This window comes from Ranitomeya imitator, chromosome 9, assembly GCF_032444005.1.
Source record: "Ranitomeya imitator isolate aRanImi1 chromosome 9, aRanImi1.pri, whole genome shotgun sequence".
Lineage (NCBI taxonomy): Eukaryota > Metazoa > Chordata > Amphibia > Anura > Dendrobatidae > Ranitomeya > Ranitomeya imitator.
This window is the reverse complement of record NC_091290.1, coordinates 153,445,760-153,589,938: the sequence shown is the minus strand read 5'-3', so window position 1 is coordinate 153,589,938 and position 144,179 is coordinate 153,445,760. Positions and strand designations below refer to the sequence as shown.

At 50.5% G+C, this 144,179-nt stretch overlaps 2 protein-coding genes across 7 annotated transcripts; one reads left to right on the top strand and one right to left on the bottom strand.

Annotated features, from left to right (window-relative positions):
* Positions 1–49,157: 49,157 nt before the first annotated feature.
* Positions 49,158–66,277, bottom strand: HSBP1 (heat shock factor binding protein 1). 2 transcript variants are annotated; one of them, XM_069739502.1, is made up of 4 exons: positions 66,126–66,277; positions 52,345–52,411; positions 49,513–49,607; positions 49,158–49,350 (listed from the first exon to the last, which is right to left on the bottom strand). In XM_069739502.1, the coding sequence occupies exons 1-4, from the start codon at positions 66,168–66,170 to the stop codon at positions 49,333–49,335; spliced, it is 225 nt and encodes a 74-aa protein (XP_069595603.1). In that variant the 5' UTR covers positions 66,171–66,277; the 3' UTR covers positions 49,158–49,332. The 2 variants fall into 2 exon arrangements, with proteins under 2 accessions (XP_069595603.1, XP_069595604.1); XM_069739503.1 differs by having other exon boundaries at positions 49,158–49,347.
* Positions 66,278–66,308: 31 nt separating this feature from the next.
* LOC138649263 (solute carrier family 66 member 2-like) lies at positions 66,309–130,597 on the top strand. 5 transcript variants are annotated; one of them, XM_069739498.1, is made up of 6 exons: positions 66,309–66,440; positions 88,016–88,162; positions 119,432–119,644; positions 120,766–120,899; positions 123,085–123,301; positions 127,767–130,597. In XM_069739498.1, exons 3-6 carry the CDS (start codon positions 119,451–119,453, stop codon positions 127,939–127,941), a joined length of 720 nt encoding a protein of 239 aa, XP_069595599.1. In that variant the 5' UTR covers positions 66,309–66,440; positions 88,016–88,162; positions 119,432–119,450; the 3' UTR covers positions 127,942–130,597. The 5 variants fall into 5 exon arrangements, with proteins under 5 accessions (XP_069595599.1, XP_069595600.1, XP_069595601.1 ...); XM_069739499.1 differs by having other exon boundaries at positions 66,310–66,433; XM_069739500.1 differs by lacking the exon at positions 66,309–66,440 and adding an exon at positions 66,459–66,576.
* The last annotated feature ends 13,582 nt before the right edge of the window (positions 130,598–144,179 follow it).

Here is a 144,179-nt window from a genome sequence, read left to right as displayed (position 1 = left end):
GTGATCCTACCCTGGCGTGTTAAGAAGCTCAGAGGTGAGATCGTTCCTGTTTTTATATCCTGTGTCTCTGAGAGAGCTGAGAAACAGGATTTACATTAATTGTGGTCTGCTAACAATTCATGTGTGCACCCCCCCTTTTGGGAGATTTTTCCTGCCTCATATATTGCACGTAGCTTACCACATATACATGTCATATACTCCTGTTTTGGAGATATTATCTCCCCTTTGGAGGTTGATACTGATAGGTTTATCTAGGTAACCTCGGGGGTTTTGACGAGTTCTAGATAGATTCCTTTCGAGGAGGAATCTTTTTCTGTGAGTCCTTTATGTTTTATGTTTTTTTGTCTTATGGTGAATTATACCAGTTTTTAATGCATATAGATTAAAGGTTATCTTAGAATGCCAAAGGTCTGCAATGCTGGAATTGCTGCAAAGGGAGCAAAGCCTGAAGGAGAAATGTTTTTTCAAATAAAAATCTTGTTTCGAACCTTGTCAATGTCTGGACTAGATTTTACATTCATTTGGCAACTCATTGGATTAATAAAAGTGAGTTATCATGGAAAACACAATTGTCTTGAGTGACCCTAAACTTTGGAACCGTAGTGTAATTGTATAGAGGAGATGTCCATATAGGTATATACAGGAGATATTCACCGCTCCTGTCCTGTATATACACTTCACAGTACCATTCCTCCTGTATATATACACACTGCACAGCACCGCTCCTCCTGTCCTGTATATATACACTGCACAGTACCACTCCTCCTGTCCTGTATATATACACTGCACAGCACCACTCCTCCTGTCCTGTATATATACACTGCACAGCACCACTCCTCCTGTATGTATACACTGCACAGTACAGCTCCTCCTGTCCTGTATATATACACTGCACAGCACCACTCCTCCTGTATATATACACTGCACAGTACCGCTCCTCCTGTCCTGTATATATACACTGCACAGCACCACTCCTCCTGTCCTGTATATATACACTGCACAGTACCGCTCCTCCTGTCCTGTATATATACACTGCACAGTACCACTCCTCCTGTCCTGTATATATACACTGCACAGCACCACTCCTCCTGTCCTGTATATATACACTGCACAGCACCACTCCTCCTGTATGTATACACTGCACAGCACCGCTCCTCCTGTCCTGTATATAAACACTGCACAGTACCACTCCTCCTGTCCTGTATATATACACTGCACAGTACCACTCCTCCTGTATATATACACTGCACAGTACCGCTCCTCCTGTCCTGTATATATACACTGCACAGCACCACTCCTCCTGTATATATACACTGCACAGTACCACTCCTGTATATATACACTGCACAGTACCACTCCTGTATATATACACTGCACAGTACCACTCCTGTATATATACACTGCACAGTACCACTCCTCCTGTCCTGTATATATACACTGCACAGCACCGCTCCTCCTGTCCTGTATATATACACTGCAAAGTACCACTCCTCCTGTCCTGTATATATACACTGCACAGTACCGCTCCTCCTGTCCTGTATATATACACTGCACAGTACCACTCCTCCAGTATGTATACACTGCCCAGTACCACTCCTCCTGTCCTGTATATATACACTGCACAGTACCACTCCTCCTGTATGTATACACTGCACAGCACCGCTCCTCCTGTCCTGTATATAAACACTGCACAGTACCACTCCTCCTGTCCTGTATATATACACTGCACAGTACCACTCCTCCTGCCCTGTATATACACACTGCACAGTACCACTCCTCCTGTCCTGTATATATACACTGCACAGTACCACTCCTCCTGTCCTGTATATATACACTGCACAGTACCGCTCCTCCTGTCCTGTATATATACACTGCACAGTACCACTCCTCCAGTATATATACACTGCCCAGTACCACTCCTGTCCTTTATATATACACTGCACAGTACCACTCCTCCTGTATATATACACTGCACAGTACCACTCCTTTCCTGTATATATATACTGTACAGTACCGCTCCTCCTGCCCTGTATATACACACTGCACAGTACCGCTCCTCCTGTCCTGTGTATATATACTGCACAGTACCACTCCTCCTGCCCTGTATATACACACTGCACAGTACCGCTCCTCCTGTCCTGTATATATACACTGCACAGTACCACTCCTCCTGCCCTGTATATATACACTGCACAGTACCACTCCTGTATATATATACACTGCACAGTACCGCTCCTACTGTATATATACACTGCACAGTACCACTCCTCCTGTCCTGTATATATACACTGCACAGTACCACTCCTGTATATATATACACTGCACAGTACCGCTCCTCCTGTCCTGTATATATACACTGCACAGTACCACTCCTCCTGTCCTGTATATACACTGCACAGTACCACTCCTCCTGTCCTGTATATATACACTGCACAGTACCGCTCCTCCTGTCCTGTATATATACACTGCACAGTACCACTCCTCCTGTCCTGTATATACACTGCACAGTACCACTCCTCCTGTCCTGTATATATACACTGCACAGTACCGCTCCCCCTGTCCTGTATATATACACTGCACAGTACCGCTCCTCCTGTCCTGTATATATACACTGCACAGTACCGCTCCTCCTGTCCTGTATATATACACTGCACAGTACCGCTCCTCCTGTCCTGTATATATACACTGCACAGTACCGCTCCCCCTGTCCTGTATATATACACTGCACAGTACCGCTCCCCCTGTCCTGTATATATACACTGCACAGTACCGCTCCTCCTGTCCTGTATATATACACTGCACAGTACCGCTCCTCCTGTCCTGTATATATATACTGCACAGTACCGCTCCTCCTGTCCTGTATATATACACTGCACAGTACCGCTCCTCCTGTATATATACACTGCACAGTACCGCTCCTCCTGTCCTGTATATATATACTGCACAGTACCGCTCCTCCTGTATATATACACTGCACAGTACCGCTCCTCCTGTCCTGTATATATACACTGCACAGTACCGCTCCTCCTGTATATATACACTGCACAGTGCCGCTCCTCCTGTCCTGTATATACACACTGCACAGTACCGCTCCTCCTGTCCTGTATATATACACTGCACAGCACCGCTCCTCCTGTCCTGTATATATATACTGCACAGTACCGCTCCTCCTGTCCTGTATATATACACTGCACAGTACCGCTCCTCCTGTCCTGTATATATACACACTGCACAGTACCACTCCTCCTGTATATATACACTGCACAGTACCGCTCCTCCTGTCCTGTATATATACACTGCACAGTACCGCTCCTCCTGTCCTGTATATATACACTGCACAGTACCGCTCCTCCTGTCCTGAATATATACACTGCACAGTACCGCTCCTCCTGTCCTGAATATATATACTGCACAGTACCGCTCCTCCTGTCCTGTATACATACACTGTACGAAAATGACTGTCCTTGGTTAGATGTGAGCCAATAACCCGAGCAATGGAAACACTATAAGCATCACAAAGCCACCACCATGCATCACTGTAGGAATCGATAAGCTCCCACTATGCTTCACTGTAGACATCCCCGAGCCCTCTGCCATGCTTCACTGTAGGCAGGGTGTTCCTTTCAGTGTATGCTTCGTTTTCCTTCCTCGAGCATTACATAATGACACTAACACTTTGGGTACAGGGTAATGACACTGATACCTTGAATAGGGAGTAATGATGCTGACAATTACGGAACAGAATAATTACACATTGATTCTTGGGATATATGATAATGACACTGAAGCTTGGGGTCCTCTTTCGGCTGGATGTTTATCTAGTTCTCATCATCCATTAGTGACAATAACCCTGAGTGAAGAATGAAGCTACATTGTATCTCGTGTTTGTACCTCCCCATACTGGTTTATGGTGAATCTTCTGATTTTTCTTCTCTGTAGTTTATGCTCCTCCTGGAGCCGGTCATGCAGATGATGTGATCTTCTCCTCTTTGCACAATGATAACAATTATCAACAATCTAAATGTAGACAAATTTTTTTGAGGTGTGATATTTATACGAGGTTGAGATTTATACTGTCCTGCAGTCCAGAAAATGATCTACTATAACAATATGTAATATATAACCGCAGCTCACATGCAAAACCTACACTGGAGAATAAAGATAAGGGTCCGGCCGGACACGGTGGTGAACCGTCCACTGACCCACTGCGAGGGTACGGCGGTGTCCCCATCCATTTTTGGATTTGTAACAGCTCTGGTTCCACTTTGATTAAACTGGAGCTTTTTTCCTTTCAGGACCAGCGGGGGTTAATGTCAGTTTCCTTGCTGGAACCCTGGTGCCATTGCAGAGTGGCTAGGTCAGCTGATGTGGGTGGTGACCACTCCCACCATCCTTTACATGATCACCTGATGCATCAGCTGACTGTCGGTGATAGAGCATTCTATATTGACCCAGCCTGGAAGAAGGCGCTCTCTGGGTGCAGTGGTGTGTCAGCTGGTTTTGTGGTCTGGGTGTCTTTCTTCTGCTGTGCAGTGCTTTGCAGCAGAGAAGGCTATTAAGCTAAGTTTGGTTTTTTGGCCTCGTCTGTCTCGTCTTTGTCACTGGCCCTGTGTCGTTCCAGCTGCAGTGATGAGGCTAGCGTCCTTACTGGCAAGGGCACTAGTCAGAGCAGTACTAGGTGACAGCGAGTGATGAGGTTCCTGACAGCTGTGGGGGGAAGGACCCACTTAGGGTGTTAGGGGAGTGCAGAGTCAGTCTCGGGTTTGAACAGCAGGTGTCCATCCTTCATTTCCCTATCAGTAGAACCTTCCTCTCCCTATTTCCATCCCGTTGTGTGTGTCGTGCCATCCACTGAGCTACCCTCTGTGGGGTCGCTACATATCATGACAGGCGCCCGCAGAGCACAGCGCTTTGTATGTCTACTTCATCTCCCTGGCTACTTCATTTCCTCTCCGCTGACATCCTCACTATCAACATCCCCATTGGCACTTCCCTCTCAGCTGCCACTAAGCTTCTATCTCTCACTTCCTCCTTCGGCCTCAATCAATGGTCTTCTACAGCCACCCACAAAGATGGACACACACTGGACCTCATCTTCACCTGCCTCTGCTCCCAATCTAACCTCTCTAACTTCCTCTTTCTGGCCACAACCTACTCACATTCTCTTCCCTCTCCAATCCCCAACCCACAAACTTGCACACCCTTGCAGAAATCTTAAACACCTCGATCTATAGTCACTCTCTGAATCCCTCCTCCCTCTTACAGAAATAAGTTCCCTACACAATGCGGATGACGCTACCGCTCTATATAACAGCACAATAGCTGCAGCTTTGGAATCTCTTGCCCCTGTCACACACACCAAAGCTCGCAAAATCAACAGACAGCCCTGGCACATCAGCCTGACCAAAGAACTGAGGCGAGCTTCCAGGGCTGCTGAGCGCAGATGGAAAAGATCCCACTCCAACGAGCACTTCATCGTTTTCAAACAGTCCCTCACTATTTTCAAGACCACACTCGCCACAGCTAAACAAACCTACTTCTCATCTCTCATATCCTCCCTGTCTCACAACCCTAAACAGTTATTCAACACCTTCAATTCTCTCCTCCGTCCCCCAGCACCTCCTCCCTCCCCACTCATCTTCGCTGAAGACTTTGCCTCTTTTTTTCAAGCAGAAGATTGATAACATCAGAGACAGTTTTGGTCAACAACCCCCAGAGCCCTTCCTCCCGACTTCCCAGCCATCCACCTCCAAAACCAACTTCTCCACCATTACAGAAGATCGACTCTCCACTCTACTCTCAAGATCGCATTTCACCACCTGTGCACTTAACCCGATCCCATCCCACTTCATCCCAAACCTCACCACAATCTTCATCCCAACCCTAACCCATCTCTTCAACCTATCACTAACAACTGGTGTTTTCCCCTCAAGCTTTAAACATGCCTCAATGACACCTATCCTCAAAAAGCCCTCTCTTGACCCATCCTCTGTATCTAGCTATCGCCCTATATCACTTCTCCCTTATGCCTCCAAGCTACTGGAACAACACATCTACCTTGAAGTGTCCTCCCATCTCTCTTCCTGCTCCCTCTTCGACCGCCTACAATCTGGCTTCCGGTCGCACCACTCCACTGAAACTGCCCTAACTACGGTCACCAATGACCTCTTAACCGCCAAGAGCAAGCGACACTACTCTGTCCTCCTCCTCCTCGACCTGTCGGCTGCCTTTGACACAGTGGACCATTCCCTATTATTACAGACCCTCTCATCCCTTGGCATCACAGACTTGGCCCTATCCTGGATCTCATCATACCTAACAGACTGGACATTTAGCGTCTCCCACTCACACACCACCTCCTCACCTCGCCCCCATCTGTCGGAGTCCCACAAGGTTCAGTCCTAGGGCCCCTGCTCTTCTCCATTTACACCTTTGGCCTGGGACAGCTCATAGAATATCACGGCTTTCAGTATTATCTCTATGCTGATGACACACAGATCTACATCTCTGGACCAGATATCACCTCCCTACTAACCAGAATCCCTCAATGTCTGTCCACTATTTCATCCTTCTTCTCCATTAAATTTCTGAAACTTAACATAGACAAAACAGAATTCATCATCTTTCCCCCATGTCACGTGACCCCCCCAATGAACCAATCCATTACAGTAAATGGCTGCCCACTCTCCTCAGTCCCACAAGCTGGCTGCCTCGGGGTAATCCTTGACGCTGATCTCTCCTTCAAACCACATATCCAAGCCCTTTCCACTTTCTGCTGCCTTCAACTCAAAAAGTTGATCCGTACATTCCTAAACCAAGAATCTGCAAAAATCTCTAGTCCATGCCCTCATCATCTCTCGCCTTCACTACTGTAACCTCCTGCTCTGTGGCCTCACCTCTAACACTCTCGCACCCCTCCAATCTATTCTAAACTCTACTGCCCGACTAATCCACCTGTCCCCCGCCATTCCCTGGCCTCTCCCCTCTGTCAATACCTTCACTGGCTCCCCATTGCCCAGAGACTCCAGTACAAAACCCTAACCATGACGTACAAAGCCATCCACAACCTGTCTCCTCCATACATCTGTGACCTCGTCTCCTGGTACTTACCTACACGCAACCTCTGATCCTCACAAGATCTCCTTCTCTACTCCCCTCTTATCTCCTCTTCACACAATCGTATACAAGATTTCTCTCGCGTATCACCCCTACTCTGGAACCCTCTACCACAACATATCAGACTCTCGCCTACCATCGAAACCTTCAAAAAGAACCTGAAGACCCACCTCTTCCGGCAAGCCTACAACCTGCAGTAACCACCGATCGACCAAACCGCTGCACGGCCAGCTCTACCCTCACCTACTGAATCCTCACCCATCCCTTGTAGATTGTGAGCCCTCGCGGGCAGGGTCCTCTCTCCTCCTGTATCCTCACCCATCCCTTGTAGATTGTGAGCCCTCGCGGGCAGGGTCCTCTCTCCTCCTGTATCCTCACCCACCCCTTGTAGATTGTGAGCCCTCGCGGGCAGGGTTCTCTCTCCTCCTGTATATTCACCCATCCCTTGTAGATTGTGAGCCCTCGCGGGCAGGGTCCTCTCTCCTCCTGTATCCTCACCCATCCCTTGTAGATTGTGAGCCCTCGCGGGCAGGGTCCTCTCTCCTCCTGTATCCTCACCCATCCCTTGTAGATTGTGAGCCCTCGTGGGCAGGGTCCTCTCTCCTCCTGTATCCTCACCCATCCCTTGTAGATTGTGAGCCCTCGCGGGCAGGGTCCTCTCTCCTCCTGTATCCTCACCCATCCCTTGTAGATTGTGAGCCCTCGCGGTCAGGGTCCTCTCTCCTCCTGTATCCTCACCCATCCCTTGTAGATTGTGAGCTCTCGCGGGCAGGGTCCTCTCTCCTCATGTGCCAGTTATGACTTGTATTGTTTAAGATTATTGTACTTGTTTTTATTATGTATACCCCTCCTCACATGTAAAGCGCCATGGAATAAATGGCGCTATAATAATAATAATATGGCATTATACATATGCATTTGCAAGACTAGATTGCTTGACATAAAAATGGTAAACTGGGAAGGAATTCCCATTTAGTCATGTAATTATTGTGATATCAAAAGTTGTGTAGCTTTCTTATATAATCTCTGCTTCAATCCTATCCATCCATAATGCTTCCATCACCCATCTATCATCCATCCATCTTACGGAGCACAGTGCAGCTGTAGAGGACCTGACTGTCGTCTCTCGGGGCCCGTTTCGTCCCTCTTTCTCCCATATACATTTATACCAGTTTCTCTTTGGTTCTCTTGGCACCGCTGGGTATGAACACGACTGATGGAGATGATCTTGGTGCAGCTGCTTCACACCTCTTTCCTATCCATCACATGCGCTGTGTTGTGCACACGCTGCAGCTGGCAATAAGAGATAGTCTGCAAGAGGGACATGCTGGAACTCTCATTAGCCAAGTGAGGAAATTGGCGATTGCTGCCAGAACCCCTAAAACTGATTCCATCTTGAAGAGACGAGCTGGAGAAGGGGCGATTGTGGATCAAGCCCCTCGGTGGGGCAGCACCTATTTAATGACTGAGCGACTGCTTGAGCTGAAACCCTTCCTTGTAGATACGGACAACCCTCAGGTAAGACTACATGAAGGTCAATGGACACAGGTGGCTGAATTGAAGGCATTGCTTCATCACCCATTTACAGTGACTAAAAAGTTACAAGTTGAGGATTGCCTCCTGACATTTTTATAAAGGAGTGGAAGAACTTGTTGTTTGGCCTGTGCCAAAGAGGTTTAATGGCAGATGGCATTGCTGCTTCAATGAAACGGAGACACTGCTATTAGAAAATAAAATTCTTCTGGCAGCTGTTTATGTGGACCCGAGTCATCGTATATTGCTGGGTGATCAACAGCTTACTAAAGGAAAAGAAGCTCTGACTGAGGTAACAGGATGAGTGGCTACAGGACGGCCAAGAGCAAGAGGACTCGGGTCCTGCCAGTGCTGCTGCTGCCGTTCCTTCATCCTCATCAGATGAGGAGTTTGATTTCGACAAGTATTTGGACGACATGGAGCAGGCAAAGCGTCACCGCAGGGAAAAGATTCCACTCCCATAGAAAACAGAGTGACCATATTTCAGCAACATTTCTCACTTGTTCTCAAAGTAGAAGAGTTCAATCAAAACTGACTGCGCACGAGGCAATTCCTTTACACCCTGAAATTGTTAGAGATGTCGCCCATGTGGTCACTGCTTTACCACCAACCCAAGATAGTGTAGAGAGGTTGTTCTCCGGCCTTAAAATAATTAGGTCAGATGTGAGGTCATCTATGGAGGAGGATCTGATGGAGGCGATACTATTTCTCAGAACAAATTCATAGACTGCACAAATGTTGTTCAGTACGTTTTTGTTAAAAACTATTTTTTTTTCCGAAACTGCAGAGTGTATAATAAATTGTAAGTATGCAACAAAAGTTATAAAGTTGTTTTCCAATTTATATATTTTATGTTCTCTCTAAATGGCTTGATTACTGTATCATAATGATGGTTAATAACCTGATGTTACCATTTTACTACAGTAAATTTATCACTTAAACGTAAACATGAGCCATGTATGAGGGAGTCGGGGAGTCAGAGAGTCATGGATATTGAGGAGTCGGAGGTTTGGCTTCCTGACTCCACAGCCCGGATTTTGTGGCTCTGGGTTTCCTCCCATGTTCTGAACACAAACCTGTAGATCTGACCCCTGATGGGTGCAGTGATGTCTGTAACGTGCTGTACAATCAATATGCTTATTTATTATGCTTCATAAGAAAGGTCTCACATTGCAGACATTATTGCCCCATCAGGACTCACATCCTATCAGTATGTCTTTGGAAGTGGAGCTGCTCGTACTCTGCTCCATTAATTGTTTATGGGACCGTCTGAGAACGCAGAGCTCCGTAATTTCCTAACAGTCCCGTAGACAATTAATGCAGTGGAGGATAAGCCCACTCACCTCTGCTCCATTCATTGTTTATGGGATGATCTGGGAAAGCAGAGGTCCATTATTTCCAGACAGTCCCATATACAATGAATGCATATATGTTCCCATCTCATAGATCGGTGCACAGCCTGCTGTTATGTTCCCATCTCGTAGATCGTGCACAGCCTGCTGTTATGTTCCCATCTCATAGATCGGGGCACAGCCTGCTGTTATGTTCCCATCTCATAGATCGGGGCACAGCCTGCTGTTATGTTCCCATCTCATAGATCGGGGCACAGCCTGCTGTTATGTTCCCATCTCATAGATCGGGGCACAGCCTGCTGTTATGTTCCCATCTCATAGATCGGTGCACAGCCTGCTGTTATGTTCCCATCTCATAGATCGGGGCACAGCCTGCTGTTATGTTCCCATCTCATAGATCGTGCACAGCCTGCTGTTATGTTCCCATCTCATAGATCGGGGCACAGCCTGCTGTTATGTTCCCATCTCATAGATCGGGGCACAGCCTGCTGTTATGTTCCCATCTCATAGATCGGGGCACAGCCTGCTGTTATGTTCCCATCTCATAGATCGTGCACAGCCTGCTGTTATGTTCCCATCTCATAGATCGGGGCACAGCCTGCTCTTATGTTCCCATCTCATAGATCGGGGCACAGCCTGCTGTTATGTTCCCATCTCATAGATCGGGGCACAGCCTGCTGTTATGTTCCCATCTCATAGATCGGGGCACAGCCTGCTGTTATGTTCCCATCTCATAGATCGGTGCACAGCCTGCTGTTATGTTCCCATCTCATAGATCGGGGCACAGCCTGCTGTTATGTTCCCATCTCAAAGATCGGGGCACAGCCTGCTGTTATGTTCCCATCTCATAGATCGTGCACAGCCTGCTGTTATGTTCCCATCTCATAGATCGGTGCACAGCCTGCTGTTATGTTCCCATCTCATAGATCGTGCACAGCCTGCTGTTATGTTCCCATCTCATAGATCGGTGCACAGCCTGCTGTTATGTTCCCATCTCATAGATCGGGGCACAGCCTGCTGTTATGTTCCCATCTCATAGATCGTGCACAGCCTGCTGTTATGTTCCCATCTCATAGATCGTGCACAGCCTGCTGTTATGTTCCCATCTCATAGATCGGTGCACAGCCTGCTGTTATGTTCCCATCTCATAGATCGTGCACAGCCTGCTGTTATGTTCCCATCTCATAGATCGTGCACAGCCTGCTGTTATGTTCCCATCTCATAGATCGTGCACAGCCTGCTGTTATGTTCCCATCTCATAGATCGGTGCACAGCCTGCTGTTATGTTCCCATCTCATAGATCGGGGCACAGCCTGCTGTTATGTTCCCATCTCATAGATCGGGGCACAGCCTGCTGTTATGTTCCCATCTCATAGATCGTGCACAGCCTGCTGTTATGTTCCCATCTCATAGATCGGGGCACAGCCTGCTGTTATGTTCCCATCTCATAGATCGTGCACAGCCTGCTGTTATGTTCCCATCTCATAGATCGTGCACAGCCTGCTGTTATGTTCCCATCTCATAGATCGGTGCACAGCCTGCTGTTATGTTCCCATCTCATAGATCGGTGCACAGCCTGCTGTTATGTTCCCATCTCATAGATCGGGGCACAGCCTGCTGTTATGTTCCCATCTCATAGATCGGTGCACAGCCTGCTGTTATGTTCCCATCTCATAGATCGGGGCACAGCCTGCTGTTATGTTCCCATCTCATAGATCGGGGCACAGCCTGCTGTTATGTTCCCATCTCATAGATCGTGCACAGCCTGCTGTTATGTTCCCATCTCATAGATCAGTGCACAGCCTGCTGTTATGTTCCCATCTCATAGATCGAGGCACAGCCTGCTGTTATGTTCCCATCTCATAGATCGGGGCACAGCCTGCTGTTATGTTCCCATCTCATAGATCGTGCACAGCCTGCTGTTATGTTCCCATCTCATAGATCGGTGCACAGCCTGCTGTTATGTTCCCATCTCATAGATCGTGCACAGCCTGCTGTTATGTTCCCATCTCATAGATCGGGGCACAGCCTGCTGTTATGTTCCCATCTCATAGATCGGGGCACAGCCTGCTGTTATGTTCCCATCTCATAGATCGGTGCACAGCCTGCTGTTATGTTCCCATCTCATAGATCGGGGCACAGCCTGCTGTTATGTTCCCATCTCATAGATCGTGCACAGCCTGCTGTTATGTTCCCATCTCATAGATCGTGCACAGCCTGCTGTTATGTTCCCATCTCATAGATCGGGGCACAGCCTGCTGTTATGTTCCCATCTCATAGATCAGTGCACAGCCTGCAGTTATGTTCCCATCTCATAGATCAGTGCACAGCCTGCTGTTATGTTCCCATCTCATAGATCGTGCACAGCCTGCTGTTATGTTCCCATCTCATAGATCGGTGCACAGCCTGCTGTTATGTTCCCATCTCATAGATCGGGGCACAGCCTGCTGTTATGTTCCCATCTCATAGATCGGTGCACAGCCTGCTGTTATGTTCCCACCTCATAGATCGGGGCACAGCCTGCTGTTATGTTCCCATCTCATAGATCGGGGCACAGCCTGCTGTTGCTGGTGGTTAAGCGCCCATGGGGCAGCATGGTAACACTGTTGCTTTCTTTTTCTTGTTGCCGTTTTCATTGGTTCAGATCTGACCAAGAACAATGAGATTCCTCCTCTCAGACACATCTCAGAAAATGATCAGTGACCACAAGGGAACCTGCTCCTCCTTTTCATGACCTGTCGGTGGTTACTGATAGACATATTGATGACCGAGCCATCAGGTAATTCTATGGTGGGTCAGTGGTTAGCTCCATTACCTTTCAATGCTGGGTCCTCAGTACAATTCTGAATGAGGTGGGAGTTATTCTAACCTCTCAGTTGTACCTTTAAAATTGCAAATGGGCCTGCTCTGTGTTTTCCTGACCTGTTGTGTGTCACAGATAGATATATTGATAACCTGGTCACGGTGGCTCAGTGGAACGTGCAGGTGTTTAGCAGCAAAGGAGTCCAGGGTTCAAGTCCCACCTTAGGAAATTGTAAATGGATCTGACTAGCTTTTCCTGATCTTCCCATGGGTGCTGGTAGTAAAATCCATGACGTTGCCATAGTTATGTTCAGTGTTGCACGGTGGCCCAGTGGAAAGCACTGGTGCTTTACAGCATGGGAGTCCAGGGTTCAAATCACACCATGGGAAATTTGCAGCGGATGTTTCTAGTTTTTCCTGATCTTCCCATAGGTGCTGGTAGTAATATCACTGACTTTGACAAAAGTTGTCTTCTGAGCAGCACGGTGGCCCAGTGGAAAGGACTGGTGCTCTGCAGCATGGGAGTCCAGGGTTCTAGTCCCACCATAGCAAATTGCAAATGTATTTTGCTTAGTCTTTTGTTATCTTCCTGGTGCTGGTAGTAATATCTATGACTTCGGAAAAGGTTACTTTGTGAGCAGCACGGTGGCCCAGTGGAAAGGACGGAGGCTCTGCAGCATGGGAGTCCAGGGTTCTAATCCCACCATGGGAAATACCAAATGGATCTGCTCTAGTTTTTCCTGATCTTCCTGGTGCTGGTAGTAATATCTATGACTTCCGAAAAGGTTATTTTCAGAGGAGCATGGTAGCCCAGTGGAAAGGACTGGTGCTTTGCAGCATGGGAGTCCAGGGTTCTAATCCCACCATGGATGACATCTGCAAGGAGTTTGTATGTTCTCCCTGTGCTCAGGTGGTGGACACCCATGATCTAAAGACATACAGTGATGAAAGTGTTGCTTGTGTCAAGTAAGTATACTGTGTTTCTGAAGACAGGAGGAAAATCAGGATTTAGAGAAATGAGAGGGAAGAAATGGTGAAAATTTTGGCTAAGTCCAAAAGGACTTTGTGCAGCTCAGCTAGGCTGAGCTGCATATATAACAGCTGATCAGGATACTTGCCCAAAGGGGGGACAGGCAAGCAGCCCTCCTGGATGCTGTTCAGGTGACACATCATTAGCCACAGCACTTGTCCACACCTGTATGTTTTTAGAGCCGCCCACCTGAGCACGGGGAGAACATACAAACTCCTTGCAGATGTCGTCCATGGTGGGATTAGAACCCTGGACTCCCATGCTGCAGAGCACCAGTTCTTTCCACTGGGCTACCGTGCTGCTCACAAAATAACCTTCTCCGAAGTCATAGATATTACTACCAGCACCAGGAAGATCAGGAAAAACTAGAGCAGGTCCATTTGTTACTTCCCATGGTGGGATTAGAACCCTGGACTCCCATGCTGCAGAGCACCAGTCCTTTCCGCTGGGCCACCGTGCTGCTCTGAAAATAACATTTGCCAAAGTCATTGATATTACTACCAGCAGCAGGAAGATCAATAAAAACTAAAGAAATTACATTTACAATTTCCCATGGTGGGATTAGAACCCTGGACTCTCACGCTGCAAAGCGCCAGTCCTTTCCACTGGGCCACCGTGCTGCTCAGAAAATAACCTTTGACGAATTCATTGATATTACTATCAGCACATATGGGAAGATCTGTAAACACTACATCAGGTCCATTTGGTATTTCCCATGCTGCAAAGCACCAGTCCTTTCTGCTAGGCTATCATGCAGCCCGAGAGATAACCTTTGGCGAAGTCATTGTTATTACTTCCAGCACCTATGGGAAGATCAGGAAAAACTAGAGAAGGTCCAATTGCAATTTCTAAAGTACAACTGAGAGGTAGAATTACTCAGATCTCATTCAGAATTGAACTAAGGACCCAGCGTTAAAAGGTAAGTGAGCTAACCACTGAGCCACCGTGCTACCTGAGGATCACCTGATGGCTAGGTCATCAATATGTCTATCAGTGCCCACCAACAGGTCATGAAAAGGAAGAGCAGGTTTTATTTGAGGTCTCTGAATGAGGCAATGGGATTCCTCCTCTCAGACACATCTTAGAAAATGAAATCAGAGACCTCAAATAAAACCTGCTCTTCCTTTTCATGACCTGTTGGTGGCCCAGTGGAAAGTACTGGTGCTTTGCAGCGTGGGAGTCCTGGGTTCTAATCCCACCATGGGAAATATGAAATTGACCTGCTCTAGTTTTTCCTGATCTTCCTGGTGCTGGTAGTAATATATATGACTTCGGAGAAGGTTACTTTGTGAGCAGCACGGTGGCCCAGTGGAAAGGACTGGTGCTCTGCAGCATGGAAGTCCGGAGTTCGAATCCCACCATGGGAAATTGCAAATGTACTTTCTCTAGTTTTTCCTGATCTTCCTGCTGCTTGTAGTAATATCAATGACTTTGGCAAATGTTATCTTCTCAGCAGCACTATAGCCCAGTGGAAAGGACTGGTGCTTTGCAGCATGGGAGTCCTGAGTTCTAATCCCACCATGGGAAATATGAAATGGACCTGCTCTAGTTTTTCCTGATCTTCCTGGTGCTGGTAGTTATATTAATGACTTCGGAGAAGGTTACTTTGTGAGCAGCACGGTAGCCCAGTGGAAAGGACTGGTGCTCTGCAGCATGGGAGTCCAGAGTTCTAATCCCACCATGGACAACATCTGCAAGGAGTTTGTATGTTCTCCCCGTGCTCAGGTGGGCGGCTCTAAAAACATACAGGTGTGGACAAGTGCTGTGGCTAATGATGTGTCACCTGAACAGCATCCAGGAGGGCTGCTTGCCCGTCCCCCCTTTGGGCAAGTATCCTGATCAGCTGTTATATATGCAGCTCAGCCTAGCTGAGCTGCACAAAGTCCTTTTGGACTTAGCCAAAATTTTCACCATTTCTTCCCTCTCATTTCTCTAAATCCTGATTATCCTCCTGTCTTCACAAACACAGGACAGTTACTTCACACAAGTAACACTTTCATCACTGTATGTTTTTAGATCATGGGTGGCCACCACCTGAGCACAGGTAGAACATACAAACTCCTTGCAGATGTCATCCATGGTGGGATTAGAACCCTGGACTCCCATGCTGCAGAGCACCAGTCCTTTCCACTGGGCTATCGTGCTGCTCTGAAAATAACCTTTTCGGAAGTCATAGATATTACTACCAGCACCAGGAAGATCAGGAAAAACTAGAGCAGATCCATTTGGTATTTCCCATGGGGGGATTTGAACCCTGGACTCGCATGCTACAGAGCACCAGTCCTTTCCACTGGGCCACCGTGCTGCTCAGAAAATAATCTTTGTCAAAGTCAGTGATATTACTACCAGCACCTATGGGAAGATTAGGAAAAAACTAGATCAGGTGCATTTGCAATTTCCCATGGTGGGATTAGAACCCTGGACTCCCATGTTGTAAAGCACCAGCCCTTTCCACTGGGCTACCATGCTGCTCACAAAGTAACATTTGCCTACGTCATTGATATTACTACCAACACCAGGAAGATCAGGAAAAACTAGAACAGGTCCATTTCATATTTCTCATGGTGGGATTAGAACCCTGGACTCACATATTGCAAAGCGCCAGTCCTTTCCACTGGGCCACCATGCTGCTTGGAAGATAACTTTTGGCAAAGACCACCCGAGCAACGAGTATACTCGCTCATCACTACAGCCTACAGCTTCATGGCCATCTCTTTGTCTAGTAAAGTGTTAATAATATAATAACAGTAAATTTTTATTTATATAGCGCCAACATATTCTGCAGCGCTGTACAATTATAGTGGGGATTTGTACAGACAATAGACATTACATCATAACAATAAACACAGATCAAAACCGATACAAAGAGGAATGAGGGCCCTGCTGCTCGCAAGCTACAAACTATGAGGAAAAGAGGAGACACAAGAGGTGGATGGTAGCAATTGCTTTCGTTATTTGGACCAGCCATAGTGTAAGGCTCAGGTGTTCATGTAAAGCTGCATGAACCAGTTATCTGCCTAAATATGTAACAGTATAGGCACAGGGGGCTACTAACTGCATAAAATGTATGAGATCATGATGTGAGGAACCTGATTACGGTTTAACTTATATGAATGGGCCACACAGGGATAGTTAGGTTAATGCGTTGAGGTGGTAGGCCAATCTGAACAAATGAGTTTTTAGGGCACGCTTAAAACTGTGGGGATTGTGAAGTCTTGGAGACGGGAGTGGGAGGTTCTGATTATTGAGAATGCTAACCTGAGGTCATTAGCGGGGTGGAGGGCACGGGTAGGGTGGTAGACTGAGACCAGGGAGGAGATGCAGGGTGGTGCTGAGCCATGGAGTGCTTTGTGGATGAGGGTAGTAGTTTTGTACTGGATTCTGGAGTGGATGGGTAACCAGTGTAATGACTGGCACAAGGTAGAGGCATCGGTGTAATGGTTGGTGAGGAATATGATCCTGGCTGCAGCATTCAGGACAGATTGGAGCGGGGAGAGTTTGGTAAGAGGGAGGCCAATTAGTAGAGAGTTACAATAGTCCAGACGAGAATGAATAAGTGAAAGAGTTTTTGCAGAGTCGAAAGTAAAAAAAGGGTGAATTCTAGAAATGTTTTTGAGGTGCAGATAACAAGAGCGAGACAGTGATCGGATGTGGGGGTGAATGAAAGCTCGGAATCAAGTATGATCCCAAGGCAGCGGGCATGTTGCTGGGGAGTAATGGTGGAACCGCACACGGAGATGGCAATGTCAGGCAAAGGTAAGTTAGTAGAGGGAGAGAACACGAGGAGGTCAGTTTTTGACAGGTTCAGTTTCAGATAAAGGGAGGACATGATGCAAGAGAAAGCGTTAAGACAAAGCGCTGTATTTTCTAAAAAGGCAGGCGTGATAACAGGAGAAGTGTATAATTGGGTGTCGTCAGCATAGAGATGGTACTGGAGCCCAAATCTACTGATTGTATACCGCCCCTATTGGACAACAAAGCGAAGAGGAGGGGGCCTAGGACGGATCCTTGAGGAACCCCAACAGTAAGGGGAAGATGAGAGGAGGAACCAGCAAAAGATACAGTGAAGGATCGGTCAGAGAGATAGGAGGAGAACCAAAAGAGAACGGTGTCCTTAAGGCCGATGGAGCAGAGCATAGTGAGGAGGAGCTGATGATCCACAGTGTTGAATGCTGTGGAGAGATCCAGGAGAATTAGCTTGGAGTAGTGACCATTAGATTTAGCTGTAATTAGATCATTAGAGACTTTAGTGAGGGCAGTTTCAGTAGAGTGTAAAGAGCGGAAACCAGATTGAAGAGGGTCTAGAAGAGAGTTATCTGAGAAATACAAGGTAAAACAGGAGTGGACCAAGCGTTCAAGGAGTTTAGAGATGAAGGGAAGATTAGAGACAGGTCTATAGTTAGCAGCACAGTTTTGGTCGAGGGATGGTTTTTTAGGTAATGGATGTATGATGACATGCTTAAATGAGGAGAGAAAGATACCGGAAGACAGAGAGAGGTTGAATATTTTTGTTAGGTGAGGGGTGTCAACCAGGGAAAGAGACTGGAGGAGATGTGATGGAATGGGGTCACTGGTGCAAGTGATCGGGCGAGAAGATGCAAGGAGCCTGATTATTTTTTCTTCTGTGTCTGGTTCAAAGTCAGAGAGTGAACTAGATGCAGTGGGGGAGGGAGGACAGTGCATGGTATGAGGGGATTGGGAGATGATTTCTTGTCAGATATGGACAATTTTTCTTTGAAGTAATTGGCCAGATCGTCAGCAGTATTCATTTATTTTAAGAGCAAATATAATGGCATCGATTAAGTGAGATAGGTAGAATCTTACATCTTTGGAATGTGCATCAGTGGAGCTACACACCAGTGCGTTTTCTAATTTCCCGTACCAACAGAATCTGAGAAATGGATTACTACTTAACCGAGTCATACAGATACTTCATGTTTGGGCTTAAATTAATACACAGATCATGCTCGGAAGAATGGTAGTTCCATCTTCGCTATACGAGGTTCAATCCCAGAGCTATGATGGCTATGAGTTTTCAGTAAGTTTTTGTCCCGCTTAGAAAAGAGGAGTGCATTTCATAACTCAGCCCACTCAGTGATGTCATGACCAGAGGGTATATCTTGAACCTGCTGAGTTATGAGTGAGTGTTTTGCCCAGTAACAGAAGCTCTGCAATTTGATCTGATGCATTGGGATGTATCGTCCGTGCCCCGCCACAGGGCCTGCCATTATCTGAGAAAACTGTAAGTGATTTTCCTCTTTAATTCCTTTTATTTTGTAATTGGTCTGTACATACTATAATTGTCTCATCTTGTAAAATCGCTTTTTTATACCTTTTGTAAATACTGCCTAATATTTTTTTGAGTAAAAGCTATAATATTTACTAGCTTCGTTTTCATTGCTCTAAAACATACCTCCAACGTCCTCTGAAGTAAATTACGCTACTGATTGGATTGTCTCCTGACCCACTACTAATCATAGGAATAGGAGCTGGTGGCAACAGAGCGTACTGAGCTTGTTGGGTATAGCTGGCAGCGACAGAAGGGGGTTTATAAGATTATTGCCCGGCTGCGGCAGGGAAAAGGTATATCACCCTCAATGCAGTGTGCCCGATAGCCAGTACACAAGCAGGCAGCCTTTCTGGTGACTAATTATCCTAGGTGCAGTTCCCTGACTGACCTGAGGGTAAGGGGGCACCAGAGAGCTGCAAGTTCCAAGCCGGAAGTGGGAGATTATATATATATATATCCATGAAGAAAGAACTGGGGCAACTAAACACCCCCGGTTCATGACATATTGGTGGCAGCGATGGAATAATCAAAAATATTCCCCCTGTGATTCATGACATATTGGTGGCAGAGCGGTGGGATAACAAAGCATTAGTGATCTGGTTTGAGCAATCATTCCTCTCACTAAAAACTTGCACAGTTCTTGCGAGGACTCTGCGCAAAAAGTTTTGGAGAACAAACTCAGTGTTTAATAGTCCTGAGACAATAGTGTGTATAAGCGGTTAGCTCCTCCCTTTCCCTTTGTTTTTCTATCTTATCTTTTCTTTGGCAATGATGACTACGCCTGGGGAAGGCTGGTATAAGCAGCATAACAAGGACACCCTTATTGCCCTCTGCGGGCAGGGATAGATTGATGCCACGGGCAAAAACAAAAGCCAACTGTTCGCGGCTCTGGTGCAACTGGAAATCGATCAGAGTCCAGCGGACGCAGAAGCCAGCCCAAGCGCAAATGGTGCTGCTGTACAGGTCCATCCGGGGCAAGCCAGCCCTACATACCACCAGGGCAGAGTGGACCCTCACCTGCCGATGGCATTGAAACAACTCCCCGCAGATGATTGTGAAGCACGTCTGAGGCTGATCCAACAATACCAAGAGAAAGCAGAGAAGCAGGAGGCGGAGAGAGCCCAGCGGGAGGCAGAGAGCCCAGAAGGCGGAGAGAGATGAATGGCAGGACCAAGCCGAGCGGGAGTACCAGCTGGAGTTAGCCCTGCTCCAGGGTCCAAGGTCGTCCCAGTCCATCGGCAAGCCCAACAGCGCTCAGATTCCTAAACCTCAGCCAGAGCACTTTCCTGTAAAGGAAAAGGACGGGGACTTGGACCCTTTTCTGCGGGCATTTGAGAAAGTCTGAAGACAGTACCAGCTACTTGGGACCGAATGGGCCCGATATCTAACCCCAGGCCTCAAAGGCAAAGATCTGGTGGCATTTTCTTCTCTCCTGTCAGGCCAAGATAGTGACTATGAGGCCATCGAGCAGGCCCTAATAAAGAAGTACCAGCTCACTCGTGAAGTTTACCGTAAAAAGTTCCGAAACCTCAACGTGGTCCACACGACAGTTATAGCGATGTGGTGCATGGACTCAGGACCCAATTTGACCAGTGGATCCAATGACTGTCAGTGACCACCTTTGAGCAGCTGCGGGACCTGATGATCAAGACCAATTCCTACATCTTTTCCCAGCTGAGGTGTGACAGTTTGTGATGGACCAAGAGCCAATAGACGTGGAGAAAGCAGCGCAGATTGCCGATGCCTATGAGGCCGGCCAACCGTAAATCGTAAGTGCGGAAGCCAGTCACCGCCAGCTGGAGGTAAGCCTGCAACCAACCCCAGTGCCCCTGCCAGCCAACTCACCGGACGCCCTGTCCCCTTTGCCAACACCAGGCCTACATCAGACCTTCGCAAGTGTTTTTGTCTGAAATAGGACTGGTCATATCAGCGTCACCTGTCCAGAAAAGCAGAAGAACCCCCAGTCAAGGCCTCAGGGCCTAATGCAGCAGTTCTTTTTGTGGGTGGGGTGGTTGGGAGGGTCTGTGACAATGTTGTGCAGCACGTCACTGTGGGGGGTCACGTCGCTAGAGGTCTCAAGGACACCAGGGCTGAACGAACCATCATCCGACCCGAACTGGCGGTCCCTAAAGAGATTATTCCGGGGAAAACCTTGACTGTCACCCAGATTGGGGGCATCTGCTGTCCCTTGCGGATAGCCCGGGTTTTTATAGATTGGGGTGCCAGGAGCGGGTTGAAGGAAGTGGGGTTGTCCGATAACTTGCTCACCGGTTTTCTTGGGGACTGATTTGGGGAGAATGCATATTACGTCCCTCATCCCCCTACCCAGTCTGGTACTAAGGGTGATGCTAATGCTGATGATTATGATGGGAAATTGCATGCGTTACCTGAGAGTGATTTATCTCATACTGATGATGATGGTAAAAATGTGCCTGTTTTACCTGCTGTCCATTTATCTTCTAATGATGATGTGTCTACAGGTGCAGGAGTGCTCAGCCACGTCACTCTGCTGGGTGAAATGGCTGAGGAACCCCTAACAGGAGCAAGCGATGGTGCTGAGGGAAATGGGGAGATGCGTGGGAACCGTGAGGAAGGTGATGCCGTACAACTGACCAGTGCCACAGAGGAAGGTAACTGCCCCATAAGCAGCACTGTTCCTGAGGTGATGGGGTTGGATGGGGAGGTAGAGTCCATAGCAGCACCGGCTGATGGATCTGTGGAAATCCTCGGGGAGACAGTCTACGTAGCTGCTGTCACCCGCAGTCAGAGTGCCCGGAACGCAGATAACGTTCTGCCTTCTGTATCCTCCTCAGTCAAAGGGGTGACTGGGACCTGCTCTGGGTCCATTTCTGGTTCAGAGGGGTCCCGTGGGGACCCTGATGTCCCTTTTAGCTGCCCCTAGCCAGAAGTTCCAGGCCGCTCTGCACTCAGATACCAGCCTGGAGAATTTGAGACACCTCGCCGAGACGCCCACCCCCGTGACTGATAAGGAGAGGGTGTTCTGGGAATGAGGGAGGTTGTACCGGGAGACAGTTACAGGTCAATCCCAAAAGGGCAGGTTGAAGGAAATACAGCTGGTCATCCCGCATCAATTCAGGAGCGGTTGCGGATTGCCCATGAGATCCCACTCGCTATACACTTAGTTTTGCTGATACCTAAGGCCCGGCTGTCTCAACACTTCTATTGGCCCAAGATGGGGACAGATGTGTCAAACTACTGCCGCTCCTGTATCACCTACCAAAGAGTGGGGAAGGCAGGGCCTGCTCTTAAGGCTCCCCTGGTCCCTTTGTCAGTGATAGAGGAGCCTTTCCAGAGGATCGCGGTGGACATTGTGGGCCCGCTGGCCGTCCCCAGCAGCTGTGGAAAGCAATACGTCCTCACTGTGTTTTCTGAAAAAAAAAATAAAACAAGGCCGTATAGCTCATTCATAGAAATGATAGTAGCAACCAAAATGCAAATATGGACTACAGAGCAGTAGATAAAGAGAATTTTATTGCCAATTATTAATAACATACATTAACCCCTTAGTGACAGAGCCAATTTGGTACTTAATGACCGGGCCAATTTTTGCAATTCTGACCACTGTCACTTTATGAGGTTATAACTCTGGAACGCTTCAACGGATCCCGCTGATTCTGAGACTGTTTTTTCGTGACATATTGTACTTCATGTTAGTGGTAACATTTCTTCGATATTACTTGCGATTATTTGTGAAAAAAAAACGGAAATATGGCAAAAAATTTTAAAATTTTGCAATTTTCAAACTTTGTATTTTTATGCCCTTAAATCATAGAGATATGTCACGAAAAATAGTTAATAACATATCCCACGTCTACTTTACATCAGCACAATTTTGGAAACAACATTTTTTTTTGTTAGGGAGTTATAAGGGTTAAAAGTTGACCAGCAATTTCTCATTTTTACAACACCTTTTTTTTTTTTTAGTGACCACATCACATTTGAAGTCATTTTGAGGGGTCTATATGATAGAAAATAATGAAGTGTGACACCATTCTAAAAACTGCACCCCTCAAGGTTCTCAAAACCACATTCAAGAAGTTTATTAACCCTTTACGTGCTTCACAGAAAAACAATGTGGAAGGAAAAAAATGAACATTTAACTTTTTTTTGCAAACATTTTAATTCAGAACAATTTTTTTTATTTTCACAAGTGTAAAAACAGAAATGTAACCATAAATTTTGTTATGCAATTTCTCCTGAATACGCTAATACCCCATATGTGGGGGTAAACCACTGTTTGGGCGCACCACAGAACTTAGAAGTGAAGGAGCGCCGTTTGACTTTTTCAATGTAGAATTGGCTGGAATTGAGATCGGACGCCATGTCACGTTTAGAGAGCCCCTGATGTGCCTAAACAGTGGAAACCCCCCACAAGTGACACCATTTTGGAAACTAGACCCCTTAAGGAACTTATCTAGATGTGTGGTGAGAACTTTGAACCCCCCAGTGCTTCACAGAAGTTTATAACGTAGAGCCGTGAAAATAAAAAAAATCGCATTTGTTTACACAAAAATGATCTTTTCGCCCACAAATTTTTATTTTCACAAGGGTAACAGGAGAAATTAGACCACAAAAGTTGTAGTGCAATTTCTCCTAAATACGTCGATACCCCATATGTTGGGGTAAACCCCTGTTTGGGCGCACCGCAGAGCTTGGAAGTGAAGGAGCGCCGTTTTACTTTTTCAATGTAGAATTGGCAGGAATTGAGATTGGACGCCATGTCGCTTTTGGAGAGCCCCTGATGTGCCTAAACAGTGGAAACCCCCCACAAGTGACACCATTTTGGAAACTAGACCCCTTAAGAAACTTATCTAGATGTGTGGTGAGCACTTTGAACCCCCATGTGCTTCACCAGAAGTTTATAACGTTGAGCCGTTGAAAAAAAAAAACAAAAAAACAAAAAAAACACATTTTTTCTACAAAAATTATCTTTTTGCCCCCAAATTTTTATTTTCACAAGGGTAAAAGGAGAAATTAGACCACAAAAGTTGTAGTGCAATTTCTCCTGAGTACGTCGATACCCAATATGTGGGGGTAAACCACTGTTTGGGCGCACCGCACAGCTTGGAAGAGAAGGAGCGCCGTTTTACTTTTTCAATGTAGAATTGTCTGGAATTGAGATCGGACGCCATGTCACGTTTAGAGAGCCCCTGATGTGCCTAAACAGTGGAAACCCCCCACAAGTGACCCCATTTTGGAAACTAGACCCCCCATGGAACTTATCTAGATGTGTGGTGAGAACTTTGAATGCCCAAGTGGTTCACAGAAGTTTAGAATGCAGTCGTGAAAATAAAAAAAAATTTCCACAAAAAAGATTTTTTAGCCCCCAAGTTTTTATTTTCACAAGGGTAACAGGAAAAATTGGACCCCAAAAGTTGTTGTCCAATTTATCCCGAGTACGCTGATGCCCCATATGTGGGGGTAACCCACTGTTTGGGCGCACAGCAGAGCTCAGAAGGGAGGGAGCACCATTTGACTTTTTGAGCGCAAAATTGGCTGTCGTGTTTGGAGACCCCCTGATGTACCTAAACAGTGGAAACCCCCCAATTCTAGCTCCAACCCCAACCCACCCCGAACCCTAATCCCAACCCGATCCATAATCCTAATCACTAACCCTAACGATAATCACAACCCTTACCCCAAAACAACCCTAATCTCAACCCGAACCTCAAACCGAACCCTAATCCCAATACACCCCTAAATCACAACCCTAACCTTAACCCTAATCCCAAACCTAACCCTAATCCCAAGCGTAACCCTAATGCCAACCCTAACACCAACCCTAATCCAAACCCTAACCCTAATCCCAACTCTAACCCTAACTTTAGCCCCAACCCTAGCCCTAACTTTAGCCCCAACCCTAAGGCTACTTTCACACTTGCGTCGTTTGGCATCCGTCGCAATCCGTCGTTTTGGACAAAAAACGGATGCTGCAAATGTGCCCGCAGGATGTGTTTTTTGCCCATAGACTTGTATTGCCGACGGATCGTGACGGATGGCCACACGTCGCGTCCGTCGTGCACTGGATCAGTTGTGTTTTGGCGGACCGTCGGCACAAAAAACATTCAATGTAACGTTTTTTTGTACGTCGCGTCCGCCATTTCTGACCGCGTATGCGTGGCCATAACTCCGCCCCCTCCTCCCCAGGACATAGATTGGGCAGCGGATGCATTGAAAAACTACATCCGCTGCCCACGTTGTGCACAATTTTCACAACGTGCGTCGGTATGTCGGGCCGACGCATTGCGACGGCCCCGTACCGACGTAAGTGTGAAAGAACCCCAACCCTAAGATTAGCCCCAACCCTAACCCTAAATTTAGCCCCAACCCTAACCCTAGCCCCAACTGCTCTTCTCCTGCCGGCCGGCAGATGGCGTCAGATGGCGGGCGCACTGCGCATGCGCTCGCCATTTTCTTTTGCCAAGAAGACCAGGAGGAGCAGCAGGAGGACCCAGGGACACCGGTAAGTATGATAGGGTCCCCGAATACTCCTATTTCTCTGTCCTCTGATGTGCGATCACATCAGAGGACAGAGAATTACACTTTGATTTTTTGATTTATTTTTGCGGTCGCCGGTAAACAGTTAATTACCGGCGATCGCAAAACAGGGGTCGGTAAAACCGACCCCGATCATGTTCTTTGGGGTCTCGGCTACCCCCGGCAGCCGAGACCCCAAAGATTCTCCCGGTGCCGGCCGGCGCACTGCGCCCGCCATTTTGAAGATGGCGGCGCCCATCGGGAGCCACGAGGAGCACCGGGGTAGACAGGTAAGTATTGGGGGGCTAGAAACACCAGAGAACATATGGAGTCTAAGTCCCATTTATCCAGAAATATAGGTACAAATCTTTATTAGTAAGACCATAAATTACAAAACAAGTACACATAATACATCATAAATTGTTACAGACATATAATACTCATAAAGGAACCAAAGGGCAGCACTGAAAAAAGTCACTGCAAGGCGGCAGCTCCTATGAATCCCTGCCAGTTATAAAATCTTAAACTGCCAGTAGTGCATCATGTAAGGGTGAAAGACACCAAATGAACCAGATGGCTAATTCTCTATCCGTTAACCTCCCATAGTGGGATACTACGTGCCAAGTGCGGCTACTACCCTGTTTCCCCGAAAGTAGGACCCCCCCGAAAGTAAGACAGGGTGGGGGTTTCGGGGGGGTCCTCCAATGTAAGGCCTCCCCCGAATGTAAGGCAGGGTTGGGGGGGCCGCTGTGAAATGTAAGGCCCTTACCTTTGGGCCGCCGCTGTGTCCTCAGGTGCAGCTGGGTGGGTCCAGCGCTCATGGGGTTAACTCGCCGTGTTAACCCCGCAATCCGCCCAGCTCAACAGCTCATTGGCCGCCCCTGCTCCCCACGTCACCGCCGGCCCCCGGCTCGAGCGCTGATTGGCCAATCAGCTCGAGTGCTGATTGGCCCAGCAGCTCGGGCTGTAATTGGCCGCCCCAGCCCCACGTCACCGCTGTTTCCCTGCTGATTGGCACAGCGTTCCCTGCAGCACAGGCCTTCCGCACCCACAGCCGCACCGCAGAGGAAAACGTCTAGCATTTAAAAACCAAGTATGGAAACATGTACTGTATAGGGTATGGGGCTGTGTGCAGTGGGATACGGCACTGTTATGGGGTATGGGGCTGTGTGCAGTGGGATACGGCACTGTTATGGGGTATGGGGCTGTGTGCAGTGGGATACGGCACTGTTATGGGGTATGGGGCTGTGTGCACTGGGATACGGCACTGTTATGGGGTATGGGGCTGTGTGCAGTGGGATACGGCACTGTTATGGGGTATGGGGCTGTGTGCAGTGGGATACGGCACTGTTATGGGGTATGGGGCTGTGTGCAGTGGGATACGGCACTGTTATGGGGTATGGGGCTGTGTGCAGTGGGATACGGCACTGTTATGGGGTATGGGGCTGTGTGCAGTGGGATACGGCACTGTTATGGGGTATGGGGCTGTGTGCAGTGGGATACGGCACTGTTATGGTATGCAGGCAGAGGGTATACGGCAATTACCGTACAGTACCGTACCGTAGTGTGTTACTGTTACCGTACTTTGATTTGTTGTCTGCTTTCCAGTTGAACGGTGTAACGTTAAGTACTGTACTGAATTTGAAAATTGTCATTTTTTTTTCCAGCTAATGTAAGACCTCCCCCGAAAGTAAGACAGGGTGGGACTTTTTGGGGTAAAATTAATGTAAGACAGGGTCTTACTTTCGGGGAAACACGGTACCATACTCAGTCAGGTTCAATGTCTCTTACCCATGGGACAGGGATACCAGGGTCACCGCCGCGGCCCCAACGCGCGTTTCGCGTCGGCTTCGTCAGGGGGCAGTGCAGTGCGTTGTTTGAGACTCACATATATAGTACCAGAAGTCCGGAAACAGGTGTCCCTAATAGCGGCGCATGTACCCCGTCGGTCTCGTCGGGAGCTGCATATATCTCTAAAGAAATGGGAGACGGAGTTGGTACAAAACAAAACCATGTGAGAAACAATGATTGGAAAAGTGGAAGATCTAACATGTATTATGTGTACTTGTTTTGTAATTTATGGTCTTACTAATAAAGATTTGTACCTATATTTCTGGATAAATGGGACTTAGACTCCGCATGTTCTCTGGTGTTTCTATATAATATTGGAGTGTCCTCTATTGAATGTTTATCTTGGTCTTGTCGCTTTAACAGTACTATTAGGATGTGTAAAAGACCAAGTACTTTGGTGTCCATTGTGGGATGGTTTTAAAGTATTGGGGGGCTACCTGGGACCCCATTTCTCTGTCCTCTGATGTGCGATCACATTGGAGGACAGAGAAATTAAAAAGAAATCGCGTTTTTTTTTTTGCGATCGCCGGTAAACGGTTAATTACCGGCGATCACAAATGCGGGGTCGGTAAAAACCCCCCCGAATCATGTTCTCTGGGGTCTCGGCTACCCCCGGCAGCCGAGACCCCGGAGAAAATCCGACTCTGGGGGGGCGCCATTTACTTTTTCCACAGCACCGTTAATTAACAGTGCTGTGGTTTAAGTACCCTTAGCGGCCGCCGTTAAAAAGCCTATCGGCGGTCGTTAAGGGGTTAAAAATATATATATTTTTTTAAGACAAACTTATGGACAAAAAGTAGATTAATGGGGTAGTGACACCTAAGTGCCACGTCCAAAGGTCGGTTGGTTAAATAAATCAGAGAGGCACATAAGAATATATACATGATGTTTCCATGATTAATTAGTTGATTAATAAAAAGCAGCACAATAGGTATTAGGAATAGCAGTAAAAGTGATAATTGTGAATATTCACAATGACTCCAATTCAAATATAAAGTGAGAAGTGCAGAACAAGGTTAGATAGAGACTATCTCATAGAAGCCCAAATATTATGCCATTCCAAGAAAGCTAAACAAGTCAAATCATGACTGCTGTAATGACAGATGGAAGACATACAGATATTGCTGATATAAGTGGTAAGATCAGAGCACCATTGGTAAACCAACCTCAAAGCAGGACGTGGAAGAGGAACCCCCAACGCGCGTTTCGCTGTAATGCTTCTTTGGGGGGCGTGGTGTCCAAATGTAAATTGCAGGTATTTATAGAAAATGATAACAAATGATCCAAATGAGCAGCATCATGTGGCGCTTCCGATGTCACAGCGCTGACCGGAAGCCAAGGCCCCGGCGTCCGACGTCATCAACTCACGCCCGCAAAGCGGGCAGAAAGCCAAAGACGTCACATGGACGCGTAACCACGGCAACAGACGAACGTAGGCCAGGGAAAGCGCACACCGCAGGGAAGCTCGGACATAGAAGAACGCTGGAGTAATTGTGGGCGGATAAAGTGGGATGCATCAAATAATACAGGACAAAAGACATAAAACAGCTAGTCAAGAGGACACATACCATGTCACTGGTCAGAGGGTAGCACCCATAATGTGAAAAGGAAAAAGGTGCAAAGTGAGAAAATAAGTGCTGGAAGAAAGAAAAAAAAAAGAAAATAATATGGGAATGTAAATGTGCAAACATTAGCATATTAATGTAATAAACATGGCTATTCTGCAAAGTGTTAAGAAGATTGTTCTAAAAGAATAAAAAATAATGATTATAAAAAAAAGTGAGCAATGCACATATAAAAGGCCGTGTGTGCAGTTACATAGGAAAAAAATCATAGAAAGTCTAAATAACTTGTGATGATAGAACTAACAAAATATCCTCAGACATATTATATTAGAAAATACAGAATGAATAAATAAAGATACCAAAAAGCCATGGATAAATAATAAAATGGACACACAGTCATAAGTGTATACACATGACGTGGATATGACAATAGGAGATGCTGTAATCCAATTTCTTCTCCCTCTCCTGGAAATATGGAATGGAGGAGGATACGCCACGCAAGGTCACCAACCCAAACAATTACACACAAAAAACCTGCAGCAAAGCAGGAAAAAGGTGAGAATTAAAATCAAATAAAGACAGACACAATACAGATATTACAAATATGGAGCAAAACTAAGGGTCTCATTGAGTTCTTTTGGACGAATGCAATCGATTTTGAAAATCCAGCGAGTTTCAAGTTGGGCCAAATTCTTCTTGCGATCACCACCACGTTTGCCAGGTAAAATGCAGTCAATGCCACGAATCCTTAAGCGTTTGCTGTTGCAGCCATGCATCAACATAAAATGTCTCGCTGTCGGTTTTAGTTGTTCATTTGTCTGGCTTTCAGCGGCATTCTGGATATTGCGAACATGTTCCCTCACCCTTACACGTAGCTGGCGAGAGGTGAGGCCAACAAGGGCAGGGAGCATAATAGATCACGTTCTCAGTAGAACAAGCAATATGATGTGTGATCTTACATTCTTTTGACCCATCACTAAAACTAAAAGAGAAAGAACGTTCCAGATTTTTAGATGCTGCAGTTTTGCAGGGAAAGTACCCCCATCTCCGATTTTTTGCACCGAAGATACCCTCCGGTAGATGGCCTTTATAGCTATGGCTAAGAAAGTTCTTTAAATTTTGATTTCTCTGATGTGTGATGGAAGGTGAAAAGGAGATATACTCAGCCAAAACTCGATCCTGTCTGATTAATGGACAATACTTTCCCAAAGCCGTTCTGACTGTTGATGAATTATTAGAAAAAGTGGAGATAAATCTCACCCGAGGACGGGAAAAAGGCTTCGTCTTGGTTTTTAAAAGATCTTCTCTCTTCACAACTGATGCCTTCTTCTTGCAATTTTGAATAATGCGTCTGGAATACCCACGTTCCTCAAAGCATTCATGCAAATCAGCAACTTGTTTTTGATATGTAGTCTCTTCTGAGCAGATTTGTATTGCAATAAAGGAATTGGCCGTATGGTATATTCTTCTTGAGATGTGCAGGATGGGTTGAGGAGGTATGCAGTATGCTGTTGACTGATGTTTTCTTCCGAAAAAGATCACTTTGTAAGAATCCATCCTTCCCTTCATAGATCCTCACTGTGGTAGACTATGCTACCCAGAGGCAGTGGCTCTGTCCTCAACTAGGATGGATAAGGTGGCGGATGCCCTGTTAGCTATCTTTTCACGGGTGAGATTTCCCAATTCATGTCTTGCCTAATGAAGGCTCTCTAAGAAAATGCAGGTGAAGCATCTGGTATCGAGCGCGCAACACCCCCAGACCAATGGTTTGTGTGAGCGCTTAAACGGTACCCTCAAACAGATACTAAGCATGCTGGTTGAGACCCAAGGACGCGACTGGGAGCGGTACCTCCCACACCTGCTGTTCGCTTACCGAGAGGTTCCGCAGTCCTCGACGGAATCCTCCCCCTTTGAGCTCTTGTACGGCAGGCGAGTCCGGGGACCCCTTGGGTTGGTAAGGGAATCCTGGGAAGAGCCGAAACCTTCAGAAGTGTCCATTGTGGAGTATGTCATGCGCTTCCGTGACAAAATGCAGACCTTGACGCAGTTGGTGCATGACAACATGGTACAGGCCCAGGCTGATCAGAAGCACTGGTACGACTAGGACGCCCAGGAGCAGCCCTACCAGGTGGGTCAGAAGGTGTGGGTGCTGGTTCCCGTACCGAAGGATAAGCTTCAGGCAGCCCGTACGTCATGCACCAACAGCTCAACCCAGTTACCTACGTGGTCATGCTTGACCACGCTCAGGTTAGGCGAAAGGCCTTACACGTCAATATGATGAAGGCTCATCACAAACGTGAAGACTGCCTCCTACCGGTCTGCAACCTGCCCGAAGATGGAGAGGAAGAACCACTCCTGGACATGCTGGCCCAAGCCAAGGCCGGTGGGTCCATCGAGGAGGTGGAGGTAAGAGCCTTGCTATCCGAACCCCAGCGGTCGCAGTTGCGGACCACACTGGAACCCTTCCGGGCTGTGTTCACCAACACACTTGGAAGGACTGAGTTAGCGATCCACTAGGTGGATACCCGAAATCATGCCCCACTACGGTGAACACTATTGGATCTCCGACGAGGTGCAGCAGGTTATGCGCCAGGAGATCAATGAGATGTTACAGCTGGGGGTGATTCAACAGTACAAAAGCACGTGGGCCTCACTTGTAGTCATCATGTCAAAGAAGGATCGGACCATCCGGTTCTGTGTGGACTACAGGGGGGATCAATGCCATCACAGCCTCGGACGTGTGCCCAATGCCGCGCATAGAGGAGCTGTTTAAGCACATAGCTGGCGCAAAATATTTGTCCATAATGGATTTGAGACTGGGATATTGGAAGATTCCCCTGAGCTCCGAGGCACAGAAGTCTGCCATTATCACCCCTTTCAGACTGTACAACTCCACGGTCATGCCATTCGGCATGAAGAATGCCACTGCCACTGGCGTACCTGGATTACATTGCAGTCTTCAGTCTCTCCTGGGAGGAACACCTGAAGGATCTCCAGGAGGTGCTCAGGCGAATTCAAGCAAGCTTGACCATCAAGCTGTGAAAAAGCCAGATCGGCATGAGAGAGGTCCACTACCTGGAACACAGGGTAGGCGGGGGTTCTATGAGGTCAGAGCCTGGGAAAGTGGACGCTATCGCGTCCCGGCCCACCCCCAGGACCAAGAAACAGGTGATGTCCTTCCTGGGCACTGCAGGGTACTATTGGCACTTCGTACAAAACTATAAAAGCCTTGCAAAACTCTTGACGGACCTCACCAAGAAGAAGCTACCCCAGTCGACTGGACAGACGGCTGTGAGGTAGCTTTCCGGGCATTGAAAACAGCCTTGAGCAGTTCTCCGGTGCTAAAAGTTGTCAACAGCAGTCGGCTGTTCCTGGTACAGACCGACGCCAGCGAGTTTGGCCTCGGTGCTGTGCTCAGCCAGATGGACTCAGGGAACAGAGAGCACCCCGTGGTGTACCTGAGCCGGAAGCTTCTGCCAAGGGAAGTGGCCTATCCCACCATCGAGGAGTGCCTTGCCATGGTTTGGGCCCTGCGACGTTTGCAGCCCTACCTGTACGGACGTGCCTTCACTGTGGTGACAGACCACAACCCCCTGGGTTGGCTGCACACCGTCTCCAGTACCAACGGAAGGTTGCGACGCTGGAGCCTTGCCCTCCAACAGTACAACTTTACCGTGAAACACAAAAAGGGCAGCAAGAATGGCAGATGCATTGTCCTGCAGGGGTGAACCTGCTGAGGTGCGCATGAGGGAGTACCGAGAGGTCCTGACTCCATAGCGCAGTCCAAAAGGGGGAGGTGTCAGGAAATAGGACATATTTGGGTCTATATTATCACGTACACTGAGCTCTGCTTCATTCATTAGGTCTGTGTAAGGTACACATGCTGCAGCTGTGGTCCCCCTCACAGACCCTCCTTCTCCCTGCACTAAATAGCTTTTCCCCCTAAGGCCGGCGTCACACTCGGCGTAAGACAATACGGTCCGTATATTACGGCCGTAATACGCTGAAAAGTCCCCAAAATAGTGGTCCGTAGCTCCTCCGTAGGCAGGGTGTGTCAGCGTATTTTGCGCATGGCATCCTCGTATGTAATCCGTATGGCATCCGTACTGCGTGTTTTTCTCACAGGCTTGCAAAACCGACATACGGCTGTACAAGAGATCCATGTGAAAAAAAACCCAAAAAACAAACATACTGTATATATATACATATATATCTATCTCTCTATATATATATATCTCTATCAGTAGACACATATGTATATATATTAATATTTCATACAGCGCAAGATAGCTGTAATTCAATTACCGGCTTTTGCCATCTCCTTCCTAAACCCGACATGATATGAGACATGGTTACATACAGTAAACCATCTCATATCCCCTTTTTTTTTGCATATTCCACACTACGGTTAGTAGTGTGTATATGCAAAATTTGGCCGTTCTAGCTATTAAAATAAAGGGTTAAATGGCGGAAAAAATTGGCGTGGGTTCCCGCACAATTTTCTCCGCCAGAGTAGTAAAGCCAGTGACTGAGGGCAGATATTAATAGTCTGGAGAGGGTCCATGGTTATTGGCCCCCCCTTGCTAAAAACATCTGCCCCCAGCCACCCCAGAAAAGGCACATCTGGAAGATGCGCCTATTCTGGCACTTGGCCACTCATTCCCGTGTAGCGGTGGGATATGGGGTAATGAAGGGTTAATGTCACCTTGCTATTGTAAGGTGACATTAAGCTAAAATTAATAATGGAGAGGCGTCAATTATGACACCTATCCATTATTAATCCAATACTAGTAAAGGGTTAAAAAAACCAAACACATTATTAAAAATTATTTTAATGAAATAAAAACAAAGGTTGTTGTAATAATTTATTCTACGCTCAATCCATCTGAAGACCCTCGCTCTGTAACAAAAAAATAAAAATAAACCAACAATATACATACCTTCGAAGATCTGTAAGGTCCCACGATGTAAATCCATCTGAAGGGGTTAAAATATTTTGCAGCCAGGAGCTCTGTTAATGCAGCGGTGCTCCTGGCTGCAAAACCCTGGGGAATGAAGGTAAAGTAGGTCAATGACCTATATTTACCTTCATTTGCGGTGAGGCGCCCTCTGCTGGTTGTTCCTCGAGCGTGAGAACTTTCCTAGAAAGCTCCCAGGCTTCAGTTCATATGAGGGCGCCCTCTGCTGGTTGTCCTCATATGAACTCGAGCCTGAGAGCTTTCTAGGAACGTTCCCACGCTCCAGGAACAGCCAGCAGAGGGCGCCTCACCGCAAATGAAGGTAAATATAGGTCATTGACCAACTTTACCTTCATTCCCCGGGGTTTTGCAGCCAGGTGCACCGCTGCATTAGCAGAGCTCCTGGCTGCAAAATATTTTAACCCCTTCAGATGGATTTACATTGTGGGACCTTACAGATCTTCGAAGGTATGTATATTGTTGGTTTATTATTTTTTCTTTGTTACAGAGCGAGGGTCTTCAGATGATTGAGCGTAGAATAAATTACTACAACCTTTGTTTTTATTTCATTAAAATAATTTTTAATAATGTGTGGTTTTTTTTAACCCTTTACTAGTATTGGATTAATAATGGATAGGTGTCATAATTGACACCTCTCCATTATTAATTTGGCTTAATGTCACCTTACAATAGCAAGGTGGCATTAACCCTTCATTACTCCATATCCCACCGCTACACGGGAATGGGAAGAGAGTGGCCAAGTTCCAGAATAGGCGCATCTTCCAGATGTGCCTTTTCTGGGGTGGCTGGGAGCAGGTGTTTTTAGCCGGGGGGGAAATCACCGTGGACCCTCTCCAGGCTATTAATATCTGCCCTCAGTCACTGGCTTTACTACTCTGGCGGAGAAAATTGTGCGGGAGCCCACGCCAATTTTTTCCGCCATTTAACCCTTTAATTTAAGAGCTAGAACGGCCAAATTTTGCATATACACACACTAATAAGATTACTAGTGTGGAATATGCAAAAAAAAATGGGGATATGAGATGGTTTACTGTATGTAAACCATGTCTCATATCATGTCGGGTTTAGGAAGGAGAAAGCAAAAGCCGGTAATTGAATTACCGGCTTTAAAGCTATCTAGCGCTGTATGAAGTAATAATATATATACATATAGGTGTCTCACTGACATATATATACCTATTCTATGTGTACACATTTATTCTACCTATTCTACTGTAAGCTGTCAGTGTGATTTTACTGTACACCGCACTGAATTACCGGCTTTTCTCTCTAACACCGCTGCGTATTTCTCGCAAGCCACACTGCTGGTCCGTGTGTAATCCGTATTTTTGGGGCTTCCATAGACTTTTATTGACGTTTTATTTGCGCAATACGGTGACAAACGCAGCATGCTGCGATTTTCTACGGTCGTAGAAAGCCGTATACTGATCAGTAAAATATGGCAGATAGGAGCAGGGGCATAGAGAATAATTGGGACGTTTGTTAGGCGTGTTTTACGGACGTATTTTATGTGCTCATACGTCCGTAAAACTCGCTAGTGTGACGCCGGCCTAACTCTGCCGGCTTGTGTAATCCTATACTCCTTCCCCCTCCCTCAGGAATGTGCAAGTGATCAGAAACCAATGTGCTAGCAGACTCTTTGGTTGTTTTTTTATGGCTTTGAACTGGTTGAAAGCAGCCTACAGCCTCATGTCCATCTCTTTGTCTAGTACAGTGTTCATTTTAAGACTAAATATAATGGCATTAAGTGAGATAGGCGGAAACTTACATTTTTGGAATGTGCATCAGTAGAGCTACACACCAGTGCGTTTTCTAATTTCCCGTACCAACAGAATCCGTAGGAATGCAGTGAGTAAAGGACCTTCGATGACATCGCGGTCACATGAGCGGTCACCTGACCACGACGTCATTGAAGGTCCTTCACTCACTGCATTCTAAGGAACAGAGGGAGACGCTTGCAGCGCTGTGATCCAGGGCCCGTCCGAGGGTGAGTATATCCATGTTTTTTATTTTTATTCTTTATTTTTTACATGAATATGGATCCCAGGGCCTGAAGGAGAGTCTCCTCTCCTCCAGACCCTGGGAACCACACGCCGAAATGCAGGATCGCTCCCTGCACACGCCGTATAAGACGACCCCCGACTTTTGGGACAATTTTTTGGGGTCAAAAAGTAGTCTTATACGCCGAGAAATACGGTATATCCCACTTCCCAGTTACGGTTTGTAACTTGCAGCTCTCTGGCGCCCCCCTTACCCTCAGGTCAGTCAGGGTACTGCACCTAGGATAATTAGTCACCAGAAAAGCTGCCTTACTATGTACTGGCTAATGGGCACACTGCAGCGAGGGCGATATAACTACTCCCACTCAGGCGGGAATAATCAACGCCGTCTGTCGCTGCCAGTTATCCCCAAAAGCGCAGGTCAATTTCCGCTGCCACCAGCTCCTATCTCTGAATTAAGGGGCTAGGAGCCAACCCAATGAGTAGCGTAATTTTACTTCAGAGGACATGACAGTACGTTATAGAGCAAGGAGGAACGAAGCTAGTAATTTTACATATTTTACTGCAAAAGTAGGCAGTGTTTTACAAAAGGATAAAAAGATATTATAAAATGAGACAAGTATACACGTACAGAACAATGACAAATAAAAAAAGGATTAAAGGAAGAAAATAGACTTACAGTTCTTTCATATCATGGCTGACCATGCGGCTGGAGCGGGAGGGGCGATACATGAAGATGCATTACAGATGTGACTGTCAGCTCGACCCTGGGCCCCTGGACAAAGACTGCATTAAAGGGAATCTGTCACCTCATATTTCGTATATAAACTGCGGACACCGCCATCAGGGCTTATCTACAGCATTCTGTAATGCTGTAGATAAGCCCACGATGTAACCTGAAAGATAAAAAAAACAAGCTAGATTATACTCACCCAGGGGTGGTCTGGGTTCGGTCCAGTCCGATGGGTGTCGCGGTCCGGCACCTCCCATCTTCATACAATACAAAGCTGCAATATTTACTAGCTTTGTTTTCCTTGCTCTAAAACGTACCTCCAACGTCCTCTGAAGTAATTTATACTACTGATTGGGTTGGCTCCTGACCTGCTATTAATCATAGGAATAGGAGCTGGTGGCAGCCGAGCGTACTGAGCTTGTTGGGTATAGCCGGCAGTGACAGAAAGGGGTTTATAAGAGTATTGCTCGGCTGTGGCAGGGAAGAGGTATATCTCCCTCACTGCAGCATGTCCAATAGCCAGAACCCGACCGGGCAGCCTACATACTGTACCATAGGTAACATTAAAAATGGTAAACAGAAGCGAAAAGCCATAAAAAATTACACGATTTTTATTGAAACAAATATTTAAAAATATTTTTATAAAATGTAGTTGTTGGTACAAAATGGAGATACGGATATGCAAGAAAAACCACCAAAGAGAAGGTAATCGATTGCCAATAGCTTGATAACAAGTAGAAAAGTTGTCTTCGAGTGTTATTATTAGCAAAAAGGAATAGAGGGCCCGTTATATAAAAGGTAAAGAGGAGCCAAAACCAAGGCCTCCCGATAGGCAAATTTTTTAGGTGCAAAAAAAGAGAGAAAAAAAATTATATATGCTTATGTGCCTCTAATATATGCCATAATTCAACAGGTTTGCTTAAAAGTGCATGTATATATCAGGGAGTACCACAGAATGTGGCAAAAATGTTCTCTCGGGCAAGTTCGTAAACTTTGCCTTTAAGAGAGTTGTTAATTCTGAAAGAATTCACATGAATAAGGCCTAGTGGACTGGCAACATATGGTAAATCAGGTGACGTATTACCCAGATCATTTAAATATGGATATCAAGCATTAAGGAAACATGTTAAAACATTATTTTTAAGAGGTGGCGGCACCCCGACGCGCGTTTTGCATGTAGCTTTGTTCAGGGAAAGTGCACAGAGGCTACCTCCATTGCCATCTGTCCAAAGACATACTGATAGGGAACCTAGATTGTGAGCCCCAATGGGGACAGCAATGATAATGTGTGCAACCTGTAAAGCGCTGCGGAATATGTTAGCGCTATATAAAAAAAAATAAAGATTATTATTATTATTATTATTATTAAATAGGAAGAATGTCTTGTTGTCCCAATCTCCCTCACTGCAACGTGCCCAATAGCCAGTACCCGACAGGGCAGCCTACCTGGCGACTAATTACCCTAGGTGCAGATCCCGACTGACCTGAGGGTAAGAGGGGCGCCAGAGAGCTGTTAGTTCCAAGCTGGAACTGGGATATAAATAAATTCCTGAAGAAACAGCTGGGGCAACCAAACACCCCTGGTTCATGACAGTCTGAGAGGAGAAATGTCATTGACCTCAGAGTTGAAATAAGGACCCAAGTGTACGATGGTGTCATGAACCACAGGAGGGATATTTTTATCATCACCACTGCTGACACCAATGTGTCATGAATCGGGGTTGTTTGGCTGCATCCAGTTCGCTACTGAAGGCGATTTATTTACATCTCACTTCCCAATTCCGGTTTGGAAATTGCAGCTCTCTGGCGCCCCCTTACCCGCAGGTCAGTAAGGGAACTGCAACTAGGATAATTAGTCGCCAGACAGGCTGCCTGCTGTGTACTGGCTGTGGGACACACACTGCATTGAGGGTGATATAACTACTCCCACTCAGACAGGAACAATAATTATCCGTCGCTACCAGTTTTCCCAACAGCTCAGGACACTTCCGCTGCCACCAGCTCCCATTCCTAAATTAATAATGGGTCAGGAGCCAATCCAATTAGTAGCGTAAATTACTTCAGAGGACGTGTAAGTATGTTATAGAGCATGGAGAAAGGAAGCTAGTCATTTTATATGTTTTACTCCAAAAGGTAGGCAGTGTTTATAAAAAGTATAAAAAAATATCATAAAAGGAGACAAGTATCATATGTACAATTACGAAAATAAAAGGGATTAAAGTTAAAAATAAACTTACATTTTATTCATATTATGGCTGACCATGCAGGGCGAGGGAGGGGCGATACATCAAAATGCTTTACAGAGCTTCTCTCAGCTAGCCTCCTGGACAAAAGCTACCACAAAATGAGGTCTCACTATCTTATACTTGTGCCCAAAACAAAGGCACTCCCCCTGTGGTGACCTCACTGGGAGGCTGAATACTCCCCTTCTTGAAGTTATGAAAAACCATCTCTACACATATCTCGGCATATGAACCTTGTAGAAGACAAAATTATCTTTATGCTCACTACGACATGGGGGTTCATTTAAGTAAAAACATGAAGTGGAGAGGTGACCCGCTTACGGAGAAATCCATTCCTTGCATTTCATTGGGTTTTGATCCTAGCGATTTCAGTGAGTTATAGATCTCTCGGTGGACATCCGGAATATGTAACATATCTCGCTATCCCTGATCGGTGCCATTATACGTAACTTTTCAAGAACAAAGAAGACCCATGCGGTTTGAAAGTTGCTGCACCAGTTAAAGATGGTATCAGGCGGAAGGGGGGGATGAGGGGTTTAGAATTACAGAGATGAAAAACAGAGTGAAGAGTGGGGTCAGAAAGCCCACAGTGTGTGTCTGCCATAGGGCTTTGCTTTTGTATCAGCAAATGCAGTGGAAAGTTCCGGAAGTGCAATTTGGACAAGACATTCATCCTATTTCCTGACAGATGGCAATGGAGGTAACCACTGAGCCACTGTGCTGCCTGAGAATTTATTACTAGCCAGACCATCAATAGGACTCTACATTTATGGGAAGGTGAGAAAAAACTAGAGCAGGTCCCATTACAATCACTGACTACAATTTCTAAAGTGAGGTGGAAAACAGGGCCGGACTGGCCATCTGACAGTTCTGGCAAATGACAGAAGGGCCTGTCTGGTCGTGGGCTGCATTGTCTGCTATGTCATTAACAGAATCGGTGTTCTCAAGATACCCATACTGTTAAGACTTGTATTGGTACACAAAGTTGCTGACTCCATCACTTACCCCAGCCACCACGGGTATCATTAGAAATATTGGTCTTGTAGTAAATCTTCCTTTCCTCCATCCAGGATACTAGTAATATATCCCATCTGGTTCATTGGGTCGGAGACAACATAGAGGTCATGAATCACAGGGGGGATATTTTTGATTATTCCACCGCTGCCACCAATATGTCATGAACCGGGGGTGTTTGGTTGCCCCAGTTCTTTCTTCAGAGATTTATTTCCCACTGCCGGATTGAAACTTGCAGCTCTCTGGCGCCCCCTTACCCTCAGGTCAGTCAAGGGAACTGAACCTAGGATGATTAGCCAGAAAGGCTGCCCCAGTCGTGCTATTGGGCAAGCTACCGTGAGGGTGATATACCTATTCCCCACCGCAGCCAGGCAATACACTTAGAAAACCCTTTCCGTAACGGCCAGCTATACGTAACAAGCTCAGTACGCTCTGCTGCCACCAACACCTATTCTTATGATTAATAGCGGGTCAGGAGCCAACCTAATCAGTAGCGTAATTTACTTCAGAGGACGTTGGAGGTACATTTTAGAGCAAGGAAAACAAAGCTAGTAAATATAACTTTTACTCCAAAATGAAATAGGCAGTGTTTACAAAAACGCTATTACAAGATGAGACAATTATTGTATGTACAGAACGATTACAAAATAAAAAAGGGATTAAAGTTGAAAGAAAAAAAAAACACTTACAGTTCTCTCATATCATGGCTCACCATGCGGCTGGAGGAAGGGCGACACATCCCAACAGATTGCAGAGTTTCTGATAGTTGAATTACTGGGCAAAGACTAAAGACTTCCCCTCGTCCCACTTCAGAGTTTCATACCTGGGCCCAAAACCAAGGCACTCCCACTGTGCTGACCTCACTGAGTGGTTGGGGAACTCTCCTTTCTGAACAATTAAGATATACTCTATTACCAATATCTCTTAGGGTGAACCTCGTAGAAGAACAACAAAATTATCATTATGCTCAGCATGACATGGGGGTTCATTTAAGTATAAACACGAAGTGGATACATGACCTGCTTATGGAGAAATCCATTCCTTGGATTTAGTTTGGTTTGGATCCTAGAGATATCACTGGGTTATAGATCTATCAGTGGACATTTGGAATATGGATCTTTTATATCTCTAAATTATTTGGGTCAAGTAATGCCCTACTAAGTGTTTAAATGAACAAAAGAGCAAGTTTCCAACTGCCTTCTTAGGCCAGCTTAGGGCCATAAACTACTCAGTGGGGGCTGCTGGCACACTAGTATCACGATGCATAGAGTGTAGTGAGAAGGAGGGTCAAAAAGCCCCCAGCGTGTGTCTATAAAGCCATGGAACCTTCTTTTAGCATACTCAGAATATGGCATATTTATATTATCGTGACAATGGGCCTGTGTGATTTCAAATGCCAGGACTGAATTTCTGCCACAGTCCGTACCTGCTGCACAGTACCACTCCTCCTGTCCTGTATATATACACACTGCCAGTTTAAGAGATCAAAAGGGAATGCCTCCCTCGCCATGCTTTTTGCACAAGGCTGAGTAGGCCTGCTCACAGCACAGTGGTTTCTGATCACTCACACATTCTTGAGGGAGGATTGAGTATAGGATTACACAAGCCAGCAGAGCGAGGGGGAAAGCTATTTAGTGCAGGGAGAAAGACGGGCTGTGAAAGGGACCACTGCTGCACCATGTGTACCTTACACAGACCTAATGGATGTAGCAGAGCTCAGTATGCGTGATAATATAGAATCAAATATGTCCTATTTCCTGACACCTCCCCCTTTTGGACTGCGCTGAGGCAGGACCTCTCAGTACTCCTCCATGCGCACCTTGGCAGGCTCGCCCCAGCGGGACAATCCATCTGCATTGCCATGTTCGCTGCCCTTTTTGTGTTTCATGGTAAAGTCGTACTATTGTAGGGCAAGGCTCCAGGGTAGCAACCTTCCATTGGTACCAGTGTGCAGCCGGCTCAGGGGGTTGTGGTTGGTCACCATGGTGAAGGATCCAAACCATGGCCAGGCACTCCTTCTCGATGGTGGAATAGGTCACTTCCCTTGGAAGAAGCTTACAGCTGAGATACAACACAGGGTGCTCTTGGTTCCGAGTTCACCTGGCTGAGCACAGCACCAATGCCAAACTCGCTGGCGTCGGTCTGTACCAGAAATGGACAACTGCTGTCGACGGCTTTTAGCGCCGGAGAACTTCTCAGGGCTGTTTTCAAAGCCCGGAAAGCCACCTCATAACCATCTGTCCAGTCAACTGTTTGGGGTAGCTTCCTCCTGGTGAGGTCCGTCAAGGGTTTTGCAAGGCTATTCCAGTTCTGTACAAAGCGCCTATAGTACCCTGCAGTGACCAGGAAGGACATCACCTGTTTCTTGGTCCTGGGGGTGGGCAAGGACACGACAGCGTCCACTTTGTCAGGCTCTGACCTCATGGAGCCCCTGCGTACCCAGTGCACCAGGTAGTGGACCTCGCTCATGCCCATCTGTCACTTTCCCGACTTGATGGTCAGACTGGCTTGGTGAATTTGCATGAGCACCTCCTGGAGATGCTGCAGGTGTTCCTCCCAGGAGAGACTGAAGACAGCAATGTCATCCAGGTATGCCACCGCGTACTTCTCCAGTCCCTGAAGCAGGTGGTTGACCATCCGCTGGAAAGTGGCAGGGGAAGTCTTCATACTGAATGGCATGACCGTGGACTCGTACAGTCCGAAGGGGGTGATAAAGGCAGACTTCTCCTGCGCCTCAGGGGAATCTGCCAATATCCCAGACTCAAATCCATTATGGACAAATATTTTGCGCCAGCTAACCGCTCAAACACCATATCGATGTGCGGCAAGTCAGAAAACATAGTACATAGCAAGTAATGGTAAACTGACTGAACAGAGACCTAGTTTGAACTGGTGCATAACCAAAAACAAGTTTCATAGCAAACATAAATGACTGCACTCAATAATACAACTGAATTTTGGTTATGCACCAGTTCAGACTAGCTCTGTTCAGTTTACCATTACTTGCTATGTACTATTTTTTCTGACTTTAAAACCCCGCCCTTCACCATGCTATGATTTTAATTACATCCAAACACATTTGGTTCCGACCTTCCTATATATACAAGCTTTATCATGACATTAGCCAGAGGTAAGTGTTCACACTAGGCATTCAGGTCAGGGACCCATCCAATTCATGAGATTACCTTGACGTTGGTGGATGGGCTCACATTTTGTGCTAAGCATCTCATGTGTTTTTTCATAGATTTCACAAGCCATTATGCTATTCACATTTCATGTATAGCACATTCATTTGCTTTAGTACAATTGAGTGCAGCCATTGATCTATTTGCTATGAAAGTTGTTTTTGGTTATGCAGCAGTTCAGACTAGTCTCTGTTCAGCCAGTTTACCATTACTTGCTATCTCAGGTTCAGTCACCCCTGTGATGGAGGAGGGTCCGGAAGGCAGACAGTTACCTGCGTTCCGGGCACTCTGACTGCGGGTGACAGCAGCTTCGTAGGCTGTCTCCCCGGGGATTTCTACAGACCCATTAGCCAGCGCGGCTATGGGCTCTACCTCCCCAACACTCCAGGGGCAGTGCTACTTATGGGCCAGTTACCTTCCTCGGTGGCACTGGTCAGTTGCACGGCATCACCTTCCTCACGGTTCCCATGCATCTCCTTATTTCCTGTAGCAACAACGCTTGCTCCTGTTAGAGGTTCCTCAGCCATTTCACCTCGCAGTGACGTGGCTGAGCACTCCTGCATCTGTAGACACATCATCCTTAGGAAATAAATGGTTAGCAGGTAAAACATGCACATCATCATCAGTATGAGATAACTCACTCTCAGGTAATGCATGCAATTTCCCCATCATCATCAGCATTAGCATCACCCTTAGCATCAGATTGGGTAGGGGGGGTCAGGGACGTAATATGCAACCATTCTCCCCAAATCAGTCCCCAATAAAACATCAGTGGGCAAGTTATCAGACAACCCCACTTTCTTCACCCCAATCTATAAACACCTGGGCCTTGGGCAAGTTACAGCGGATGCCCCCAATCCCGGTGACAGGGGCCGCCAGTTCAGGTCGGATGATGGTTCGCTCAGCCCCGGTGTCCTTAAGGCCTGTAGCGACACGGCCCCCCACGGTGACTTGCTGCACATTGTCATAGACCCTCCCAACCGCCCACCCACCAAAAGAACAGCTGCATTAGGCCCTGGCTGGGGGTTCTTCTGCTTCTCCGGATAGTTGGCGCCAATATGACCAGTCTTATTGCAAGTAAAACACTTGCAAAGGTTGATGGTAGGTCTGGTGTTAGCAACGAGGACAGGGCCTCTGGTGTGTTGTCTGGCAGGGGCACTGGGGTTGGTTGCAGGCTTACCCCCTCTCCAGCTGGCAGTGACTGGCTTCCGCACTTCCGATTTACGGTTGGCCTCATAGGCATCGGCAATCTGCGCTGCTTTCATCACGTCTTTGGGTTCTCTGTCCATCACGAACTGTCGCACCTCAGCTGGGCACAGGTGTAGAAATTGGTCTTTGATCATCAGGTCTCCCAGCTGCTCAAAGGTGGTCACTGACAGTCCTTGGATCCACTGGTCAAAGTGGGTCCTGAGTCCATGAGACCACAGCTATAACTGTCATGTGGGCCACGTTGGAGGTTCCGGAACTTTTTACGGTAAACCTCAGGGGTCAGTTGGTACTTCTTTATCAGGGCCTGCTTGATGGCCTCATAATCCCCATCTTGGTCCAAAGAGAAGCAAACACCTCCAGAACTTTTCCTTTGAGCCCTGGGGTTAGGAATTGGGCCCTGGCAGCCAGTACTGTTTGCAGGCTTTCTCAAAGGCCCTCAGAAAAGTGTCCAAGTCCCTGTCCTTTTCCATAACAGGAAAGTGCTCTGGCCGGGGTTTAGGGGACAGAGCGTTGCTGAACTCACTGTTCCGCGTGGTAGATGGTACTGCCCCGAGTTGGGCCATCTGCAGTTCACGGTCCCTCCGAACTTGGTCCTCGGCGGCTCAAGCCTTCCACGCCGCTGGGCCCTCTCTGCCTCCCGCTGCTCCGCCTTCTCTTGGTACTGCTGGATCAGCCTCAGACATCCATCACGGTCATCGGCGAGTTGTTCCAAGGCCATCTGCAGACGGGAGTCCAATCCACCCTGGTTGCAAGTAGGGCCAGCATTATGTGGTTGGACCTCTGCAGCAGCACCATTTGCATTTGGGCTGGCTTCTGCGTCTGACTCCGTCACTTACCCCAGCAGCCACGGGTATCACTAGAAATATTGGTTTTGTAGATAATCTTCCTTTCCTCCATCCAGGATATAAGTAATATATCCCATCTGTTCTTGGGGATAACATGGGTATCATGAATCACAGGGGGAGTTATTTTTTATTACCCCACCGCTGCCACCAATATGTAATGAACCGGGGGGGTTTGGTTGCCCCAGATCTTTCTTCAGGGATTTATTTATATCCCACTTCCCAGTTTGGAAATTGCAGCTCTGTGGTGCCCCCCTTTACTCTCAGGTCAGTCAGGGAATTGCACCTAGGGTAATTAGTTGCCAGATAGGCTGCCCAGTCGTGTACTGGCTATTGGGCACACTGCAGTCAGGGCGATATACCTATTTCCCGCCACAGCCGGGCAATACTCTGATAAACCCCCTTTCCGTCATTGCCTGCTATACCCAACAAGCTCAGTACGCTCTGCTGCCACCAGCTCCTATTCCTATGGTTAATAGCAGGTCAGGAGACAACCCAATCAGTAGCGTTATTTACTTCAGAGGATGTTGGGGGGTAAGTTTTAGAGCAAGGAAAATGGAGCTAGTAAATATTTTAAATGTTACAACAAAAAGATTAGGCAGGGTTTACAAAAGGTATAAAAACGATATTACAAGATGAGACAATTATAGCATGTACAGAATGATTACAAAATAAAAGGGATTAAAGATGAAAAAAGCACTTACGGTTCTCTCAGATAATTGCAGACCATGTGGTGGGGGAAGGGCGACACATCCCAATATATCAGAGCAGATTGCAGAGTTTCTGTTAGCAGACTTCCTGGGCAAAAGACTAAAGACCTCCCCTCTCGTCCTACCTCTGCGTTTTATACCTGGGCCCAAAACCAAGGCACTCCCCCCTGTGCTGACCTGAGTGGCTGAATACTCCGTTTTTTGAAACTTATGAAATCCAGCAAATAGCCATAACTCCGAGTGAGAAGCCCGTAGAAGGAAGACAAAATTATCATTTTTCACAGCATGACATGGACGTTCCTCTAAGTCTAAACATGACTTGGCTATGTGACTCGGTAAAGCAGTAATCCATTTCTTAGGTTCTGCTAGGCGCTGAGCTCCCAAAACCCAACAGTTGGGAGCCCTGTCTCTGCGGTTTCCAGAAATATGTGCCTCCTATTTCTGTGGATATTCTGCGTTAATATATTTGGTCTTAAAGGACCACTGTATCTAGACAAAGAGCTTGCAATGTGCGGCTACACTATACTTTCAGTTTCCCAGCTGCATGCAGGAGAAGGGGTGGAGGAATCATACACTGGAATTTCACCTTACAGCTGTATTGTCAGCAGGGAGAAGGACCTGGGGGAAAGGGGAGGATGGGGGTCAAATCTGCTGCGTGTGTCTGGGCTGGCATGTCACTTACAAAGACAGGAAGATGCAGGAGCCCTGAATGTGTGGGTGTGTGTGCAAGATATGGAAAATTCTAGAAGGGTACTTTTGAATATGAGCACATTCGTAATATTATTATAGCGCCATTTATTCCATAGCGCTTTACATGTGAGGAGGGGTATACATAATAAAATACAAGTACAATAATATCAATACAAGTCATGACTGGTACATAAGGAGAGGACCCTGCCCGCGAGGGCTCACACTCTACAAGAGATGGGTGAGGATACAATAGGCGAGGGTAATATCATTACAGTACTGCTCCTCCTGTCCTGTATATACACACTGCACAGTACCGTTCATCCTGTATATATACACACACTGCACAGTACCACTCCTCCTGTCCTGTATATATACACACTGCACAGTACCACTCCTCCTGTCCTGTATATATACACTGCACAGTACCACTCCTCCTGTATATATACACTGCACAGTACCACTCCTCCTGTCCTGTATATATACACTGCACAGTACCGCTCCTCCTGTCCTGTATATACACACTGCACAGTACCGCTCCTCCTGTCCTGTATATATACACTGCACAGTACCACTCATCCTGTCCTGTATATACACACTGCACAGTACAACTCCTTCTGTATATACACACACTGCACAGTACCACTCCTGTATATATACACACTGCACAGTACCACTCCTCCTGTATATACACACTGCACAGCACCGCTCCTCCTGTCCTGTATATATACACTGCACAGCACCACTCCTCCTGTCCTGTATATATACACTGCACAGCACCACTCCTCCTGTCCTGTATATATACACTGCACAGTACCGCTCCTCCTGTCCTGTATATATACACTGCACAGTACCACTCCTCCTGTCCTGTATATATACACTGCACAGTACCACTCCTCCTGTCCTGTATATATACACTGCACAGTACCGCTCCTCCTGTCCTGTATATATACACTGCACAGTACCACTCCTCCTGTCCTGTATATACACACTGCACAGTACAACTCCTTCTGTATATACACACTGCACAGTACCACTCCTCCTGTATATATACACACTGCACAGTACCACTCCTCCTGTCCTGTATATATACACTGCACAGTACCACTCCTCCTGTATATACACACTGCACAGTACCGCTCCTCCTGTCCTGTATATACACACTGCACAGTACCACTCCTCCTGTCCTGTATATATACACTGCACAGTACCACTCCTCCTGTATATATACACTGCACAGTACCACTCCTCCTGTATATATACACACTGCACAGTACCACTCCTCCTGTCCTGTATATATACACTGCACAGTACCACTCCTCCTGTCCTGTATATATACACTGCACAGTACCACTCCTCCTGTCCTGTATATATACACTGCACAGTACCACTCCTCCTGTCCTGTATATATACACTGCACAGCTCCTCCTGTCCTGTATATATACACTGCACAGCTCCTCATGTCCTGTATATATACACTGCACAGCTCCTCATGTCCTGTATATATACACTGCACAGCTCCTCATGTCCTGTATATATACACTGCACAGCTCCTCCTGTCCTGTATATATACACTGCACAGTACCACTCCTCCTGTCCTGTATATATACATACACTGCACAGTACCCCTCCTCCTGTCCTGTATATATACACTGCACAGCACCGCTCCTCCTGTCCTGTATATATACACTGCACAGCACCGCTCCTCCTGTCCTGTATATATACACTGCACAGCACCGCTCCTCCTGTCCTGTATATATACACTGCACAGCACCGCTCCTCCTGTCCTGTTTATATACACTGCACAGTACCACTCCTCCTGTCCTGTATACACACTGCACAGTACCACTCCTCCTGTCCTGTATATATACACTGCACAGTACCACTCCTCCTGTATATATACACTGCACAGCACCGCTCCTCCTGTCCTGTATATATACACTGCACAGTACCACTCCTCCTGTCCTGTATATACACACACAGAATGCACAGTACCACTCCTCCTGTATACTGGGTGTAATTCCTATGTGACACTATCGCCCTCTGGTGGCCGGACACATTATGTCCTGATCCGTCCACTGCACAGCATGGACAGGTCACATCATCGCTTGTCTGGGGGCTGCAGGACAGCACTAGGTGCAGTGGTCTCGGCCCCAGGTTACAAGGAGCAGTCCCTGTAATTTACAGATGCGTGGTCAGATTATAGATAGGTGTATATAAGATTCTGGTTTGCTGGTGGCCCTAGTGATGTAGACGCTGCACAGGTAATGTAACCACGGCCTCAAACATTATCTGTGGCCCCTCACTGCCGCAGCTTCTGGGCAGATCCGCACAAGAACTGCAGAAAGAGCAGTGCGAGTCCAGAGCAATCCACATACAGATGAAAGTCTGACATCAACCCGAGGACTCCAGCTACAAGGGGCGCAGACGGAGCAAGTACCAAGAGAACGCACCCTTGTACCCCCATCACACGCTGGACCTGAGGAGCCACCGCAGCACGCGAGGAAAGGAACAACACTGACCGTTTTCTCATTTATTTTTCTGACAATGTAAAACCAAAGTACGAGAAGTCACAAAAATGCTGAGATACAAAACACACCATCTAAATATACAACACGGCTAAGGGGGGCACAAAACACCGAGGACGAGGAGCCTCCACGCTGGGGACCGGGACAAAATCCGAGCCGCTCCGCTCAGTGTTTGGCAGCCTGCTAATAAAGGGCAAAGAGACATCAGTGACCGAACGTCGCGTGCAGCATTCATAGTGCAGCTGTCACTAACAGAACAGTGAGCGCAGCTCCGGAGCACATGATGCACAGAGGGGCTATTGCATCTTCCCACTGCATCCCATTCTGCCACAATGATGCACTCACCTTGTTGGCACAGTCCTCCTCCTCTACGCCTGCCTGCGTCATCAGATCTGCAATATTCTTCTCCAGGTCGTCGATACGAGTGCTCATGTCATCGAGTGATGGGCTCGGATAAGGAAAGCAAGTTCATCAGAGTAGGTAACAAGACCGGCGGCAGGGGCAGGGCCGGGGACTGGCGGCAGGGGCGGTCTGGCGGCAGGGGCGGTCTGGTGGCAAAGGCATCTCTAACAGGCCTGCAGAGGTTGCGCTTGCTCTGAGGTTGTCATGGTGACATGAACAGACTTCTGTACCTGGACTTTTTGTTATAAGACCGCCACAAGATGGAAACCCCGGTTGCTCATTAAAGGGCTCCCAGTGAGGGTACTGACCTAGTAGAGATGTGGCAGGAGTCGGAAGGGCGGCCTGCGGGTAATTGGTGCAATACAGGAGGTAACAGCAAGTCTCTTAAGTCCAGAAAAACGGCCACGGGATGTTTGCCTGCCATCAGGGAATTATATAAACCCCCGTCCGAGACACCTAGTCACTCCGCATAGGGAGCGTTATACGGTGACCAGAAAAGGCACAACAACAAAGATATAGAAAATGAATTATCTTTATAATGACATACAAAAAAATATATTAAAAAGATGCTTCAAATGCAAGGAACGCTTATAGCTAAGGACCCTGTTATACACCAATAACCAGGGCAATGATGATATAAAAAAAATTGCTGCACTTCATCCTTAGGTATATGGGATGCTCACATTCATAAAACACCAAATTATCAATTGTAAAGTGCATGTGCAAAAAGAAGGTATACTGACTGAATGTAGGCAAAACCACGGAAGAAGTGTGGACGAAACGCGCGCCGGGGTAGAGGGACGCAGCCCTGACCCTGCATCTCACCCTCTTAGGGCTTTCTGCCCATGATTATTTTGTTCCAACAGCCAGTGTTGATGATAATTGTTTCACTCCTGCCACTATCTTCATCTTATGCTATATTTAGGCGTAAGGCTTAATGTTCACATACCCTACATGCTAATTTAAGCTCTGGATTTTACATGGGGGATTGCGCACTGGCACAGCTTATTTTCTAGCAGTATTGTTTTTGCACATGCACTTTACAATTGATGATTTGGTGATTTATGTATGTGAGCATCCCATATACCTTAGGATGAACCGTAGCGATTGTTTTTACATCATCATTGCCCTGGCTGTTGATGTGTAACAGGGTCCCGCATTTGAGGAATCTTTTTAATTAAGATGTTTTGTATGCGATTATTATAATAAAGATTATTAAAGGGACACTGTCACCTGAATTTGGAGGGAACAATCTTCAGCCATGGAGGCGGGGTTTTGGGGTTTTTGATTCACCCTTTCCTTACCCGCTGGCTGCAATATTGGATTGAAGTTCATTCTCTGTCCTCCATAGTACACGGCTGCACAAGGGAAGATTGCTTTGCGCAGGCGTGTACTACAGAGGACATAGAATGAACTTCAATCCAATATTGCAGCCAGCGGGTAAGGAAAGGGTGAATAAAAAACCCCGCCTCCATGGCTGAAGGTTGTTCCCTCCAAATTCAGGTGACCGTGTCCCTTTAATTTTCTAGATTTTTGCTATTGTTGTGCTTTTTCTGGTCACCGTATATCACTCCCTATGCGGAGTGACTAGGCGTCTCGGACAGGTTTTTATGTATTGATAGCGCTATTTAATTTGCTTCACCCCCTATTGATTCTACGGCCATTAGGGAATGTAGCGAGCTGCTGAAAATCCATCCTGACCCTAGTAAACCCTCGGCAGCACTGGTCGTCTGACTCTCCATATGTACAATAACCTTCCTATAAGCAGAGATGTTAAATGGAACCAACCCTAAAGACATTTATGCGGCCATTCTGCCGAAAGAAAAAAAAAAAAAAAAAAAAAAAAAAAAAAAAAAAAAATGTCCACACAAAATGGTTTTCATTCATATGCAAAGAAGGCTTGTGTGCTCTGGGCGTGATGAAAGCACTTCCCAAGTCTGTGCCTCCCTTGCATCAGTTAAGGTGCAGTTGCATCTGTTTCAGAGCAGCACAGCCAAGGAACACGTCATTGGGAACGGAATGATTCGGACATTACTATTTAACCTCTTGCCATGGAATCTGGAGTGGGTGAATGGACCTGGCTCAGGAGATAAGCCTGTCCGGTTCAGCCAGACACATGGCCGAGCTCCACCCGCTACTAGTAACCTCCCAAATGCTGCCATCCATCTCTCACTGCAGCATTTCTAGCCACGGCAGAGGAGAGCACCCTCATTTGTGACACCATCATAGTGTGCCAATGGGTTCCCATGAGAACTGGGAGTCTGCTGAAGACCCCTGCACCCGCCGTGACACAAAGCCTATAAAGACCAAGAAAATTTTTTTTAGAGTTATAGGTCTTGTAGGAAGAGACGAAGAAAAAGAAAAGTCGCAAGCATGAAGAGTGTCAAGTCCTTAAAAGGTGAGAAAACCACAGGAAATGGAACACTTTGGGCCGACTTATCTAAGATGTTCCTACTAGTCTACAATCGTTGGCGCAATGCGAGACGTTTAGCATTTGTGACTTTGGGGTTCTCGTGTTTTGTTGGCCGAGCTCCGACAAAGCGGGCGCACATGGGGCGGACCGGAGGCGTAGGGCCACAATTCATGACGGGCAGCGGCGCCCTGCCTGGAGGAAGATCTGGGGTGAGAGGCATTTAGAAGCATCTGATGCCAGCTCCCCCTCCGTGACGCCACTGATCGTGATGAATCGGGGGAACGTCTATAGGACTTTTGGTTACACAGCTTCAGTGTGGGCCGATCCACCCCCTGATCCCCTCCGTCCACAGCGCAGGATATTCCTCCCGATGATCTGATCGGACATAGTCTGGAACTTGTCCTGCATTTGTTGCAGCAGATTCTGGACCTGGGGAGACAGAAGACGATAAATCAGACGCGTTTCAGTGCGTCGGAGCTGCAGGTTGGCGAGATGACGACGACATCGCTGTGAGGTCACCAAACCGGAGAGGTGGAAACGTCACCGAGATGAAGGAATCCAGCAAACTGGCCAGGAATGAGGTGAGGTGGCAGCGATGACGCCGGCCGTAACCGAAATCATACACACAGGGAATACCAAGGCGGGGACGTGGGACCAGAGAACAGCAGGGGAGGCACAGGGGCCCAGTGCTATAGAATAGATGGAGGCCCAAACTGAGGCCAGGACTGGAGGCACAGGGGCCCCAGTGCTATAGAATGGATGGAGGCCTAAACTGAGGCCAGGACTGGAGGCGCAGGGGTCCCAGTGCTATAGAATGGATGGAGGCCTAAACTGAGGCCAGTACAGGAGGCACAGGGGCCCCAGTGCTATAGAGTGGATGGAGGCCCAAACTGAGGCCAGGACTGGAGGCACAGGGGCCCCAGTGCTATAGAATGGATGGAGGCCTAAACTGAGGCCAGGACTGGAGGCACAGGGACCCCCAGTGCTATAGAATGGATGGAGGCCTAAACTGAGGCCAGTACAGGAGGCACAGGGGCCCAGTGCTATAGAATGGATGGGGGCCCAAACTGAGGCCAGGACTGGAGGCACAGGGGCCCCAGTGCTATAGAATGGATGGAGGCCTAAACTGAGGCCAGGACTGGAGGCACAGGGGCCCCAGTGCTATAGAATTGATGGGGGCCCAAACTGAGGCCAGGACTGGAGGCACAGGGGCCCCAGTGCTATAGAATGGATGGAGGCCCAAACTGAGGCCAGTACTGGAGGCGCAGGGACCCCAGTGCTATAGAATGGATGGAGGCCCAAACTGAGGCCAGGACTGGAGGCGCAGGGACCCCAGTGCTATAGAATGGATGGAGGCCTAAACTGAGGCCAGTACAGGAGGCACAGGGGCCCAGTGCTATAGAATGGATGGAGGCCTAAACTGAGGCCAGGACTGGAGGCACAGGGACCCCAGTGCTATAGAATGGATGGAGGCCTAAACTTAGGCCAGGACTGGAGGCGCAGGGACCCCAGTGCTATAGAATGGATGGAGGCCTAAACTGAGGCCAGTACAGGAGGCACAGGGACCCCAGTGCTATAGAATGGATGGAGGCCTAAACTGAGGCCAGGACTGGAGGCACAGGGGCCCCAGTGATATAGAATGGATGGAGGCCTAAACTGAGGCCAGGACTGGAGGCACAGGGGCCCAGTGCTATAGAATGGATGGGGGCCCAAACTGAGGCCAGGACTGGAGGCACAGGGGCCCCAGTGCTATAGAATGGATGGAGGCCCAAACTGAGGCCAGTACAGGAGGCACAGGGGCCCCAGTGCTATAGAATGGATGGAGGCCTAAACTGAGGCCAGGACTGGAGGCACAGGGACCCAGTGCTATAGAATGGATGGAGGCCTAAACTGAGGCCAGGACTGGAGGCACAGGGACCCCAGTGCTATAGAATGGATGGAGGCCTAAACTGAGGCCAGGACTGGAGGCACAGGGACCCCAGTGCTATAGAATGGATGGAGGCCTAAACTGAGGCCAGTACAGGAGGCGCAGGGACCCAGTGCTATAGAATGGATGGAGGCCTAAACTGAGGCCAGGACTGGAGGCACAGGGGCCCAGTGCTATAGAATGGATGGAGGCCCAAACTGAGGCCAGGACTGGAGGCGCAGGGACCCAGTGCTATAGAATGGATGGAGGCCCAAACTGAGGCCAGGACTGGAGGCGCAGGGGCCCAGTGCTATAGAATGGATGGAGGCCTAAACTGAGGCCAGGACTGGAGGCGCAGGGGCCCAGTGCTATAGAATGAATGGAGGCCTAAACTGAGGCCAGGACTGGAGGCACAGGGGCCCAGTGCTATAGAATGGATGGAGGCCCAAACTGAGGCCAGTACAGGAGGCGCAGGGGCCCAGTGCTATAGAATGGATGGAGGCCCAAACTGAGGCCAGTACTGGAGGCACAGGGGCCCAGTGCTATAGAATGGATGGAGGCCCAAACTGAGGCCAGGACTGGAGGCACAGGGGCCCAGTGCTATAGAATGGATGGAGGCCTAAACTGAGGCCAGGACTGGAGGCACAGGGACCCAGTGCTATAGAATGGATGGAGGCCTAAACTGAGGCCAGGACTGGAGGCACAGGGGCCCAGTGCTATAGAATGGATGGAGGCCTAAACTGAGGCCAGGACTGGAGGCGCAGGGGCCCAGTGCTATAGAATGGATGGAGGCCTAAACTGAGGCCAGGACTGGAGGCGCAGGGACCCAGTGCTATAGAATGGATGGAGCCTAAACTGAGGCCAGGACTGGAGGCGCAGGGGTCCAGTGCTATAGAATGGATGGAGGCCTAAACTGAGGCCAGGACTGGAGGCGCAGGGGCCCAGTGCTATAGAATGGATGGAGGCCTAAACTGAGGCCAGGACTGGAGGCACAGGGGCCCAGTGCTATAGAATGGATGGAGGCCTAAACTGAGGCCAGGACTGGAGGCGCAGGGGCCCAGTGCTATAGAATGGATGGAGGCCTAAACTGAGGCCAGGACTGGAGGCGCAGGGGCCCAGTGCTATAGAATGGATGGAGGCCTAAACTGAGGCCAGGACTGGAGGCGCAGGGCCCAGTGCTATAGAATGGATGGAGGCCTAAACTGAGGCCAGGACTGGAGGCACAGGGGCCCCAGTGCTATAGAATGGATGGAGGCCTAAACTGAGGCCAGTACAGGAGGCGCAGGGGCCCAGTGATATAGAATGGATGGAGGCCTAAACTGAGGCCAGGACTGGAGGCGCAGGGGCCCAGTGCTATAGAATGGATGGAGGCCTAAACTGAGGCCAGGACTGGAGGCACAGGGGCCCAGTGCTATAGAATGGATGGAGGCCTAAACTGAGGCCAGGACTGGAGGCACAGGGGCCCAGTGCTATAGAATGGATGGAGGCCTAAACTGAGGCCAGGACTGGAGGCACAGGGACCCAGTGCTATAGAATGGATGGAGACCTAAACTGAGGCCAGGACTGGAGGCACAGGGGTCCAGTGCTATAGAATGGATGGAGACCTAAACTGAGGCCAGGACTGGAGGCGCAGGGGCCCAGTGCTATAGAATGGATGGAGGCCTAAACTGAGGCCAGGACTGGAGGCACAGGGACCCAGTGCTATAGAATGGATGGAGGCCTAAACTGAGGCCAGGACTGGAGGCACAGGGACCCAGTGCTATAGAATGGATGGAGGCCTAAACTGAGGCCAGGACTGGAGGCACAGGGGCCCAGTGCTATAGAATGGATGGAGGCCTAAACTGAGGCCAGGACTGGAGGCACAGGGACCCAGTGCTATAGAATGGATGGAGGCCTAAACTGAGGCCAGGACTGGAGGCACAGGGGCCCAGTGCTATAGAATGGATGGAGGCCTAAACTGAGGCCAGGACTGGAGGCACAGGGACCCAGTGCTATAGAATGGATGGAGACCTAAACTGAGGCCAGGACTGGAGGCACAGGGACCCAGTGCTATAGAATGGATGGAGGCCTAAACTGAGGCCAGGACTGGAGGCACAGGGGCCCAGTGCTATAGAATGGATGGAGGCCTAAACTGAGGCCAGGACTGGAGGCACAGGGGTCCAGTGCTATAGAATGGATGGAGGCCTAAACTGAGGCCAGGACTGGAGGCACAGGGGCCCCAGTGCTATAGAATGGATGGGGGCCTAAACTGAGGCTAGGACTGGAGGCGCAGGGGCCCAGTGCTATAGAATGGATGGAGGCCTAAACTGAGGCCAGGACTGGAGGCACAGGGGCCCAGTGCTATAGAATGGATGGAGGCCTAAACTGAGGCCAGGACTGGAGGCACAGGGACCCAGTGCTATAGAATGGATGGGGGCCTAAACTGAGGCCAGTACAGGAGGCGCAGGGGCCCAGTGCTATAGAATGGATGGAGGCCTAAACTGAGGCCAGGACTGGAGGCGCAGGGACCCCAGTGCTATAGAATGGATGGGGGCCTAAACTGAGGCCAGGACTGGAGGCACAGGGGCCCAGTGCTATAGAATGGATGGAGGCCTAAACTGAGGCCAGGACTGGAGGCACAGGGGTCCAGTGCTATAGAATGGATGGAGGCCTAAACTGAGGCCAGGACTGGAGGCACAGGGGCCCCAGTGCTATAGAATGGATGGAGGCCTAAACTGAGGCCAGGACTGGAGGCACAGGGACCCAGTGCTATAGAATGGATGGGGGCCTAAACTGAGGCCAGTACAGGAGGCGCAGGGGCCCAGTGCTATAGAATGGATGGAGCCTAAACTGAGGCCAGGACTGGAGGCACAGGGACCCCAGTGCTATAGAATGGATGGGGCCTAAACTGAGGCCAGGACTGGAGGCACAGGGGCCCCAGTGCTATAGAATGGATGGAGGCCTAAACTGAGGCCAGGACTGGAGGCGCAGGGACCCCAGTGCTATAGAATGGATGGGGGCCTAAACTGAGGCCAGGACTGGAGGCACAGGGGCCCAGTGCTATAGAATGGATGGAGGCCTAAACTGAGGCCAGGACTGGAGGCGCAGGGGCCCAGTGCTATAGAATGGATGGAGGCCTAAACTGAGGCCAGGACTGGAGGCACAGGGGCCCAGTGCTATAGAATGGATGGAGGCCCAAACTGAGGCCAGGACTGGAGGCGCAGGGGCGCAGTGCTATAGAATGGATGGAGGCCTAAACTGAGGCCAGGACTGGAGGCACAGGGGCCCAGTGCTATAGAATGGATGGGGGCCTAAACTGAGGCCAGGACTGGAGGCACAGGGGCCCAGTGCTATAGAATGGATGGAGGCCTAAACTGAGGCCAGGACTGGAGGCGCAGGGACCCCAGTGCTATAGAATGGATGGGGGCCTAAACTGAGGCCAGGACTGGAGGCACAGGGGCCCAGTGCTATAGAATGGATGGAGGCCTAAACTGAGGCCAGGACTGGAGGCGCAGGGGCCCAGTGCTATAGAATGGATGGAGGCCTAAACTGAGGCCAGGACTGGAGGCGCAGGGGCCCCAGTGCTATAGAATGGATGGAGGCCCAAACTGAGGCCAGGACTGGAGGCGCAGGGGCCCCAGTGCTATAGAATGGATGGGGCCTAAACTGAGGCCAGGACTGGAGGCGCAGGGGCCCAGTGCTATAGAATGGATGGAGGCCTAAACTGAGGCCAGGACTGGAGGCACAGGGGCCCAGTGCTATAGAATGGATGGAGGCCTAAACTGAGGCCAGGACTGGAGGCACAGGGGCCCAGTGATATAGAATGGATGGAGGCCTAAACTGAGGCCAGGACTGGAGGCGCAGGGGCCCAGTGATATAGAAAGGATGGAGGCCTAAACTGAGGCCAGGACTGGAGGCGCAGGGGCCCAGTGCTATAGAATGGATGGGGGCCTAAACTGAGGCCAGGACTGGAGGCGCAGGGGCCCAGTGATATAGAATGGATGGGGGCCTAAACTGAGGCCAGGACTGGAGGCGCAGGGGCCCAGTGCTATAGAATGGATGGAGGCCTAAACTGAGGCCAGGACTGGAGGCGCAGGGGCCCAGTGCTATAGAATGGATGGAGGCCTAAACTGAGGCCAGGACTGGAGGCGCAGGGACCCCAGTGCTATAGAATGGATGGAGGCCTAAACTGAGGCCAGTACAGGAGGCACAGGGACCCCAGTGCTATAGAATGGATGGAGGCCTAAACTGAGGCCAGGACTGGAGGCACAGGGGTCCAGTGCTATAGAATGGATGGAGGCCTAAACTGAGGCCAGGACTGGAGGCACAGGGGCCCAGTGCTATAGAATGGATGGGGCCCAAACTGAGGCCAGGACTGGAGGCACAGGGGTCCAGTGCTATAGAATGGATGGAGGCCTAAACTGAGGCCAGGACTGGAGGCACAGGGGCCCAGTGATATAGAATGGATGGAGGCCTAAACTGAGGCCAGGACTGGAGGCGCAGGGGCCCAGTGCTATAGAATGGATGGAGGCCTAAACTGAGGCCAGGACTGGAGGCACAGGGGCCCAGTGCTATAGAATGGATGGAGGCCTAAACTGAGGCCAGGACTGGAGGCGCAGGGGTCCAGTGCTATAGAATGGATGGAGGCCTAAACTGAGGCCAGGACTGGAGGCGCAGGGGCCCAGTGCTATAGAATGGATGGAGGCCTAAACTGAGGCCAGGACTGGAGGCGCAGGGGTCCAGTGCTATAGAATGGATGGAGGCCTAAACTGAGGCCAGGACTGGAGGCGCAGGGACCCAGTGCTATAGAATGGATGGAGGCCTAAACTGAGGCCAGTACAGGAGGCACAGGGGCCCAGTGCTATAGAGTGGATGGAGGCCTAAACTGAGGCCAGGACTGGAGGCGCAGGGACCCCAGTGCTATAGAATGGATGGAGGCCTAAACTGAGGCCAGGACTGGAGGCGCAGGGGTCCAGTGCTATAGAATGGATGGAGGCCTAAACTGAGGCCAGTACAGGAGGCGCAGGGGCCCAGTGCTATAGAGTGGATGGAGGCCTAAACTGAGGCCAGTACAGGAGGCGCAGGGGCCCAGTGCTATAGAGTGGATGGAGGCCTAAACTGAGGCCAGTACAGGAGGCGCAGGGGCCCAGTGCTATAGAGTGGATGGAGGCCTAAACTGAGGCCAGTACAGGAGGCGCAGGGGTCCAGTGCTATAGAATGGATGGAGGCCTAAACTGAGGCCAGTACAGGAGGCGCAGGGGCCCAGTGCTATAGAATGGATGGAGGCCTAAACTGAGGCCAGTACAGGAGGCACAGGGGCCCAGTGCTATAGAGTGGATGGAGGCCTAAACTGAGGCCAGGACTGGAGGCGCAGGGACCCCAGTGCTATAGAATGGATGGAGGCCTAAACTGAGGCCAGGACTGGAGGCGCAGGGGTCCAGTGCTATAGAATGGATGGAGGCCTAAACTGAGGCCAGTACAGGAGGCGCAGGGGCCCAGTGCTATAGAATGGATGGAGGCCTAAACTGAGGCCAGGACTGGAGGCGCAGGGGCCCAGTGCTATAGAATGGATGGAGGCCTAAACTGAGGCCAGGACTGGAGGCACAGGGGCCCAGTGCTATAGAATGGATGGAGGCCTAAACTGAAGCCAGGACTGGAGGCGCAGGGGCCCAGTGCTATAGAATGGATGGAGGCCTAAACTGAGGCCAGTACAGGAGGCACAGGGACCCAGTGCTATAGAATGGATGGAGGCCTAAACTGAGGCCAGTACAGGAGGCACAGGGACCCAGTGCTATAGAATGGATGGAGGCCTAAACTGAAGCCAGGACTGGAGGCACAGGGGCCCAGTGCTATAGAATGGATGGAGGCCTAAACTGAGGCCAGTACAGGAGGCACAGGGACCCCAGTGCTATAGAATGGATGGAGGCCTAAACTGAGGCCAGGACTGGAGGCACAGGGGCCCAGTGCTATAGAATGGATGGAGGCCTAAACTGAGGCCAGTACAGGAGGCACAGGGACCCAGTGCTATAGAATGGATGGAGGCCTAAACTGAGGCCAGGACTGGAGGCACAGGGGCCCAGTGCTATAGAATGGATGGAGGCCTAAACTGAGGCCAGTACAGGAGGCACAGGGACCCCAGTGCTATAGAATGGATGGAGGCCTAAACTGAGGCCAGGACTGGAGGCGCAGGGACCCAGTGCTATAGAATGGATGGGGGCCTAAACTGAGGCCAGTACAGGAGGCACAGGGACCCCAGTGCTATAGAATGGATGGAGGCCCAAACTGAGGCCAGGACCGGAGGCACAGGGGCCCAGTGCTATAGAATGGATGGAGGCCTAAACTGAGGCCAGTACAGGAGGCACAGGGACCCCAGTGCTATAGAATGGATGGAGGCCTAAACTGAGGCCAGGACTGGAGGCACAGGGGCCCAGTGCTATAGAATGGATGGGGGCCTAAACTGAGGCCAGGACTGGAGGCACAGGGGTCCAGTGCTATAGAATGGATGGAGGCCTAAACTGAGGCCAGGACTGGAGGCACAGGGACCCCAGTGCTATAGAATGGATGGAGGCCTAAACTGAGGCCAGGACTGGAGGCGCAGGGGCCCAGTGCTATAGAATGGATGGAGGCCTAAACTGAGGCCAGGACTGGAGGCACAGGGGCCCAGTGCTATAGAATGGATGGAGGCCTAAACTGAGGCCAGGACTGGAGGCACAGGGACCCCAGTGCTATAGAATGGATGGGGGCCTAAACTGAGGCCAGGACTGGAGGCGCAGGGACCCCAGTGCTATAGAATGGATGGGGGCCTAAACTGAGGCCAGGACTGGAGGCGCAGGGGCCCCAGTGCTATAGAATGGATGGGGGCCTAAACTGAGGCCAGGACTGGAGGCGCAGGGGCCCAGTGCTATAGAATGGATGGAGGCCTAAACTGAGGCCAGGACTGGAGGCACAGGGGCCCAGTGCTATAGAATGGATGGAGGCCTAAACTGAGGCCAGGACTGGAGGCACAGGGGCCCAGTGCTATAGAATGGATGGGGGCCTAAACTGAGGCCAGGACTGGAGGCGCAGGGACCCCAGTGCTATAGAATGGATGGGGGCCTAAACTGAGGCCAGGACTGGAGGCGCAGGGGCCCCAGTGCTATAGAATGGATGGGGGCCTAAACTGAGGCCAGGACTGGAGGCGCAGGGGCCCAGTGCTATAGAATGGATGGAGGCCTAAACTGAGGCCAGGACTGGAGGCACAGGGGCCCAGTGCTATAGAATGGATGGAGGCCTAAACTGAGGCCAGGACTGGAGGCACAGGGGCCCAGTGCTATAGAATGGATGGGGGCCTAAACTGAGGCCAGGACTGGAGGCACAGGGACCCCAGTGCTATAGAATGGATGGAGGCCTAAACTGAGGCCAGGACTGGAGGCGCAGGGACCCCAGTGCTATAGAATGGATGGGGGCCTAAACTGAGGCCAGGACTGGAGGCACAGGGGCCCAGTGCTATAGAATGGATGGAGGCCTAAACTGAGGCCAGGACTGGAGGCACAGGGGCCCAGTGCTATAGAATGGATGGGGGCCTAAACTGAGGCCAGGACTGGAGGCGCAGGGACCCCAGTGCTATAGAATGGATGGAGGCCTAAACTGAGGCCAGGACTGGAGGCACAGGGGCCCAGTGCTATAGAATGGATGGAGGCCTAAACTGAGGCCAGGACTGGAGGCGCAGGGACCCAGTGCTATAGAATGGATGGGGGCCTAAACTGAGGCCAGTACAGGAGGCACAGGGGCCCAGTGCTATAGAATGGATGGAGGCCTAAACTGAGGCCAGGACTGGAGGCACAGGGGCCCAGTGCTATAGAATGGATGGAGGCCTAAACTGAGGCCAGGACTGGAGGCACAGGGGTCCAGTGCTATAGAATGGATGGGGGCCTAAACTGAGGCCAGTACAGGAGGCACAGGGGCCCAGTGCTATAGAATGGATGGGGGCCTAAACTGAGGCCAGTACAGGAGGCACAGGGGCCCAGTGCTATAGAATGGATGGAGGCCTAAACTGAGGCCAGGACTGGAGGCACAGGGGTCCAGTGCTATAGAATGGATGGGGGCCTAAACTGAGGCCAGTACAGGAGGCACAGGGGCCCAGTGCTATAGAATGGATGGGGGCCTAAACTGAGGCCAGTACAGGAGGCACAGGGGCCCAGTGCTATAGAATGGATGGAGGCCTAAACTGAGGCCAGGACTGGAGGCACAGGGGCCCAGTGCTATAGAATGGATGGAGGCCTAAACTGAGGCCAGGACTGGAGGCACAGGGGTCCAGTGCTATAGAATGGATGGGGGCCTAAACTGAGGCCAGGACTGGAGGCACAGGGGTCCAGTGCTATAGAATGGATGGAGGCCTAAACTGAGGCCAGTACAGGAGGCACAGGGGCCCAGTGCTATAGAATGGATGGAGGCCTAAACTGAGGCCAGTACAGGAGGCACAGGGGCCCAGTGCTATAGAATGGATGGAGGCCTAAACTGAGGCCAGGACTGGAGGCACAGGGGTCCAGTGCTATAGAATGGATGGGGGCCTAAACTGAGGCCAGGACTGGAGGCACAGGGGTCCAGTGCTATAGAATGGATGGGGGCCTAAACTGAGGCCAGGACTGGAGGCACAGGGGCCCAGTGCTATAGAATGGATGGAGGCCTAAACTGAGGCCAGGACTGGAGGCACAGGGGCCCCCAGTGCTATAGAATGGATGGAGGCCTAAACTGAGGCCAGGACTGGAGGCACAGGGGCCCAGTGCTATAGAATGGATGGAGGCCTAAACTGAGGCCAGGACTGGAGGCGCAGGGGCCCAGTGCTATAGAATGGATGGGGGTCTAAACTGAGGCCAGGACTGGAGGCACAGGGGCCCAGTGCTATAGAATGGATGGGGGTCTAAACTGAGGCCAGGACTGGAGGCACAGGGGCCCAGTGCTATAGAATGGATGGGGGTCTAAACTGAGGCCAGGACTGGAGGCGCAGGGGCCCAGTGCTATAGAATGGATGGAGGCCTAAACTGAGGCCAGGACTGGAGGCACAGGGGCCCCCAGTGCTATAGAATGGATGGAGGCCTAAACTGAGGCCAGGACTGGAGGCACAGGGGCCCAGTGCTATAGAATGGATGGAGGCCTAAACTGAGGCCAGGACTGGAGGCGCAGGGGCCCAGTGCTATAGAATGGATGGGGGTCTAAACTGAGGCCAGGACTGGAGGCACAGGGGCCCCAGTGCTATAGAATGGATGGAGGCCTAAACTGAGGCCAGGACTGGAGGCGCAGGGGCCCCAGTGCTATAGAATGGATGGGGGCCTAAACTGAGGCCAGTACAGGAGGCACAGGGGCCCAGTGCTATAGAATGGATGGGGGCCTAAACTGAGGCCAGGACTGGAGGCACAGGGGCCCCAGTGCTATAGAATGGATGGGGGTCTAAACTGAGGCCAGGACTGGAGGCACAGGGGCCCCAGTGCTATAGAATGGATGGAGGCCTAAACTGAGGCCAGGACTGGAGGCACAGGGGCCCCAGTGCTATAGAATGGATGGGGGTCTAAACTGAGGCCAGGACTGGAGGCGCAGGGGCCCCAGTGCTATAGAATGGATGGAGGCCTAAACTGAGGCCAGGACTGGAGGCACAGGGGCCCAGTGCTATAGAATGGATGGGGGCCTAAACTGAGGCCAGGACTGGAGGCGCAGGGGCCCAGTGCTATAGAATGGATGGAGGCCTAAACTGAGGCCAGGACTGGAGGCGCAGGGGCCCCCAGTGCTATAGAATGGATGGAGGCCTAAACTGAGGCCAGGACTGGAGGCGCAGGGGCCCAGTGCTATAGAATGGATGGGGGTCTAAACTGAGGCCAGGACTGGAGGCACAGGGGTCCAGTGCTATAGAATGGATGGAGGCCTAAACTGAGGCCAGGACTGGAGGCACAGGGGCCCAGTGCTATAGAATGGATGGGGGTCTAAACTGAGGCCAGGACTGGAGGCGCAGGGACCCAGTGCTATAGAATGGATGGAGGCCTAAACTGAGGCCAGGACTGGAGGCGCAGGGGCCCAGTGCTATAGAATGGATGGGGGTCTAAACTGAGGCCAGTACAGGAGGCACAGGGACCCCAGTGCTATAGAATGGATGGAGGCCTAAACTGAGGCCAGGACTGGAGGCGCAGGGGCCCAGTGCTATAGAATGGATGGGGGTCTAAACTGAGGCCAGGACTGGAGGCACAGGGGTCCAGTGCTATAGAATGGATGGAGGCCTAAACTGAGGCCAGGACTGGAGGCGCAGGGGCCCAGTGCTATAGAATGGATGGAGGCCTAAACTGAGGCCAGGACTGGAGGCGCAGGGGCCCAGTGATATAGAATGGATGGGGCCTAAACTGAGGCCAGGACTGGAGGCGCAGGGCCCCAGTGCTATAGAATGGATGGAGGCCTAAACTGAGGCCAGGACTGGAGGCGCAGGGGCCCCAGTGCTATAGAATGGATGGAGGCCTAAACTGAGGCCAGGACTGGAGGCGCAGGGGCCCAGTGATATAGAATGGATGGAGGCCTAAACTGAGGCCAGGACTGGAGGCGCAGGGGCCCAGTGCTATAGAATGGATGGAGGCCTAAACTGAGGCCAGGACTGGAGGCGCAGGGGCCCAGTGATATAGAATGAATGGAGGCCTAAACTGAGGCCAGTACAGGAGGCACAGGGACCCAGTGCTATAGAATGGATGGGGGCCTAAACTGAGGCCAGGACTGGAGGCGCAGGGGCCCCAGTGCTATAGAATGGATGGAGGCCTAAACTGAGGCCAGGACTGGAGGCACAGGGGCCCAGTGATATAGAATGAATGGAGGCCTAAACTGAGGCCAGTACAGGAGGCACAGGGACCCAGTGCTATAGAATGGATGGGGGCCTAAACTGAGGCCAGGACTGGAGGCGCAGGGGCCCCAGTGCTATAGAATGGATGGAGGCCTAAACTGAGGCCAGGACTGGAGGCGCAGGGGCCCCAGTGCTATAGAATGGATGGAGGCCTAAACTGAGGCCAGGACTGGAGGCACAGGGGCCCCAGTGCTATAGAATGGATGGAGGCCTAAACTGAGGCCAGGACTGGAGGCACAGGGGCCCCAGTGCTATAGAATGGATGGAGGCCTAAACTGAGGCCAGGACTGGAGGCACAGGGGCCCCAGTGCTATAGAATGGATGGAGGCCTAAACTGAGGCCAGGACTGGAGGCACAGGGGCCCAGTGATATAGAATGAATGGAGGCCTAAACTGAGGCCAGTACAGGAGGCACAGGGACCCAGTGCTATAGAATGGATGGGGGCCTAAACTGAGGCCAGGACTGGAGGCGCAGGGGCCCCAGTGCTATAGAATGGATGGAGGCCTAAACTGAGGCCAGGACTGGAGGCGCAGGGGCCCCAGTGCTATAGAATGGATGGAGGCCTAAACTGAGGCCAGGACTGGAGGCACAGGGGCCCCAGTGCTATAGAATGGATGGAGGCCTAAACTGAGGCCAGGACTGGAGGCACAGGGGCCCCAGTGCTATAGAATGGATGGAGGCCTAAACTGAGGCCAGGACTGGAGGCGCAGGGGCCCCAGTGCTATAGAATGGATGGGGGTCTAAACTGAGGCCAGGACTGGAGGCACAGGGGCCCCAGTGCTATAGAATGGATGGAGGCCTAAACTGAGGCCAGGACTGGAGGCACAGGGGCCCCAGTGCTATAGAATGGATGGAGGCCTAAACTGAGGCCAGGACTGGAGGCGCAGGGGCCCAGTGATATAGAATGGATGGGGGTCTAAACTGAGGCCAGGACTGGAGGCGCAGGGGCCCCCAGTGCTATAGAATGGATGGAGGCCTAAACTGAGGCCAGGACTGGAGGCACAGGGGCCCAGTGCTATAGAATGGATGGAGGCCTAAACTGAGGCCAGGACTGGAGGCACAGGGGCCCCAGTGCTATAGAATGGATGGAGGCCTAAACTGAGGCCAGGACTGGAGGCGCAGGGGCCCAGTGATATAGAATGGATGGGGGTCTAAACTGAGGCCAGGACTGGAGGCGCAGGGCCCCAGTGCTATAGAATGGATGGGGGTCTAAACTGAGGCCAGGACTGGAGGCACAGGGGTCCAGTGCTATAGAATGGATGGAGGCCTAAACTGAGGCCAGTACAGGAGGCGCAGGGGTCCGCACTGAGGAACCTGTACACTCGTAGCCCCGGAGCTGAGGTGCGGGGGTCGCTATGAAGATCGGGGGCCTCAGTCGCCCTCTCCTCGGTTCTGAGGCCGGGACTCACCAGGTCTGTCAGGTCCTGCACGGTTTTCGGGTCGGTCTCTGACATCTCCCGTCACCTCCGGTAATTGTCGCTCCTCAGTTGCCGCCTGACAAAAATCTCACCCGGATGCGCTTCCGCAAACCACGCCCCCAAATGCTGACAGTTCCTCCAATCAGCACAGGCGGCAGATCTACTTCCGGGTGAAGGGACGGCTCTTTGGTTGCTAAGGAGACAGAGGCCGGTGACGTCGGGTCGATAGGTGACAACCGTCATTGCCATGAATCTGACAGTGTACACAGTGATGGCGGCAACTGGAAGACGCTGCGCATGTGCGGGGTATAGCCAGACTGCTCATAAGTTTTACCTCATGGTTATGGCGCCAACATGGCGGATACGTCATACTGTGGTGATGTCCCGGATCTCCAGTCACAGACCCCCAGCCTGAGAGCTAACAGGAGGGCAGCAGTGATATGTGAGTGCCCCCAGCCTGAGAGCTAACAGGAGGGCAGCAGTGAGATGTGAGCGCCCCCAGCCTGAGAGCTAACAGGAGGGCAGCAGTGAGATGTGAGTGCCCCCAGCCTGAGAGCTAACAGGAGGGCAGCAGTGAGATGTGAGTGCCCCCAGCCTGAGAGCTAACAGGAGGGCAGCAGTGAGATGTGAGTGCCCCCAGCCTGAGAGCTAACAGGAGGGCAGCAGTGAGATGTGAGTGCCCCCAGCCTGAGAGCTAACAGGAGGGCAGCAGTGAGATGTGAGCGCCCCCAGCCTGAGAGCTAACAGGAGAGCAGCAGTGAGATGTGAGTGCCCCCAGCCTGAGAGGTAACAGGAGAGCAGCAGTGATATGTGAGTGCCCCCAGCCTGAGAGCTAACAGGAGGGCAGCAGTGAGATGTGAGTGCCCCCAGCCTGAGAGGTAACAGGAGGGCAGCAGTGATATGTGAGTGCCCCCAGCCTGAGAGCTAACAGGAGGGCAGCAGTGAGATGTGAGCGCCCCCAGCCTGAGAGCTAACAGGAGGGCAGCAGTGAGATGTGAGTGCCCCCAGCCTGAGAGCTAACAGGAGAGCAGCAGTGATATGTGAGTGCCCCCAGCCTGAGAGGTAACAGGAGAGCAGCAGTGATATGTGAGTGCCCCCAGCCTGAGAGGTAACAGGAGAGCAGCAGTGATATGTGAGTGCCCCCAGCCTGAGAGGTAACAGGAGGGCAGCAGTGATATGTGAGTGCCCCCAGCCTGAGAGCTAACAGGAGGGCAGCAGTGAGATGTGAGTGCCCCCAGCCTGAGAGCTAACAGGAGGGCAGCAGTGAGATGTGAGTGCCCCCAGCCTGAGAGCTAACAGGAGGGCAGCAGTGAGATGTGAGTGCCCCCAGCCTGAGAGCTAACAGGAGGGCAGCAGTGAGATGTGAGCGCCCCCAGCCTGAGAGCTAACAGGAGGGCAGCAGTGAGATGTGAGTACCCCCAGCCTGAGAGCTAACAGGAGGGCAGCAGTGATATGTGAGTGCCCCCAGCATGAGAGCTAACAGGAGGGCAGCAGTGAGATGTGAGCGCCCCCAGCATGAGAGCTAACAGGAGAGCAGCAGTGAGATGTGAGTGCCCCCAGCCTGAGAGCTAACAGGAGGGCAGCAGTGATATGTGAGTGCCCCCAGCCTGAGAGCTAACAGGAGGGCAGCAGTGAGATGTGAGCGCCCCCACCCTGAGAGCTAACAGGAGAGCAGCAGTGAGATGTGAGTGCCCCCAGCCTCAGAGCTAACAGGAGGGCAGCAGTGAGGTGTGAGCGCCCCCAGCCTGAGAGCTAACAGGAGGGCAGCAGTGATATGTGAGTGCCCCCAGCCTGAGAGCTAACAGGAGGGCAGCAGTGAGATGTGAGTGCCCCCAGCCTGAGAGCTAACAGGAGGGCAGCAGTGAGATGTGAGTGCCCCCAGCCTGAGAGCTAACAGGAGGGCAGCAGTGAGATGTGAGCGCCCCCAGCATGAGAGCTAACAGGAGGGCAGCAGTGAGATGTGAGTGCCCCCAGCCTGAGAGCTAACAGGAGGGCAGCAGTGAGATGTGAGTGCCCCCAGCCTGAGAGCTAACAGGAGGGCAGCAGTGAGATGTGAGTGCCCCCAGCCTGAGAGCTAATAGGAGGGCAGCAGTGAGATGTGAGTGCCCCCAGCCTGAGAGCTAACAGGAGGGCAGCAGTGAGATGTGAGCGCCCCCAGCCTGAGAGGTAACAGGAGAGCAGCAGTGATATGTGAGCGCCCCCAGCCTGAGAGCTAACAGGAGAGCAGCAGTGAGATGTGAGCGCCCCCACCCTGAGAGCTAACAGGAGGGCAGCAGTGAGATGTGAGCGCCCCCAGCCTGAGAGGTAACAGGAGGGCAGCAGTGAGATGTGAGTGCCCCCAGCCTGAGAGCTAACAGGAGCGCAGCAGTGAGATGTGAGTGCCCCCAGCCTGAGAGCTAACAGGAGGGCAGCAGTGAGATGTGAGTGCCCCCAGCCTGAGAGGTAACAGGAGGGCAGCAGTGATATGTGAGCGCCCCCAGCCTGAGAGCTAACAGGAGGGCAGCAGTGAGATGTGAGCGCCCCCAGCCTGAGAGGTAACAGGAGGGCAGCAGTGAGATGTGAGTGCCCCCAGCCTGAGAGCTAACAGGAGGGCAGCAGTGAGATGTGAGTGCCCCCAGCCTGAGAGCTAACAGGAGGGCAGCAGTGAGATGTGAGCAGCCTGAGAGCTAACAGGAGAGCAGCAGTGAGATGTGAGCGCCCCCAGCCTGAGAGGTAACAGGAGGGCAGCAGTGATATGTGAGCGCCCCCAGCCTGAGAGCTAACAGGAGGGCAGCAGTGAGATGTGAGCGCCCCCAGCCTGAGAGCTAACAGGAGGGCAGCAGTGAGATGTGAGTGCCCCCAGCCTGAGAGCTAACAGGAGGGCAGCAGTGAGATGTGAGCGCCCCCAGCCTGAGAGCTAACAGGAGAGCAGCAGTGAGATGTGAGTGCCCCCAGCCTGAGAGCTAACAGGAGGGCAGCAGTGAGATGTGAGTGCCCCCAGCCTGAGAGCTAACAGGAGGGCAGCAGTGAGATGTGAGCGCCCCCAGCCTGAGAGGTAACAGGAGGGCAGCAGTGAGATGTGAGTGCCCCCAGCCTGAGAGCTAACAGGAGGGCAGCAGTGATATGTGAGTGCCCCCGGCCTGAGAGGTAACAGGAGAGCAGCAGTGAAATGTGAGTGCCCCCAGCCTGAGAGCTAACAGGAGGGCAGCAGTGATGTGTGAGTGCCCCCAGCCTGAGAGCTAACAGGAGGGCAGCAGTGATATGTGAGTGCCCCCAGCCTGAGAGGTAACAGGAGAGCAGCAGTGATATGTGAGTGCCCCCAGCCTGAGAGGTAACAGGAGGGCAGCAGTGAGATGTGAGTGTCCCCAGCCTGAGAGGTAACAGGAGAGCAGCAGTGATATGTGAGTGCCCCCAGCCTGAGAGGTAACAGGAGAGCAGCAGTGATATGTGAGTGCCCCCAGCCTGAGAGCTAACAGGAGGGCAGCAGTGAGATGTGAGTGCCCCCAGCCTGAGAGCTAACAGGAGGGCAGCAGTGATATGTGAGTGCCCCCAGCCTGAGAGCTAACAGGAGGGCAGCAGTGAGATGTGAGTGCCCCCAGCCTGAGAGCTAACAGGAGGGCAGCAGTGAGATGTGAGTGCCCCCAGCCTGAGAGCTAACAGGAGGGCAGCAGTGATATGTGAGCGCCCCCAGCCTGAGAGCTAACAGGAGGGCAGCAGTGAGATGTGAGTGCCCCCAGCCTGAGAGCTAACAGGAGGGCAGCAGTGAGATGTGAGTGCCCCCAGCCTGAGAGCTAACAGGAGGGCAGCAGTGAGATGTGAGTGCCCCCAGCCTGAGAGCCTAACAGGAGGGCAGCAGTGATATGTGAGCGCCCCCAGCCTGAGAGCTAACAGGAGGGCAGCAGTGATATGTGAGCGCCCCCAGCCTGAGAGCTAACAGGAGGGCAGCAGTGAGATGTGAGTGCCCCCAGCCTGAGAGCTAACAGGAGGGCAGCAGTGAGATGTGAGTGCCCCCAGCCTGAGAGCTAACAGGAGGGCAGCAGTGAGATGTGAGTGCCCCCAGCCTGAGAGCCTAACAGGAGGGCAGCAGTGATATGTGAGCGCCCCCAGCCTGAGAGGTAACAGGAGGGCAGCAGTGAGATGTGAGTGCCCCCAGCCTGAGAGCTAACAGGAGGGCAGCAGTGATATGTGAGTGTCCCCACCCTGAGAGGTAACAGGAGAGCAGCAGTGATATGTGAGTGCCCCCAGCCTGAGAGCTAACAGGAGAGCAGCAGTGAGATGTGAGCGCCCCCAGCCTGAGAGCTAACAGGAGGGCAGCAGTGAGATGTGAGTGTCCCCAGCCTGAGAGGTAACAGGAGAGCAGCAGTGAGATGTGAGTGCCCCCAGCCTGAGAGCTAACAGGAGAGCAGCAGTGAGATGTGAGCGCCCCCAGCCTGAGAGCTAACAGGAGGGCAGCAGTGATATGTGAGCGCCCCCAGCCTGAGAGGTAACAGGAGGGCAGCAGTGAGATGTGAGTGCCCCCAGCCTGAGAGCTAACAGGAGGACAGCAGTGATATGTGAGTGTCCCCAGCCTGAGAGCTAACAGGAGGGCAGCAGTGAGATGTGAGCGTCCCCAGCCTGAGAGCTAACAGGAGAGCAGCAGTGAGATGTGAGTGCCCCCAGCCTGAGAGGTAACAGGAGGGCAGCAGTGAGATGTGAGTGCCCCCAGCCTGAGAGCTAACAGGAGAGCAGCAGTGAGATGTGAGTGCCCCCAGCCTGAGAGGTAACAGGAGAGCAGCAGTGAGATGTGAGTGCCCCCGGCCTGAGAGCTAACAGGAGAGCAGCAGTGAGATGTGAGTGCCCCCAGCCTGAGAGCTAACTGGAGAGCAGCAGTGAGATGTGAGTGCCCCCAGCCTGAGAGCTAACAGGAGGGCAGCAGTGAGATGTGAGTGCCCCCGGCCTGAGAGCTAACAGGAGGGCAGCAGTGAGGTGTGAGTGCCCCCAGCCTGAGAGCTAACAGGAGGGCAGCAGTGATGTGTGAGCGCCCCCAGCCTGAGAGCTAACAGGAGGGCAGCAGTGAGATGTGAGTGCCCCCAGCCTGAGAGCTAACAGGAGGGCAGCAGTGAGATGTGAGTGCCCCCGGCCTGAGAGCTAACAGGAGAGCAGCAGTGAGATGTGAGTGCCCCCGGCCTGAGAGCTAACAGGAGGCAGCAGTGATATGTGAGTGCCCCCAGCCTGAGAGCTAACAGGAGAGCAGCAGTGAGATGTGAGTGCCCCCAGCCTGAGAGCTAACAGGAGGGCAGCAGTGAGATGTGAGTGCCCCCAGCCTGACAGCTAACAGGAGAGCAGCAGTGAGATGTGAGTGCCCCCGGCCTGAGAGCTAACAGGAGGCAGCAGTGATATGTGAGTGCCCCCAGCCTGACAGCTAACAGGAGGGCAGCAGTGAGATGTGAGTGCCCCCGGCCTGAGAGCTAACAGGAGGCAGCAGTGATATGTGAGTGCCCCCAGCCTGAGAGCTAACAGGAGGGCAGCAGTGAGATGTGAGTGCCCCCAGCCTGACAGCTAACAGGAGGGCAGCAGTGAGATGTGAGTGCCCCCAGCCTGAGAGCTAACAGGAGGGCAGCAGTGAGATGTGAGTGCCCCCAGCCTGAGAGCTAACAGGAGGGCAGCAGTGAGATGTGAGTGCCCCCAGCCTGAGAGGTAACAGGAGGGCAGCAGTGAGATGTGAGCGCCCCCAGCCTGAGAGCTAACAGGAGGGCAGCAGTGAGATGTGAGTGCCCCCAGCCTGAGAGCTAACAGGAGGGCAGCAGTGAGATGTGAGCGCCCCCAGCCTGAGAGCTAACAGGAGGGCAGCAGTGAGATGTGAGCGCCCCCAGCCTGAGAGCTAACAGGAGGGCAGCAGTGAGATGTGAGCGCCCCCAGCCTGAGAGGTAACAGGAGGGCAGCAGTGAGATGTGAGTGCCCCCAGCCTGAGAGCTAACAGGAGGGCAGCAGTGAGATGTGAGTGCCCCCAGCCTGAGAGCTAACAGGAGGGCAGCAGTGAGATGTGAGCGCCCCCAGCCTGAGAGCTAACAGGAGGGCAGCAGTGAGATGTGAGCGCCCCCAGCCTGAGAGCTAACAGGAGGGCAGCAGTGAGATGTGAGCGCCCCCAGCCTGAGAGCTAACAGGAGGGCAGAAGTGAGATGTGAGCGCCCCCAGCCTGAGAGGTAACAGGAGGGCAGCAGTGAGATGTGAGCGCCCCCAGCCTGAGAGCTAACAGGAGGGCAGCAGTGAGATGTGAGCGCCCCCAGCCTGAGAGCTAACAGGAGGGCAGCAGTGAGATGTGAGCGCCCCCAGCCTGAGAGCTAACAGGAGGGCAGCAGTGAGATGTGAGCGCCCCCAGCCTGAGAGCTAACAGGAGGGCAGCAGTGAGATGTGAGCGCCCCCAGCCTGAGAGGTAACAGGAGGGCAGCAGTGAGATGTGAGCGCCCCCAGCCTGAGAGGTAACAGGAGGGCAGCAGTGAGATGTGAGCGCCCCCAGCCTGAGAGCTAACAGGAGGGCAGCAGTGAGATGTGAGCGCCCCCAGCCTGAGAGCTAACAGGAGGGCAGCAGTGAGATGTGAGCGCCCCCAGCCTGAGAGCTAACAGGAGGGCAGCAGTGAGATGTGAGCGCCCCCAGCCTGAGAGGTAACAGGAGGGCAGCAGTGAGATGTGAGCGCCCCCAGCCTGAGAGGTAACAGGAGGGCAGCAGTGAGATGTGAGCGCCCCCAGCCTGAGAGCTAACAGGAGGGCAGCAGTGATATGTGAGTGCCCCCAGCCTGAGAGCTAACAGGAGAGCAGCAGTGAGATGTGAGTGCCCCCAGCCTGAGAGCTAACAGGAGGGCAGCAGTGAGATGTGAGCGCCCCCAGCCTGAGAGCTAACAGGAGGGCAGAAGTGAGATGTGAGCGCCCCCAGCCTGAGAGGTAACAGGAGGGCAGCAGTGAGATGTGAGCGCCCCCAGCCTGAGAGCTAACAGGAGGGCAGCAGTGAGATGTGAGCGCCCCCAGCCTGAGAGCTAACAGGAGGGCAGCAGTGAGATGTGAGCGCCCCCAGCCTGAGAGCTAACAGGAGGGCAGCAGTGAGATGTGAGCGCCCCCAGCCTGAGAGCTAACAGGAGGGCAGCAGTGAGATGTGAGCGCCCCCAGCCTGAGAGGTAACAGGAGGGCAGCAGTGAGATGTGAGCGCCCCCAGCCTGAGAGGTAACAGGAGGGCAGCAGTGAGATGTGAGCGCCCCCAGCCTGAGAGCTAACAGGAGGGCAGCAGTGAGATGTGAGCGCCCCCAGCCTGAGAGCTAACAGGAGGGCAGCAGTGAGATGTGAGCGCCCCCAGCCTGAGAGCTAACAGGAGGGCAGCAGTGAGATGTGAGCGCCCCCAGCCTGAGAGGTAACAGGAGGGCAGCAGTGAGATGTGAGCGCCCCCAGCCTGAGAGGTAACAGGAGGGCAGCAGTGAGATGTGAGCGCCCCCAGCCTGAGAGCTAACAGGAGGGCAGCAGTGATATGTGAGTGCCCCCAGCCTGAGAGCTAACAGGAGAGCAGCAGTGAGATGTGAGTGCCCCCAGCCTGAGAGCTAACAGGAGGGCAGCAGTGAGATGTGAGCGCCCCCAGCCTGAGAGGTAACAGGAGGGCAGCAGTGAGATGTGAGCGCCCCCAGCCTGAGAGCTAACAGGAGGGCAGCAGTGAGATGTGAGTGCCCCCAGCCTGAGAGCTAACAGGAGGGCAGCAGTGAGATGTGAGTGCCCCCAGCCTGAGAGCTAACAGGAGGGCAGCAGTGAGATGTGAGCGCCCCCAGCCTGAGAGTTAACAGGAGGGCAGCAGTGAGATGTGAGCGTCCCCAGCCTGAGAGGTAACAGGAGGGCAGCAGTGAGATGTGAGCGCCCCCAGCCTGAGAGGTAACAGGAGGGCAGCAGTGAGATGTGAGTGTCCCCAGCCTGAGAGGTAACAGGAGAGCAGCAGTGATATGTGAGTGCCCCCAGCCTGAGAGGTAACAGGAGGGCAGCAGTGAGATGTGAGTGTCCCCAGCCTGAGAGATAACAGGAGAGCAGCAGTGAGATGTGAGTGCCCCCAGCCTGAGAGCTAACAGGAGGGCAGCAGTGAGATGTGAGTGCCCCCGGCCTGAGAGCTAACAGGAGAGCAGCAGTGAGATGTGAGTGCCCCCGGCCTGAGAGCTAACAGGAGGCAGCAGTGATATGTGAGTGCCCCCAGCCTGAGAGCTAACAGGAGAGCAGCAGTGAGATGTGAGTGCCCCCAGCCTGAGAGCTAACAGGAGGGCAGCAGTGAGATGTGAGTGCCCCCAGCCTGACAGCTAACAGGAGAGCAGCAGTGAGATGTGAGTGCCCCCGGCCTGAGAGCTAACAGGAGGCAGCAGTGATATGTGAGTGCCCCCAGCCTGACAGCTAACAGGAGGGCAGCAGTGATATGTGAGTGCCCCCGGCCTGAGAGCTAACAGGAGGCAGCAGTGAGATGTGAGTGCCCCCAGCCTGAGAGCTAACAGGAGGGCAGCAGTGAGATGTGAGTGCCCCCAGCCTGAGAGCTAACAGGAGGGCAGCAGTGAGATGTGAGTGCCCCCAGCCTGAGAGGTAACAGGAGGGCAGCAGTGAGATGTGAGCGCCCCCAGCCTGAGAGCTAACAGGAGGGCAGCAGTGAGATGTGAGTGCCCCCAGCCTGAGAGCTAACAGGAGGGCAGCAGTGAGATGTGAGCGCCCCCAGCCTGAGAGCTAACAGGAGGGCAGCAGTGAGATGTGAGCGCCCCCAGCCTGAGAGCTAACAGGAGGGCAGCAGTGAGATGTGAGCGCCCCCAGCCTGAGAGGTAACAGGAGGGCAGCAGTGAGATGTGAGTGCCCCCAGCCTGAGAGCTAACAGGAGGGCAGCAGTGAGATGTGAGTGCCCCCAGCCTGAGAGCTAACAGGAGGGCAGCAGTGAGATGTGAGCGCCCCCAGCCTGAGAGCTAACAGGAGGGCAGCAGTGAGATGTGAGCGCCCCCAGCCTGAGAGCTAACAGGAGGGCAGCAGTGAGATGTGAGCGCCCCCAGCCTGAGAGCTAACAGGAGGGCAGAAGTGAGATGTGAGCGCCCCCAGCCTGAGAGGTAACAGGAGGGCAGCAGTGAGATGTGAGCGCCCCCAGCCTGAGAGCTAACAGGAGGGCAGCAGTGAGATGTGAGCGCCCCCAGCCTGAGAGCTAACAGGAGGGCAGCAGTGAGATGTGAGCGCCCCCAGCCTGAGAGCTAACAGGAGGGCAGCAGTGAGATGTGAGCGCCCCCAGCCTGAGAGCTAACAGGAGGGCAGCAGTGAGATGTGAGCGCCCCCAGCCTGAGAGCTAACAGGAGGGCAGCAGTGAGATGTGAGCGCCCCCAGCCTGAGAGGTAACAGGAGGGCAGCAGTGAGATGTGAGTGCCCCCAGCCTGAGAGCTAACAGGAGGGCAGCAGTGAGATGTGAGTGCCCCCAGCCTGAGAGCTAACAGGAGGGCAGCAGTGAGATGTGAGTGCCCCCAGCCTGAGAGCTAACAGGAGGGCAGCAGTGAGATGTGAGCGCCCCCAGCCTGAGAGTTAACAGGAGGGCAGCAGTGAGATGTGAGTGTCCCCAGCCTGAGAGGTAACAGGAGGGCAGCAGTGAGATGTGAGTGCCCCCAGCCTGAGAGCTAACAGGAGGGCAGCAGTGAGATGTGAGTGCCCCCAGCCTGAGGTAACAGGAGAGCAGCAGTGAGATGTGAGTGCCCCCAGCCTGAGAGCTAACAGGAGGGCAGCAGTGAGATGTGAGTGCCCCCAGCCTGAGAGCTAACAGGAGAGCAGCAGTGAGATGTGAGTGCCCCCAGCCTGAGAGCTAACAGGAGGGCAGCAGTGATATGTGAGTGCCCCCAGCCTGAGAGCTAACAGGAGAGCAGCAGTGAGATGTGAGCGCCCCCAGCCTGAGAGCTAACAGGAGGGCATCAGTGACATGTGAGTGCCCCCAGCCTGAGAGCTAACAGGAGGGCAGCAGTGATATGTGAGTGCCCCCAGCCTGAGAGCTAACAGGAGGGCAGCAGTGAGATGTGAGTACCCCCAGCCTGAGAGGTAACAGGAGAGCAGCAGTGAGATGTGAGTGCCCCCAGCCTGAGAACTAACAGGAGAGCAGCAGTGATATGGGAGTGCCCCCAGCCTGAGAGCTAACAGGAGAGCAGCAGTGAGATGTGAGTGCCCCCAGCCTGAGAGCTAACAGGAGAGCAGCAGTGAGATGTGAGTGCCCCCAGCCTGAGAGCTAACAGGAGGGCAGCAGTGAGATGTGAGTGCCCCCAGCCTGAGAGCTAACAGGAGAGCAGCAGTGAGATGTGAGTGCCCCCAGCCTCAGAGCTAACAGGAGAGCAGCAGTGAGATGTGAGTGCCCCCAGCCTGAGAGCTAACAGGAGGGCAGCAGTGAGATGTGAGTGCCCCCAGCCTGAGAGCTAACAGGAGGGCAGCAGTGAGATGTGAGCGTCCCCAGCCTGAGAGCTAACAGGAGAGCAGCAGTGAGATGTGAGTGCCCCCAGCCTCAGAGCTAACAGGAGGGCAGCAGTGAGATGTGAGCGCCCCCAGCCTGAGAGGTAACAGGAGAGCAGCAGTGAGATGTGAGTGCCCCCAGCCTGAGAGCTAACAGGAGGGCAGCAGTGAGATGTGAGTGTCCCCAGCCTGAGAGCTAACAGGAGAGCAGCAGTGAGATGTGAGCGCCCCCAGCCTGAGAGCTAACAGGAGAGCAGCAGTGAGATGTGAGCGTCCCCAGCCTGAGAGCTAACAGGAGAGCAGCAGTGAGATGTGAGCGCCCCCAGCCTGAGAGCTAACAGGAGGGCAGCAGTGAGATGTGAGTGCCCCCACCCTGAGAGCTAACAGGAGGGCAGCAGTGAGATGTGAGTGCCCCCAGCCTGAGAGCTAACAGGAGAGCAGCAGTGAGATGTGAGCGTCCCCAGCCTGAGAGCTAACAGGAGAGCAGCAGTGAGATGTGAGTGCCCCCAGCCTCAGAGCTAACAGGACGGCAGCAGTGAGATGTGAGTGCCCCCAGCCTGAGAGCTAACAGGAGGGCAGCAGTGAGATGTGAGTGCCCCCAGCCTGAGAGCTAACAGGAGGGCAGCAGTGAGATGTGAGTGCCCCCAGCCTGAGAGCTAACAGGAGGGCAGCAGTGAGATGTGAGTGCCCCCAGCCTGAGAGCTAACAGGAGGGCAGCAGTGATATGTGAGCGCCCCCAGCCTGAGAGGTAACAGGAGGGCAGCAGTGAGATGTGAGTGCCCCCAGCCTGAGAGCTAACAGGAGGGCAGCAGTGATATGTGAGTGTCCCCAGCCTGAGAGGTAACAGGAGAGCAGCAGTGATATGTGAGTGCCCCCAGCCTGAGAGCTAACAGGAGAGCAGCAGTGAGATGTGAGCGCCCCCAGCCTGAGAGCTAACAGGAGGGCAGCAGTGAGATGTGAGTGTCCCCAGCCTGAGAGGTAACAGGAGAGCAGCAGTGAGATGTGAGTGCCCCCAGCCTGAGAGCTAACAGGAGAGCAGCAGTGAGATGTGAGCGCCCCCAGCCTGAGAGCTAACAGGAGGGCAGCAGTGATATGTGAGCGCCCCCAGCCTGAGAGGTAACAGGAGGGCAGCAGTGAGATGTGAGTGCCCCCAGCCTGAGAGCTAACAGGAGGGCAGCAGTGAGATGTGAGTGCCCCCAGCCTGAGAGGTAACAGGAGGGCAGCAGTGAGATGTGAGTGCCCCCAGCCTGAGAGCTAACAGGAGGACAGCAGTGATATGTGAGTGTCCCCAGCCTGAGAGCTAACAGGAGGGCAGCAGTGAGATGTGAGCGTCCCCAGCCTGAGAGCTAACAGGAGAGCAGCAGTGAGATGTGAGTGCCCCCAGCCTGAGAGGTAACAGGAGGGCAGCAGTGAGATGTGAGTGCCCCCAGCCTGAGAGCTAACAGGAGAGCAGCAGTGAGATGTGAGTGCCCCCAGCCTGAGAGGTAACAGGAGAGCAGCAGTGAGATGTGAGTGCCCCCGGCCTGAGAGCTAACAGGAGAGCAGCAGTGAGATGTGAGTGCCCCCAGCCTGAGAGCTAACAGGAGAGCAGCAGTGAGATGTGAGTACCCCCAGCCTGAGAGCTAACAGGAGGGCAGCAGTGAGATGTGAGTGCCCCCGGCCTGAGAGCTAACAGGAGGGCAGCAGTGAGGTGTGAGGGCCCCCAGCCTGAGAGCTAACAGGAGGGCAGCAGTGATATGTGAGCGCCCCCAGCCTGAGAGCTAACAGGAGGGCAGCAGTGAGATGTGAGTGCCCCCAGCCTGAGAGCTAACAGGAGGGCAGCAGTGAGATGTGAGTGCCCCCGGCCTGAGAGCTAACAGGAGAGCAGCAGTGAGATGTGAGTGCCCCCGGCCTGAGAGCTAACAGGAGGCAGCAGTGATATGTGAGTGCCCCCAGCCTGAGAGCTAACAGGAGAGCAGCAGTGAGATGTGAGTGCCCCCAGCCTGAGAGCTAACAGGAGGGCAGCAGTGAGATGTGAGTGCCCCCAGCCTGACAGCTAACAGGAGAGCAGCAGTGAGATGTGAGTGCCCCCGGCCTGAGAGCTAACAGGAGGCAGCAGTGATATGTGAGTGCCCCCAGCCTGACAGCTAACAGGAGGGCAGCAGTGAGATGTGAGTGCCCCCGGCCTGAGAGCTAACAGGAGGCAGCAGTGATATGTGAGTGCCCCCAGCCTGAGAGCTAACAGGAGGGCAGCAGTGAGATGTGAGTGCCCCCAGCCTGACAGCTAACAGGAGGGCAGCAGTGAGATGTGAGTGCCCCCAGCCTGAGAGCTAACAGGAGGGCAGCAGTGAGATGTGAGTGCCCCCAGCCTGAGAGCTAACAGTAGGGCAGCAGTGAGATGTGAGCGCCCCCAGCCTGAGAGGTAACAGGAGGGCAGCAGTGAGATGTGAGCGCCCCCAGCCTGAGAGCTAACAGGAGGGCAGCAGTGAGATGTGAGTGCCCCCAGCCTGAGAGCTAACAGGAGGGCAGCAGTGAGATGTGAGTGCCCCCAGCCTGAGAGCTAACAGGAGGGCAGCAGTGAGATGTGAGCGCCCCCAGCCTGAGAGTTAACAGGAGGGCAGCAGTGAGATGTGAGTGTCCCCAACCTGAGAGGTAACAGGAGGGCAGCAGTGAGATGTGAGTGCCCCCAGCCTGAGAGCTAACAGGAGGGCAGCAGTGAGATGTGAGTGCCCCCAGCCTGAGGTAACAGGAGAGCAGCAGTGAGATGTGAGTGCCCCCAGCCTGAGAGCTAACAGGAGGGCAGCAGTGAGATGTGAGTGCCCCCAGCCTGAGAGCTAACAGGAGAGCAGCAGTGAGATGTGAGTGCCCCCAGCCTGAGAGCTAACAGGAGGGCAGCAGTGATATGTGAGTGCCCCCAGCCTGAGAGCTAACAGGAGAGCAGCAGTGAGATGTGAGCGCCCCCAGCCTGAGAGCTAACAGGAGGGCATCAGTGACATGTGAGTGCCCCCAGCCTGAGAGCTAACAGGAGGGCAGCAGTGATATGTGAGTGCCCCCAGCCTGAGAGCTAACAGGAGGGCAGCAGTGAGATGTGAGTGCCCCCAGCCTGAGAGGTAACAGGAGAGCAGCAGTGAGATGTGAGTGCCCCCAGCCTGAGAGCTAACAGGAGAGCAGCAGTGATATGTGAGTGCCCCCAGCCTGAGAGCTAACAGGAGAGCAGCAGTGAGATGTGAGTGCCCCCAGCCTGAGAGCTAACAGGAGAGCAGCAGTGAGATGTGAGTGCCCCCAGCCTGAGAGCTAACAGGAGGGCAGCAGTGAGATGTGAGTGCCCCCAGCCTGAGAGCTAACAGGAGAGCAGCAGTGAGATGTGAGTGCCCCCAGCCTCAGAGCTAACGGGAGAGCAGCAGTGAGATGTGAGTGCCCCCAGCCTGAGAGCTAACAGGAGGGCAGCAGTGAGATGTGAGTGCCCCCAGGCTGAGAGCTAACAGGAGGGCAGCAGTGAGATGTGAGCGTCCCCAGCCTGAGAGCTAACAGGAGAGCAGCAGTGAGATGTGAGTGCCCCCAGCCTCAGAGCTAACAGGAGGGCAGCAGTGAGATGTGAGCGCCCCCAGCCTGAGAGGTAACAGGAGAGCAGCAGTGAGATGTGAGTGCCCCCAGCCTGAGAGCTAACAGGAGGGCAGCAGTGAGATGTGAGTGTCCCCAGCCTGAGAGCTAACAGGAGAGCAGCAGTGAGATGTGAGCGCCCCCAGCCTGAGAGCTAACAGGAGAGCAGCAGTGAGATGTGAGCGTCCCCAGCCTGAGAGCTAACAGGAGAGCAGCAGTGAGATGTGAGTGCCCCCAGCCTGAGAGCTAACAGGAGGGCAGCAGTGAGATGTGAGTGCCCCCACCCTGAGAGCTAACAGGAGGGCAGCAGTGAGATGTGAGTGCCCCCAGCCTGAGAGCTAACAGGAGAGCAGCAGTGAGATGTGAGCGTCCCCAGCCTGAGAGCTAACAGGAGAGCAGCAGTGAGATGTGAGTGCCCCCAGCCTCAGAGCTAACAGGACGGCAGCAGTGAGATGTGAGTGCCCCCAGCCTGAGAGCTAACAGGAGGGCAGCAGTGAGATGTGAGCGTCCCCAGCCTGAGAGCTAACAGGAGAGCAGCAGTGAGATGTGAGTGCCCCCAGCCTCAGAGCTAACAGGAGGGCAGCAGTGAGATGTGAGCGCCCCCAGCCTGAGAGGTAACAGGAGGGCAGCAGTGAGATGTGAGCGCCCCCAGCCTGAGAGGTAACAGGAGGGCAGCAGTGAGATGTGAGCGCCCCCAGCCTGAGAGCTAACAGGAGGGCAGCAGTGAGATGTGAGCGCCCCCAGCCTGAGAGGTAACAGGAGGGCAGCAGTGAGATGTGAGTGCCCCCAGCCTGAGAGCTAACAGGAGGGCAGCAGTGAGATGTGAGTGCCCCCAGCCTGAGAGCTAACAGGAGGGCAGCAGTGAGATGTGAGCGCCCCCAGCCTGAGAGGTAACAGGAGGGCAGCAGTGAGATGTGAGTGCCCCCAGCCTGAGAGCTAACAGGAGGGCAGCAGTGAGATGTGAGTGCCCCCAGCCTGAGAGCTAACAGGAGGGCAGCAGTGAGATGTGAGCGCCCCCAGCCTGAGAGTTAACAGGAGGGCAGCAGTGAGATGTGAGTGTCCCCAGCCTGAGAGGTAACAGGAGGGCAGCAGTGAGATGTGAGTGCCCCCAGCCTGAGAGCTAACAGGAGGGCAGCAGTGAGATGTGAGTGCCCCCAGCCTGAGGTAACAGGAGAGCAGCAGTGAGATGTGAGTGCCCCCAGCCTGAGAGCTAACAGGAGGGCAGCAGTGAGATCTGAGTGCCCCCAGCCTGAGAGCTAACAGGAGAGCAGCAGTGAGATGTGAGTGCCCCCAGCCTGAGAGCTAACAGGAGGGCAGCAGTTGTATGTGAGTGCCCCCAGCCTGAGAGCTAACAGGAGAGCAGCAGTGAGATGTGAGCGCCCCCAGCCTGAGAGCTAACAGGAGGGCATCAGTGACATGTGAGTGCCCCCAGCCTGAGAGCTAACAGGAGGGCAGCAGTGATATGTGAGTGCCCCCAGCCTGAGAGCTAACAGGAGGGCAGCAGTGAGATGTGAGTGCCCCCAGCCTGAGAGGTAACAGGAGAGCAGCAGTGAGATGTGAGTGCCCCCAGCCTGAGAGCTAACAGGAGAGCAGCAGTGATATGTGAGTGCCCCCAGCCTGAGAGCTAACAGGAGAGCAGCAGTGAGATGTGAGTGCCCCCAGCCTGAGAGCTAACAGGAGAGCAGCAGTGAGATGTGAGTGCCCCCAGCCTGAGAGCTAACAGGAGGGCAGCAGTGAGATGTGAGTGCCCCCAGCCTGAGAGCTAACAGGAGAGCAGCAGTGAGATGTGAGTGCCCCCAGCCTCAGAGCTAACAGGAGAGCAGCAGTGAGATGTGAGTGCCCCCAGCCTGAGAGCTAACAGGAGGGCAGCAGTGAGATGTGAGTGCCCCCAGCCTGAGAGCTAACAGGAGGGCAGCAGTGAGATGTGAGCGTCCCCAGCCTGAGAGCTAACAGGAGAGCAGCAGTGAGATGTGAGTGCCCCCAGCCTCAGAGCTAACAGGAGGGCAGCAGTGAGATGTGAGCGCCCCCAGCCTGAGAGGTAACAGGAGAGCAGCAGTGAGATGTGAGTGCCCCCAGCCTGAGAGCTAACAGGAGGGCAGCAGTGAGATGTGAGTGTCCCCAGCCTGAGAGCTAACAGGAGAGCAGCAGTGAGATGTGAGCGCCACCAGCCTGAGAGCTAACAGGAGAGCAGCAGTGAGATGTGAGCGTCCCCAGCCTGAGTGCTAACAGGAGAGCAGCAGTGAGATGTGAGTGCCCCCAGCCTGAGAGCTAACAGGAGGGCAGCAGTGAGATGTGAGTGCCCCCACCCTGAGAGCTAACAGGAGGGCAGCAGTGAGATGTGAGTGCCCCCAGCCTGAGAGCTAACAGGAGAGCAGCAGTGAGATGTGAGCGTCCCCAGCCTGAGAGCTAACAGGAGAGCAGCAGTGAGATGTGAGTGCCCCCAGCCTCAGAGCTAACAGGACGGCAGCAGTGAGATGTGAGTGCCCCCAGCCTGAGAGCTAACAGAAGGGCAGCAGTGAGATGTGAGCGTCCCCAGCCTGAGAGCTAACAGGAGAGCAGCAGTGAGATGTGAGTGCCCCCAGCCTCAGAGCTAACAGGAGGGCAGCAGTGAGATGTGAGCGCCCCCAGCCTGAGAGGTAACAGGAGAGCAGCAGTGAGATGTGAGTGCCCCCAGCCTGAGAGCTAACAGGAGGGCAGCAGTGAGATGTGAGTGTCCCCAGCCTGAGAGCTAACAGGAGAGCAGCAGTGAGATGTGAGCGCCCCCAGCCTGAGAGCTAACAGGAGAGCAGCAGTGAGATGTGAGCGTCCCCAGCCTGAGAGCTAACAGGAGAGCAGCAGTGAGATGTGAGTGCCCCCAGCCTGAGAGCTAACAGGAGGGCAGCAGTGAGATGTGAGTGCCCCCACCCTGAGAGCTAACAGGAGGGCAGCAGTGAGATGTGAGTGCCCCCAGCCTGAGAGCTAACAGGAGAGCAGCAGTGATATGTGAGTGCCCCCAGCCTGAGAGATAACAGGAGAGCAGCAGTGAGATGTGAGTGCCCCCAGCCTGAGAGCTAACAGGAGGGCAGCAGTGAGATGTGAGTGCCCCCAGCCTGAGAGCTAACAGGAGGGCAGCAGTGATATGTGAGTGCCCCCAGCCTGAGAGCTAACAGGAGGGCAGCAGTGAGATGTGAGCGTCCCCAGCCTGAGAGCTAACAGGAGAGCAGCAGTGAGATGTGAGTGCCCCCAGCCTGAGAGCTAACAGGAGGGCAGCAGTGAGATGTGAGTGCCCCCAGCCTGAGAGCTAACAGGAGAGCAGCAGTGAGATGTGAGTGCCCCCAGCCTCAGAGCTAACAGGAGAGCAGCAGTGAGATGTGAGTGCCCCCAGCCTGAGAGCTAACAGGAGGGCAGCAGTGAGATGTGAGTGCCCCCAGCCTGAGAGCTAACAGGAGGGCAGCAGTGAGATGTGAGCGTCCCCAGCCTGAGAGCTAACAGGAGAGCAGCAGTGAGATGTGAGTGCCCCCAGCCTCAGAGCTAACAGGAGGGCAGCAGTGAGATGTGAGCGCCCCCAGCCTGAGAGGTAACAGGAGAGCAGCAGTGAGATGTGAGTGCCCCCAGCCTGAGAGCTAACAGGAGGGCAGCAGTGAGATGTGAGTGTCCCCAGCCTGAGAGCTAACAGGAGAGCAGCAGTGAGATGTGAGCGCCCCCAGCCTGAGAGCTAACAGGAGAGCAGCAGTGAGATGTGAGCGTCCCCAGCCTGAGAGCTAACAGGAGAGCAGCAGTGAGATGTGAGTGCCCCCAGCCTGAGAGCTAACAGGAGGGCAGCAGTGAGATGTGAGTGCCCCCACCCTGAGAGCTAACAGGAGGGCAGCAGTGAGATGTGAGTGCCCCCAGCCTGAGAGCTAACAGGAGGGCAGCAGTGAGATGTGAGTGCCCCCAGCCTCAGAGCTAACAGGAGGGCAGCAGTGAGATGTGAGCGCCCCCAGCCTGAGAGGTAACAGGAGGGCAGCAGTGAGATGTGAGCGCCCCCAGCCTGAGAGCTAACAGGAGGGCAGCAGTGATATGTGAGCGCCCCCAGCCTGAGAGCTAACAGGAGAGCAGCAGTGAGATGTGAGTGCCCCCAGCCTGAGAGCTAACAGGAGGGCAGCAGTGAGATGTGAGTGCCCCCAGCCACAGAGCTAACAGGAGGGCAGCAGTGAGATGTGAGCGCCCCCAGCCTGAGAGGTAACAGGAGGGCAGCAGTGAGATGTGAGCGCCCCCAGCCTGAGAGCTAACAGGAGGGCAGCAGTGATATGTGAGTGCCCCCAGCCTGAGAGCTAACAGGAGAGCAGCAGTGAGATGTGAGTGCCCCCAGCCTGAGAGCTAACAGGAGGGCAGCAGTGAGATGTGAGTGCCCCCAGCCTGAGAGCTAACAGGAGGGCAGCAGTGAGATGTGAGTGCCCCCAGCCTAAGAGCTAACAGGAGGGCAGCAGTGAGATGTGAGTGCCCCCAGCCTGAGAGCTAACAGGAGGGCAGCAGTGAGATGTGAGTGCCCCCAGCCTGAGAGCTAACAGGAGGGCAGCAGTGAGATGTGAGTGCCCCCAGCCTGAGAGCTAACAGGAGGGCAGCAGTGAGATGTGAGTGCCCCCACCCTGAGAGCTAACAGGAGGGCAGCAGTGAGATGTGAGTGCCCCCAGCCTGAGAGCTAACAGGAGGGCAGCAGTGAGATGTGAGTGTCCCCAGCCTGAGAGCTAACAGGAGGGCAGCAGTGAGATGTGAGTGCCCCCAGCCTGAGAGCTAACAGGAGGGCAGCAGTGAGATGTGAGTGCCCCCAGCCTGAGAGCTAACAGGAGGGCAGCAGTGAGATGTGAGTGCCCCCAGCCTCAGAGCTAACAGGAGGGCAGCAGTGAGATGTGAGCGCCCCCAGCCTGAGAGGTAACAGGAGGGCAGCAGTGAGATGTGAGTGCCCCCAGCCTGAGAGCTAACAGGAGGGCAGCAGTGATATGTGAGTGCCCCCAGCCTGAGAGCTAACAGGAGGGCAGCAGTGAGATGTGAGTGCCCCCAGCCTGAGAGCTAACAGGAGGGCAGCAGTGATATGTGAGTGCCCCCAGCCTGAGAGCTAACAGGAGAGCAGCAGTGAGGTGTGAGTGCCCCCAGCCTGAGAGCTAACAGGAGGGCAGCAGTGAGATGTGAGTGTCCCCAGCCTGAGAGCTAACAGGAGGGCAGCAGTGAGATGTGAGTGCCCCCAGCCTGAGAGCTAACAGGAGGGCAGCAGTGAGATGTGAGTGCCCCCAGCCTGAGAGCTAACAGGAGGGCAGCAGTGAGATGTGAGTGCCCCCAGCCTGAGAGGTAACAGGAGGGCAGCAGTGAGATGTGAGCGCCCCCAGCCTGAGAGGTAACAGGAGGGCAGCAGTGAGATGTGAGCGCCCCCAGCCTGAGAGCTAACAGGAGGGCAGCAGTGAGATGTGAGCGCCCCCAGCCTGAGAGCTAACAGGAGGGCAGCAGTGATATGTGAGTGCCCCCAGCCTGAGAGCTAACAGGAGGGCAGCAGTGAGATGTGAGTGCCCCCAGCCTGAGAGCTAACAGGAGGGCAGCAGTGATATGTGAGTGCCCCCAGCCTGAGAGCTAACAGGAGAGCAGCAGTGAGGTGTGAGTGCCCCCAGCCTGAGAGCTAACAGGAGGGCAGCAGTGAGATGTGAGTGCCCCCAGCCTGAGAGCTAACAGGAGGGCAGCAGTGAGATGTGAGTGCCCCCAGCCTGAGAGCTAACAGGAGGGCAGCAGTGAGATGTGAGTGCCCCCAGCCTGAGATCTAACAGGAGGGCAGCAGTGAGGTGTGAGTGTCCCCAGCCTGAGAGGTAACAGGAGAGCAGCAGTGAGATGTGAGTGCCCCCAGCCTGAGAGCTAACAGGAGGGCAGCAGTGAGATGTGAGTGCCCCCAGCCTGAGAGCTAACAGGAGGGCAGCAGTGAGATGTGAGTGCCCCCAGCCTGAGAGCTAACAGGAGGGCAGCAGTGAGATGTGAGTGTCCCCAGCCTCAGAGCTAACAGGAGGGCAGCAGTGAGATGTGAGTGTCCCCAGCCTGAGAGGTAACAAGAGGGCAGCAGTGAGATGTGAGTGTCCCCAGCCTCAGAGCTAACAGGAGGGCAGCAGTGAGATGTGAGTGCCCCCAGCCTGAGAGCTAACAGGAGGGCAGCAGTGAGGTGTGAGCGCCCCCAGCCTGAGAGCTAACAGGAGGGCAGCAGTGAGATGTGAGCGTCCCCAGCCTGAGAGGTAACAAGAGGGCAGCAGTGAGATGTGAGTGTCCCCAGCCTCAGAGCTAACAGGAGGGCAGCAGTGAGATGTGAGTGCCCCCAGCCTGAGAGCTAACAGGAGGGCAGCAGTGAGGTGTGAGCGCCCCCAGCCTGAGAGCTAACAGGAGAGCAGCAGTGAGATGTGAGCGCCCCCAGCCTGAGAGCTAACAGGAGGGCAGCAGTGAGATGTGAGTGCCCCCAGCCTGAGAGCTAACAGGAGGGCAGCAGTGAGATGTGAGTGCCCCCAGCCTGAGAGCTAACAGGAGGGCAGCAGTGAGATGTGAGTGTCCCCAGCCTCAGAGCTAACAGGAGGGCAGCAGTGAGATGTGAGTGTCCCCAGCCTCAGAGCTAACAGGAGGGCAGCAGTGAGATGTGAGCGCCCCCAGCCTGAGAGCGAACAGGAGGGCAGCAGTGAGATGTGAGTGCCCCCAGCCTGAGAGCTAACAGGAGGGCAGCAGTGAGATGTGAGCGCCCCCAGCCTGAGAGCTAACAGGAGGGCAGCAGTGAGATGTGAGTGCCCCCAGCCTGAGAGCTAACAGGAGGGCAGCAGTGAGATGTGAGTGCCCCCAGCCTGAGAGCTAACTGGAGGGCAGCAGTGAGATGTGAGTGCCCCCAGCCTGAGATCTAACAGGAGGGCAGCAGTGAGATGTGAGTGCCCCCAGCCTGAGAGCTAACTGGAGGGCAGCAGTGAGATGTGAGTGCCCCCAGCCTGAGAGCTAACTGGAGGGCAGCAGTGAGATGTGAGCGCCCCCGGCCTGAGAGGTAACAGGAGGGCAGCAGTGAGATGTGAGTGCCCCCAGCCTGAGAGCTAACAGGAGGGCAGCAGTGAGATGTGAGTGCCCCCAGCCTGAGAGCTAACAGGAGGGCAGCAGTGAGATGTGAGTGCCCCCAGCCTGAGAGCTAACAGGAGGGCAGCAGTGAGATGTGAGCGCCCCCGGCCTGAGAGGTAACAGGAGGGCAGCAGTGAGATGTGAGTGCCCCCAGCCTGAGAGCTAACAGGAGGGCAGCAGTGAGATGTGAGTGGGCAGTCAGTTCGGACACGTTTTTCTCAGGCTGAAGATCAGACGATTTCTCGTGTGCTCGCCCGGCCGTTCCTGCTGTCATTCTTCTGTGTATTACTCCGGAAGACGCGGGCGATGGTTTCTCCGGTGTCATCAATTCTGCATTCGTTTTCTCTCATCCGTTCCCCTGCAGCAGGCAGCTGCATGATGTCTTTCTCTCATTGGGTCTCAGCAGTGGATCTCTGATCACCGTCTTCCTCCGAGTGTCGTCCGTTGTATTCGGACCCCCCGAGTCTGATGCACACAGGACAGAATAGGACAAGAGTCTAATGGAGCGGATGAAACTGATGTGTGAATGGATCAATGAAACGCTATGGGTCTGTGAAATAAAGAGGGTGCTAGGACACGCTGCATAGTGTGGCCTGCGCCACGGCCTGTCCTCCGGTGACCTCCGCCGCCTCCGATGTCTCATATGCGTCTCCTCCGCCTGCACTCACCTGTCCTGATCCGTCTTCATCTCTATATTTAGCTGCGAGGACGTCTCTGATATGAGGTGTCCGCCGATCCCCGACTTCTCTAGACTCGTCCCATGTTTTCGGAGCGGTGACCTTACATCCTCCCCTGTTTTCTTGCAGGATGTTGCACCCTATGAATGGTGGAGAATATGGACGTGACAATAAGAAGCCGGGCGATGATTGTACGTCTGCAGCGATCGATGGCGACTACACCAGATTATGATGTCCAGCCCAGGGGCCGATCATCGGCACAGACCGCACTGACAGGTAATAGGGTCTGGGGTTATCACCTTGGGAGTTATTGGGCAGTGGCATCAGCGGCAGTCATGACGGGGGGCCTCACTGGTCGTTTCCCAGACTGCCGGCTCCCAGTCACACAGGACTCATGATGCTGGCGGCCCTGGAGGGAGCTATAGTGGCCTCCATGTTGTCAGCCAACTTTCCTTGTACTGCACATGACGGGAGACTCCAGGGCTTTATTTTCTGGGGGTCTCTATCCAGCGGTGGACGCAGGTGAGCAGATACCTGAGAAGCGTGAGTCTCCTGGCAGGAGGCGCCGCTGGGGTTGAGCGAAGGTGATCAGGTGTTATCCGAGCGTTCTCTGGTGCTGACCGTGTGTATGGCGTGCTCGATACCGTGTCCGAGTCCCCACGGCCTTTCAGCCGCTGCACCGCAGGGATTGCCCGTTTGTTCGTTCATCTCCATAGTCGCGCTACGGACCTCACACAGAGCATGGAGTACCAGCGTTACCCTGCCCTCATTTATGATGCTCACAGACCTTGCATCTTATGAGGCCTGCTCCCCATTTGGAAGATTTGGGCGGCTCCTAATGTTCTTCTGTTCACCCCCATTCAGATCAGTGTGCCGGGGGCTTCTTAGAGCAGTGTGGCCCCCCGAGTCTGAGCCACTCGTCCTTCCATCCCATTCTGCTTTTATACCTCTTGCCTGGGATGTGCCGGCCGCTCCTGGCTGTGCAGGCCACCCTGCCACCCATACTGGGATCACAGAGGGCTGCCACCTGTACCCAATTAGGACGACCATTGACTGGTTTGTAGCCCACGGGCGGCACAGGGGTCTCTCAGCGGGGGATCCTCAGTATATCGCATGCTCTTTAGAAACAGCAGATTGGCTGTAGCGTGCACCCTGCACCCACACATCACCCCGAGAGCGGGCAGCTCTATGTGATGATAGACGAGAGTATTAATTATTCATGGCGGCCATATCCCGAGCGTGCCGCCTAATGAAAGTGTCAGCGGTAATGAGACTGATGGATAATAGCGGTACAAGCACAGAAAGTTCCAGCCGCGACTCCCCTGATTTATGAGACCCCTCTGGGTGTCATAGGCGGTCAGGGCGCTGGTATCTCACAGGGCTTTGTTCTGGGGGCCACTGCGAGGCTCGGGTCCCACTGGCCGGGGTGATTGAGCGCACCGTTTGCCCTCTCTCTCGTGGGCTCATTTTCCCCCCGTCCATGTAATGAGCACAGTCTGCGGTCTCACATGAACCCATGTTCTTCCATTGAAGTCCGTGGGGTCACGGGTGCTCCGGTGGGTGATGTGCTCATGTCCTTGCTATGCATGGTGTGGACACTAGATGGCAGCGATGTGTATAATTACATCGGCGGCGGCGCAGTAATCACCGCCTGGCGTCAGGAGAGGACGCCGTCTGTGATGGGCAGCACTCGCAGTCGCCGCCTCTGTTCACACACGGCAGATTTATTGTAAAGTCACTTCTGTCATCTGATTCTCATGGACTTCTGCAAACTCCATTGACAGAAATGTGCGCTGCGTGTGAATGAACCGCGGCATCCCGATGACTGACAAGCAGAGGCGCAGCCTGAGGGCGCCAAGGTTGGAGAGAATTATCATGAGGATGAATAAAAAATAATTAAGAAGGCATCACTGACCACTCTGCCGCCATTACAGTGCGGCCATTCTGCTGCTCCTCGCCTTGTAGGGATGACGTCCCTGACTATAGATGTGACCGCTGCAGCCAATCACAGGCCTCAGCTGCACGCCTCGTGCATTTTCCCTCCCTGAAATCCTGAAAATTGTCATCATCATTACAGGAAGCATCTTCCTAATAGACGTGACGATCTCTGCTTGCCGTCAGTAGGTCGGTAAACCCGTGCTGTCATTACTCCACAGCTGAAGGCTTGTGACAATGTACCAGTCACGGGAGGTGTTGGTCCCACACTGGCACATTGTGACGGCACCCTGCTCTGTATGGACAGGACGGGCACGTAGTATATTAGTTTTCTATCACACGGCTGTGGGTTAGAGGACGAGCTCTGATATCCGGATGGTTCCTTGGCCCACGTGCCGTGACGCCATGATATCACCCCCTCGCCTTATGTCGCTGCCGGTAATGAGCGCTCTCTGTCTCTCGGTGATTTATCCACAGTGGGAGCAGACTGCACCGTGGGATGAAATGCATTTCACAGAATATAATCCCTTAATCCAGAAGGGAGAGAAGATCCGGATCCCAGAGCACTTTGTAAGCACAGATGTGATTTATAATGTCCCCATCTGTCCGCCCTCAGCCACCCTGTGATTACACGGATGCTGGCATCAATCGTCCATGGGCAGCGGTGGCCTCTGCCGGATGACCTCCAGTGACAATGTGAGGGGGATGGGCCGGGAAGATAAATAAAATGACTCCACCGTGTGCGGGACGTCTCCAGTGTGATGTCATAACTCCACTGTATGCGGGACGTCTCCAGTGTGATGTCATAACTCCACTGTATGCAGGACGTCTCCAGTGTGATGTCATAACTCCGCCGTGTGCCGGACGTCTCCAGTGTGATGTCATAACTCCACTGTATGCAGGACGTCTCCAGTGTGATGTCATAACTCCACTGTATGCAGGACGTCTCCAGTGTGATGTCATAACTCCACTGTATGCAGGACGTCTCCAGTGTGATGTCATAACTCCACTATATGCAGGACGTCTCCAGTGTGATGTCATAACTCCACTGTATGCAGGACGTCTCCAGTGTGATGTCACAACTCCACTATATGCAGGACGTCTCCAGTGTGATGTCATAGCTCCACTGTATGCAGGACGTTTCCAGTGTGATGTCATAACTCCGCCGTGTGCCGGACGTCTCCAGTGTGATGTCATAACTCCACTGTATGCAGGACGTCTCCAGTGTGATGTCATAACTCCACTATATGCAGGACGTCTCCAGTGTGATGTCATAACTCCACTGTATGCAGGACGTCTCCAGTGTGATGTCATAACTCCACTATATGCAGGACGTCTCCAGTGTGATGTCATAACTCCACTGTATGCAGGACGTCTCCAGTGTGATGTCATAACTCCACTGTATGCAGGACGTCTCCAGTGTGATGTCATAACTCCACTATATGCAGGACGTCTCCAGTGTGATGTCATAGCTCCACTGTATGCAGGACGTCTCCAGTGTGATGTCATAACTCCACTATATGCAGGACGTCTCCAGTGTGATGTCATAACTCCACTGTATGTAGGACGTCTCCAGTGTGATGTCATAGCTCCACTATATGCAGGACGTTTCCAGTGTGATGTCATAACTCCGCCGTGTGCCGGACGTCTCCAGTGTGATGTCATAACTCCACTGTATGCAGGACGTCTCCAGTGTGATGTCATAACTCCACTATATGCAGGACGTTTCCAGTGTGATGTCATAACTCCGCCGTGTGCCGGACGTCTCCAGTGTGATGTCATAACTCCACTGTATGCAGGACGTCTCCAGTGTGATGTCATAACTCCACTGTATGCAGGACGTCTCCAGTGTGATGTCATAACTCCACTGTATGCAGGACGTCTCCAGTGTGATGTCATAACTCCACTATATGCAGGACGTCTCCAGTGTGATGTCATAACTCCACTGTATGCCGGACGTTTCCAGTGTGATGTCATAACTCCACTATATGCAGGACATCTCCAGTGTGATGTCATAACTCCACTATATGCAGGACGTCTCCAGTGTGATGTCATAACTCCACTATATGCAGGACGTCTCCAGTGTGATGTCATAACTCCACTATATGCAGGACGTCTCCAGTGTGATGTCATAACTCCACTGTATGCCGGACGTTTCCAGTGTGATGTCATAACTCCACTATATGCAGGACGTCTCCAGTGTGATGTCATAACTCCACTATATGCAGGACGTCTCCAGTGTGATGTCATAACTCCACTGTATGCCGGACGTTTCCAGTGTGATGTCATAACTCCACTATATGCAGGACGTCTCCAGTGTGATGTCATAACTCCACTATATGCAGGACGTCTCCAGTGTGATGTCATAACTCCACTGTATGCAGGACGTCTCCAGTGTGATGTCATAACTCCACTGTATGCAGGACGTCTCCAGTGTGATGTCATAACTCCACTATATGCAGGACGTCTCCAGTGTGATGTCATAACTCCACTATATGCAGGACGTCTCCAGTGTGATGTCATAACTCCACTATATGCAGGACGTCTCCAGTGTGATGTCATAACTCCACTATATGCAGGACGTCTCCAGTGTGATGTCATAACTCCACTGTATGCAGGACGTCTCCAGTGTGATGTCATAACTCCACTGTATGCAGGACGTCTCCAGTGTGATGTCATAACTCCACTATATGCAGGACGTCTCCAGTGTGATGTCATAACTCCACTATATGCAGGACGTCTCCAGTGTGATGTCATAACTCCACTATATGCAGGACGTCTCCAGTGTGATGTCATAACTCCACTATATGCAGGACGTCTCCAGTGTGATGTCATAACTCCACTATATGCAGGACGTCTCCAGTGTGATGTCATAACTCCACTATATGCAGGACGTCTCCAGTGTGATGTCATAACTCCACTGTATGCCGGACGTTTCCAGTGTGATGTCATAACTCCACTATATGCAGGACGTCTCCAGTGTGATGTCATAACTCCACTATATGCAGGACGTCTCCAGTGTGATGTCATAACTCCACTATATGTAGGACGTCTCCAGTGTGATGTCATAACTCCACTGTATGTAGGACGTCTCCAGTGTGATGTCATAACTCCACTGTATGCCGGACGTTTCCAGTGTGATGTCATAACTCCACTATATGCAGGACGTCTCCAGTGTGATGTCATAACTCCACTATATGCAGGACGTCTCCAGTGTGATGTCATAACTCCACTGTATGCAGGACGTCTCCAGTGTGATGTCATAACTCCACTGTATGCCGGACGTTTCCAGTGTGATGTCATAACTCCACTATATGCCGGACGTCTCCAGTGTGATGTCATAACTCCACTATATGCAGGATGTCTCCAGTGTGATGTCATAACTCCACTGTATGCAGGACGTTTCCAGTGTGATGTCATAACTCCACTGTATGCAGGACGTCTCCAGTGTGATGTCATAACTCCACTGTATGCAGGACGTCTCCAGTGTGATGTCATAACTCCACTGTATGCAGGACGTCTCCAGTGTGATGTCATAACTCCACTATATGCAGGACGTCTCCAGTGTGATGTCATAACTCCACTGTATGCAGGACGTCTCCAGTGTGATGTCATAACTCCACTATATGCAGGACGTCTCCAGTGTGATGTCATAACTCCACTGTATGTAGGACGTCTCCAGTGTGATGTCATAACTCCACTGTATGCAGGACGTTTCCAGTGTGATGTCATAACTCCACTATATGCAGGACGTCTCCAGTGTGATGTCATAACTCCACTGTATGCAGGACGTCTCCAGTGTGATGTCATAACTCCACTGTATGCAGGACGTCTCCAGTGTGATGTCATAACTCCACTATATGCAGGACGTCTCCAGTGTGATGTCATAACTCCACTGTATGCCGGACGTTTCCAGTGTGATGTCATAACTCCACTATATGCAGGACGTCTCCAGTGTGATGTCATAACTCCACTATATGCAGGACGTCTCCAGTGTGATGTCATAACTCCACTGTATGCAGGACGTTTCCAGTGTGATGTCATAGCTCCACTATATGCCGGACGTTTCCAGTGTGATGTCATAGCTCCACTATATGCCGGACGTTTCCAGTGTGATGTCATAGCTCCACCTACGCCTGATGTTGCTGATAACGGCGAGAGCAGGTGCTGCTGATTTTTTACAAGCCAAACTAAAACAGGCATCTATGGACTGGTATTCTCGGGCTGGTTAGTGGCCATGCATATGCCCCCCCGCCTAAAAATAGCAGCCCGCAGCCACCCGAGGAAAGGCAGATCTTGTTTGGCGCTTTGCCCTTCTCTTCTCACTTTTCCTAACATCAAAGCCACGGCTTAGTAATGGAGAGGCCTCTATAAGACGCCCCCATAGTTAGGTTGTAAAGAAAGACACCGCCAGAATAAAATCCTTTAATTGAAATAATGACACTGACTCCTTTATTTGAAATATAAATAAAAAAAGCACAGTTATAATCACCTGACACCCATTCTACTGAAGCCCTTGTCCCCTGTAAAAAAAAAGAAAAATAATAAACAACAATATCCTTCACCTGTCCGACGTGAAGATTAATAATAATAATAATTTTATTTATATAGCGCCAACATATTCCGCAGCGCTTTACAAATTATAGAGGGGACTTGTACAGACAATAGACATTACAGCATAACAGAAATACAGTTCAAAACAGATACCAGGAGGAGTGAGGGCCCTGCTCGCAAGCTACAAACTATGGGGAAAAGGGGAGACACGAGAGGTGGATGGTAACAATTTCTTTAGTTATTCGGACCAGCTATAGTGTAAGGCTCAGGTGTTCATGTAAAGCTGCATGAACCAGTTACCTGCCTAAGTATGTAGCAGTACAGACACAGAGGGCTAATACTGCATAAAGTGTATGAGAACATGATGCGAGGAACCTTTTTTTTTTTTTTTTTATTATAAATAGGCCACACAGGGATCGTTAGGTTAATGCATTGAGGCGGTAGGCCAGTCTGAACAAATGAGTTTTTAGGGCACGCTTAAAACTGTGGGGATTGGGGATTAATCGTATTAACCTAGGTAGTGCATTCCAAAGAATCGGCGCAGCACGTGTAAAGTCTTGGAGACGGGAGTGGGAGGTTCTGATTATTGAGGATGCTAACCTGAGGTCATTAGCGGAGCGGAGATTCTCAATACTGTCCCACACCATAATCCATCTCTGTGATAACTATTTACAACCTGAATGGTGGCATGATATAACCGTTCAGACTGATGCAGTCAGTGGGGTGCAGGGTCGGTGGTCTCCTCCGGCTGCAGTCAGTGGGGTGCAGGGTCGGTGGTGTCCTCCGGCTGCAGTCAGTGGGGTGCAGGGTCGGTGGTGTCCTCCGGCTGCAGTCAGTGGGGTGCAGGGTCGGTGGTGTCCTCCGGCTGCAGTCAGTGGGGTGCAGGGTCGGTGGTGTCCTCCGGCTGCAGTCAGGGGGGTGCAGGGTCGGTGGTGTCCTCCGGCTGCAGTCAGTGGGGTGCAGGGTCGGTGGTGTCCTCCGGCTGCAGTCAGTGGGGTGCAGGGTCGGTGGTGTCCTCCGGCTGCAGTCAGTGGGGTGCAGGGTCGGTGGTCTCCTCCGGCTGCAGTCAGTGGGGTGCAGGGTCGGTGGTGTCCTCCGGCTGCAGTCAGTGGGGTGCAGGGTCGGTGGTCTCCTCCGGCTGCAGTCAGTGGGGTGCAGGGTCGGTGGTCTCCTCCGGCTGCAGTCAGTGGGGTGCAGGGTCGGTGGTCTCCTCCGGCTGCAGTCAGTGGGGTGCAGGGTCGGTGGTCTCCTCCGGCTGCAGTCAGTGGGGTGCAGGGTCGGTGGTGTCCTCCGGCTGCAGTCAGTGGGGTGCAGGGTCGGTGGTCTCCTCCGGCTGCAGTCAGTGGGGTGCAGGGTCGGTGGTCTCCTCCGGCTGCAGTCAGTGGGGTGCAGGGTCGGTGGTGTCCTCCGGCTGCAGTCAGTGGGGTGCAGGGTCGGTGGTCTCCTCCGGCTGCAGTCAGTGGGGTGCAGGGTCGGTGGTCTCCTCCGGCTGCAGTCAGTGGGGTGCAGGGTCGGTGGTCTCCTCCGGCTGCAGTCAGTGGGGTGCAGGGTCGGTGGTCTCCTCCGGCTGCAGTCAGTGGGGTGCAGGGTCGGTGGTGTCCTCCGGCTGCAGTCAGTGGGGTGCAGGGTCGGTGGTCTCCTCCGGCTGCAGTCAGTGGGGTGCAGGGTCGGTGGTCTCCTCCGGCTGCAGTCAGTGGGGTGCAGGGTCGGTGGTGTCCTCCGGCTGCAGTCAGTGGGGTGCAGGGTCGGTGGTCTCCTCCGGCTGCAGTCAGTGGGGTGCAGGGTCGGTGGTGTCCTCCGGCTGCAGTCAGTGGGGTGCAGGGTCGGTGGTGTCCTCCGGCTGCAGTCAGTGGGGTGCAGGGTCGGTGGTGTCCTCCGGCTGCAGTCAGTGGGGTGCAGGGTCGGTGGTCTCCTCCGGCTGCAGTCAGTGGGGTGCAGGGTCGGTGGTGTCCTCCGGCTGCAGTCAGTGGGGTGCAGGGTCGGTGGTCTCCTCCGGCTGCAGTCAGTGGGGTGCAGGGTCGGTGGTGTCCTCCGGCTGCAGTCAGTGGGGTGCAGGGTCGGTGGTCTCCTCCGGCTGCAGTCAGTGGGGTGCAGGGTCGGTGGTCTCCTCCGGCTGCAGTCAGTGGGGTGCAGGGTCGGTGGTCTCCTCCGGCTGCAGTCAGTGGGGTGCAGGGTCGGTGGTGTCCTCCGGCTGCAGTCAGTGGGGTGCAGGGTCGGTGGTGTCCTCCGGCTGCAGTCAGCGGGGTGCAGGGTCGGTAGTGTCCTCCGGCTGCAGTCAGTGGGGTGCAGGGTCGGTGGTCTCCTCCGGCTGCAGTCAGTGGGGTGCAGGGTCGGTGGTGTCCTCCGGCTGCAGTCAGTGGGGTGCAGGGTCGGTGGTGTCCTCCGGCTGCAGTCAGTGGGGTGCAGGGTCGGTGGTCTCCTCCGGCTGCAGTCAGTGGGGTGCAGGGTCGGTGGTGTCCTCCGGCTGCAGTCAGTGGGGTGCAGGGTCGGTGGTGTCCTCCGGCTGCAGTCAGTGGGGTGCAGGGTCGGTGGTCTCCTCCGGCTGCAGTCAGTGGGGTGCAGGGTCGGTGGTCTCCTCCGGCTGCAGTCAGTGGGGTGCAGGGTCGGTGGTGTCCTCCGGCTGCAGTCAGTGGGGTGCAGGGTCGGTGGTCTCCTCCGGCTGCAGTCAGTGGGGTGCAGGGTCGGTGGTCTCCTCCGGCTGCAGTCAGTGGGGTGCAGGGTCGGTGGTGTCCTCCGGCTGCAGTCAGTGGGGTGCAGGGTCGGTGGTCTCCTCCGGCTGCAGTCAGTGGGGTGCAGGGTCGGTGGTCTCCTCCGGCTGCAGTCAGCGGGGTGCAGGGTCGGTGGTCTCCTCCGGCTGCAGTCAGTGGGGTGCAGGGTCGGTGGTGTCCTCCGGCTGCAGTCAGTGGGGTGCAGGGTCGGTGGTCTCCTCCGGCTGCAGTCAGTGGGGTGCAGGGTCGGTGGTGTCCTCCGGCTGCAGTCAGTGGGGTGCAGGGTCGGTGGTCTCCTCCGGCTGCAGTCAGTGGGGTGCAGGGTCGGTGGTCTCCTCCGGCTGCAGTCAGTGGGGTGCAGGGTCGGTGGTGTCCTCCGGCTGCAGTCAGTGGGGTGCAGGGTCGGTAATTCCATCCTGTGCAGGACGTTCTCTCCAGCTGTTCACACATTCACTGCAGCCTCCTCTTCTTGTCTCCGCTGTCTGACCTGTACAGGAGGCTGCTCTGCGGTGAGTACCTTCCATGATTCCCCGTACCCCACTGACAGCAGGCGGGAGGCCTGTGATGTCACACGTGGTACATGATGTCACCAGCTGACCCCCCACCAATGCTGTGTTCACATGTGGACGATTGATTGCAGAAATTGTAGAAGCATTTTAGAAAATCCGTATCATCACCTGAATAGGTAATTCTGGAAGCAACGCACGGATTTCTGCAGCTGCATTCACATGAATGAGACAATCACAACAAATCTGCTACATTTTAGACCCTCGTTCTCTTGTTCCGTGAGAGCCCCAGTGATGAGAGCCCCGTTCTACCAATCAGTAAGGTTTACGGCAGTCGGAGCCCCATTCTACAGATCAGTAAGGGTCCCGGCGGTCAGAGAGTAAGGGTCCTATCAGTTGGAGCCCCACCAATTACGGGGTGCAGATGTGACCCCCGGTCTTATATCTGTATACGGGTGTAGAGTGTGACCCCCGATATCGGGGTTATACGTGGAGTGCAGTGATGGGTGTAGTGTCTGCTCCCCGGCACCAGTATCCTCCCTGAGTGTGAGCGGAGATGTGGCCGCCTGTACATGTCCTGTAATCACAGTCAAGAAGACCCAACCCTTCCCTCCGGAGCTGTCACTACATGTCTTGGTGTTTAGATCAGGATTGTCGGAGCGTGTGAACTTCTGTGCCCTATAAGAGCCGTTCTCAGGGGCATCCACTGACCCCCCATCACTGCAGGGGCCACAGACACTTACAGCAACAATCGGGAGTCTGCAACATTCCACAAGACGTGTAAGGCATGTAAGTCATGGGATCTTATTACACTCCAGAGCTGCACTCACTATTCTGCTGGTGCAGTCAGTGTACATACATTACATTACTGATCCTGAGTTACATCCTGTATAATACTCCAGAGCTGCACTCACTATTCTGCTGGTGCAGTCACTGTGTACATACATTACATTACTGATCCTGAGTTACCTCCTGTATTATACCCCAGAGCTGCACTCACTATTCTGCTGGTGCAGTCACTGTGTACATACATTACATTACTGATCCTGAGTTACATCCTGTATTATACTCCAGAGCTGCACTCACTATTCTGCTGGTGCAGTCACTGAGTACATACATTACATTACTGATCCTGAGTTACATCCTGTATTATACTCCAGAGCTGCACTCACTATTCTGCTGGTGCAGTCACTGTGTACATACATTACATTACTGATCCTGAGTTACATCCTGTATTATACCCCAGAGCTGCACTCACTATTCTGCTGGTGCAGTCACTGTGTACATACATTACATTACTGATCCTGAGTTATATCCTGTATTATACCCCAGAGCGGCACTCACTATTCTGCTGGTGCAGTCACTGTGTACATACATTACATTACTGATCCTGAGTTATATCCTGTATTATACCCCAGAGCTGCACTCACTATTCTGCTGGTGCAGTCACTGTGTACATACATTACATTACTGATCCTGAGTTACATCCTGTATTATACTCCAGAGCTGCACTCACTATTCTGCTGGTGCAGTCACTGTGTACATACATTACATTACTGATCCTGAGTTACATCCTGTATTATACTCCAGAGCTGCACTCACTATTCTGCTGGTGCAGTCACTGTGTACATACATTACATTACTGATCCTGAGTTACATCCTGTATTATACTCCAGAGCTGCACTCACTATTCTGCTGGTGCAGTCACTGTGTACATACATTACTGATCCTGAGTTACATCCTGTATTATACTCCAGAGCTGCACTCACTATTCTGCTGGTGCAGTCACTGTGTACATACATTACATTACTGATCCTGAGTTATATCCTGTGTTATACTCCAGAGCTGCACTCACTATTCTGCTGGTGCAGTCACTGTGTACATACATTACATTACTGATCCTGAGTTACATCCTGTATTATACCCCAGAGCTGCACTCACTATTCTGCTGCTGCAGTCACTGTGTACATACATTACTGATCCCGAGTTATATCCTGTATTATACCCCAGAGCTGCACTCACTATTCTGCTGCTGCAGTCACTGTGTACATACATTACTGATCCCGAGTTATATCCTGTATTATACCCCAGAGCTGCACTCACTATTCTGCTGGTGCAGTCACTGTGTACATACATTACATTACTGATCCTGAGTTACATCCTGTATTATACCCCAGAGCTGCACTCACTATTCTGCTGGTGCAGTCACTGTGTACATACATTACATTACTGATCCTGAGTTACATCCTGTATTATACCCCAGAGCTGCACTCACTATTCTGCTGGTGCAGTCACTGTGTACATACATTACATTACTGATCCTGAGTTATATCCTGTATTATACCCCAGAGCGGCACTCACTATTCTGCTGGTGCAGTCACTGTGTACATACATTACATTACTGATCCTGAGTTATATCCTGTATTATACCCCAGAGCTGCACTCACTATTCTGCTGGTGCAGTCACTGTGTACATACATTACATTACTGATCCTGAGTTACATCCTGTATTATACTCCAGAGCTGCACTCACTATTCTGCTGGTGCAGTCACTGTGTACATACATTACATTACTGATCCTGAGTTACATCCTGTATTATACTCCAGAGCTGCACTCACTATTCTGCTGGTGCAGTCACTGTGTACATACATTACATTACTGATCCTGAGTTACATCCTGTATTATACTCCAGAGCTGCACTCACTATTCTGCTGGTGCAGTCACTGTGTACATACATTACTGATCCTGAGTTACATCCTGTATTATACTCCAGAGCTGCACTCACTATTCTGCTGGTGCAGTCACTGTGTACATACATTACATTACTGATCCTGAGTTATATCCTGTGTTATACTCCAGAGCTGCACTCACTATTCTGCTGGTGCAGTCACTGTGTACATACATTACATTACTGATCCTGAGTTACATCCTGTATTATACCCCAGAGCTGCACTCACTATTCTGCTGCTGCAGTCACTGTGTACATACATTACTGATCCCGATTTATATCCTGTATTATACCCCAGAGCTGCACTCACTATTCTGCTGGTGCAGTCACTGTGTACATACATTACATTACTGATCCTGAGTTACATCCTGTATTATACCCCAGAGCTGCACTCACTATTCTGCTGGTGCAGTCACTGTGTACATACATTACATTACTGATCCTGAGTTACCTCCTGTATTATACCCCAGAGCTGCACTCAGTATTCTGCTGGTGCAGTCACTGTGTACATACATTACATTACTGATCCTGAGTTACATCCTGTATTATACCCCAGAGCTGCGCTCACTATTCTGCTGGTGTAGTCACTGTGTACATACATTACATTACTGATCCTGAGTTATATCCTGTATTATACTCCAGAGCTGCACTCACTATTCTGCTGGTGCAGTCACTGTGTACATACATTACTGATCCTGAGTTACCTCCTGTATTATACCCCAGAGCTGCACTCACTATTCTGCTGGTGCAGTCACTGTGTACATACATTACTGATCCTGAGTTACATCCTGTATTATACCCCAGAGCTGCACTCACTATTCTGCTGGTGCAGTCACTGTGTACATACATTACATTACTGATCCTGAGTTACATCCTGTATTATACTCCAGAGCTGCACTCACTATTCTGCTGGTGCAGTCACTGTGTACATACATTACATTACTGATCCTGAGTTACATCCTGTATTATACCCCAGAGCTGCACTCACTATTCTGCTGGTGCAGTCACTGTGTACATACATTACATTACTGATCCTGGGTTACATCCTGTATTATACCCCAGAGCGGCACTCACTATTCTGCTGGTGCAGTCACTGTGTACATACATTACATTACTTATCCTGAGTTACATCCTGTATTATACTCCAGAGCTGCACTCACTATTCTGCTGGTGCAGTCACTGTGTACATACATTACATTACTGATCCTGGGTTACATCCTGTATTATACCCCAGAGCTGCACTCACTATTCTGCTGGTGCAGTCACTGTGTACATACATTACATTACTGATCCTGAGTTACCTCCTGTATTATACCCCAGAGCTGCACTCACTATTCTGCTGGTGTAGTCACTGTGTACATACATTACATTACTGATTCTGAGTTACATCCTGTATTATACTCCAGAGCTGCACTCACTGTTCTGCTGGTGCAGTCACTGTGTACATACATTACATTACTGATCCTGAGTTACCTCCTGTATAATACTCCAGAGCTGCACTCACTATTCTGCTGGTGCAGTCACTATGTACAGACATTACTGATCCTGAGTTACCTCCTGTATTATACTTCAGAGCTGCGCTCACTATTCTGCTGGTGCAGTCACTGTATACATACATTACATTACTGATCCTGAGTTACATCCTGTATTATACCCCAGAGCTGCACTCACTATTCTGCTGGTGCAGTCACTGTGTACATACATTACATTACTGATCCTGAGTTACCTCCTGTATAATACTCCAGAGCTGCACTCACTATTCTGCTGGTGCAGTCACTGTGTACATACATTACATTACTGATCCTGAGTTACATCCTGTATTATACCCCAGAGCTGCACTCACTATTCTGCTGGTGCAGTCACTGTGTACATACATTACTGATCCTGAGTTACCTCCTGTATTATACTCCAGAGCTGCACTCACTATTCTGCTGGTGCAGTCACTGTGTACATACATTACATTACTGATCCTGAGTTACATCCTGTATTATACTCCAGAGCTGCACTCACTATTCTGCTGGTGCAGTCACTGTGTACATACATTACATTACTGATCCTGAGTTACATCCTGTATTCTACTCCAGAGCTGCACTCACTATTCTGCTGGTGCAGTCACTGTGTACATACATTACTGATCCTGAGTTACATCCTGTATTATATTCCAGAGCTGCACTCACTATTCTGCTGGTGCAGTCACTGTGTACATACATTACATTACTGATCCTGAGTTACATCCTGTATTATACCCCAGAGCTGCACTCACTATTCTGCTGGTGCAGTCACTGTGTACATACATTACATTACTGATCCTGAGTTACATCCTGTATTATACCCCAGAGCTGCACTTACTATTCTGCTGGTGCAGTCACTGTGTACATACATTACATTACTGATCCTGAGTTACATCCTGTATTATACTCCAGAGCTGCACTCACTATTCTGCTGGTGCAGTCACTGTGTACATACATTACATTACTGATCCTGAGTTACATCCTGTATTATACCCCAGAGCTGCACTCACTATTCTGCTGGTGTAGTCACTGTGTACATACATTACATTACTGATCCTGAGTTACATCCTGTATTATACTCCAGAGCTGCACTCACTATTCTGCTGGTGCAGTCACTGTGTACATACATTACATTACTGATCCTGAGTTACATCCTGTATTATACCCCAGAGCTGCACTCACTATTCTGCTGGTGCAGTCACTGTGTACATACATTACATTACTGATCCTGAGTTACATCCTGTATTATACCCCAGAGCTGCACTCACTATTCTGCTGGTGCAGTCACTGTGTACATACATTACATTACTGATCCTGAGTTACCTCCTGTATTATACTCCAGAGCTGCACTCACTATTCTGCTGGTGCAGTCACTGTGTACATACATTACATTACTGATCCTGAATTACATCCTGTATTATACCCCAGAGCTGCACTCACTATTCTGCTGGTGCAGTCACTGTGTACATACATTACATTACTGATCCTGAGTTACATCCTGTATTATACTCCAGAGCTGCACTCACTATTCTGCTGGTGCAGTCACTGTGTACATACATTACATTACTGATCCTGAGTTACATCCTGTATTATACCCCAGAGCTGCACTCACTATTCTGCTGGTGCAGTCACTGTGTACATACATTACATTACTGATCCTGAGTTACATCCTGTATTATACCCCAGAGCTGCACTCACTATTCTGCTGGTGCAGTCACTGTGTACATACATTACATTACTGATCCTGAGTTACCCCATGTATTATACCCCAGAGCTGCACACACTATTCTGCTGGTGCAGTCACTGTGTACATACATTACATTACTGATCCTGAGTTACCTCCTGTATTATACTCCAGAGCTGCACTCACTATTCTGCTGGTGCAGTCACTGTGTACATACATTACATTACTGATCCTGAGTTACCTCCTGTATTATACTCCAGAGCTGCACTCACTATTCTGCTGGTGCAGTCACTGTGTACATACATTACATTACTGATCCTGAATTACATCCTGTATTATACTCCAGAGCTGCACTCACTATTCTGCTGGTGCAGTCACTGTGTACATACATTACATTACTGATCCTGAGTTACATCCTGTATTATACTCCAGAGCTGCACTCACTATTCTGCTGGTGCAGTCACTGTGTACATACATTACATTACTGATCCTGAGTTACATCCTGTATTATACTCCAGAGCTGCGCTCAGCAGGGTGTTGCTGTATGTAGATTTCCTGGGGGCTCCGCTCAGTGTCTCTGCTGGCTCGGGGGATCATCCATCACACACGAGGACATTCCCGTCACCTCTCACATGAAGTGTCCGATCTCATGGATCTGTAATCAGTCATGTATCTGCAGACGAGATTGTATGTGATGGCGGCCGCCCCAAGAGCTGCAATCATCCCACTGACTAGTGGATAATGAGGTGTGTATGGGTGTGGGGGGCGTCAGACATCTTGTCTTGTTCCCCCATTGTCAGTGCCGCTCTTATGCCAAGTGCTGATAATATCAATCACAAAGAATAGTTGCTAAAAATGTGCTGCCATCCACCAGCTACTGACAGCGGAGGACATACTGACCTGGTGGGACGCATGCTCCGAGACCCCCTGCACACATGCATACAGCCCGTGTCAGCATGCAGTGACCAGGACTATTACTGTACCGCACTGCAGGAGGGCTGCGTACCGGGACTGGACCTATGGGGTATATGGGGTACACACAGCTGATACACCACCTCCAGGCACTGACCTGCTGACGCTCCAGACACCATGTGCAACCCCCCCATCAGGAACGATGTGCAACCCCCCATCAGGAACGACGTGTAACCCCCCATCAGACACGACGTGTAACCCCCCATCAGACACGACGTGTAACCCCCCAGACACGACGTGCAACCCCCCAGACACGACGTGCAACCCCCCCATCAGGAACGACGTGTAACCCCCCATCAGACACGACGTGTAACCCCCCATCAGACACGACGTGTAACCCCCCAGACACGACGTGCAACCCCCCCATCAGGAACGACGTATAACCCCCCCATCAGGAACGACGTGTAACCCCCCATCAGACACGACGTGTAACCCCCCATCAGACACGACGTGTAACCCCCCAGACACGACGTATAACCCCCCATCAGGAACGATGTGCAACCCCCCATCAGACACGACATATAACCCCCCATCAGACACGACATATAACCCCCATCAGACACGACATATAACCCCCCATCAGACACGACATATAACCCCCATCAGACACGACGTATAACCCCCCATCAGACACGACGTATAACCCCCCCATCAGACACGACGTATAACCCCCCCATCAGGAACGATGTGCAACCCCCCATCAGGAACGACGTATAACCCCCCATCAGACACGACGTGTAACCCCCCAGACACGACGTGCAACCCCCCATCAGGAACGATGTGCAACCCCCCATCAGGAACGACGTATAACCCCCCATCAGACACGACGTATAACCCCCCATCAGGAACGATGTGCAACCCCCCATCAGACACGACATATAACCCCCCATCAGACACGACATATAACCCCCATCAGACACGACATATAACCCCCATCAGACACGATGTATAACCCCCCATCAGACACGACGTATAACCCCCATCAGACACGATGTATAACCCCCATCAGACACGACATATAACCCCCCATCAGACACGACATATAACCCCCATCAGACACGACATATAACCCCCATCAGACACGATGTATAACCCCCCATCAGACACGATGTATAACCCCCCATCAGACACGACATATAACCCCCATCAGACACGATGTATAACCCCCCATCAGACACGACATATAACCCCCCATCAGACACGACATATAACCCCCATCAGACACGACGTATAACCCCCCATCAGACACGACGTATAACCCCCCCATCAGACACGACGTATAACCCCCCCATCAGGAACGATGTGCAACCCCCCATCAGACACGACGTGTAACCCCCCAGACACGACGTGCAACCCCCCATCAGACACGACATATAACCCCCATCAGACACGATGTATAACCCCCATCAGACACGACGTATAACCCCCCATCAGACACGACGTATAACCCCCCATCAGACACGACGTATAACCCCCCATCAGACACGACGTATAACCCCCCATCAGACACGATGTATAACCCCCATCAGACACGATGTATAACCCCCATCAGACACGACATATAACCCCCATCAGACACGACGTATAACCCCCCCATCAGGAACGATGTGCAACCCCCCATCAGGAACGACGTATAACCCCCCATCAGACACGACGTGTAACCCCCCAGACACGACGTGCAACCCCCCATCAGACACGACATATAACCCCCATCAGACACGATGTATAACCCCCATCAGACACGACGTGTAACCCCCCATCAGACACGACATATAACCCCCATCAGACACGACATATAACCCCCATCAGACACGATATATAACCCCCATCAGACACGACATATAACCCCCATCAGACACGACGTGTAACCCCCCATCAGACACGACATATAACCCCATCAGACACGACATATAACCCCCATCAGACACGACGTGTAACCCCCCATCAGACACGACATATAACCCCCATCAGACACGACATATAACCCCCATCAGACACGACGTGTAACCCCCCATCAGACACGACATATAACCCCCATCAGACACGATGTATAACCCCCATCAGACACGACATATAACCCCCCATCAGACACGACGTATAACCCCCATCAGACACGATGTATAACCCCCATCAGACACGACGTATAACCCCCATCAGACACGACGTGTAACCCCCCATCAGACACGACATATAACCCCCATCAGACACGACGTGTAACCCCCCATCAGACACGACATATAACCCCCATCAGACACGACATATAACCCCCCATCAGACACGACATATAACCCCCATCAGACACGACATATAACCCCCATCAGACACGATGTATAACCCCCATCAGACACGACATATAACCCCCATCAGACACGATGTATAACCCCCATCAGACACGATGTATAACCCCCATCAGACACGACATATAACCCCCATCAGACACGACATATAACCCCCATCAGACACGACGTGTAACCCCCCATCAGACACGACATATAACCCCCATCAGACACGACATATAACCCCCATCAGACACGACGTGTAACCCCCCATCAGACACGACATATAACCCCCATCAGACACGACATATAACCCCCATCAGACACGACGTGTAACCCCCCATCAGACACGACATATAACCCCCATCAGACACGACATATAACCCCCATCAGACACGACGTGTAACCCCCCATCAGACACGACGTGTAACCCCCCATCAGACACGACATATAACCCCCATCAGACACGATGTATAACCCCCATCAGACACGACATATAACCCCCATCAGACACGACATATAACCCCCATCAGACACGACGTGTAACCCCCCATCAGACACGACATATAACCCCCATCAGACACGATGTATAACCCCCATCAGACACGACATATAACCCCCCATCAGACACGACGTATAACCCCCATCAGACACGATGTATAACCCCCATCAGACACGACGTATAACCCCCATCAGACACGATGTATAACCCCCATCAGACACGACATATAACCCCCATCAGACACGACATATAACCCCCATCAGACACGACGTGTAACCCCCATCAGACACGACATATAACCCCCATCAGACACGATGTATAACCCCCATCAGACACGATGTATAACCCCCATCAGACACGACGTGTAACCCCCCATCAGACACGACGTGTAACCCCCCATCAGACACGACATATAACCCCCATCAGACACGACGTGTAACCCCCCATCAGACACGACATATAACCCCCATCAGACACGACATATAACCCCCATCAGACACGACGTGTAACCCCCCATCAGACACGACATATAACCCCCATCAGACACGATGTATAACCCCCATCAGACACGATGTATAACCCCCATCAGACACGACGTATAACCCCCATCAGACACGACGTGTAACCCCCCATCAGACACGACATATAACCCCCATCAGACACGACGTATAACCCCCATCAGACACGATGTATAACCCCCATCAGACACGATGTATAACCCCCATCAGACACGACATATAACCCCCATCAGACACGACATATAACCCCCCATCAGACACGACGTATAACCCCCATCAGACACGATGTATAACCCCCATCAGACACGACGTATAACCCCCATCAGACACGATGTATAACCCCCATCAGACACGATGTATAACCCCCATCAGACACGATGTATAACCCCCATCAGACACGATGTATAACCCCCATCAGACACGACGTATAACCCCCATCAGACACGACGTATAACCCCCATCAGACACGATGTATAACCCCCATCAGACACGATGTATAACCCCCATCAGACACGATGTATAACCCCCATCAGACACGACATATAACCCCCATCAGACACGACATATAACCCCCCATCAGACACGACGTATAACCCCCATCAGACACGACGTATAACCCCCATCAGACACGACATATAACCCCCATCAGACACGACATATAACCCCCATCAGACACGACATATAACCCCCATCAGACACGACATATAACCCCCCATCAGACACGACGTGTAACCCCCCATCAGACACGACATATAACCCCCATCAGACACGATGTATAACCCCCATCAGACACGACGTGCAACCCCCCATCAGACACGACGTATAACCCCCCATCAGACACGACGTGTAACCCCCATCAGACACGACGTGTAACCCCCATCAGACACGACGTATAACCCCCATCAGACACGATGTATAACCCCCATCAGACACGATGTATAACCCCCCATCAGACACGATGTATAACCCCCCATCAGACACGACATATAACCCCCATCAGACACGATGTATAACCCCCATCAGACACGATGTATAACCCCCATCAGACACGACGTATAACCCCCATCAGACACGACGTGTAACCCCCCATCAGACACGACATATAACCCCCATCAGACACGATGTATAACCCCCATCAGACACGACGTATAACCCCCATCAGACACGACGTGTAACCCCCCATCAGACACGACGTGTAACCCCCCATCAGACACGACATATAACCCCCATCAGACACGACATATAACCCCCATCAGACACGACGTGTAACCCCCCATCAGACACGACATATAACCCCCATCAGACACGACATATAACCCCCATCAGACACGACGTGTAACCCCCCATCAGACACGACATATAACCCCCATCAGACACGATGTATAACCCCCATCAGACACGATGTATAACCCCCATCAGACACGACATATAACCCCCATCAGACACGACGTATAACCCCCATCAGACACGACGTGTAACCCCCCATCAGACACGACATATAACCCCCATCAGACACGATGTATAACCCCCATCAGACACGATGTATAACCCCCATCAGACACGACATATAACCCCCATCAGACACGATGTATAACCCCCATCAGACACGATGTATAACCCCCATCAGACACGACGTATAACCCCCATCAGACACGACATATAACCCCCATCAGACACGACGTATAACCCCCATCAGACACGACATATAACCCCCATCAGACACGATGTATAACCCCCATCAGACACGACATATAACCCCCATCAGACACGATGTATAACCCCCATCAGACACGATGTATAACCCCCATCAGACACGACATATAACCCCCATCAGACACGACGTATAACCCCCATCAGACACGACGTGTAACCCCCCATCAGACACGACATATAACCCCCATCAGACACGATGTATAACCCCCATCAGACACGATGTATAACCCCCATCAGACACGACATATAACCCCCATCAGACACGATGTATAACCCCCATCAGACACGATGTATAACCCCCATCAGACACGACGTATAACCCCCATCAGACACGACATATAACCCCCATCAGACACGACGTATAACCCCCATCAGACACGACATATAACCCCCCATCAGACACGACATATAACCCCCCATCAGACACGACGTATAACCCCCATCAGACACGACGTATAACCCCCATCAGACACGACGTATAACCCCCATCAGACACGACATATAACCCCCCATCAGACACGACGTATAACCCCCATCAGACACGACGTATAACCCCCATCAGACACGACATATAACCCCCATCAGACACGACATATAACCCCCATCAGACACGACGTGTAACCCCCCATCAGACACGACATATAACCCCCATTAGACACGATGTATAACCCCCATCAGACACGATGTATAACCCCCATCAGACACGACGTATAACCCCCATCAGACACGACGTGTAACCCCCCATCAGACACGACATATAACCCCCATCAGACACGACGTATAACCCCCATCAGACACGACGTATAACCCCCATCAGACACGACGTGTAACCCCCCATCAGACACGACGTGTAACCCCCCATCAGACACGACATATAACCCCCATCAGACACGACATATAACCCCCATCAGACACGACGTGTAACCCCCCATCAGACACGACATATAACCCCCATCAGACACGACATATAACCCCCATCAGACACGACGTGTAACCCCCCATCAGACACGACATATAACCCCCATCAGACACGATGTATAACCCCCATCAGACACGATGTATAACCCCCATCAGACACGACATATAACCCCCATCAGACACGACGTATAACCCCCATCAGACACGACGTGTAACCCCCCATCAGACACGACATATAACCCCCATCAGACACGATGTATAACCCCCATCAGACACGATGTATAACCCCCATCAGACACGACATATAACCCCCATCAGACACGATGTATAACCCCCATCAGACACGATGTATAACCCCCATCAGACACGATGTATAACCCCCATCAGACACGACGTATAACCCCCATCAGACACGACGTATAACCCCCCATCAGACACGACGTATAACCCCCCATCAGACACGATGTATAACCCCCATCAGACACGATGTATAACCCCCATCAGACACGACATATAACCCCCATCAGACACGACGTATAACCCCCATCAGACACGATGTATAACCCCCATCAGACACGACATATAACCCCCATCAGACACGACATATAACCCCCATCAGACACGATGTATAACCCCCATCAGACACGACATATAACCCCCATCAGACACGACATATAACCCCCATCAGACACGATGTATAACCCCCATCAGACACGATGTATAACCCCCATCAGACACGATGTATAACCCCCATCAGACACGATGTATAACCCCCATCAGACACGACGTATAACCCCCCATCAGACACGACGTATAACCCCCCATCAGACACGACATATAACCCCCATCAGACACGACGTATAACCCCCATCAGACACGACATATAACCCCCATCAGACACGACATATAACCCCCATCAGACACGATGTATAACCCCCATCAGACACGATGTATAACCCCCATCAGACACGATGTATAACCCCCATCAGACACGACGTATAACCCCCCATCAGACACGACGTATAACCCCCCATCAGACACGACATATAACCCCCATCAGACACGACGTATAACCCCCATCAGACACGACATATAACCCCCATCAGACACGACATATAACCCCCATCAGACATCTGTTAACCTCCTTTCTGTGACCACTGATGTCACCCCACACTCCACTGACATCACCCCCCACTCCACTGACGTCACCCCACACTCCACTGACGTCACCCCACACTCCACTGACGTCACCCCACACTCCACTGACGTCACCCCACACTCCACTGACGTCACCCCACACTCCACTGACGTCACCCCCCACTCCACTGACGTCACCCCACACTCCACTGACGTCACCCCACACTCCACTGACGTCACCCCCCCACTCCACTGACGTCACCCCCCACTCCACTGACGTCACCCCACACTCCACTGACGTCACCCCACACTCCACTGACGTCACCCCCCACTCCACTGACGTCACCCCACACTCCACTGACGTCACCCCCCACTCCACTGACGTCACCCCCCACTCCACTGACGTCACCCCCCACTCCACTGACGTCACCCCCCACTCCACTGACGTCACCCCCCACTCCACTGACGTCACCCCCCACTCCACTGACGTCACCCCCCACTCCACTGACGTCACCCCACACTCCACTGACGTCACCCCCCACTCCACTGACGTCACCCCACACTCCACTGACGTCACCCCACACTCCACTGACGTCACCCCACACTCCACTGACGTCACCCCACACTCCACTGACGTCACCCCACACTCCACTGACGTCACCCCCCACTCCACTGACGTCACCCCCCACTCCACTGACGTCACCCCCCACTCCACTGACGTCACCCCCCACTCCACTGACGTCACCCCCCACTCCACTGACGTCACCCCCCACTCCACTGACGTCACCCCACACTCCACTGACGTCACCCCCCACTCCACTGACGTCACCCCACACTCCACTGACGTCACCCCACACTCCACTGACGTCACCCCCCACTCCACTGACGTCACCCCACACTCCACTGACGTCACCCCACACTCCACTGACGTCACCCCACACTCCACTGACGTCACCCCCCACTCCACTGACGTCACCCCACACTCCACTGACGTCACCCCACACTCCACTGACGTCACCCCACACTCCACTGACGTCACCCCACACTCCACTGACGTCACCCCACACTCCACTGACGTCACCCCACACTCCACTGACGTCACCCCACACTCCACTGACGTCACCCCCCACTCCACTGACGTCACCCCCCACTCCACTGACGTCACCCCCCACTCCACTGACGTCACCCCCCACTCCACTGACGTCACCCCCCACTCCACTGACGTCACCCCACACTCCACTGACGTCACCCCCCACTCCACTGACGTCACCCCCCACTCCACTGACGTCACCCCACACTCCACTGACGTCACCCCACACTCCACTGACGTCACCCCACACTCCACTGACGTCACCCCACACTCCACTGACGTCACCCCACACTCCACTGACGTCACCCCACACTCCACTGACGTCACCCCACACTCCACTGACGTCACCCCCCACTCCACTGACGTCACCCCACACTCCACTGACGTCACCCCACACTCCACTGACGTCACCCCACACTCCACTGACGTCACCCCACACTCCACTGACGTCACCCCACACTCCACTGACGTCACCCCCCACTCCACTGACGTCACCCCCCACTCCACTGACGTCACCCCCCACTCCACTGACGTCACCCCCCACTCCACTGACGTCACCCCCCACTCCACTGACGTCACCCCCCACTCCACTGACGTCACCCCACACTCCACTGACGTCACCCCACACTCCACTGACGTCACCCCACACTCCACTGACGTCACCCCCCACTCCACTGACGTCACCCCACACTCCACTGACGTCACCCCACACTCCACTGACGTCACCCATCTTGATAAGCCCCGCCCCCCTGTATATTATGAGGCAATTATCACCGGTCGGGATGGCTCCTCAGGAACCGGTTGGACTCGTTGGAATCATCTCCGTTTTCCTTCTCAGTATCGGTGGCGGCTGCTTTGTGTGATGGATTCACAGGGTGAGGACCGGGAGTCACAGCTCCACCCGTCAGGGACTGCAACACACGGGCGTCCTCTACAGCCCAACACAGCGGAGCGACAGCTCCGGCCCAGAACCAACCGCTACACACAACTGATCTGCTACTGACCCTGACCATAGTGACTGGAAACAGTCATCAAGCTGGGGCAGATCTAGCTGCTCTCCAATGCAGGGCGGCGGCAGACTGCACCAGCAGAATAGTGAGTGCAGCTCTGGAGTATAATACAGGATGTAACTCAGGATCAGTAATGTCATGTATGTACACAGTGACTGCACCAGCAGAATAGTGAGTGCAGCTCTGGAGTATAATACAGGATGTAACTCAGGATCAGTAATGTAATGTATGTACACAGTGACTGCACCAGCAGAATAGTGAGTGCTGCTCTGGAGTATAATGCAGGATGTAACTCAGGATCAGTAATGTAATGTATGTACACAGTGACTGCACCAGCAGAATAGTGAGTGCAGCTCTGGAGTATAATACAGGATGTAACTCAGGATCAGTAATGTCATGTATGTACACAGTGACTGCACCAGCAGAATAGTGAGTGCAGCTCTGGAGTATAATACAGGATGTAACTCAGGATCAGTAATGTAATGTATGTACACAGTGACTGCACCAGCAGAATAGTGAGTGCTGCTCTGGAGTATAATGCAGGATGTAACTCAGGATCAGTAATGTAATGTATGTACACAGTGACTGCACCAGCAGAATAGTGAGTGCAGCTCTGGAGTATAATACAGGATGTAACTCAGGATCAGTAATGTCATGTATGTACACAGTGACTGCACCAGCAGAATAGTGAGTGCAGCTCTGGAGTATAATACAGGATGTAACTCAGGATCAGTAATGTAATGTATGTACACAGTGACTGCACCAGCAGAATAGTGAGTGCAGCTCTGGAGTATAATACAGGATGTAACTCAGGATCAGTAATGTCATGTATGTACACAGTGACTGCACCAGCAGAATAGTGAGTGCAGCTCTGGAGTATAATACAGGATGTAACTCAGGATCAGTAATGTATGTACACAGTGACTGCACCAGCAGAATAGTGAGTGCAGCTCTGGAGTATAATACAGGATGTAACTCAGGATCAGTAATGTAATGTATGTACACAGTGACTGCACCAGCAGAATAGTGAGTGCAGCTCTGGAGTATAATACAGGATGTAACTCAGGATCAGTAATGTAATGTATGTACACAGTGACTGCACCAGCACAATAGTGAGTGCAGCTCTGGGGTATAATACAGGATGTAACTCAGGATCAGTAATGTAATGTATGTACACAGTGACTGCACCAGCAGAATAGTGAGTGCAGCTCTGGGGTATAATACAGGATGTAACTCAGGATCAGTAATGTATGTATGTACACAGTGACTGCACCAGCAGAATAGTGAGTGCAGCTCTGGGGTATAATACAGGATGTAACTCAGGATCAGTAATGTATGTACACAGTGACTGCACCAGCAGAATAGTGAGTGCAGCTCTGAAGTATAATACAAGAGGTAACTCAGGATCAGTAATGTAATGTATGTACACAGTGACTGCACCAGCAGAATAGTGAGTGCAGCTCTGGGGGATAATACAGGATGTAACTCAGGATCAGTAATGTATGTACACAGTGATTGCACCAGCAGAATAGTGAGTGCAGCTCTGGGGGATAATACAGGATGTAACTCAGGATCAGTAATATATGTACACAGTGACTGCACCAGCAGAATAGTGAGTGCAGCTCTGGAGTATAACACAGGATGTAACTCAGGATCAGTAATGTAATGTATGTACACAGTGACTGCACCAGCAGAATAGTGAGTGCAGCTCTGGAGTATAATACAGGATGTAACTCAGGATCAGTAATGTAATGTATGTACACAGTGACTGCACCAGCAGAATAGTGAGTGCAGCTCTGGAGTATAATACAGGAGGTAACTCAGGATCAGTAATGTAATGTATGTACACAGTGACTGCACCAGCAGAATAGTGAGTGCAGCTCTGGGGTATAATACAGGATGTAACTCAGGATCAGTAATGTAATGTATGTACACAGTGACTGCACCAGCAGAATATTGAGTGCAGCTCTGGAGTATAATACAGGAGGTAACTCAGGATCAGTAATGTATGTACACAGTGACTGCACCAGCAGAATAGTGAGTGCAGCTCTGGGGTATAATACAGGATGTAACTCAGGATCAGTAATGTATGTACACAGTGACTGCACCAGCAGAATAGTGAGTGCAGCTCTGAGGTATAATACAGGATGTAACTCAGGATCAGTAATGTAATGTATGTACACAGTGACTGCACCAGCAGAATAGTGAGTGCAGCTCTGAAGTATAATACAAGAGGTAACTCAGGATCAGTAATGTAATGTATGTACACAGTGACTGCACCAGCAGAATAGTGAGTGCAGCTCTGGGGGATAATACAGGATGTAACTCAGGATCAGTAATGTATGTACACAGTGATTGCACCAGCAGAATAGTGAGTGCAGCTCTGGGGGATAATACAGGATGTAACTCAGGATCAGTAATATATGTACACAGTGACTGCACCAGCAGAATAGTGAGTGCAGCTCTGGAGTATAACACAGGATGTAACTCAGGATCAGTAATGTAATGTATGTACACAGTGACTGCACCAGCAGAATAGTGATTGCAGCTCTGGAGTATAATACAGGATGTAACTCAGGATCAGTAATGTAATGTATGTACACAGTGACTGCACCAGCAGAATAGTGAGTGCAGCTCTGGAGTATAATACAGGATGTAACTCAGGATCAGTAATGTATGTATGTACACAGTGACTGCACCAGCAGAATAGTGAGTGCAGCTCTGGGGTATAATACAGGATGTAACTCAGGATCAGTAATGTATGTATGTACACAGTGACTGCACCAGCAGAATAGTGAGTGCAGCTCTGGAGTATAATACAGGATGTAACTCAGGATCAGTAATGTATGTACACAGTGACTGCACCAGCAGAATAGTGAGTGCAGCTCTGGAGTATAATACAGGATGGAACTCAAGATCAGTAATGTAATGTATGTACACAGTGACCGCACCAGCAGAATAGTGAGTGCAGCTCTGGGGTATAATACAGGATGTAACTCAGGATCAGTAATATATGTACACAGTGACTGCACCAGCAGAATAGTGAGTGCAGCTCTGGAGTATAACACAGGATGTAACTCAGGATCAGTAATGTAATGTATGTACACAGTGACTGCACCAGCAGAATAGTGAGTGCAGCTCTGGAGTATAATACAGGATGTAACTCAGGATCAGTAATGTAATGTATGTACACAGTGACTGCACCAGCAGAATAGTGAGTGCAGCTCTGGAGTATAATACAGGAGGTAACTCAGGATCAGTAATGTAATGTATGTACACAGTGACTGCACCAGCAGAATAGTGAGTGCAGCTCTGGGGTATAATACAGGATGTAACTCAGGATCAGTAATGTAATGTATGTACACAGTGACTGCACCAGCAGAATAGTGAGTGCAGCTCTGGGGTATTATACAGGATGTAACTCAGGATCAGTAATGTAATGTATGTACACAGTGACTGCACCAGCAGAATAGTGAGTGCAGCTCTGGAATATAATACAGGATGTAACTCAGGATCAGTAATGTAATGTATGTACACAGTGACTGCACCAGCAGAATATTGAGTGCAGCTCTGGAGTATAATACAGGAGGTAACTCAGGATCAGTAATGTATGTACACAGTGACTGCACCAGCAGAATAGTGAGTGCAGCTCTGGGGTATAATACAGGATGTAACTCAGGATCAGTAATGTAATGTATGTACACAGTGACTGCACCAGCAGAATAGTGAGTGCAGCTCTGGGGTATAATACATGATGTAACTCAGGATCAGTAATGTAATGTATGTACACTGTGACTGCACCAGCAGAATAGTGAGTGCAGCTCTGGGGTATAATACAGGATGTAACTCAGGATCAGTAATGTAATGTATGTACACAGTGACTGCACCAGCAGAATAGTGAGTGCAGCTCTGGAGTATAATACAGGATGTAACTCCGGATCAGTAATGTAATGTATGTACACAGTGACTGCACCAGCAGAATAGTGAGTGCAGCTCTGGGGTATAATACAGGATGTAACTCAGGATCAGTAATGTAATGTATGTACACAGTGACTGCACCAGCAGAATAGTGAGTGCCGCTCTGGAGTATAATACAGGATGTAACTCAGGATCAGTAATGTATGAACACAGTGACTGCACCAGCAGAATAGTGAGTGCAGCTCTGGGGTATAATACAGGATGTAACTCAGGATCAGTAATGTAATGTATGTACACAGTGACTGCACCAGCAGAATAGTGAGTGCAGCTCTGGAGGATAATGCAGGATGTAACTCAGGATCAGTAATGTAATGTATGTACTCAGTGACTGCACCAGCAGAATAGTGAGTGCAGCTCTGGGGTATAATACAGGATGTAACTCAGGATCAGTAATGTAATGTATGTACACAGTGACTGCACCAGCAGAATAGTGAGTGCAGCTCTGGGGTATTATACAGGATGTAACTCAGGATCAGTAATGTAATGTATGTACACAGTGACTGCACCAGCAGAATAGTGAGTGCAGCTCTGGAATATAATACAGGATGTAACTCAGGATCAGTAATGTAATGTATGTACACAGTGACTGCACCAGCAGAATATTGAGTGCAGCTCTGGAGTATAATACAGGAGGTAACTCAGGATCAGTAATGTATGTACACAGTGACTGCACCAGCAGAATAGTGAGTGCAGCTCTGGGGTATAATACAGGATGTAACTCAGGATCAGTAATGTAATGTATGTACACAGTGACTGCACCAGCAGAATAGTGAGTGCAGCTCTGGGGTATAATACATGATGTAACTCAGGATCAGTAATGTAATGTATGTACACTGTGACTGCACCAGCAGAATAGTGAGTGCAGCTCTGGGGTATAATACAGGATGTAACTCCGGATCAGTAATGTAATGTATGTACACAGTGACTGCACCAGCAGAATAGTGAGTGCAGCTCTGGGGTATAATACAGGATGTAACTCAGGATCAGTAATGTAATGTATGTACACAGTGACTGCACCAGCAGAATAGTGAGTGCCGCTCTGGAGTATAATACAGGATGTAACTCAGGATCAGTAATGTATGAACACAGTGACTGCACCAGCAGAATAGTGAGTGCAGCTCTGGGGTATAATACAGGATGTAACTCAGGATCAGTAATGTAATGTATGTACACAGTGACGGCACCAGCAGAATAGTGAGTGCAGCTCTGGGGTATAATACAGGATGTAATTCAGGATCAGTAATGTATGTACACAGTGACTGCACCAGCAGAATAGTGAGTGCAGCTCTGGGGTATAATACAGGATGTAACTCAGGATCAGTAATGTAATGTATGTACACAGTGACTGCACCAGCAGAATAGTGAGTGCAGCTCTGGGGTATAATACAGGAGGTAACTCCGGATCAGTAATGTAATGTATGTACACAGTGACTGCACCAGCAGAATAGTGAGTGCAGCTCTGGAGTATAATACAGGATGTAACTCAGGATCAGTAATGTAATGTATGTACACAGTGACTGCACCAGCAGAATAGTGAGTGCAGCTCTGGGGTATAATACAGGAGGTAACTCAGGATCAGTAATGTAATGTATGTACACAGTGACTGCACCAGCAGAATAGTGAGTGCAGCTCTGGAGGATAATGCAGGATGTAACTCAGGATCAGTAATGTAATGTATGTACTCAGTGACTGCACCAGCAGAATAGTGAGTGCAGCTCTGGAGTGTGTACAGTGGGCAGTGGCCCTGTCTGCTCTTTTTGGGCTGGTCGTTCTTGCAGTGATTGGTTACTTTCTGTCTGTTTAGTGGTCTTTGCTGCGGAGTGATGGATTTTTCGGAGGAGTCCTCGGACCCGTGGCCGCTCCTGTCCTGGGCCTCGTCCTGTTTCTTGGTGATTGGCGGGGCGCTCCCTTACGTCCCCCAGTATATGGAGATTCGGAGGACGTCCAGCACTGACGGCTTCTCCACCTGGGTCTGCTTTGTTCTGCTGATTGCCAATATTCTCCGGATATTTTTTTGGTAAGTGACATCACAGCTGCAGCGGCTTTGGTTGATCGGCTCCCATGACACTTGTTTCCACCCCAGACTTACAAATAGGCGGAGCCTTGTTTGGAGTCTGATGGGCGGAGCTTTGAGCTTAGTGGCGCCTCCATCAGGCTGGTCAGTGTCACCACGGCTCATTCTCAGCCTTAACCCCGTCCCTGCCTGTCGGCTCCTTCCAGCAGATGAGATGTGCGGGTATTAATGAGCTCGTCTGATCTCGCCGCTCCTGCAGATAACGGAGTGTTTCCGGCAATGTCACGGTGATCAGCGGGAGATGGCGGCTCGTTACAATGTGCCATTATGTGGCTAGTTAGTGGCCGCCGGCTCTGATCAGTGTGTTATCGGGATGAAAGTTATTTCACCATTAATTATCTTCCTCATCTAAATCCGCCCAGAGCCGCGATTAAAACACAAGAAGCGGCAGCCGTGTATTAAAGGGGCAGTGCGTGGTACCCAGCTGGTGCTCAGCAACCCTCCTGATGTACTGGGGGCTGGTGCGGGCACCGCTGACCTGTTCCTGTCAGACCGAGATGGCGGGGAAGGGGGAGTGATAGCTCCCCGGGGCGCGTCGGGGCCAGTGGCTACCTGTAGGTGACTAGGCCACCCCAATCAAAGCCAAGAGGTGGAGATGTTGGACGTCGCAGTGATGTCTCCGGGAGCCGGCGCCCCTGATCTCTGCTCTCATGCCTGTCTCTTATTTCAGCATCCTCCCCTCTGTTTGGCCATTAGCCCCTCGCCCCCTGCAATCCTGGTTCCCTCATCAGACATCCCCTATGGCTTCTGGGGGACACCGCAGTTCAGGTGGAAGCTGGGAGTAAGGTGGGCTGCGCCTAAACTTAAGACTGGCCATAAGATTCCCACCGATCCCTGACTCTTGTGGTTAGGAGGGCTGGGACCACCCATATAACACATGCTTGTGCTCTTGTGTGGCCCGCCGTCACATTGTCTCATGGATGTAATATTATCAGGCTGTCCGTGTCGCCCCCACCCGTTCTGTGGTCATCCGCCCTTCCACCATATGTATACGAGCAGCGGGTGGTCCGGCCGCCCCGATCCCATACTGGCCGCCTGTGATCACCTCTTCTCCTCTCTTACAGGTTTGGGAAGTTTTTTGAGCTCCCCCTCCTCCTGCAGAGCCTCCTGATGATCGGCACCATGTTGTCTATGCTGCATCTGTGCTGCGCTGTGCAGAGCATCACCCGCATGTCCACCAAGTGCCATGCCTTCACTGGTCAGTGCCACGGTACTCTAGGCTGGGGATCACAATGACCTGGCGGGTTCTGAGAGCGTACCGCCACAACCCATAGGAAGGGATCGGGGCAGTGTGTTGGACACAAGGGGTTCACGGATCAGGATGCCGAAAGATGGCGCCTTAACTGCAATGTAATGACCAGGACAGCCTGGTCCAGCAATTATCAGGATCAGGAGGCTAGGATTAACTAACTTTTAGGATGAGAAAGTCAGGATCTCTTGCATAGCAGGAGGTTGGGATCTGGTAACTACCAGTATCAGGAGGCTGGGATCAACTAACTTTCAGGATCAGGACTTCAGGATCCAGGAACTATCAAAATCAGGAGGATGAGATCCAGCAATTATCAGGATAAGGATGCCAGGATCTATTACATGTTAGGAGGTCGGGATCCCATATGTATCAGGATTAGAAAGTCGACATCTCTTACATATCAGGAGGATGTGATCCAGTAATTATCAGGATCAGGAGCCTGGGATCAACTAACTTTCAGGATCAGGACTTCAGGATCCAGGAACTATCAAGGTCAGGAGGATGTGATCCAGCAATTATCAGGATAAGGAGGCAGGGATCTGTTACATATTAGGAGGTCGGGATCCCGTACCTATCAGGATTAGAAAGTCGGGATGTGTTACATATCAGGAGGTTGGGATCTGGTAACTATAATACTGCCCCTATATAGAATAATATAACTGCTATAATACTGCACATTATGCTGCATTTTGTGTCTTTCCTGTGGAGGATGTGGATATTTTCCGTTGTTTTCCTTGTTAGTTTCACCTCTGCTGATGACTCTCACATTTCATGTGTAATGAGGATATCCGCGTCTCTGGTCCTTGCCTGTCAGATAGTCGGTGCTTCTTCTATTCTCTGGGGGACACTGCTGAATTGTCAGAGACTTTGGTGGATAACACTAAAACATAACCAAAAGGAACGCAAAAGTGACATATGTGAAGGGAAGCAGCCGCTGCCCTCCCTGCTGTTTATTCACTTTATTAGTAACATTTACAACCTTTTTTCTGTTTGCAATAAACAAATGAAGTAACAACAATGTAAATAGCTGGACACACAATGTAACAGGTGGTTTCTTCTGCACAAAATGCTGTTTACTGGATTATTTACCCCTTTGTGACAAGGCTCATTAATACTTAGTACAGACCATTTGGCTGTCATGACCTGCTGTCCCTCTGGCTGTCATGACCTGCTGTTCCTCTGGCTGTCATGACCTGCTGTTCCTCTGGCTGTCATGACTTGCTGTTCCTCTGGGTGTCATGACCTGTTGTTCCTCTGGGTGTCATGACCTGCTGTTCCTCTGGGTGTCATGACCTGCTCTTCCTCTGTCATAATCCGCTGTTATTCTGGCTGTCATGACCTGCTGTCCCTCTGGGTGTCATGACCTGCTGTTCCTCTGTCATAATCCGCTGTTCTTCTGGCTGTCATGACCTGCTGTTTCTCTAGCTGTTATGACCTGCTGTTCCTCTGGGTGTCATGACCTGCTGTCCCTCTGGGTGTCATGACCTGCTGTTCCTCTGTCATAATCCGCTGTTCTTCTGGCTGTCATGACCTGCTGTTTCTCTAGCTGTTATGACCTGCTGTCCCTCTGGGTGTCATGACCTGCTGTCCCTCTGGGTGTCATGACCTGCTGTCCCTCTGGGTGTCATGACCTGCTGTCCCTCTGGGTGTCATGACCTGCTGTCCCTCTGGGTGTCATGACCTGCTGTCCCTCTGGGTGTCATGACCTGCTGTCCCTCTGGGTGTCATGACCTGCTGTCCCTCTGGCTGTTATGACCTGCTGTTCCTCTAGCTGTCATGGCCTGCTGTTCCTCTTGATGTTATCACCTGCTGTCTCTCTGGCTGTTGTGAGCTGCTGCCCTCTGGCTGTCTTGATCTGCTGCCTCTCTGATTTGCATAACCTGCTGTTCCTCTGGCTGTCATGACCTGCTGCCCCTTTGGCTGTTACGATCTGTTTTTCTGGCTGTTATAACCTGCTGCACATGTGATGTACCATCCTCTGGCAGCGTTCCTGAGAGCCTTTATGGACAGTGACCTACACATCAGAAATATTCTTGTGTTTGCTGTATTAGTCTGAGGCCTCAGTGTTGGGGGGGGGGAATAGGAGGAGGTCAGGACCCCGGCCAGGATCTGACCCTTACACTTGTCTTTGCAGATTTCGATCTTGGCCACTTCTGGAAATGGAGCCGCATTGAGGATTACGTGCAGTTCTGCCTGTCGCTAACCATCTTGGGGGCGTTCCTCACTTATATGCTCCTGGATGTCCCCATCTTTGTGGAGGGTCTGGGATTAGTCGCTCTTCTGACTGAGGCCACATTAGGACTTCCTCAGCTGCTTCAGAACCTCAGGAACAAGTCCACCCAGGGGATGAGGTAAAAACAATGTTCATGTATGTGGAGAAGTAATCACTAGGGGGCGCAGCGGCACTGGTGTCTGTGACTGATGGAGGACCTGTCATAATGCCACCAAACACCAGAAGAACATCCTCACATCCACCGGGCACCAGATCCACGCCCCATATACACAGACCCATTTATCGCTGCTGACAACCTGCCTATACATAGCGTGTGAGGTTGTCAGCCTCGCCCCCCGCTCTATGGACGGTGGCCCCTTCTTACGAGCAAATAATTGTACCCCTGAAGACTCCCCATCATTGTATGATGGGAAGCATCTGCACTGACACTGGTGCCACGCTGCCTGCACTCTATTACTGCACCGTGTACAGGGGTGACGATATCAAGAAGCAGGCGGCTCAGGATGAACAGCAGCTATGGGAGGCTATAGATTGTGAGATGAATCCTTGCTGATGTCCTCAGTGCTGCTGATCTCTGGGGTCCTGGATCAGGGGCTTCCCTCAGATGCCAATGCTGCAGCCTCCATAGAGTAATTGCTGTATTATGTGCAAGCAACCACACATGGCCGTCCTCTGCTCTACCAGCCTATAAATGATCTCGTCAGGGGCGTTGGCGCAGAAATGATGGAGGGAGAAATGTGCCATGGCCCTCTTATTACACATCAGTTTGGGCCCCGGACCTCACCCTCCTCCCAGAGTCAGTCCCGGACCTAGCCCTCCTCCCAGTGCCGTCCCCGCACCTCAACCTCCTCCTAGTGGTGTCTATGGACCTCGCCCTCCTCCCAGTGCCGTCCCCGCACCTCAACCTCCTCCTAGTAGTGTCCATAGACCTCGCCCTCCTCCCAGTGCCGTCCCCGCACCTCAACCTCCTCCTAGTGGTGTCCATAGACCTCATCCTCCTCCCAGAGTCAGTCCCGGACCTAGCCCTCCTCCCAGTGCCGTCCCCGCACCTCAACCTCCTCCTAGTGGTGTCCATAGACCTCGCCATCCTCCCAGTGCCGTCCCCGCACCTCAACCTCCTCCTAGTAGTGTCCATAGACCTCGCCCTCCTCCCAGTGCCGTCCCCGCACCTCAACCTCCTCCTAGCGGTGTCCATAGACCTCATCCTCCTCCCAGAGTCAGTCCCGGACCTAACCCTCCTCCCAGTGCCGTCCCTGCACCTCAACCTCCTCCTAGTGGTGTCCATAGACCTCGCCATCCTCCCAGTGCCGTCCCCGCACCTCAACCTCCTCCTAGTGGCGTCCATAGACCTCACCCTGCTCCCAGAGTCAGTCCCGGACCTAGCCCTCCTCCCAGTGCCATCCCCGCACCACAACCTCCTCCTAGTGGTGTCCATAGACCTCACCCTCCTTCCAGAGTCAGTCCCGGACTTAGCCCTCCTCCCAGTGCCGTCCCCGCACCTCTACCTCCTCCTAGTGAGGTCTATAGACCTCACCCTGCTCCCAGAGTCAGTCCCGGACTTAGCCCTCCTCCCAGTGCCGTCCCCGCACCTCTATCTCCTCCTAGTGAGGTCTATAGACCTCACCCTGCTCCCATAGTCAGTCCCGGACTTAGCCCTCCTCCCAGTGCCATCCCCGCACCTCAACCTCCTCCTAGTGGTGTCCATAGACCTCACCCTGCTCCCATAGTCAGTCCCGGACTTAGCCCTCCTCCCAGTGCCGTCCCCGCACCTCAACCTCCTCCTAGTGGTGTCCATAGACCTCACCCTGCTCCCAGAGTCAGTCCCGGACCTAGCCCTCATCCCAGTGCCGTCCCCGCACCACAACCTCCTCCTAGTGGCGTCCATAGACCTCACCCTGCTCCCAGAGTCAGTCCCGGACTTAGCCCTCCTCCCAGTGCCGTCCCCGCACCACAACCTCCTCCTAGTGGCGTCCATAGACCTCACCCTGCTCCCATAGTCAGTCCCGGACTTAGCCCTCCTCCCAGTGCTGGCCGCAAACCTCACCCTCCTCCCAGTGCTGGCTCCAGACCTCACCGTCCTTCCAGTGAGGCCCCAGACCTCACCCTCCTTCCAGTGAGGCTCCAGACCTCACCCTCCTTCAAGTGAGGCCCCAGACCTCACCCTCCTCCCAGTGAGGCCACAGACCTCACCCTCCTCCCAGTGCCGGCCACAGACCTCACCCTCCTCCCAGTGAGGCCCCAGACCTCACCCTCCTCCCAGTGAGGCCCCAGACCTCACCCTCCTCCCAGTGAGGCCCCAGACCTCACCCTCCTCCCAGTGAGGCCCCGGACCTCACCCTCCTTCCAGTGAGGCCCCAGACCTCACCCTCCTCCCAGTGAGGCCCCGGACCTCACCCTCCTCCCAGTGCCGGCCCCAGACCTCACCCTCCTCCCAGTGAGGCCCCAGACCTCACCCTCCTCCCACTGAGGCCCCGGACCTCACCCTCCTTCCAGTGAGGCCCCAGACCTCACCCTCCTCCCAGTGAGGCCCCGGACCTCACCCTCCTCCCAGTGCCGGCCCCAGACCTCACCCTCCTCCCAGTGAGGCCCCAGACCTCACCCTCCTCCCAGTGAGGCCCCAGACCTCACCCTCCTCCCACTGAGGCCCCGGACCTCACCCTCCTCCCACTGAGGCCCCGGACCTCACCCTCCTTCCAGTGAGGCCCCGGACCTCACCCTCCTCCCAGTGAGGCCCCGGACCTCACCCTCCTCCCAGTGCCGGCCCCAGACCTCACCCTCCTCCCAGTGAGGCCCCGGACCTCACCCTCCTTCCAGTGAGGCCCCGGACCTCACCCTCCTCCCAGTGAGGCCCCAGACCTCACCCTCATTCCAGTGAGACCCCAGACCTCACCCTCCCAGTGAGGCCCCAGACCTCACCCTCCTCCCAGTGAGGCTCCAGACCTCACCCTCCTCCCAGTGAGGCCCATGACCTCACTCTCCTCCCAGTGAGGCCCCAGACCTCACCCTCCTCCCAGTGAGGCCCCAGACCTCACCCTCCTCCCAGTGTCGGCCCCAGACCTCACCCTCCTCCCAGTGAGGCCCCAGACCTCACCCTCCTCCCAGTGAGGCCCTAGACCTCACCCTCCTCCCAGTGCCGGCCCCAGAGCTCACCCTCCTCCCAGTGAGGCCCCAGACCTCACGCTCCTCCCAGTGCCGGCCCCAGACCTCACCCTCCTCCCAGTGAGGCCCTAGACCTCACCCTCCTCCCAGTGCCGGCCCCAGAGCTCACCCTCCTCCCAGTGCCGGCCCCAGAGCTCACCCTCCTCCCAGTGCCGGCCCCAGAGCTCACCCTCCTCCCAGTGCCGGCCCCAGAGCTCACCCTCCTCCCAGTTCCGGCCCCAGACCTCACCCTCCTCCCAGTGCCGGCCCCAGACCTCACCCTCCTCCCAGTGCCGGCCCCAGACCACATCCTCCTCCCAGTGCCGGCCCCAGACCTCACCCTCCTCCCAGTGCCGGCCCCAGACCTCACCCTCCTCCCAGTGCCGGCCCCAGACCTCACCCTCCTCCCAGTGCCGGCCCCAGACCTCACCCTCCTCCCAGTGCCGGCCCCAGACCTCACCCTCCTCCCAGTGCCGGCCCCAGACCTTACCCTCCTCCCAGTGCCGGCCCCAGACCTCACCCTCCTCCCAGTGCCGGCCCCAGACCTCACCCTCCTCCCAGTGCCGGCCCCAGACCTCACCCTCCTCCCAGTGCCGGCCCCAGACCACATCCTCCTCCCAGTGCCGACCCCAGAGCTCACCCTCCTCCCAGTGCCGGCCCCAGACCTCACCCTCCTCCCAGTGCCGGCCCCAGACCTCACCCTCCTCCCAGTGCCGGCCCCAGACCTCACCCTCCTCCCAGTGCCGGCCCCAGACCACATCCTCCTCCCAGTGCCGGCCCCAGAGCTCACCCTCCTCCCAGTGCCGGCCCCAGAGCTCACCCTCCTCCCAGTGCCGGCCCCAGAGCTCACCCTCCTCCCAGTGCCGGCCCCAGAGCTCACCCTCCTCCCAGTGCCGGCCCCAGAGCTCACCCTCCTCCCAGTTCCGGCCCCAGACCTCACCCTCCTCCCAGTGCCGGCCCCAGACCTCACCCTCCTCCCAGTGCCGGCCCCAGACCACATCCTCCTCCCAGTGCCGGCCCCAGACCTCACCCTCCTCCCAGTGCCGGCCCCAGACCTCACCCTCCTCCCAGTGCCGGCCCCAGACCTCACCCTCCTCCCAGTGCCGGCCCCAGACCTCACCCTCCTCCCAGTGCCGGCCCCAGACCTCACCCTCCTCCCAGTGCCGGCCCCAGACCTTACCCTCCTCCCAGTGCCGGCCCCAGACCTCACCCTCCTCCCAGTGCCGGCCCCAGACCTCACCCTCCTCCCAGTGCCGGCCCCAGACCTCACCCTCCTCCCAGTGCCGGCCCCAGACCACATCCTCCTCCCAGTGCCGACCCCAGAGCTCACCCTCCTCCCAGTGCCGGCCCCAGACCTCACCCTCCTCCCAGTGCCGGCCCCAGACCTCACCCTCCTCCCAGTGCCGGTCCCAGACCTCACCCTTCTCTCTGTGTCTCCCCATTAGTGTGAAGATGGTGGTGCTCTGGACGGCTGGTGACTGCTTTAAGACCTCATACTTCATCATTAGGTCTACCCCGGCTCAGTTCTGGCTGTGCGGAGCCCTGCAAATCTGTCTGGACACTCTCATCCTCCTCCAGGTGTGGTACTACAACCAGCAGCCTCACATCAAGTTTGCCTGAGGAGCCCATCACTGGAGGGTGGGGAACATGGCCCGGGGGCCACAAGGATGGAAGCCCGAGACCAAAGAGATGCTATATATAAGTTTTATATGTACACGCATCATCCTGACACCCAAAAAAAGATGGGCCCCGATGTGCTCCTGACAGGCCCTGGTCATCTCCTCCGCTCTCCTCGCCCCTGGACTCTGTGCTGCCCCATAGAAGGGGTCTGGACAAAATCACAACTGATCCGTTCTCTGAACTCTGTACCCCTGCAGCTGATCACGTGTCCGCTATCCATGTGACTGCTGCAGCCAATCACTGTACCCCTGCGGCTTATCACATGTCCTCTATCCATGTGACTGCTGCAGTCAATCACTGTACCCCTGCAGCTGATCTTGTGTCCTCTATCCATGTGACTGCTGCAGCCAATCACTGTACCCCTGCAGCTGATCTTGTGCCCTCTGTTCATGTGAATGTAGCAGCCAATCACTGTACCCCTGCAGCTGATCTTGTGTCCTCTATCCATGTGACTGCTGCAGCCAATCAGTGTACCCCTTCGGCCTATCACATGTCCTCTATCCATGTGACTGCTGCAGCCAATCACTGTACCCCTGCAGCTGATCTTGTGCCCTCTGTTCATGTGAATGTAGCAGCCAATCACTGTACCCCTGCAGCTGATCTTGTGTCCTCTATCCATGTGACTGCTGCAGCCAATCAGTGTACCCCTTCGGCCTATCACATGTCCTCTATCCATGTGACTGCTGCAGCCAATCACTGTACCCCTGCAGCTGATCACACGTCATCTATCCATGTGACTGCTGCAGCCAATCACTGTACCCCTGCGGCTTATCACATGTCCTCTATCCATGTGACTGCTGCAGCCAATCACTGTACCCCTGCAGCTGATCACACGTCATCTATCCATGTGACTGCTGCAGCCAATCACTGTACCCCTGCGGCTTATCACATTGTCCTCTAGCCATGTGACTGCTGCAGCCAATCACTGTACCCCTGTGGCTTATCACATGTCCTCTATCCATGTGACTGCTGCAGCCAATCACTGTACCTTTGCAGCTGATCACAAGTCATCTCTCCATGTGACTGCTGCAGCCAATCACTGTACCTTTGCAGCTGATCAGACGTCATCTATCCATGTGACTGCTGCAGCCAATCACTGTACCTTTGCAGCTGATCAGACGTCATCTATCCATGTGACTGCTGCAGCCAATCACTGTACCCCTGCAGCTGATCACGTGTCCTCTATCCATGTGACTGCTGCAGCCAATCACTGTACCCCTGCAGCTGATCACGTGTCCTCTATCCATGTGACTGGTGCAGCCAATCACTGTACCCCTGCAGCTGATCACGTGTCCTCTATCCATGTGACTGCTGCAGCCAATCACTGTACTCCTGCAGCTGATCACGTGTCCTCTATCCATGTGACTGCTGCAGCCAATCACTGTACCTTTGCAGCTGATCAGACGTCATCTATCCATGTGACTGCTGCAGCCAATCACTGTACCCCTGCAGCTGATCACGTGTCCTCTATCCATGTGACTGCTGCAGCCAATCACTGTACCCCTGCAGCTGATCACGTGTCCTCTATCCGTGTGACTGCTGCAGCCAATCACTGTACCCCTGCAGCTGATCACGTGTCCTCTATCCATGTGACTGGTGCAGCCAATCACTGTACCCCTGCAGCTGATCACGTGTCCTCTATCCATGTGACTGCTGCAGCCAATCACTGTACCCCTGCAGCTGATCACGTGTCCTCTATCCATGTGACTGGTGCAGCCAATCACTGTACCCCTGCAGCTGATCACGTGTCCTCTATCCATGTGACTGGTGCAGCCAATCACTGTACCCCTGCAGCTGATCACGTGTCCTCTATCCATGTGACTGCTGCAGCCAATCACTGTACCCCTGCAGCTGATCACGTGTCCTCTATCCATGTGACTGCTGCAGCCAATCACTGTACCCCTGCAGCTGATCACGTGTCCTCTATCCATGTGACTGGTGCAGCCAATCACTGTACCCCTGCAGCTGATCACGTGTCCTCTATCCATGTGACTGGTGCAGCCAATCACTGTACCCCTGCAGCTGATCACGTGTCCTCTATCCGTGTGACTGCTGCAGCCAATCACTGTACCCCTGCAGCTGATCACACGTCATCTATCCATGTGACTGCTGCAGCCAATCACTGTACCCCTGCAGCTGATCACGTGTCCTCTATCCATGTGACTGGTGCAGCCAATCACTGTACCCCTGCAGCTGATCACACGTCATCTATCCATGTGACTGCTGCAGCCAATCACTGTACCCCTGCAGCTGATCACGTGTCCTCTATCCATGTGACTGGTGCAGCCAATCACTGTACCCCTGCAGCTGATCACGTGTCCTCTATCCATGTGACTGCTGCAGCCAATCACTGTACCCCTGCAGCTGATCACACGTCATCTATCCATGTGACTGCTAGTAGTCAGGGAGGCGGGGTGTGCTCGTCCTGTCAGGTAATAGAAGGTCGTGCCCCGATCGCTGCGTCCGGTCACGTCTGTCACTATTATATATTGACCTGTAATAACAACGATGTAACCTCCGATCCACCAGATGAGCGACGCTCTGTCTCCCCAGAAACCGCCACATGTGCGGAATAAAGAGTCCCCGTGTGTCTGCATCGGAGTGTCCGGCTAGTTCTGTATTCCCGGGAATATTCGTGTGCCTCCCGATTACAGATGGTTCTGATGAATCCGAAAATCAGAAGGAAAAACTCTGGAGCGTTATATGTGTAACTGCAGAATAGTAATCATCCTCGTGAGTCATCACTGTGTGCAGGGGACGAGGATCAGCCCCGCGGCCCGGGCACCGCAGGGTCAGTCTATGGGGCTGTAATCGGGGGTCCCTGCGTCAGAAGAGGGGTCAGAAATCACTGATGAAGTCACTATGTGCAACGTTGGAGCCCCGCCTTCTACCCAATCCGAATGCCTACAAGAACCATAAGTGCCAGCATGCCCCTGATCTGCGGTCAGCGCTCCATGCGTCTCACCGTGCAGTGTATAATGAGCCAGAGGTCTGTAATACCACGTATGGCCTGGACAGTGTGCAGTAGTGGTGCTGTGGAGCAGAGCTGAGCCTGCGCTGCGGGGACTCGTGCCGCCATCAATATGTATGACTGCAGATTTGCATTGTATCCGCGACGCCTCTGCAGATTACTTCCACAGTTTTATAGATGGAAAGTTAACTGGAGGCGACTGCCGACGCCGCGCTCCTAATAACTGATGCAAATGTTGGCGATCCCGGAGCCGCCGTGTGCAGGTTCAGCGAGCGATTTATAGGATGTAATACACTTGTCAGCCCCGGGCCCCAGACATGATGAAGGGACCAGAGCGGAGACCTCTCTCCCCGGGTGTGACCTCGCACCACAGTGTAACTACAACCACAGGGTAAAAGAAGACCACCACCAGGGGGCAGTGCAGCAGCTCAGACTCTCAGAAGCAGTATTATAGTGCTTATATTCTTGTACATAGGGGGCAGTATTATAGTAGTTCTATTCTTGTACATAGGGGGCAGTATTATAGTAGTTATATTCTTGTACATAGGGGCAGTATTATAGCAGTTATATTCTTGTACATAGGAGCAGTATTATAGTAGTTATATTCTTGTACATAGGAGCAGTATTATAGTAGTTATATTCTTGTACATAGGGGGCAGTATTATAGTAGTTCTATTCTTGTACATAGGGGGCAGTATTATAGTAGTTATATTCTTGTACATAGGGAGCAGTATTATAGTAGTTATATTCTTGTACATAGGGAGCAGTATTATAGTAGTTATATTCTTGTACATAGGAGCAGTATTATAGTAGTTATATTCTTGTACATAGGAGCAGTATTATGGTAGTTACATTCTTGTACATAGGGAGCAGTATTATAGTAGTTATATTCTTGTATATAGAAGCAGTATTATAGTAGTTATATTCTTGTACATAGGAGCAGTATTATAGTAGTTATATTCTTGTACATAGGGGCAGTATTATAGTAGTTATATTCTTGTATATAGAAGCAGTATTATAGTGGTTACATTCTTGTACATAGGGAGCAGTATTATAGTGGTTATATTCTTGTACATAGGGAGCAGTATTATAGTGGTTATATTCTTGTATATAGGGAGCAGTATTATAGTGGTTATATTCTTGTACATAGGGAGCAGTATTATAGTAGTTATATTCTTGTACATAGGGGGCAGTATTATAGTAGATATATTCTTGTACATAGGAGCAGTATTATAGTAGTTATATTCTTGTACATAGGGGGCAGTATTATAGTGGTTATATTCTTGTACATAGGGAGCAGTATTATAGTAGTTATATTCTTGTACATAGGGAGCAGTATTATAGTAGTTATATTCTTGTATATAGGGAGCAGTATTATAGTGGTTATATTCTTGTACATAGGGAGCAGTATTATAGTGGTTATATTCTTGTATATAGGGAGCAGTATTATAGTAGATATATTCTTGTACATAGGAGCAGTATTATAGTGGTTATATTCTTGTACATAGGGAGCAGTATTATAGTAGTTATATTCTTGTACATAGGGAGCAGTATTATAGTAGTTATATTCTTGTATATAGAAGCAGTATTATAGTGGTTACATTCTTGTACATAGGGAGCAGTATTATAGTGGTTATATTCTTGTACATAGGGAGCAGTATTATAGTGGTTATATTCTTGTATATAGGGAGCAGTATTATAGTGGTTATATTCTTGTACATAGGGAGCAGTATTATAGTAGTTATATTCTTGTACATAGGGGGCAGTATTATAGTAGATATATTCTTGTACATAGGAGCAGTATTATAGTAGTTATATTCTTGTACATAGGGAGCAGTATTATAGTAGTTATATTCTTGTATATAGGGAGCAGTATTATAGTAGATATATTCTTGTACATAGGAGCAGTATTATAGTGGTTATATTCTTGTACATAGGGAGCAGTATTATAGTAGTTATATTCTTGTACATAGGGAGCAGTATTATAGTAGTTATATTCTTGTATATAGAAGCAGTATTATAGTAGTTATATTCTTGTATATAGAAGCAGTATTATAGTGGTTACATTCTTGTACATAGGGAGCAGTATTATAGTGGTTATATTCTTGTACATAGGGGCAGTATTATAGTAGTTATATTCTTGTACATAGGGGGCAGTATTATAGTAGATATATTCTTGTACATAGGAGCAGTATTATAGTAGTTATATTCTTGTACATAGGGGGCAGTATTATAGTGGTTATATTCTTGTATATAGGGAGCAGTATTATAGTGGTTATATTCTTGTATATAGGGAGCAGTATTATAGTGGTTATATTCTTGTACATAGGGAGCAGTATTATAGTGGTTATATTCTTGTACATAGGGGGCAGTATTATAGTAGATATATTCTTGTACATAGGAGCAGTATTATAGTAGTTATATTCTTGTACATAGGGGGCAGTATTATAGTGGTTATATTCTTGTACATAGGGAGCAGTATTATAGTAGTTATATTCTTGTACATAGGGAGCAGTATTATAGTAGTTATATTCTTGTATATAGGGAGCAGTATTATAGTGGTTATATTCTTGTACATAGGGAGCAGTATTATAGTGGTTATATTCTTGTACATAGGGGGCAGTATTATAGTAGTTATATTCTTGTATATAGGGGCAGTATTATAGTGGTTATATTCTTGTACATAGGGGGCAGTATTATAGTAGATATATTCTTGTACATAGGGGGCAGTATTATAGTAGTTATATTCTTGTATATAGGGGGCAGTATTATAGTAGATATATTCTTGTACATAGGGAGCAGTATTATAGTAGTTATATTCTTGTACATAGGGGGCAGTATTATAGTAGATATATTCTTGTACATAGGGGGCAGTATTATAGTAGTTATATTCTTGTACATAGGGGGCAGTATTATAGTGGTTATATTCTTGTACATAGGGAGCAGTATTATAGTGGTTATATTCTTGTACATAGGGAGCAGTATTATAGTAGTTATATTCTTGTATATAGGGAGCAGTATTATAGTGGTTATATTCTTGTACATAGGGAGCAGTATTATAGTGGTTATATTCTTGTACATAGGGGGCAGTATTATAGTAGTTATATTCTTGTATATAGGGGCAGTATTATAGTGGTTATATTCTTGTACATAGGGGGCAGTATTATAGTAGATATATTCTTGTACATAGGGGGCAGTATTATAGTAGTTATATTCTTGTATATAGGGGCAATATTATAGTAGTTATATTCTTGTATATAGGAGCAGTATTATAGTAGTTATATTCTTGTACATAGGGGCAGTATTATAGTAGTTATATTCTTGTACATAGGGGGCAGTATTATAGCAGTTATATTCTTGTACATAGGAGCAGTATTATAGTAGTTATATTCTTGTACATAGAGGCAGTATTATAGTAGTTATATTCTTGTACATAGGGGCAGTATTATAGTAGTTATATTCTTGTACATAGGGAGCAGTATTATAGTGGTTATATTCTTGTACATAGGGGGCAGTATTATAGTAGTTATATTCTTGTATATAGGGGCAGTATTATAGTGGTTATATTCTTGTACATAGGGGGCAGTATTATAGTAGATATATTATTGTACATAGGGGGCAGTATTATAGTAGTTATATTCTTGTATATAGGGGCAATATTATAGTAGTTATATTCTTGTATATAGGAGCAGTATTATAGTAGTTATATTCTTGTACATAGGGGCAGTATTATAGTAGTTATATTCTTGTACATAGGGGGCAGTATTATAATGGTTATATTCTTGTACATAGGGGGCAGTATTATAGTAGTTATATTCTTGTACATAGGAGCAGTATTATAGTAGTTATATTCTTGTACATAGGGGGCAGTATTATAATGGTTATATTCTTGTACATAGGGGGCAGTATTATAGCAGTTATATTCTTGTACATAGTAGCAGTATTATAGTAGTTATATTCTTGTACATAGAGGCAGTATTATAGTAGTTATATTCTTGTACATAGGGGCAGTATTATAGTAGTTATATTCTTGTACATAGGGGCAGTATTATAGTAGTTATATTCTTGTACATAGGAGCAGTATTATAGTGGTTATATTCTTGTACATAGGGGGCAGTATTATAGTAGTTATATTCTTGTACATTGGAGCAGTATTATAGTAGTTATATTCTTGTACATATGAGCAGTATTATATTAGTTATATTCTTGTACATAGGAGCAGTATTATAGTAGTTATATTCTTGTACATAGGGGCAGTATTATAGTAGTTATATTCTTGTACATTGGAGCAGTATTATAGTAGTTATATTCTTGTACATATGAGCAGTATTATATTAGTTATATTCTTGTACATAGGAGCAGTATTATAGTAGTTATATTCTTGTACATAGGAGCAGTATTATAGTAGTTACATTCTTGTATATAGGGGCAGTATTATAGTAGTTATATTCTTGTACATAGGGGGTAGTATTATAGTAGTTATATTCTTGTACATAGGAGCAGTATTATAGTGCTTATATTCTTGTACATAGGGGGTAGTATTATAGTAGTTATAGTCTTGTACATAGGGGCAGTATTATAGTAGATATATTCTTGTACATAGGAGCAGTATTATAGTAGTTATATTCTTGTACATAGGAGCAGTATTATAGTAGTTATATTCTTGTACATAGGTGCAGTATTATAGTAGTTATATTCTTGTACATAGGGGCAGTATTATAGTAGTTATATTCTTGTACATAGGGGCAGTATTATAGTAGTTATATTCTTGTACATGGGGGCAGTATTATAGTAGTTATATTCTTGTAATTAGGGGCAGTATTATAGTAGTTATATTCTTGTACATAGAGGGCAGTATTATAGTAGTTATATTCTTGTACATAGGGGGCAGTATTATAGTAGTTATATTCTTGTAATTAGGGGCAGTATTATAGTAGTTATATTCTTGTACATAGGGGCAGTATTATAGTAGTTATATTCTTGTACATAGCGGCAGTATTATAGTAGTTATATTCTTGTACATAGGGGCAGTATTATAGTAGTTATATTCTTGTACATAGGAGCAGTATTATAGTAGTTATATTCTTGTACATAGGAGCAGTATTATAGTAGTTATATTCTTGTACATAGCGGCAGTATTATAGTAGTTATATTCTTGTACATAGGGGGCAGTATTATAGTAGTTATATTCTTGTATATAGGGGCAGTATTATAGTGGTTATATTCTTGTACATAGGGGGCAGTATTATAGATATATTCTTGTACATAGGGGGCAGTATTATAGTAGTTATATTCTTGTATATAGGGGCAATATTATAGTAGTTATATTCTTGTATATAGGAGCAGTATTATAGTAGTTATATTCTTGTACATAGGGGCAGTATTATAGTAGTTATATTCTTGTACATAGGGGGCAGTATTATAATGGTTATATTCTTGTACATAGGGGGCAGTATTATAGCAGTTATATTCTTGTACATAGGAGCAGTATTATAGTAGTTATATTCTTGTACATAGGAGCAGTATTATAGTAGTTATATTCTTGTACATAGGAGCAGTATTATAGTAGTTATATTCTTGTACATAGGGGCAGTATTATAGTAGTTATATTCTTGTACATAGGGGCAGTATTATAGTAGTTATATTCTTGTACATAGGAGCAGTATTATAGTAGTTATATTCTTGTACATAGGGGCAGTATTATAGTAGTTATATTCTTGTACATAGGGGCAGTATTATAGTAGTTATATTCTTGTACATAGGGGGCAGTATTATAGCAGTTATATTCTTGTACATAGGAGCAGTATTATAGTAGTTATATTCTTGTACATAGGGGCAGTATTATAGTAGTTATATTCTTGTACATAGGGGCAGTATTATAGTAGTTATATTCTTGTACATAGGGGCAGTATTATACCGTGTTTCCCCGAAAGTAAGACCCTGTCTTACATTAATTTTACCCCAAAAAGTCCCACCCTGTCTTACTTTCGGGGGAGGTCTTACATTAGCCGGAAAAAAAAGACAATTTTCAAATTCAGTACAGTACTTAACGTTACACCGTTCAACTGGAAAGCAGACAACAAATCAAAGTACGGTAACAGTAACACACTATGGTACGGTACTGTACGGTAATTGCCGTATACCCTCTGCCTGCATACCATAACAGTGCCGTATCCCACTGCACACAGCCCCATACCCCATAACAGTGCCGTATCCCACTGCACACAGCCCCATACCCCATAACAGTGCCGTATCCCACTGCACACAGCCCCATACCCCATAACAGTGCCGTATCCCACTGCACACAGCCCCATACCCCATAACAGTGCCGTATCCCACTGCACACAGCCCCATACCCCATAACAGTGCCGTATCCCACTGCACACAGCCCCATACCCCATAACAGTGCCGTATCCCACTGCACACAGCCCCATACCCCATAACAGTGCCGTATCCCACTGCACACAGCCCCATACCCCATAACAGTGCCGTATCCCACTGCACACAGCCCCATACCCCATAACAGTGCCGTATCCCACTGCACACAGCCCCATACCCAATACAGTACATGTTTCCCTACTTGTTTTTTAAATGCTGGACGTTTTCCTCTGCGGTGCGGCTGTGGGTGCGGAAGGCCTGTGCTGCAGGGAACGCTGTGCCAATCAGCAGGGAAACAGCGGTGACGTGGGGCTGGGGCGGCCAATTACAGCCCGAGCTGCTGGGCCAATCAGCACTCGAGCTGATTGGCCAATCAGCGCTCGAGCCGGGGGCCGGCAGTGACGTGGGGAGCAGGGGCGGCCAATGAGCTGTTGAGCTGGACAGATTGCGGGGTTAACACGGCGAGTTAACCCCATGAGCGCTGGACCCGCCCAGCTGCACCTGAGGACACCTCTGGAGCCTGGGGACCCAATGGGGGACAGCGGCAGCCCAAAGGTAAGGGCCTTACATTTCACAGCGGCCCCCCCAACCCTGCCTTACATTCGGGGGAGGCCTTATATTGGAGGACCCCCCCCGAAACCCCCACCCTGTCTTACTTTCGGGGGGGGTCCTACTTTCGGGGAAACAGGGTAGTAGTTATATTCTTGTACATAGGAGCAGTATTATAGTAGTTATATTCTTGTACATAGGGGGCGGTATTATAGTAGTTATATTCTTGTACATAGGGGGCAGTATTATAGTAGTTATATTCTTGTACATAGGGGCAGTATTATAGTAGTTATATTCTTGTACATAGGGGCAGTATTATAGTAGTTATATTCTTGTACATAGGAGCAGTATTATAGTAGTTATATTCTTGTACATAGGAGCAGTATTATAGTAGTTATATTCTTGTACATAGCGGCAGTATTATAGTAGTTATATTCTTGTACATAGGGGGCAGTATTATAGTAGTTATATTCTTGTATATAGGGGCAGTATTATAGTGGTTATATTCTTGTACATAGGGGGCAGTATTATAGTAGATATATTCTTGTACATAGGGGCAGTATTATAGTAGTTATATTCTTGTACACAGGAGCAGTATTATAGTAGTTATATTCTTGTACATAGCGGCAGTATTATAGTAGTTATATTCTTGTACATAGGGGGCAGTATTATAGTAGTTATATTCTTGTATATAGGGGCAATATTATAGTAGTTATATTCTTGTACATAGGAGCAGTATTATAGTGGTTATATTCTTGTACATAGGGGGCAGTATTATAGTAGTTATATTCTTGTACATTGGAGCAGTATTATAGTAGTTATATTCTTGTACATATGAGCAGTATTATATTAGTTATATTCTTGTACATAGGAGCAGTATTATAGTAGTTATATTCTTGTACATAGGGGCAGTATTATAGTAGTTATATTCTTGTACATTGGAGCAGTATTATAGTAGTTATATTCTTGTACATATGAGCAGTATTATATTAGTTATATTCTTGTACATAGGAGCAGTATTATAGTAGTTATATTCTTGTACATAGGAGCAGTATTATAGTAGTTACATTCTTGTATATAGAGGCAGTATTATAGTAGATATATTCTTGTACATAGGAGCAGTATTATAGTAGTTATATTCTTGTACATAGGGGGTAGTATTATAGTAGTTATATTCTTGTACATAGGAGCAGTATTATAGTGCTTATATTCTTGTACATAGGGGGTAGTATTATAGTAGTTATAGTCTTGTACATAGGGGCAGTATTATAGTAGATATATTCTTGTACATAGGAGCAGTATTATAGTAGTTATATTCTTGTACATAGGAGCAGTATTATAGTAGTTATATTCTTGTACATAGGTGCAGTATTATAGTAGTTATATTCTTGTACATAGGGGCAGTATTATAGTAGTTATATTCTTGTACATAGGGGCAGTATTATAGTAGTTATATTCTTGTACATAGCGGCAGTATTATAGTAGTTATATTCTTGTACATAGGGGCAGTATTATAGTAGTTATATTCTTGTACATAGGAGCAGTATTATAGTAGTTATATTCTTGTACATAGGAGCAGTATTATAGTAGTTATATTCTTGTACATAGCGGCAGTATTATAGTAGTTATATTCTTGTACATAGGGGGCAGTATTATAGTAGTTATATTCTTGTATATAGGGGCAGTATTATAGTGGTTATATTCTTGTACATAGGGGGCAGTATTATAGTAGATATATTCTTGTACATAGGGGCAGTATTATAGTAGTTATATTCTTGTACATAGGGGGCAGTATTATAGTAGTTATATTCTTGTATATAGGGGCAATATTATAGTAGTTATATTCTTGTATATAGGAGCAGTATTATAGTAGTTATATTCTTGTACATAGGGGCAGTATTATAGTAGTTATATTCTTGTACATAGGGGGCAGTATTATAATGGTTATATTCTTGTACATAGGGGGCAGTATTATAGCAGTTATATTCTTGTACATAGGAGCAGTATTATAGTAGTTATATTCTTGTACATAGAGGCAGTATTATAGTAGTTATATTCTTGTACATAGGGGCAGTATTATAGTAGTTATATTCTTGTACATAGGGGCAGTATTATAGTAGTTATATTCTTGTACATAGGAGCAGTATTATAGTGGTTATATTCTTGTACATAGGGGGCAGTATTATAGTAGTTATATTCTTGTACATAGGAGCAGTATTATAGTAGTTACATTCTTGTATATAGGGGCAGTATTATAGTAGATATATTCTTGTACATAGGAGCAGTATTATAGTAGTTATATTCTTGTACATAGGAGCAGTATTATAGTAGTTATATTCTTGTACATAGGAGCAGTATTATAGTAGTTATATTCTTGTACATAGGGGCAGTATTATAGTAGTTATATTCTTGTACATAGGAGCAGTATTATAGTAGTTATATTCTTGTACATAGGAGCAGTATTATAGTAGTTATATTCTTGTACATAGGTGCAGTATTATAGTAGTTATATTCTTGTACATAGGGGCAGTATTATAGTAGTTATATTCTTGTACATAGGGGCAGTATTATAGTAGTTATATTCTTGTACATAGCGGCAGTATTATAGTAGTTATATTCTTGTACATAGGGGCAGTATTATAGTAGTTATATTCTTGTACATAGGAGCAGTATTATAGTAGTTATATTCTTGTACATAGGAGCAGTATTATAGTAGTTATATTCTTGTACATAGCGGCAGTATTATAGTAGTTATATTCTTGTACATAGGGGGCAGTATTATAGTAGTTATATTCTTGTATATAGGGGCAGTATTATAGTGGTTATATTCTTGTACATAGGGGCAGTATTATAGTAGTTATATTCTTGTACATAGCGGCAGTATTATAGTAGTTATATTCTTGTACATAGGGGCAGTATTATAGTAGTTATATTCTTGTACATAGGGGCAGTATTATAGTAGTTATATTCTTGTACATAGGGGCAGTATTATAGTAGTTATATTCTTGTACATAGGGGCAGTATTATAGTAGTTATATTCTTGTACATAGGGGGAGTATTATAGTAGTTATATTCTTGTACATAGGGGGCAGTATTATAGTAGTTATATTCTTGTACACAGGAGCAGTATTATAGTAGTTATATTCTTGTACATAGGAGCAGTATTATAGTAGTTATATTCTTGTACATAGGAGCAGTATTATAGTAGTTATATTCTTGTACATAGGAGCAGTATTATAGTAGTTATATTCTTGTACATAGGGGCAGCATTATAGTAGTTATATTCTTGTACATAGGGGCAGTATTATAGTAGTTATATTCTTGTACATAGGAGCAGTATTATAGTAGTTATATTCTTGTACATAGGAGCAGCATTATAGTAGTTATATTCTTGTACACAGGGGCAGCATTATAGTAGTTATATTCTTGTACATAGGAGCAGTATTATAGTAGTTATATTCTTGTACATAGGGGCAGCATTATAGTAGTTATATTCTTGTACATAGGGGCAGTATTATAGTAGTTATATTCTTGTACATAGGGGGCAGTATTATAGTAGTTATATTCTTGTACATAGGAGCAGTATTATAGTAGTTATATTCTTGTACATAGGGGGCAGTATTATAGTAGTTATATTCTTGTACATAGGTGCAGTATTATAGTAGTTATATTCTTGTACATAGGGGGCAGTATTATAGTAGTTATATTCTTGTACATAGGAGCAGTATTATAGTAGTTATATTCTTGTACATAGGAGGCAGTATTATAGTAGTTATATTCTTGTACATAGAGGCAGTATTATAGTAGTTCTATTCTTGTACATAGGAGCAGTATTATAGTAACACCTAATAATATCCCAAATAAATGGCCATGAAGGGCAATATATAGATACACCAAAAAGCTAACTTCACAAAAAGAGCCAAAAATAAAATATAACTTGTATTGATGGACAATAATAATTAAAAAAAAAAGTCACATTGGTGAAACAACAACTCAAACACAGAACAAAAAGGTGGGTAGTCCAGAGGGGCTCCAAGATGAGAGTCAATACAAAATGAATAGTATATGTCCAGACATGTGTCCATATGCAGTTAATCATGTACCTATTCATGCAAATATACAAGCACTAGTGAGGAAAATAGACAATAAGTACAACAAGGTATAGTTACCAATTAGGAGCGCTCCTGGAGACCCACCACACCCGACGCGCGTTTCGCTTGAAATGCTTCGTCTGGGGCAGTATTATAGTAGTTATATTCTTGTACATTGGGGCAGTATTATAGTAGTTATATTCTTGTACATAGGGGCAGTATTATAGTAGTTATATTCTTGTACATAGGGGCAGTATTATAGTGTTATATTCTTGTACATAGGGGCAGTATTATAGTAGTTATATTCTTGTACATAGGGGCAGTATTATAGTAGTTATATTCTTGTACATAGGGGGAAGTATTATAGTAGTTATATTCTTGTACATAGGGGGAAGTATTATAGTAGTTATATTCTTGTACATAGGAGCAGTATTATAGTAGTTCTTGTACATAGGGGCAGTGTTATAGTAGTTATATTCTTGTACATAGGGGCAGTATTATAGTGTTATATTCTTGTACATAGGGGCAGTATTATAGTAGTTATATTCTTGTACATAGGGGCAGTATTATAGTAGTTATATTCTTGTACATAGAGGCAGTATTATAGTAGTTATATTCTTGTACATAGGGGGAAGTATTATAGTAGTTATATTCTTGTACATAGGAGCAGTATTATAGTAGTTATATTCTTGTACATAGGTGCAGTATTATAGTAGTTATATTCTTGTACATAGGGGGAAGTATTATAGTAGTTATATTCTTGTACATTGGGGCAGTATTATAGTAGTTATATTCTTGTACATAGGGGCAGTATTATAGTAGTTATATTCTTGTACATAGGGGCAGTATTATAGTGTTATATTCTTGTACATAGGGGCAGTATTATAGTAGTTATATTCTTGTACATAGGTGCAGTATTATAGTAGTTATATTCTTGTACATAGGGGGAAGTATTATAGTAGTTATATTCTTGTACATAGGGGGAAGTATTATAGTAGTTATATTCTTGTACATAGGAGCAGTATTATAGTAGTTCTTGTACATAGGGGCAGTGTTATAGTAGTTATATTCTTGTACATAGGGGCAGTATTATAGTGTTATATTCTTGTACATAGGGGCAGTATTATAGTAGTTATATTCTTGTACATAGGGGCAGTATTATAGTAGTTATATTCTTGTACATAGAGGCAGTATTATAGTAGTTATATTCTTGTACATAGGGGGAAGTATTATAGTAGTTATATTCTTGTACATAGGAGCAGTATTATAGTAGTTATATTCTTGTACATAGGTGCAGTATTATAGTAGTTATATTCTTGTACATAGGGGGAAGTATTATAGTAGTTATATTCTTGTACATTGGGGCAGTATTATAGTAGTTATATTCTTGTACATAGGAGCAGTATTATAGTAGTTATATTCTTGTACATAGGAGCAGTATTATAGTAGTTATATTCTTGTACATAGCGGCAGTATTATAGTAGTTATATTCTTGTACATAGGGGGCAGTATTATAGTAGTTATATTCTTGTATATAGGGGCAGTATTATAGTGGTTATATTCTTGTACATAGGGGGCAGTATTATAGTAGATATATTCTTGTACATAGGGGCAGTATTATAGTAGTTATATTCTTGTACATAGGGGGCAGTATTATAGTAGTTATATTCTTGTATATAGGGGCAATATTATAGTAGTTATATTCTTGTATATAGGAGCAGTATTATAGTAGTTATATTCTTGTACATAGGGGCAGTATTATAGTAGTTATATTCTTGTACATAGGGGGCAGTATTATAATGGTTATATTCTTGTACATAGGGGGCAGTATTATAGCAGTTATATTCTTGTACATAGGAGCAGTATTATAGTAGTTATATTCTTGTACATAGAGGCAGTATTATAGTAGTTATATTCTTGTACATAGGGGCAGTATTATAGTAGTTATATTCTTGTACATAGGGGCAGTATTATAGTAGTTATATTCTTGTACATAGGAGCAGTATTATAGTGGTTATATTCTTGTACATAGGGGGCAGTATTATAGTAGTTATATTCTTGTACATAGGAGCAGTATTATAGTAGTTACATTCTTGTATATAGGGGCAGTATTATAGTAGATATATTCTTGTACATAGGAGCAGTATTATAGTAGTTATATTCTTGTACATAGGAGCAGTATTATAGTA

Excerpts from the sequence above, each read along its gene's own strand:
- HSBP1 (XM_069739502.1), bottom strand. The coding sequence starts at position 66,170 with ATGTCAGAGACCGACCCGAAAACCGTGCAGGACCTGACAGACCTG. Across the intron at positions 52,412-66,125 it reads TGCAGGACCTGACAGACCTG|GTCCAGAATCTGCTGCAACA; the intron begins GTGAGTCCCGGC and ends CTGTCTCCCCAG. Across the intron at positions 49,608-52,344 it reads CGATCAGATCATCGGGAGGA|TCGATGACATGAGCACTCGT; the intron begins ATATCCTGCGCT and ends CGAGCCCATCAC.
- LOC138649263 (XM_069739498.1), top strand. The coding sequence starts at position 119,451 with ATGGATTTTTCGGAGGAGTCCTCGGACCCGTGGCCGCTCCTGTCCTGG. Across the intron at positions 119,645-120,765 it reads ATTCTCCGGATATTTTTTTG|GTTTGGGAAGTTTTTTGAGC; the intron begins GTAAGTGACATC and ends CCTCTCTTACAG. Across the intron at positions 120,900-123,084 it reads CAAGTGCCATGCCTTCACTG|ATTTCGATCTTGGCCACTTC; the intron begins GTCAGTGCCACG and ends TTGTCTTTGCAG.